At 41.9% G+C, this 125,934-nt stretch overlaps 1 protein-coding gene across 1 annotated transcript; it reads left to right on the top strand.

The window, feature by feature from the left end:
• Positions 1-50,562: 50,562 nt before the first annotated feature.
• On the top strand, positions 50,563-103,634 carry CDH17 (cadherin 17). The gene is made up of 17 exons (XM_058564473.1): positions 50,563-50,604; positions 51,899-51,997; positions 63,773-63,907; positions 64,823-64,961; positions 67,316-67,474; positions 67,580-67,779; positions 70,110-70,241; positions 70,544-70,694; positions 74,732-74,947; positions 78,787-78,863; positions 80,795-80,986; positions 90,285-90,529; positions 93,804-93,934; positions 96,295-96,534; positions 101,202-101,318; positions 101,455-101,568; positions 103,537-103,634. Exons 1-17 carry the CDS (start codon positions 50,563-50,565, stop codon positions 103,632-103,634), a joined length of 2,487 nt encoding a protein of 828 aa, XP_058420456.1.
• Positions 103,635-125,934: the final 22,300 nt, after the last annotated feature.

Raw genomic sequence — 125,934 nt, 5'->3', positions numbered from 1 at the left:
AAGTATTTGGGGTCATCCAAATGCTAAGTTACAGTAAAAGCCAGATTGATCTTTTATTTTGGTCTGGCAAATTCCTGATGAACAGATGGGCCTAGCTTTGCTCCCTGAAGGCTTGTGGTCCTAAGCTTGACTCAAGCATTAGAGGAAATTGTAAAGGATTAGGAAGAGAAAAAAAAAAAAGGAAATTGGTGATTTTCAGCTTGAGATCTGGCCAGGCAAGACTTTAACCAAATTCTCCTCTTTGACATTAATACGGTTTGACATTAATCACGTGGCATCTTTCCATTGGTGGTGTGTAACCCTTTTGCTGGAGTGGAACTTCCTGCTGTTCCCCTTTCACATCTTCTCTGGCCCCTACGTGCACTCCCTTTCATTCTCGCTTGTCTTTTTGAGTTTTTAATCAGACACATACTAATAGTGACAATCATGGGACCCTGCATATTCCTAAAGCAACACAGTTTTACAAGGTGTCTCTGCTCAGTTTTCTTGGCCGTTTCTCCAAAGATTCCCATCTCTCTGCACTTTGCATCTTTGAATTGCTCAAGGAAACAGTACAGAGATGTGATAAGAGTAAAGATTCAGGCCTGGGGTGAATCTTGGCTGTGTCATTTAACATCAGGGTGTCTTGGGGGTAGTTAAAGGTTAAACTTCTCTAACCATCAGTTTCCTCATCTGCAAAATGGGGTTGCTAATAATACCTATCTTGTAAGGTTGTGGGATGAATGTTTTTTAATCTGCCACGCTGTAAAGGCCTCAAAAGATGTCAGTTGTTGTTGTCAGACATCTTCCATTCTGCATAAATTAGAGTTCGTTTTATATGTCTGTCTCCCCCAATTGGAATAGAAACTCCTTAAAATCAGGGACCACTACTCCTTTTCCCTTTTATCCCTCTACTCTCTTCAGTGCAGTGCCTTGCATACATTGGGGTTTTTATAATGTTTCTTACTGAGTTTAATAGATCCTCCCAATGGCCCCGTGAAGTTGACGGGCCGTTTTACAGCAAATTTGGAGGGATAAGTGACCTGTTCAGATGTTAAGTGTCTGGGCTGGGACTGGGGTTCAAACATGACTCTGAGTCATCTGCATATTCTAGGATACAAAACTGTTTCCCATAAACGCAGCCCTTTTCATCCCCATGCACCACCACACACAAATCACACATTACATGGCACACACATCACATAAAATCACACATCACACACTTCACGCACACACACCACATACACATACAGCAAACACACAGCACACATATACCTCACACCATACACACTCCACACCACACACCCCACATGCCACATACACACCTCACGCATAGCACACACGAAAACCCCAGCACATACACATTCTTTATCTACACTATTCTGTGTTCTCACAGATTCAACCTTCCTCCTCACTTCTTTTAGACCTTCCCAGCAAATGGCCAACAGCTCCCAAGCCTCCTACACTTAAGGACGTGTTCAAGATGGTCACATCGGAGCTCCCTCAGCTTGAGCCAGGGCAAGACGGTGCAGGTTGCGTTTCGGTCTGAGAGGCTTTTGGTTATGAGCTACAGCTCCAGAGTCGGACAGAACTGGGTTTCAATCTGGTTTCACCACCTACTAGACGTGTGACCAGGAGTAACTTCCTTATCCTCTCAGCCTCAGTCTTCCCATCTGTGACATGGGGGTGACAATAATGCCTACTTCCCAGGGTTGTGGTGAGGATGAGGTGAGACCTGCAGAAGTGTGAGTTATCATCCCAGGAGAACTCGGGCGCCTTGGACTCTCAAGCAGCCTTCACGCCTTCATTCACTCACGCATTCTTCAGACGCTATTGGGCACCTGCACCGTCGGGTACTGGAAGTCTAGTGGTGACTAAGGCATTGTCTTGGTCCAGAGAGCCCTCGAGAGTAGTAAATTTGTCTGGAAAAGCCAAAGAAGATGGCATTGGAGATAGGAAGAAAATGAAAAAAACTGGGAGAATTATACCTGGAAGGGACTGGATTTGCTGCCATTAGATAAAATTCAAATGAAGGAAAACATTATTATTAAAATGACTGACTTCGATGTGGAAAAGTAAATTGGGCTATTTTTTTAAATTCCATTTTGGGGACGTAGTAGCATTGGAGAAAGGTTGGTTTTTAGTCTCCTGCGTTTTTCCTTACTAATACATGAACTCTTCAACACGGGGAACGAGGCAGGTGATTATGAATTCACTTGGCCAAACCGATGGAGCTCTTGCTTGTGCGAGGTGCTGTGGAGAATCCTCAGTGGGAGAAGGCAGTTTCGCCTTTAAGAAACTAATAGTTAGCTTACGATATAGTGGTGGGAAGCTGCACGAACACCTAGACCACGTTGTAGACGATAAGAAGGGCCGGGAGAGACGTGTGAAGCAAGGCAGTTGGCGCTTGGGTGGGAGAAAGAATTCCTCGCATGACTGGTGCAATCACGGATGTCTTGGAGGAAGGGGCGTTGAGCTGGATCTTGAAGATGACTCGAGATTTCCACAGGTGGGGTTGGGGGAAAGAAAGAAAAAGGGAGAGGTTGGTCTATGTAAAGAAAATAGCATGAGCAAGAGCGGAAAGGCAGGAAAGAGAAAAATCTGTTTAGAAAAATGAGAGAAGTCCAAGTCGGCCAGGAGGTTTTTGGGAGTTGGTTAAGTGAAGTGGATAAACGTATGAGGCTTGGAGTCAGGTAGATGTAGTTTCAACTTCTTGTAGAGTGTAGTGGGTTGAATCGAGTCCTCCTAAAATTCATGTCCACCTTATGTGACCTTACTTGGAAATAGGGTCTTTGTAGATGTAATTAGTTAAGGATCTTGAGATGAAATCATCCTGCATTTAAGGTTAACCCTAAATCCAGTGCGTGGTGCCATTATAAGAGAGAAGGGAGAGAGCGATCTGGACACAGAGGAGACCCAGGGAAGGAGGCCATGTGAAGACGGAAGCAGAGATTGGAGCGATGCAGCTGCCAGCCAAGCAACACTTGGGACCCCCAGAAGCTGGAGAGCAAAGGCAGGATTCTCTCCTAGAGCCTTCTGAGGGAGTACGGCCCTGCCGACGTCTAATTATAGATTTCTAGCCTCCAGAACTGCAAGACAATAAATTTCTGTTATTTTAAGCCACCAAGTTTATGGTAATGTCAGCAGTGCAAGGAAATGAAATACATTGTGTTATTAAGGGCAAGTTACTTAGCCTCTATAAGCCTCAATTTCTTCATCTGAAACACAAGGATAATACCCATCTCAAAGGATTATCGTGAGGATTAAATGTAAAGCACTTAATTTATTGTCTGTCCAAGAGGTGGAGAGTCAGTGAACCGGAAGATCAGTTGGAGAGCAACTGGGGAATATGTCGATTTCCAGGCTAAGTTTGGATTTGCTTCATGAGGCAATGTGGGCGCTTGAATATTCCCAAATGGGGTGTGACAGATCAAGTGGTGCTGCTTCAGGACATCACCCAGGAGAGCTGACCTGGCAGGAACTGGAGGGCACAAGACCCCCTCTCGAGGAGACCAGGGAGGAAGCCACCAGAACACCCAGCCTAGTGTACCGACTGACGTGCTCCAGGCAGAGGGGAGGAAGTCAATCATCGGGGAAAGCCTCCCCTCAGAAAATCCACTGATAGGTTCATTGGACTTATGGAGTGCATGTAACTGGCAGTGTGCAAGGTTTTGCACAAGGAGTCCTCACAAAGCAGTGAGGCCTGATGCCTACAACAACTGGACAGCAGTGCACATGCCAGGGAGAGTGAGAGACAGGCAGCAGAGTGAGGCAGACCCAAGCATTAGCCGAGGCCCGGGTTATAAGATTACACTGGAGTAAGGGTGTGGATTCCAACTTTGCCTAGAAAGCCACAAAACAAGAGACTCTAAATCACCAGTAACTGTCCAGTCTATCTCCTGGGGAAATGAGGAAGTAAATATTATATACCTGCTTTTCTTGTAATGTAGCTAGGGAAAAATCTATGCAAACCATGGACGTGAGGTTTTTAGCAAAGGAATGCTGTTGTCTGCACAGGTGGCTGCTTGTGCACGCATGTGCACGCATATATGTGTGCGTGTGAGTGTGCGTGTATGTGCTCGCACGTGTGTTGGGGAGGGGAGGAGAGGTGAGACAGAGGGCTCATAGTTGAAGGAACAGCAGAGTACTGCAATGACAATAACTTCAAATATCAACTAGACTCTCATCTTGCCCCACTTCTCAGTACGTTCCCAAAATGGGGATGCTGTCAGTGGTCTTATTTATTTCAGCATCTACCAAGGAAACTGAGTATTCAAGAGGTGCATGTCCTTTCTGAAACTCAAGACAAGTTGTAATTTAAGTTGCTCTCATTGTGGTGAAATAAGTCAACACGCATGAGTCTTCTATTTTGCTGAAGTTTTTAACCACTTGATTGAAAGTAGAGAAGCTACCCACTTACTGTCATTAGAAAAATCAAAATGCAAGAGAGTGAGAAGTACTCACACCTCTGGGTATCACTCAGAGGCCCCAAGGCAGTTGTTTGACTTGGAGAAATCTGGCTGCCTTGTGAGTAATTTGAAACAGTTTTGGAGGGCACTTTCTTGAAAAGTATTTGCACTTTTATATACATATACATAGACATACACATATATACACATACCTATATGTACGTATATGTGTGTGTACACACATATACGTACATATACACATTTATGCCGGCTTCGTTTAAAGGCAGGGAATAATTGTAGTGCGGACGGCAGATGTTTCAAAATAAATATCAGATGAAGGAATGATGGCCCTCACGTGAATGTCGGCAGAGCGCACCTTATTGGGAACACCCACAGACACAGAGGAAGAGCAAGTGTGCCAGAAGGTGGACACAGCACAGAGCTGTGAGGAGTCAACTCAAGCAGTTAGTCAGCTTTTATTTGACTAAAGAAACATCATCAGATACACTTGAAAGCAGTAATTTCTTTTTTGGAAACATCAGGCCGGACAAGGCAATGAGGTGGGGGTGGAAATCCTATTAAAAGATCCAAAGGATATTGCCTTGTGATTCGCCAATTAGGTTCTGAGACGGAGCTGGTGCCCCGCCATACCGCGCTTCACCGTTTGGAAACAGCAGTGTGAGGAGCCTGGGCTGTTTGAGGAGGACGGGACAAAAGCAGTTCTGAGCTGAGGTGGGAAACAAATGAGTGAAAGCAGGGCCTCCAGATGCCTTTCAGATGAGAACTGCCCCAGGAATATGTAACACAGGGAAGCCGGCGGCGGCCTGAGCGTAACCCCAGCTGCAGCGTCACTTGGCCCCGGGTGAGGGGGCACATTTTCACTGCCATGTGTGAATTATCTGAGCCACAGCCATAAGGATGGTAGTAGCTAATTGTTATGACTTGGTTAAATTAACGTTTGTTAAGTGGAGCACAGGGTGCCCTGAGGGGCCACACGGGGACATCAAGGCAGAGTGCATACAGAAAGAAAGGCAGGGCTGGGGTTCCAGGGCTGAGGCAGGATTGTGCAATTGAAACTAGACTTGGCTCTTCTCAGTAGGTCTATCAAAACTTACTTGTCCCGGGCTCAGGCTTCTGGCAGGTGAAGGAATTGTGTAAGAGGGGTTGATAAGTGCAAATGTCTTATTGTCATATATAGCAAATATCTTTGCTAGTTACTAGTGAGCTTTAAAATCCTCATATGTAAAAATAAGAAAAGTAATACTAACCTCACAGTGTTTTTAAAATGACAGAATGAGATGAGTAAATACGATTTATAATTTCTAAAGAGTATTCGAATTTCTACAGAGTTATAAAAGTGCTAAGCACAGACGAGATGGTGTTAGGGCTTGTTTGCACATCAATGGCTTCAACAATGTTTGAGGGAGAATTACAGGTGTAAGTCTAACTGGCACGTGGATAAGATCTTTTGGAGTAGGTGGGTCTCCCAGTGCCCACCCCCAGTTACCCCCTTGGATTCCAGCATGTAGATGCTCACCTACTTTGCTAACGTATTGGACTGCATTGATCATTGTCCCTTGGAATGTATAAAGCCAGTTACAAAACATTAACGGTTGGGAAAATGCCAACACTATCTCCTTTGGCAGCAAAAGAAGGGAACTCTTAATTTGATTTCTTTTATTGTGTCTTTGAGAGTCTCCATACAGACTGGGCAATGAGAAATGCTATATTAGGTGCTGAAGATGAGGATGTTTAACTCATAAAAAAGTCAGGTTGATAGTGACCTTGTCCATTCGGCTGCTTTTAAGCAGAATAGCGCTCCACCCCAGAGATAAATGGGACGCTGGGTGTCATAGGTGCTTCCGGTTATAATTGTGAGCAGGGGAAAGAAGACAGAGTGGACACAAAGAATCGACCTCCTTTGTGGCTGAGAAGGAAGATGCAGGCTGTGTAGTCGTGTGAGGGGACGGCTGAAGAGCCGGGGTGAAACGGCCGAGAGGAGGGTGGCTTCTGGAGTCCACTTGCCCAGGTTTGAATCCCAGCTGCACCTGCCCCAGCCGGGTAACTAGGGCAAGTAGCTTAATCTTTCTTAGGCTCAGTTTTTTCATCTGAATGAAAAAATTGAGTAAATAAATTTAAAAAGTTATCTATTTCTTAGGTTTTTACCAGGAATAATGGGAAAATGCATACAACACACAGTCCCTGGCACATGATGGAAGCTCAAAAACATTTAGCTATGTTTTATTATTTTTTTTATTCAAATGAAAACCAAGAGCCTTCAGAGATTAGTCCTAGGAGGAAGTCTGGAAGTAGGGAGGTGTTATCTAATAAGAGACTGCCCTACTCTGTTATTCTAAATTGTCCTCTTCCCCTTGGGCAGTCTTAGTACCATTCTGGGGGTGACCCAGCCTTAACGCCCTGGCCAAAGTGTGGACCAAACTCCCTGCCAAAGGAGTTCCCCTTAGTGGCTGAGAACAGGTTAAAAATTTCAAAAAGCCTTTATTAAGTTCTGAGGTTGCTAAGCAACCTGTCTTCTGCGAGTAAACAGTATAGCCTATAATAGCGGAGGTAATTAGCCCCCAGTCCCTGAGGGTGTGTGTTGGGCGCAGATTGTCTTGGGCCTCTTGCCCGGATTGCTTGTTTCCCAGCTTCCAAATCTGCCTTCAGGAGAGGGTTCCCCTAAGTTCCCCCTCTCAGGGACTACCTAGATATCTTGACATCAAGACCCAGGGAAGCAGATGCCGTCTCTGCTATCTGAAGTTCTAGTGCTTTCCCTCTTAATCCTAGTTTACTGAGTGAAGTATGGGCATCTTCATTCCCTAGATGACTGGCTCAATATGTTTCTCCTCAAGTTAGGTGAGACCCTCGCCCTACTCCACCATGGGATTTTACCCTTGAAGGTCCAGCCACAATGTCACATGCCAACCTTTCCCAAAGTGTGTCCTCTGGGACCTTTGCTCTCAATGGTATTCATGTGAATTCTGGTGAAAAGGGTGAATTCCACGGTCAATTACATTCAGGGAAAATTAGGTTAAAGAAAGTGAAGTAGGTTTCTTTCTTTTTTATTGTGGTAAAAAATACATAAAATAAAATTTACCATTGTGACCATTTTTAAGTATACAGTTCTGTGGCACTAAGCACATTCACATTGTTGTGCAACCATCACCACCATCCATCTCCAGAACTTTTTCGTCTTCTCCAACTGAAACTCTGTACCCATTAAATAATAATACCCCATTCACCTTCCCTGAAGCCCTTGGTAACCACTATTCTACTTTCTCTCTCCATGCATTTGACTACTCCGGGTACATCATATAAGTGGAATCATACAATATTTGTTCTTTTGGGACTAGTTTATTTCGCTTAGCATAATGTCTTTGAGTTTCAGCCACATTGTAGCATGTGTCAGAATTTCATTCATTTATAAGGCTGATACATTTTTCCTTTCGGGAACCAGTCCCTCTCTCCCATCCACTTCAGAGAGGGACTGGTTCCCGAAAGGAAAAATGACATATTCATAAATGTGACCCAAATTTTGTTTTCCCATTCATCCATCAATGGACACTCGGGTTGCTTCCACCTTTAGATTATTGTGAAAAGTGCTGCTATGAACATGGAGGTACAAATATCTAAGTCCCTTCTTTCAATTCTTTTGAAATATACACAGAAGTGGAATTGCTGGATCATATGGTAACTCTATTTTTAATTTTTTGAGGACTCTCCATACCATTTTCCACAGCAGCTGCACCATTTTACATTCCCACCGGCAATGTACAAGGGTTCTGATTTCTCCATATCCTTGCCAACACTTTTTATTTTCTGTTTTTTGTTTTTACATAATAGCCATCCTACTGAGTGTGAAGTGGTATCTCATTGTGGTTGTGATTTGCATTACGCTAATGATAGTGATGTTGAGCATTTCTTCATGTGCTTATTGGCCGTTTGTGTATTCTCTTTGGAGGAATGTCTGTCCAAGTCCTTTGCCCTTTTTTTTTGTTTTTTTTGTGAGGAAGATCAGCCCTGAGCTAACATCTGATGCCAATCCTCCTCTTTTTGCTGAGGAAGACTGGTCTTGGGCTAATATCCGTGCCCACCTTCCTCTACTTTATACGGGACGTCACCACAGCATGGCTTGACAAGCGGTGCCTTGGTGCATGCCCAGGATCCGAACCTGCGAACCCCGGGCCGCCGCAGCAGAGCGCGCGCGCTTAACTGCTACGCCACCAGGTCGGCCCCTCTTTGCCCATTTTTAATTGGGTTATTTGTTTTTGGTTGTTGTTGTTGAGCTGTAGGAGTTCTTTATATATTCTGGATATTAATCACTTATTAGACATATGATTTGCAAATATTTTCTCCCATTCTGTGATTTACCTTTTCACTCTGCTTATAGTGTCCTTTGATGCACAAACATTTTTTTTTTTTGTGAGGAAGATCAGCCCTGAGCTAACATCCATGCTAATCCTCCTCTTTTTGCTGAGGAAGACCGGCTCTGAGCTAACATCTATTGCCATTCCTCCTCCTTTTTTTCCCCCAAAGCCCCAGTAGATAGTTGTATGTCATAGTTGCACATCCTTCTAGTTGCTGTATGTGGGACGCCGCCTCAGCATGGCCGGAGAAGCAGTGCGTCGGTGCGTGCCCGGGATCCAAACCCGGGCCGCCAGTAGTGGAGCGCGTGCACTTAACCGCTAAGCCATGGGGCCGGCCCATGCATAAACATTTTTAATTTTGAAGTCAAGTTTATCTCTTTTTTTCTTTTTTGCCTGTGCTTTTGGTGTCATATTTAAGAAATCACTGCCAAATCTAATGTTATGAAGCTTTCCCCTGTGTTTTCTTCTAAGAGTTTTATAGTCTTAACTCTTATGTTTAGGTCTTTGATCTATTTTGAGTTAATTTTTGTATATGGTGTAAGATAAGGGTCCAATTTCACTTTTTTGCATGTGGAAAATAAGTTTCTTGCATCATCTAGAGTTCATTGTTTGGAAGCAACAGAAATTGAGTAAGGCTAATTATTGAAATAATTCTAGATAGCTCATAGGAATTAAGGGAAAATCTGTATGGTAAAATCTCTGGCCGTATAGAATATGGGAAAGACTCAGGAATCTTAGTAACAGGAATGCATGGACTGTTTCTAATGGTGCTGTGATCTGAGAGACTCACCTTCAATAATCTTGTGTATGTGTACTTCTGTGCAGGATATCACATTTGGCTGGAGGCCTGTAGGTGGGAGTGTGTGTACGTGTGTGTGTGTGTGTGTGTGTGTGTGTGTGTGTGTTGAGGATGAGACAGCATTGTCACTGAATGGTCTCAACAAACAAGACCACATGAAATGCTGGGTTGAGGTGAGTGGGAGGGAGGGAGTGCTTCCCCAAAGGAAAGCCAGAATGCTGTCATGAGAGGAGGGGGAAGGGGCACCAGCAGGTAGATGCCCACTGCTTTTCTTCACTGAAAACTTTTTCAGAGCTGTTGATATTGCTTTGTGAATCTAAGGTAGAAAGGAATAAAGTATGCAGTGGCCAAGAAACTCTTAGGAGCATCTTAGAGGATTAATTTCCACAGAACATGTTCTGGGAAATGCTCTCATGTGCTAGTGAAAGGAGCTGTGTACTTGTGCAGTAGCAAGCCCAGTCCTGGTGGTTCTTTTCTTCAGTGTAAATTAGACCCATTTTACACAAAGGGCAAGGACACAAGTCACATACAGCCAAGCACTGAGCTGAAGTGGGTCTGGACTTCCAAGCTCATGCTGGGAAGCTAGGAGTCAGACTCAAGTAATTCTCTTTCATGAACTCGCAGCCTTAGTGACGACTTCACATAAGCCAAGCAGAAATATAGTTCATGAATGTTTTTGGTGTGTATATTATCTATGTGATGGGTACAAATTTCTCTGTGACACTGAGGTGCAAGAAATGACACATTTCTTTATTTTTTTAAAATAAAATTAAATTTAGCCCCGCCCTTCCTCAGCAGGGCTGGTCTTTTTGGGAGACCTCCACTCCTTTGGATTATTGATGACACCATGGGATTTACTCAAGGCCAAAACAGTTGGTCTCTAGGGAATGATTACTCTCATCACCATTGTTCTTTCTGATGCAGAGTACCCCCGTGGGTATGGTCCCCATCATGTATTGGGCACTGACACTCTGGGGGATTTCCTGAGATACACCCCTACACTGTTCATCTCCCCTGACTTCATGCTCCACATGGGGCTCTCAGTGTGGCTCCCCAAATCTCTTAACATCCCACCTCTGCAGGTGCCCAGAACCCAAACTGAAGTCCTCTTGCCTGTGGAGTGGCACAGTGGGAGCCTGGGATCGCCCTGTGGAAGTCCCATCCCCTCCCCAATGTCAAATGACATTGAGTCATCTCTGTTTCCTACCTCAAAGCACCACCGCCTCTGTCTGATCCTCCTTGGGCACTTAGTGAGACGACATCATCCCTCAGAGTAAATGAAGTGCAGACCAGTAATCAAATTTCAATCCCCTGGGGTTTTGAAGATCCCACCTCCCTGTCCCTAGAGGTTCTTATTCAGTACCAGAGTGGGGCCCAGAACAAGCTCCCTGGGCGAGTCTGAAACAGCAGGTCTTCTGACCACACTTTGATGAGCACTGGTCTAGACCTTGGGATAGGGGCCTGGTAAGGCACTGATATGACATTGGGTAGAAAGAGCTTGATCTTTTGAAATGCTGTAGCTGGTCTCCTAGCTTCCCCAAATGCGCAGCATACTTATTCTAAAGTAGCAACAACGTACAACCAATTTGGTTCAGTTTCCATATCCTGATTAAATTCCCCATGCCTCACCCCCAAAGTTGTGTTTTGGAAGTCCCTGTAAACACAGAGCAGCGAGTCTGGCTTTAAAGGCCCGGATGCCTGGTTTGCTAACTCTTGGTGTCTGAGAGGCTACCGGCTGGAGGCGACTGGAGGCAGAAAGACATGGGGGAGTGGCTGGGGCCTGTGTTCATGGGAATGGCTTGTCTTCCCCAGGGCACAGTTGTGAATCTATCACTGACTTGAGGATCTTTTGTGACTTTCTGTGTGGGTGCCTTTTTATTTTCTGTTGCCAGCACCCCTCTTTCTGCTTCTCCAAATCCCACGCAGGCACTCGTATTTCTATTGTTTCACAAATCCCGGTGTTTGAGAAATGAATGGCTGCCCACCAGGCCTGCAGCAACCCCACCAGCTCCAGGTAAGGTGGGAATGACTGTTTTTAATTCCAAAGCTTAGTGCCGATTGGCAGGGTGTTTTGGGGCCCTCTGAAGACGGGTTTTGAGATGGCGCCATCAGGGCTTTGCTGGGAGCCTCTTAAGGCTCTAACTAGCCTCGCTTCCCAGAGGGTCAGGTTTGGGGATGAATGACGCACAACCTGAGTGCAATAAGCTGGGACCGATGAGAATGGGCAGCGGGAGTGCTCCTGGTACCGAGGGTAGCGTCTTCTGGAACATGAAACAGGAGGCAGGAAACTGGAGACCTGGGACCAGCTTCAGCTCTTCACGAGTGTCTCGTCACCTCTGTGCTTCAGGACGTTTTCTTCTGTAAAGTGAAGAGGGTTGGGCTAAATCTATTAATTCAAAAATCAACATTTACTGAGCTTTGATTACGCACCAAGCTCTGTGCTGGAGAGATGTGGCATTAAATAAAGCATGATGCATGTTCTCGTGGAGATGATTCCCAAGGTCTCTTGCCGCCCTAACACTCTGAGTCTAAACAGTGATGCCTGCCTCATGGCAGCCCTGGCCTCCATGTGCTTTCACATGTGTGAGCACGACTGCTCTGGGACAGGTGTTGTCCTTCCCACTGTGTGGGCATCAGGTGACTTGTCTAAGGACACACAGCCGTTAAGCAGCAGAACTGGATTTGAATCCAGATTTTCTGATTCTCAGTCCTGTGCCCCCTGCTCTGTAGCTTGCTATCTATGACTTGGCTCCCTTCTCCCAGATTTTCCCACCCAGGGACATAATAGTCATCATTTGCTAAGCACTTACTTTGGGCCCTGCTACATGTATTATCTCATGGAAATCTCATAGCAATCTCATTAGTACTGCTGTTCTTGTCATTTTACAAAGGACTAAATTGGGGCTCACAGAGGTTGAGTGCCTTGCACAGAGTCACACAGCTTATCAGCGGTATTTGATCCGAGGTCTGTCTGGGGCTGCTCTGCTGCCGTACCTTCTGGAATCATGGAGAGAGATGACTGGGAGGACAACGGACTCTGTTCTCTCCTTTGGAGCTGAAGGTTGTGCCTTTGGCAGTGTCCTTTCTGGGCTCCTGCTAGAGGAAGGGGAGAGAGGCAGAGGACTCCTGGGAGCTGGCCGTGGAGAAGCCTTGGCTGAGGTCTGCTCCTGGGTTGAAGGCCCCAAGGCTGGGGCCTTCAGGAGGAAATATGACAGATTTCCAAGGCCCCGGAGACATCCCAGGTCCCTTAGACTGAGAGGCCCCAATAAGAGCCAGCTGAAGGGCAGGAGCACCCTGTCATTTTCCAGAAAGGAAGACGTAGACTGGTCTGGAAAGCTGCTTCTGGGGCTTGCGCACCTCCCCTGTCCCTCTGCCCCTGACATCCTGGGCTCCCTCCTTCCACCTTCAGGCCCCCAAAGGCCTTCCCCTTCCTAAAGCCTGCCTGGGGTGCTCCCCACCCAGCACTGGGAGGCTCTGAGGAAAGTTAGCCTCTGGCCGGGCAGTGTCCCCACCCTGGGGCTTCTGCTTAGCCTCCTGCCGTTGTGGAAAGGCTGACAAATAATGGCATGTGCCCCAGTGTGCAGATAGGGAGTGTAAGTTTAAAGCGGATAGAACTAGCTCACCTCACTAACACTGACAGAGCGAGCTGGGCTTGAAGCCCGACCTCAGTCCCCGAGGACAGGGCACAGAGCTGGCCCAGCATCCTGGATAACCACAGCTCACCCTAGTTGTTTCTTCTTAGGCACTTGATCTCGTCTTCTACAACCCTCTGAGGCCGGTAGTAGTGTCTGCATTCTACAAATGAGGACCCTCAAGCTTGGAGAGGGTAAACAGCTTACCCAAGGCCACTTGGCTAGAGGGTCATGGGGCAGGATTCAAAGTGAAGACCTTCTGGACCCAAAGCCAGGGCTCCCTCCACTGGGCCCCACTGTCCCCTCTGCCCCAGCTCCCACCCTGTGATTTTCCAGACTTGTAGAGTTCAAAATAAGGTTGACAGTTCACTGGAAGCGAGTGAAGCCCAGATGGTTCCTTATGGAGGGTGGCTGGTAATTGGGGCCCTAATTGCCCGCTGAGAGCTGACCCTCCAGGCCTGGGTTTTTAATTATCTTGCAAGCAGCCGTGATAAGCTTAGACTCATTTGTTAGCAGCAGGAAGTGTGTGGGATGTGCAGAGGCTCAGAAGGGACCTTTTAAGGTAGCCAGCAGCTTACGGGTGATGTAAGCAGAGCAGCCTGGTGTTGAATCGGCAAGCTGTAGGGCCTTAGGAGAGGTGGCTCTGACAGTTGGTGAAGTCACCGCGGGTGACAGATGCTAATGGATGAAGGTCACAGCCTCCATGGAGATGGGCGTGAGGCAGGCATCTGTGAGTCACTGCAGGAGAGACTCGCAGGCATGCCCTGAAACCAGGGATCTGGACCAAGCTGTCTCCACAGCTGCCCTCCCGTAAAGTACATGATTAATTATCATAAAAGCTTCTTACAGATGTGAGGCTCCACACTGGGTTTGCAATTAGCGTGAGGAGAAGATGCTTCACGTTCAGTTAATTTTTATCTGACCTGCCTGATCTCCTAAGGCAAGGCTCTGCTCTTGCTGCAAGGATTAAATTCTCTGCCAAGGCCAGAGGGAGCTGCAGCTCAGGTCCTTCCAGACTGGAGAGTGTATTTGTGAGATGTGCAAAATATAGATGGCAAAATCCCAGCAGCTGGGGGAATAATGAGCTTAATTGTCCTCTTTCCCACCCCTTGGAGACCTGGGGAGGTAAAATCAAGCCTGTGTATCTGGAATTTGAAAGAGAAATCAGGTGGCACAATTTTTTCCTCAAGAAAACATAATTTTTTAAGGGGGAAATTTCCAGCATACACAGATGATTTGGACTGTGCACTGGCAGAGAGAGAGTGGGGCAGGAACACGAGCCGTGGGTTGGGCCTTTCTCGGTTTCTGATATTCCCCGTGACGCGGCTTTACATGCCATGTCTTGGTTTTCCCCTCCTGTACAAGGTGGGGGGTCAGCCAACACGCGGGAGCGTGAGGCTTGTTGGAGCTTCACAGCCAAGCACAGGCTGTGGGGAGAAGCGCCACATCTTGGGGCGGAATCTGATCACTGGAGTGATCCCAGGTGGTCCCAGCTCCTGATCTGAGGGCCTAGTCCCACCAGGTAGGGAGGGCAGGGTGGTCACCGGAATGCTGAAGCACTGGCTCTTGTTGAAAACAGCATGCACAGGAATGGGGAAGTCAATGAGATTGCTCCCCGGCGTGAAAAGTCCCAGGCCCCAGTTGGGATGGGATTTGGATGAGACAGGAGGATTTGGGTTTGGGGTCAGTTTATTCAGCCTTCACATCAGGCCAGGTTGTGGTGGAACGCTATGTCCTGGGAGGCTGGGAGTTTGGAGCTGCAGGAGTAAGTAAGTGTGCAGAGCTCTCATCACCTAATTAGATTTACTCAGCTCGAGTCAGACAGACCCGGTTCCACCTCTTACCAGTTGAGTCATCTTGGGGAGGTTATTTAACTTTCTAATCCTTGGGTCTCTCATTTATCATATGAGGGTAATAGATCTCTTCCTGTTAGGGCTGACGTGAGGATCAAATGGAATAATACCAGCATCCTCAAGGGTCTGCAGCAGGTGTGTTCCTGAGCCCTCTAGCCTCATAGACTCACTTTTTCCTTTGATATCCCAACAGACTTATCCGAGGTCAATTCCACGCACTGCGGCTTGTCCCATCTCCCCTCCTTCGAAGCTCTCAGAATTCTTGGGGGGATTTTGTTTTCCTCCTGATGATTTCTCACTCTGATTTCCTGCCTCTACAGAATTTTCAAGCCCCTCTGCACCTCTCCTGCTATGACTGCCCTCATGTTACTCACCATCCCCCCATCCTCTCTATTCACTAGGAAATGCCTCATTAACCAAGGTGGTTGCGTTTACTGAAAATCTGGGCCTAGTTGGGGATGCTTCAAGGGGGTTTACAGCACAGACCAGACAGCAACCTAAAACTGAATATAAGGTATTACTCTTATGTCTCTCAGTTATTCCCCTGGCCATCTCACCAGTTATCTGTATCAGTTAGCTATTGCTACATAACAAACCGCCCCAAAAGTTAGTAGTCACCATTCTGTGCGTTAGCAATTGAGGACGAGTCATGCTCTTCTGCTTATAGCTGGACTCTTCTATGGCTCTTCAGTTAGCTATGGGTCAATTTGTTGATCTTGGCTGAACTCTCACAAGTCTGGGGGCTTGGCTGGGACACAGCTCTATTTCATGTGGTCTCTCAACTTGCAGCAGATTAGCCCAGGCTTGTCCACACGGCTAGTGAGTGGAAGCATGAAAGGTCTCTGAGATCTAGACTTAGAACTGGCACTCCATCATTTCTACTGCATTCTGTTGGTCAAAGCAAGTCATGGGATTAGCCCAGATTCAAGAGGAAGGGAAAAGGACTCTTTTTGGATGGGAGGACCTGCAAAGTCATAAGGCAAAGGGTGTGGATCTAGGGAGGAGTGAAGTCTTGTATCCATATTTTGCAACCTACCACATCAGGGTCTCACCTGTTGTCCTATTGTTGGACCTTCAGTCTGTCCTTCTGGACTGTCTAGATCTCTTTCTAAATACTCTCTTCTCCCTATTCAAGGGCTCCCAACTCTTATTCCTATTTTAAGAAGACTCCAAATTCTTTTAACTTGATTGTGCAGAATGTTTGTTTTTCTTTATTGACATTTTTTTCCCTTCTAATTATGTTCATACCAAAAATGAGGTAAGTGTATTGGTTAAGGTAAGCCAGTGGTCTCAGCCTGCCTGGGCCTCAGAGTCACCTGCAAAGCTTTAAAAGATTACTGATGGCTGCGTCCCACCTCCAGGTCTGGGTAGGTTTTGGATATTGGTATTTTTTTTATTGATGTCATAATAGTTGATAACATTGTGATATTCCAGTTGTAAATTATTATTTGTCAGTCACAATATAAATGCGCCCCATCACTCCCTGTGCCCACCCCCAACTCCCTTCCCCCTGGTAACCACCAAACTGTTCTCTCTGTCCGTGTGTTAGTTTATATTCCACATTTGAGAGAGGTCATACAGTGTTTGTCTTTCTCTGTCTGGCTTATTTCACTCAACATAATACCCTCCAGGTCCATCCATGTTGTTGCAAATGGGACGATTTTGTCTTTTTTTATGGCTGAGTAGTAATCCATGGTATATATATTCCACATCTTCTTTATCTAGTCATCAGTCAGTGGGCACTTGGGTTGCTTCCACTTCTTGGCTATAGTGAATTATGCTGCAGTGAACATAGGGGTGCATAGTTTCTTTGGATTGTTGATTTCAAGTTCTTTGGATAGACACCCAGTAGTGGGATAGCTGGATCATAAGGTATTTCTATTTTTAATTCTTTGAGGAATCTCCATACCGTTTTCCACAGAGGCTGCACCAGTTTGCATTCCCACCAGCTGTGTATGAGGGTTCCTGTTTCTCCACATCCTCTCCAACAATTGTTATTTTTTGTCTTGGTGATTATAGCTATTCTAACGGGTGTGAGGTGATATCTTAGTGTAGTTTTGATTTGCATTTCCCTGATGATTAGTGATGTTGAACATCTTTTCATGTGCCTGTTGGCCATCTGTGTATCTTCTTTGTAAAAATGTCTGTTCATTTCCTCTGCCCATTTTTTGATTGGGTTGTTTGTTTTTTTGTTGTTCAGTTGTGTGAGTTCTTTTGGATATTGATATTTTTCAAAAGCTCCCCAGGTGGTTCTAATATGTAGTAAGGTTTGAAAACCACTGGAATAAACAAAAGCACCATGTCCTGAAATAAATCATGCTTCTTCCTTAAAATATGGACATCTTAGAAGCCGTTTTTTTATGAGCAAATTTCCTCTTCATATTACATTTATAAAGTGTTCAGTGCATTGCAGGTACTCACTAAATATAAGCTGTCATCGCTGTTACTATTGCTACCATGGGCAAGACAATGTGGTGGGGAGGAACATGGACTCTGAAGTCAGACCACTTCAGCTCTCTCTGCCTCAGTTTCCTCATTTGTAAAATGAGGATAATTAAAATTCCTACTTCATAAGTATCTACCTACCTCATAGGATTAAATGTCTAAATGGTTATACTTATGCACAAAGTAAACATTCAATAAATGGTGGATAGCATGTAATTATTGTTTTATTCGTTCAGCACCCCATAGTTTACTAAGCTCACCTCAGTCTGCTTTCTCTGTGGTCTAGTTTCCAAATCAAATGTGATCACACTGGATAGAGAGAGGTGGCGTGGTGGTGCAGTTATACTGGAGCATGCTGGTTTTGGAAGAATGCAGAAGAGCGACGTCTCCACTGCTTGGGGGAGCCCTTGGCTCTGACAACTCTACATTATTAAAAGCATTAAGAAAATTCTCTGGCAAACTTGGGTATCTTCTTTCTTTTCCAAACTGAGTTTTCTTCGGCCCAAACATTCGTTTCAATGGAGGCAGCCTCAAACTTGTGCAATTACGTGAGTAGTGCGTAATCGGCACATTTAGCCCAGTTCAGATGTCCTGGAGATAACAGATGTGAGTGAGGATGCAAAAATCTACTGGCAGCAATCTCGGCCAGTCCGAGTGCCAGCCTAGAGGGCAGTCAGCAGCACACTGAGGGGGTATGGCGGGGACAGAGGGCGTCTTGGAATCACAGAGAGTCAGAGTCAGCAGGACCCTTTGATATCTAGACCCACATACAAGGAAACAGAATTCTAGAAGAATGAAGCACGTCCAAAGTCACTGATCTGGTGACTGGTAGAGCTGAGACGAGGGGGAATCATGGGGGTTTTAACTGTTGTTGTATCTTCCTTGTGCCAGGCTTGTGTGAGGTCTTTATCTTAACCACCTTACTTATACCGTGCGACTCCAAGAAGTAGAAATTATTGGCTTCATTTTGTAGTTGAGAGAACTGAGGCTTCAGGAAGTCACGATGTCACAGCAACTAAGTGAAGAGTTAGGCCACAGCACAGCCTGTGACACCATGAGACTGTTTAAGGCATTGGAATGACATTTTATAAAACTCCTATAAAATTTCTCTTCACCTCGAAACAGACTGCTCACCTACCAGAAGATGCCGAACAAGATTATCTCCAATGGTAGAATTTTAGGAAGACCCTGAGTAAAAAAACCATAACAAAAAAATCTTTTCCAAAAAATGAAAGTCAGAAAACCCCAATCTCTCATCTTACTCATTGATGTGTGAAAATAAATTAGAGCTTAATTTAAAGTTTTGATTTCTGATAAAATAGAATCATTCTTGAAAGAAGCTAAAAATGTGACATGACAGAAACAACAGAGTATAGGGGAATGAGCAATGAGTAAGAATCTAGTATGTAATCTTATTTTGAACAACCAATTTGGGTTAAAACTTGGCCAGTTCAGTAAAAGTCACATATTTAGAAAATTATGGAGGAAAGGCAATGGACAAGATCTTATTTGGTAGAAAAAAATCTAAATTATAAAATATTTAGAAAACACAGTTTTATTATGGTCTCTCTTATAAACCAGTGTATGTGATATTATGCAAAATAAGATGGAGGTATAAAAATGATAAATCTTGGGTCAGCTCTGGTGGCCTAGTGGTAAAGGTCGGTGCACTCCGCTTTGGCGGCTGCGTTTGGTTCCCAGGCGCAGACCTACATCACACATCAGTGGCCATGCTGTGGTGCCAGCTCACATACAAAAAGAGGAAGATTGGCAATAGATGTTAGCTCAGGGTAAATCTTCCTCAGCCAAAAAAAAAGATAAATCTTAACAGCCCTAATAATGTCTCATGAGCATAAAAAATTACAGAATTAGATGGCAGTGAGTAGAGTGGTTGAGTTTTTAGACTTGGGAGTCAAACTTCCTGGTTTCAAATCTTGGTGGTACCACTTTACTAGTTGTGTTACTCTGTGCAAGTTTACTTAACTTCTCTGGGCCTGTTTCCTTATCTAGAAGATAGTGATGATAGAATGTTACGTGGCCCATAGTGTCATTTTGAGATCTGAGTGAGTCAATGTACTACTATCTTCTTCCTGGTGCAAGGTTCTCTTTACAGGAATCCTCTCCAGGATATTGGCTTATTGCTAGTCATACGTTTTTTGAATTGAGCAGCAACTTTGCTGGTTTGGGTCATTAGCTTTGCATGGGACTGCCTGGGATCACCTCTCATGGACTATAGCTTACTCCTTGCACGTGGCTGCCTTGCTTTAGACTGACCGCTCCTGCGTCGTTTTCCACATTGGCCGTGGTTTTCTGAGCTTTGACAAGTGTGCGCTGGTTCACTGTTTGCAGCAAGAGGCTCTCGGGAGGGGAATGCAGGTCCTCCTGTGTCACCCTCGCCAGAGGAAAGCCATGGCAAATCCAGTTTCCACTGGACGTGCTCGTTGGGTAACACCCCATGGATTGGTGTGTGATTGTCATGTCCGCATCCAGCACGCCTGTGGCTCTGCCAAGCACTCAGTCTCTTACCCACTCTCCAGGCCCCTGGTCCTCCTAGAGATCAGGCACTGAAGTAAAGCAAGAACAGGGCTCTCTGGGGGCACAGGGAGGAGAAAGAGATAGACTGCTTTCCCAGCCCAAATGCCAACACAAACTTTGAAAGCAGACAGCACAAATGATTCTCTTACAGTCACCTTCTCATGTATCTCCAACTCTGTGTTTCCACCCTCGGAACACCTGGCCATAAACAAGGGTGCTTCTGAGCATGAGCCACAGACACAGTGTCCCAAGGGGAGCCCTGGAGTGTTCGCCAGGGTGAGAAGAGGCCAGCTAGAGATCAAGGAGCAGCCTTGCTGCCGGCTGCCTGCCTCTCAGTGCTCTTTGGAATAGTTTTGCCACAAACTGTGAGCAGCCGTTAGTCTAAGTTTGGGCTTGGCAGAGATAAGAGACCAGACAGATAGCCCGGGTGAGAGCCTTTCCAGGGCCTCAGCAAGAATCTGCGACAAGTGATGGTTGTCAAGAGGGTGAGATAGATTGGGAAATATGGGCATGTCTTGCTACCAAAAGGATCCCTAAATCTCTTTAGAAGAGGAGGTATGGTTTGCAGTCTACAGGTTTGGGTGTATGTCTGCATGAGTATTCTTCCCCGTAATTCCCATAACTAGACGTGAAATCATGGAACAACATGTAATATTACACACTTACCATCACAGGTTTCTTCTGTTACAGGCATTTTTCTGAATGTCTTGATTCCCTTACCTCTGGGGCAGCATGGCGAGAAATCACAGCGATGTGGAATTCGAGAACCTGTGTTCAAATTTAGATTCTTCCATGTGTTAGCTGATGGATGCTGGGGCAAGTCACTTAACCAAAAAGAGTTTCTTCATTTGTGAAATGGGGATATAACAATATTTACCTCAGAGGTTTTAAAAATAGCATCTTAGATAAATAATGCCCATTTTCTGAATCAATAGGTTATTTTTCTCATAAAGATGAAGAAATAAAATTGTGCTTTGGAATTGATGCAAGGATGCTCTCATCAGGCATGTGGCCTCTTTGGAGGATTCCACAACAGCCCTGGAGCCTGGTGTCACCACCTAGGTGATTCCTTCCTCACTTCATTATGAACCTCGCTCAAGTTTGGGTGTGTAAGACAGAGAGATTATGATGATTAATTTTATGTGTCAACTTGGTGGGCCATGGTGCCCAGATATGTGGTCAAACATTATTCTGGATGTTTCCGTGAGGGTGTTTTTGGGTGATATAAACATTTAAATTGGTGGACTTGAGTAAAGCAGATTGCCCTCCCTAATGTAGGTGGGACTCATTCAATCAGTTGAAGGCCTGAATAGAACAAAAGACTGCTCTCCCCAGAGCAAGAGTGAATTCTGCCAGCAGATGGCTTCTGGACTCGAACTGCAACATTGGCTCTTCCGGGCTTTCCAGTCTGTGGCCCATCCTGCAGATTTTGAACTTGCCAGCCTCCATAATTGTGTGAACCAATTCCTTAAAAGAAATCTCTTTCTATATAGACACACATCCTACTGGGTCTGGTTCTCTGGAGAATGCTGACCAATACAGGGACAGAGAGACAGTGAGTACATCAGAGTTCTCTGCTGCCTTCTATCAGCTGAGGGCCTTCACTCAACAACCGTGCTCACAGCACTTTATCCATGAAGATTTTGCGTTTTAGAAATGGTCTTTTTTGTCTCATGCCTGCTTTTCACTTATTTTCTTATTTGGGATAAATTCAAAGCACAAAATCGGGAATAGTATGGCACTTATTAGATTGCACTATGTTTAAGTGAATCTTAACTCAGCCTAAGATCAAAGACACACACCCACTCCTCTTCTGAAGACAAAATCAAAGACAACATAAGCCGGTTTCCACCAAAGCAGTTCTATTATAAGGGCCTGCAAGGCAAGGATGACGAAGTTAATAATTATGATAATAATAACAACAGTAGCTGCCACTTGGGAGCCTTTGCCAATTATTGGGCACATACAGGCCATTTACATATATTATTTCCTTAAATACAACAATAAATCTGGAAGGCCTCCCCAAAGGTACCTGGGAATCACTGTACATTGTAGCACTTAATTTCTCCCTAGAAATGATATATTTTGAAAGAGGTGTCTCCAGATCATTTTCTACCGCATTCTTTCCAGTTCAGTTTTAAGTCTATCTTCTCCAAAATCTTCAGGTATGACGGAAGTCGTGTTTATCTAGATCCAATGGCAGAAAAGCTAGTGTGGCCAGAGAATGTGTTATTCCGGGTAATCAACTGTTCTGGTTCTATGGATTTCGCATAACTATATGCAGCTGAAGAGGTGTCAGATAAATTTAATTCAATAAGATATATTGAACGCTCTGCCTCTCTGGAATACAACTGCATTTTGATGAGTCATAAACCTCTTTAGGATATCTTGCTGCCTTCGGGTCATCTTTACAGCCATCAATTCTTATTGTATTGTATCACTGCTTCCTCATCAATAGGACGCTCAATAAATGAGCTCTTATTGCATTACTTGCCACAGGGGAAAAGGGGCTGCATTTGTTTATAAAAATATGATCTATTTAAGTGATATTTAATGGAAAAAAGGAGCTGTGAAATACACTTCCTCCTTACTCATTGCCACCAACACCTGCCAGGCTTTCTGAATGCTTCTGTCCTGGATTTGCTGCCCACATAAATGACTGAGGCATGAGTTGTCTTCTGAACTCACTTGCTTCTGTAACAAGGTATGCATCCTTTCTTGGCTGGTGCTGTTGCCTTTACTTCAAAGGTTAAGATTTTCACCCAGGAAATGCTCTGTGTATGACCCCTGCATTGACACCAACCACTGGCATCCACAAAGTGCTGCCCCATGGCCTGCCCAACCCAGAGAGGGGAGAAGGAGTTTTGCAGGCAGACAGCCCTAGGTTAGAGGACAAACTCATTTACCAGCTGTGTGACCCTGAGAAGGTTACTCCATCTCTCTGAACTTCCCTTTTCTTATCTGTAAAAGTGTGATGATACTACCTGTGTCATGGGGAGGGGGAGGGTTGTGAAGATTCAATGAAGTAATTAATATAAAATGCTTAATACATGGTCTTGAATGATCATTCACAAATGGCATAGTATAATTGCTTGTAACCCTGTCATCAGCTCAGATTTCCCCGACCATTGGCGATACAAGACCCCAAATCATGCTGTGAAACGCTAAAGACATCCCCACAATGCCTGCAAATTCCTGAGGCTTAGTCTCAAGTGGACAATCTTCCCCCTTCCCTCTACGCTCCTCCTTGCTCCCCGGTCACTGGCCCCTGTGTGCGCATGCTCTGTTTCTGTTTCACTCTGCCCCAACCAGGACATGAATCCTAGCTCAGGTTGAGGCTTTACGTTACTTAGATGCTAACAAAAGAGAACAGTTCTTATGTTTCAATACTAATATTTTAGTACTTTCATCTCCAAATTTACCCTCTAATTCAGGAGTCTTCATTTATATTTTCTGAAAGGCCAGATCCAGAATGTGAAATAACGATTCAGCACATGGTATTATGGTTGACTAGTCTCTTCTCAGGCAGCTTTCCAATTAGAATGTGCTCATTACTGTCTTGAAAGAAGTAAATGTCTTGATTGTTTAAACAACAACAAAAAATTACCACTCACCCATTGTTGACCCAGATCCTTTGCTCAAAAACAAAACAAGAAGGTAGGGAAAGCCAGGATGTGTGTGTGACTTGAATGTTCTCATTTTAACATGTTCTAATAGAAAATTTCAAACATAAGCAAAAGTTGAGAGAATACCGTAATGAACCCCCAGGCACAGTCACCCAGCCCAACCGTATTTCATCTACGTTCCTCCCGTAACCACTACCCACCCCAGCAGCCCAAACGGATTCTTTTCAAGCAAATCCAAGACAGCAGATCGCTTCATCCATAAGTCTTTCCGTATGTATCTTTAATTTTATTTATTTATTTATTTATTTTCCCCCAAAGCCCCAGTAGATAGTTGTATGTCACAGTTGCATATCCTTCTAGTTGCTGTATGTGGGACGCGGCCTCAGCGTGGCTGGAGAAGCCGTGTGTCCGAGTGCGCCTGGGATCGAACCCCTGGTGGCTAGCAGCGGAGAGCGCGCACTTAACTGCTAAGCCATGGGGGCGGCCCCCCTATGTATCTTTAAATGAGAAGGACTCTTTAAAAACAGAACCACACAACCATTATCACTCCTAAAAATGAACAACATTGGAATTTCCCTAATCGCATCATTTTTCCTCTGTTTTTTTTTTTTTCGTTTAAAGAATTGGTTTCAGGGGCTGGCAGGGTGGTGTAGTGGTTAAGTTCACGTGCTCCACTTACCAAAAAAAAAAAAAATTAAAATAAAAATAAATAAATAAAAAACATAAAGAATTGGTTTCAAGCAGGTCCAAATAAGGTCCAAACAGTCTCCCACATATCTTTTAATCTATAGCCTTCTTCTCCCTCTTTCTCTCCTTCTCAATTTATATATGGAACAAACAGAGGCATTTGTCCTAGTTTCTCATATTTTGCATTTTGCAACCCTGAGATGTCATTTCATCTGGAAATTTTTCCTCTGACCAGCATTTCCCGTAAACCAACTGTTAGACCTGCACGCTAGAATTGGAGGTTTGATCTGACTCAAGGACACTCTTTTCGTCAAGAATCAGTCATAAATGGTATTGCATACTTCTCTAAGGAGGCACATGGTGGCCAGTTGTCTATTTGTTGTGGTTCATCATCTTTGCCTAGATCCATTATTTCAGTAGGGGTTCCAAAATAGTAATATTCTCATTTTATCAGTCCTGTGTTTATTAACTGGAAGACTTCTATAAAGAGAAACTCTTCCTTAAAAACTATTGGGTTACCCTGAGATACAGTTTGTAGAGCAAGGGAAGGTTCTTGCCCGGTATTTACGTGTTCTCAGAATAATAAATTGGTTCCCTAGCATCCTCCAAAGATGATCAATGAATTTTTGTTGTCGAGTATAATTTTGACCTCATGGATTTTAACATATTTGATGTGCTTCAGTTCATTGCAGTCATTCTTTTTATCGGTTCTCAAAATTTTCCATCTTTTGCTTGTGAGAGCCTCTTCCTGTTGGCTTCTTAAGCCTTTGGTGCAACCCCAGTAGTTTTTGATAATTTCCTTGCTGTCCAGTTTGACAAATGTTGTAGGCACATTTTGTACATTTCCTGCTCCAGACCTAGAATCAGCAATTTCTCCAGGGAGGCTTAGTTCCTTCTGTGCAAAACGATATTTAAAGATCACAAGCTGGCTTTAGGGCTGCCCGTTGCTTACGGGTTGATCGTTATTTCTAAACCGTTTCAATGGACAGAATGATAAAAAATATTTAGGAGAAAATACATCATGAGTTCCTGCTAATATTTTGAACTTGAATTTAGTATTGCAGGGTTTTTTATTTCACTTCCTTGATTTTGTGTTTGTATTTTTTCTCTCTTCTGCCTAGAATCTTGGTTCCAAACAATATTAACATAACTACTTTTTGCTTTGCTATTTATGTGTCAGAATAATGATATCAATATCATTGCTAACAGTATATTTTCTGAAAACAGTTTAAGATTTTTTAAAGTTATTTTTGTCCTTAGGATCCATCCACTAGAGACACACAGTCAAATTACTGTTTTAAAATTATTTGGAGTAATCTTTCTCAGTGGTTATGCTGCCAATTCAATACACAGTGATGTTCATTTGTTTCATTTACTTTCAATTTTTAGGAATGGCTTTTTTTCATTTTGATTTAATGTCATTTTATAATTATGTAAAGAATTTACATGGTTCCAATGTCAAATCTATACAATAAGTTACATTCAGAGAAGTTCTAGCGTCTGTTCTTATTCTCTCTACTTTGATCTCTCTCTTCCCCTATGGTAACTATTAAACAAATGTAGTTTATCCTTCTATTTTTCTAAAGTGTAAGCAAATGCACACATATCTGTGTTTACATATGTACATAATTTTATATACATACATATATATGTATCTTCCCCTTCTTAGATATTAGATAAATGGTTGCATACTATACATACTTTTTTCTGTCTTGCTGTTTTCACTTAACAGTACATCCTAGAGATTGCTCCATTATGGTATTTAGAAATAACCCTTATTCCTTTTAACAGCTGCAAACTGTTCTTTGAGTGGATGTACCACATTTTATTTAACCAGAATCTGATTGGTGGATATTTTGGTTGCTTCCAATTTTTCGTTTTTTGGGGGGTTTTTTGGTAATAACTAGTGCTGCAATGAATAACCTTGTACATACATCTTTGGATAATTTTTACAGTGTATCTATGGGATATATTCCTAGAAGTGAGATTTCTAAGACAAAGAGTAAACGTAATTTTGCTAATATTGCCAAATTCCCATCCATAGGGTTGTATCATTTTACATTCCCACTGGTAACATATGAGAGTAACTGTTTCCCCATAGCCTCTCCAACAGGACATGTATTTTGGGTTTTTTTTCAATCTCATAGGTAGGAAATAGTTTTTAATTTACATTTTTCTTATTTTTAGTGAAGTATAGCATTGTTTTTCGTATGTTTTAGGGCCATTTGTATTTCTTTCCTATGAACCGTTTTTCATATTGCTTGTCCATTTGTCTACTTCTTTTTTGGTCTTTTTGTTTCTATTTTTAGAAGCTCGTGCACTAAATATATCAACTTTTTCTATTGTTATATGTTGCATTTATTTTTTCCTAGTTTATCATTTCTTTTTACTTTGCTCTTGGTGTTCGTTTCCAGGCAAAATTTAAAAAAATTAATATTGTTAGGTTTATCAGTCTTTTCATCATTGCTTCTGGATTTTGAATTAGGGAAGTGTTTCCATTTCCTGGTTGTAAAGGAATTCACTCATGTTTTCTTCTAGTACTTGTATGTTTCCTTTAAAACACACACACGCATACATTTACATTTCTGATCTACTTGAAATTTGTCCTGGTGTGTGGTGTGAGAAATGGATTTTTCTCATATTCATCAGGTTTTTGACCAGAACTGGGTAGCACCAGCCAGGCAAAGACTCGGCTGTTTGATTAGCGACTAGGAAGATGGTTATTCTGAGTTGTTGATTGAAGGAAGCAGCAGTCTTCTCAACTCATGAACTTTTGTGGTTGAGTCAAAACCCACGAACTTCTAGATTAAGAGTCAAAACTCCCCAACTTCTGTGGCTAAGAGAGCAAAAGTTCCTCAAAATTGTCTACCACAAACAGGTGGTGTTAAAAGTAACTTGCATGGTGCCTCTTCAGAATTGAGCACAAATAGACTTGGAAAAAGCCTCCAAGAACCCAACCTGTTCATAAGTAGACGAGCTTCTGTACTTTGGATACCACTCAGGCAGAGAGCAAAGCTGACATAATTTTGTGAATGGACAAGCCTGGCCTGTATGCCAGGGGAGGGAGGACCATTCTATCTGTAGCAGAATTGACCAGAGGGCTGCTTCTGGACAAGACCACCTTTGTTTTCCAAAGAAGCTCTGGGGTGGGGAGTAGTGTTCAAGGGAACATGGTTCAAGGGAAGCATAGATGAAACAAGATTGGACATGAGCTGATAATTGCTGATGCTGGGTGATGGTACATGGGGGTTCATTACATTATTCTCTCTACTTCTGTTTATGTTTGAAATTTTCTATTGCAAATATTGAAATGAGAAAATTCAGGTCACACATACACACACACAGCCTGGCTGAAGTACTTGGTATCTGACTATAGACTCCTCTGGGCCTTCTACATCTGTTCTTGAATCAAGTTAATTACCAGCAAAAAGGTTATCCTGGAACCTCTTAACTTAAACCCCTGTAGAAAAGTTTTTACTAAATTACCTTTTAATGTTATCTTCTTTGCTTTTATCAATGGTGAATGTAAAAGATGTCCGTATAGAGAATGTTGCTGCATCTTCCATACAATCAATGCAAAGAGATCTTACATCGTTAGATCTATGTTCTAGAATTGGGGGTTTGATCTGATTAGACATAATTTTTCAACAACAATCCTGCATAAATAGTGTTGCATACTTCCTCCAGGAGGCACATAGGGACCAGTTGGTCTGTTTGTGATGTGGCCGCCGTTGATGATCTTGGCCTGGACTCGTCATTTCAGTAGAGGTTTGCAAAATGGTAATATTTGAATACTATCATTTTCACTTCATTTATTTACTGAAAGACCTCTATAAGAGAAACTTTTCCTTGTGATCCTAGAGTTCCTTTTCAGACAGCATGGCACACATGATTTAAGCCTGGAAAATGCTAAGGGAAGCTAACACCAGTTGCCTGTCTCAACCTCAGGGGAACCTTAGTGAGCCCAGGAGGCTTCTGAGATGGGGAGCACTGCATTTGGAGAGAGCAGTCTGGATGAATTTATATAAACGTGTCCTGGAGGGAATATAGGAGCATATGAATAAATAGAGCTGGTTTAACATTGCCCACTTGAACATTAGAGAGTTTGCCCAAAGCGACGATTTTAGTATTTGCATAAATTCTCCAAAGGTTTTTTTTAGACTGTTGTATAACAGAGTTGGTTGTATACTAAGGCCTTTTCTGGTTGGTGGCAGTAAAGCAACTGCAAGGCCAAGTGATGAGAGAAACGGTATGGCCATGGTGTCCAGGGAGGAAGCTGTGACTAGGACAATCCTATAAATCAGGAGCAGTGTACAGAGTGGCAGAGATCTTGAATCAGCATATTTGAATTCACATTGTTGCTCTGTAACGTACGAGCTATGTGACCTTTTTTTTTTGTGTGTGAGGAAAATCAGCCCTGAGCTAACATCCACGCCAATCTTCCTCTTTTTGCTGAGGAAGACCGGCTCTGAGCTAACATCTACTGCCAATCCTCCTCCTTTTTTTCCCTAAAGCCCCAGTAGATAGCTGTATGTCATAGTTGCACATCCTTCTAGTTGCTGTATGTGGGACGCCACCTCAGCATGGCCAGAGAAGCGGTGCATCGGTGCGCTCCCGGGATCCAAACCCGGGCCGCCAGTAGCGGAGCGCACGCACTTAACCACTAAGCCATGGGGCCGGCCCCCCCGAGCTATGTGACGTTGAGCAAGATATTTGACTTTTCTGAGCTTCAGTTTCCACCATTGTAAACGGGGCTTGGAGCGTGTGACTTACCTTTCAGACTTGTGCATATTAGAGATAGCATAAGCCTAGCACTTTGCCCAGTACCTGGCATGGAATAGACATTTGCTAAATAGAGACCATCAAAGTAACTATTTAATTTTCAGAGTAAATGGTTAAGCAAGAATTGGGACCCATCCCTAAATCCAGTAGATAAACATTTCAGGGAGTAAAATAGCTTCTTGAGCAATCAGGCTACATTTGAAATTGTGCACGGTTCCTGCTGGGGAGAGTTGTAGGCACCACAAAATATGACGATATTGCTGCAGGGCTATAAAGTCAGGGCAAATAGCTAGTCAGCTACCAGTAGAAATCAGAGTTCCCACCACACTTCCAGAAGTCATTTGGTGAGAAATGATATGTCCAAATTGTGTTCCCTATGATGTCTAATGGCTCATCTCAAGCTTTCTCGCTGATGTTTGCTGTATTTTAGCTTTTTAAATAGAAACTTATATGAGGATTTGAACTTTCTGTGGTTTCCTTCGTATTTGGTTTGGTGTGTTAATGACAACAGGCTTTAATTTTAGTTTTCTAGAAGTCTTTGTAATACCACGAGATAGGGTGACCAGCTGCCTGGTTGCTTAGGCTTGTGACAGATGAGGCTCATTGCTGTTGGTTTCTGGTCTGAGTGTATTTGGGAGGCAGATGGGAAAATACTCTTAAGGCAGGTAGAGTCGAGTTGAAAAGCTCTTTAGAAAAGTAATTAATGGAAAATGTTGGGAACTCCTCTTTCCACTGTCAATATATACTTAACTATCTTGGTACCATTTTTAGACAGAGTTTAGAACTCCCTAGCAAAGATGCTTTCCACCTGTTTTTTACCCCCGTGATCGGGCCATTGCAGTTATGAGCACAAGGAGTAGGGAGTGTGATATTGAAGATCTAGTCTAAGATTTCCAAATCCATGTTGGTGATAAATATAGAAGTTGAAGAATGGTGTTGGAATTGGGATTCAGGTTCCAATTTGACAATCTCCAAAGTCTGTGATCTTAAACACCCTGCCTTAAAGAACAGTAGACTAATTTGTTAGGGAGTTGAATGAAGATGGGAGAAATGAGTTCCTATTGCTTGTTTCAGGCTCAGGAGACGTGCCACTGACACCAAGACCCCTGGGCCTGACTCCCTAATAATTCTCCCTACGTTCCTTTGCATCATGACCCAAAGAAAAGAACCAAAGAGTTGCATATTCCAAAGATAGAAGAAAATTAATTTTCAAAGTCCACGGTGCATGTAGACTCATGTTCAATTCCAGAACGAAGGCCAGCAAGTCAGCATTGTTGTATTGGGACCCATAAGATATCTCAGTAATGGTGAAAATGTTCGTTGAAGGGAGGGTATATTTTTGAAAGCCCACTGAGTCAGGGATAATTCAGTTACTGCTGGCGGCAAGGCGCGCCTGGCGTTGTGTATAACTCTGAACGATATTGGTCACTAGGCCTGGCTTGTCTGAGCTGAGCTACCGTGAAGCTAACCACTTCCTTATTAGCTCTGGGAGAGGGTGACCTTCCTCCAGACCAGCTGCAAGAGAGCGACTGGATACGACTCAGCCAGGTGATGCTATTGCTCCACTACAAGGGAGGTCAGGAGGAAATCCAAGAAGATAGCAGCCGGAGAGGAGATTTGGGTAGAAAACGCCGCGTGGGGTGATGTGGTTGGGGTTATCAGTTAACGGAAATGGCACCTGAGCATCTTTCTCCGGTGGGCGGGATCCCCAGTGATGGAACTCTCAGAAAGGTGGAGTGGGAGGGACAGCTGGTGGGAACATTATTGGGGTGGAAGTATTGACATTTTGGCTGTGGATTTGTGAGCTGATCAACCTGCTTAGTGGACTTGAGCCACCCCTGTCTGATTGCTGTTCCTTGTCGGTGAGTAGAGTGGTGCAGAAGTGTGTTCAGTGGGCCATTACTGGAGCTCAGCTGAGGGGAGCTAAGTGTTTTGATTTTTTTTTTCATTCAGACCTGGATTCAAACCACAGAGAATCTATTTTTATCTTCTTTGTTCTTCAGTTTCCTTATTTGTAAAGTAATAATAATTACTACCTCATAGGGTTGTTGTGAAGATTAAATGAGATAATATAGAGAGCAATTAGAAAAGTGCCTGGCGAAGGGTCAACATTAGACCAGTGGTTCTCAACCTCAACTGTGCATTGGCACCGAGGAGAACTTTAAAAATGATCGCTGTCAGGTTTCACCAAAGACCACTCAAATCCGAATCCCTATGATTCTATGCAGCCAGAGTTGAGAACCCCAGTACTAAATATTTATTATTTGTATTCATAAAACTCTTTCAGGGGATAGAAAAGAGTGCTGGATTTTTTTTAATAATTTTATTTATTTATTTTTTCCCCCAAAGCCCCAGTAAATAGTTGTATGTCATAGTTGCACATCCTTCTAGTTGCTGTATGTGGGACGCGGCCTCAGCATGGCCAGAGAAGCGGTGCGTCGGTGCGCGCCCGGGATCCGAACCTGAGCCGCCAGCAGCGGAGCGCGTGCACTTAACCGCTAAGCCACGGGGTGGGCCCAGAGTGGTGGATTTTGGTTAACTTTTAGTCAAGTCCTGTGTTGTTAACGGTTATTGATTTTCTTTTATATAAAGTGGTAACTTAGAAAAGGTATAGCCACCTCTGTCTTGTAGATCTGCTTGGATATAATCCTGGTTCTAGGCAATTCCCTTTGTTTCTCATGCTTAGGGAGCGGAATTGGGAAGATCCAGGAGTAAAAAAAAGTCCCTGTGGAGCCCTACCTTTGTGAGACTCAGGTTGGTCTAATCAGGTTCAAACCAGGGCCAGGTGGGGTAGGTGGAACACCAGCAATTTCGTTAAGGATGCTCTGCTGGGCTTCCTCCAAGCCTTGCTGTGAGGGAGATCCGGCGTTGCCGGAGCGCTCCTTGATAAGCCCAGAGAATCTCGCCCTGAGTAGATTCCTTCCTTCCCTCCTCCTTCCTCTGCACTGTGAGCTGCTCCTGTGGACCAGCTTAGGCAGGGGAATTAAGTGGATCACGGATGCGAGACTTCAGTTTCTGTGTTTTCTCATATAGCAACTGGAAAATTCCAGGCTTAAGATAACAGGGCTTTTCCAGAAATTCTCCTGGGTTGTTACTGGGACTAGGGTTAATGTTATCCTGAGTTGGAAGACCTAAGGGAGAAAAATTTGGCCTGTGTCTCTCTAGTTACTAGGCTTAGTCACATAGGAAGAAAATAGTCTTCCCTTTGAGGCGAGCAGTGAGGTCCAAGGGTTTATCTAGTGTTGAACGGCCTGGGCTGAAACACTGGGAGAGAGACTGAAGGGCCTTGGGGTCAAGTTGTCATTTTCTTCTTCCTTCTTTGCTCAGGGCAAAGACAATCTTTACGTACTGAAATGTTCTTTTTCACATTTTAAAAAGTAAAATATAAAAGGGGAGATCAAATGATAAAATAAGTAAAAAACAAAGATATTTAAGTGAAAATAAATAAAATTATTAAAAGCCCCTGAAACATCTGTAATAGAACACACATGATCTATTCTGAAGTGATACACTGAGGTAACTTAAAATGTTTAGCCTGTATGTATATTCGTATCAGGGTGGGATTGGTTGCAGGGAATACTTTTATTTGGTAACAGCTTTTTTTTTTGGTGATAAAATTCACATACCATAAAATTCACCCATTTAAAGTGAATTCAGTAGTTTTTAGTATATTCAGAGATGTTGTGCAACCATCACCACAATCAATTTTAGAACATTTTCATCACCCCCAAAAAGAAAACCCATATCCTTTAGCCATCATCCTCTAACCACACTTCCTGATCTCAGGCAGTCATTAATCTACTTTCTATCTCTATGAGCTTGCCTATTCTGGACATTTCATATGAAAAGCGTACAGTATTTGGCCTTTTTTGTCTGGCTTCTTTTACTTAGCACAATGTTTTCAATATTCATCTGTGTTGTAGCATATGTCAGTACCTCATTCCTTTTCATGGCTGAATAGCATGCTATCATATGGACATACTACAATTTATTCATCAGTTGATGGACATTTGGGTTGTTTTCATTTTTAGCTATTATGAATAACGCTGCCATGAACACTCACGTACAAGTTTTTGTGTGGACATATGTTTTCATGTCTCTCGGATATATACTTAGGAGTGAAATTGCCAGGTCAAATGGTAACTCTATGTTAAATTTTTGAGGAAACTTCCAGACTGTTTTCGAAAGTGGCTGCATCATTTTACATTCCCACCAGAAGTGTATGAGGATTCTGATTTCTCCACATCCTGTCCAATATTTGTCATCATCTGTCTTTTTTTAATAAGTAGTATCTTATTATGGTTTTGATTAGCATTTTCTTATGCCTAATGACACTGAGCAACTTTTCATGTGCTTGTTGGCTACTTGTATGCCTTCTTGAAAAAAATGTCCATTCAAATCCTTTTTCCATTTTTGGTTGGATTTTTGTCTATTTGCTATTTGAATTGTAAGAGTTCTTTATATATTTTGGATACAATTCCCTTCTCAGATATGTGGTTTGCAATATTTTCTCCCATTCTGTGGGTTGTCTTTTCACCTTCTTAGTAGTGTTCTTTAAGGACAGAAGTTCTTAATTTTGATGAAGTCCAATTTGTTTTTTGTCTATTGTTGTTTGTGCTTTTGATGTCATATCTAAGAAACCATTGCCAAATCCAACGTCATGAAAAATTTCTCTTTATTCTAAGAGTTTTATAGTTTTAGCTCTTAAATTTAGATCTTTGATCCATTTTGAGTTAATTTTTCTGGATGGGGTAGGAGTCCAACTTCATTCTTTTGCACATGGCTATCCAGTTGTTTCATCATTATTTGTTGAAAAGACTATTTTTTCCCAGGAAATACCGCTTAAGGACAAAAATTTCAGGGCAATCCCAATGTTTTGATGTCTAGTGACAGACCCACAAGCAGAGAAGGGAAACTGATGTTTATTGAGCCCCTGGTGTTCAAGTCACAGTTGTAGGCAAGGTGGGAGAATCCCAGGCATATGCATTGCTAGTCTCCTATTTGTACCCATGATGGGAATAACTAATCAATCACAGTAAACTCTCTGGCTAAGCCTTGATGACTGCCAGGGCTAACATGCAGGAGTGCTGTCCCAGGAGGATCAGTTTGGGAGGAGCTAAAATAGTAAGGTTGATTTTGGATATGTTGAGTGTGTTGTGCATTTGGGGCATGTAGGTGGAGCTGTGGCAATAGGTGGTTGGATATAAAAGACTGGAGGCCAAACCAAGGGAGAGACCTGGGCTGGAGAGAGAGACTTGAGACTTGGTATGTACATGGGAGCAGATCCAACCTCCTAGAGTGAGTAACAAGGCAAGATAACCTGGGATTGACCCAAGGAGTCTGATGAGCCCACAAATGGGACTGCAAGGGACTGGCTTGAGAGGTAGAAGAAAAACCAGGAAGAGTATTGGCGAGGAAACCGAGGGTGAAGGGAGATTCAGGGAGAGCTATTGACAGCATCAAATATCGTGAGAGGTCTGGTGAAGTGCAGACCGGAGAAAGTCTCAGACTATCACGAGGATGTTGTTGGTCACCTTGTGAAGGCAGTTTTAGTGGAGTGTGGAGGTGGAAGCCAGACGCAGGGTCTAGGCAGTGAACTGGATGCAAGCAAAGACTTGTGTTAGTGAAATCTGATAAGAGAGACAGAAATAGGTCTCAGAAAGCCAACAAGATTATTGTAATTTCTTGGAATTTAAAGAAAATCTGAGGTCAAATAAAAAGGTCAGTAGACTGTGAGAAAAATGTCTGAGGGAAGATGAGCTTCTTTGTGTCTGCCGGTTCCAGCCCGCATGTACAGCTGCACTGTTGTCTGAGACATTCCTGCAGAAATGGATCCCAAATGGTGGGGGAAAATTAATCTCAAGTATAGGCCTTGCTAAAGAATATTTATTGGCAGATAAAGCACAGAATCCCTCAGCTAGTATTTCTCATAGAAGGATCCATGTGATCACCTGGTTCAGAAACCCACAGTGCTTTAAGAATATCAATCCCAGGGATGCATCCCAGATCTACTGAACCAGGATCTCATGGTGTAAGGCCCAGGTTTAATAAGCTCTCCAGGTTTAGAAAGCTCTGGAAAGCATTTGTCCAATGTCTGGCTGATGATATAGATATTTACTAACAGTTCCGTTCATTGCATTCTCCAGCAGTCTCGTGACGTGATTACTGAGAGCCAGATTAAGGCCCTTGCCTGCTGGGCAGTTGCCTGGAACAACATCAATAGATGGAGTTAAAATATTTCTGGAATAAACAACTGCAAACTGGGTCCACTTCTGTCAGAGTGGATAGTAGGAAAAGAAAACACATTTATTAGCCTCAAACTGTCTGTTTTAAATATTTTTATGAAGAGCACAAAGTGGCCATCAGCTAAGGTTTTGCAACAGTCTTCTGTATGGTTCTGTGTTTCTTACTTGGAACTCGTGATTAATTTTGTTCTACGTCTTAAATTATTTATTGATTCCTTAAAGTGTTCTGGTTTGGAAAATTTCCCCCCTCAAAACTCCAAAACAACAACAGCGAAAAAATCCAAACTCAAGTAAATCCAGAGACAAATATAAGAGCTACATAAAAGTGGAAGCTGTTTTGCTTAAATTTATCAGAAAATGAACACTGTCCTGGCAGTGAAAGAAATTAGGGAAAATTCTGCTTCAGCCTAAAACATTCATTAGCAGAAGATTAGTTTCATCTCATTCCACTAAATAAATGTGGAACAAAAGATGTAAAATATTGGTTTGAGAGGGTGCAAAATCATTCACTTGTCTGGATTCCCATCAGCCTTGCTTGGGCCTGCATGTGATCCTGACTATTGGAATTATTGAATTAAATAACTGAAAGGAGTTCAGTTCTAAAACGTATTTACTGAGTGCCAATGGAAGACAAAATTTCTCCCATCATTCACTTAACAAGAGCAAGACAGATATTAAAGTAAGTAATTCAAAAATATTGTTATATACTTCTGTTAGGTGAGGCTTGTATGTTGATAGATTCATGATAAAATGTCCTCAAAATACACGCTATGTAACAAAGTACCTATTAAAGTGCAGGTGCCTAAAAAATGGAAAAGCATAGCATTCATAGACTTCATTTACTTTGAGTTTTAAAGAATAAAAATATTAAGAGATGTAACATATTTTGAATTTTAAGAATAATTCCAAATTTTCATAAAGTTTTTGTCTGGGAGGCTATCCAAACTTTATTCCTTGCTAACTAGCATTATCCATAAATTAAACATTACTTATATATTTTCTAGAGCTAGTGTAGGAGGAATGATTAAAACATTATTATAGACAAAACTGCTAAAATGTGTTTAACACCATGAAACTGTTAGTCAGAAGTATTTGCCCAAATGCTTCCAACTGTTCACTTGTTTCCGTCATATAAATCACTTATATCCCCTTTGCTCTGATAAAGGGAATCAGTAATCTTTATCAATTAAATTTTCCTTATTATTCGTATTATTACTGAGTCAGTATTAAACTATTGAACTACCAATGTCTCATTTTTGCAGTGAAAATGGATTTCTAAAATGCAGTGGTGTTCACCCTGAAACACAGGGCAGAAAATACATGCTCTCAATCTTTGGATTTAAATCTGGAAGAATGAATAAATGATGAAATATACAGCTCCCAGAACCGTGTTAACCTGCTATCCTGGGGAGCACAGGAAAAGCCTTTATAATTCAGAGATGCAATCACCTGTTAATTTCTCTGATGAGTGGTTTTGGCCTTTTTAGAGCTGAATTAATCTGATTCTCTGACTTGGAAGCTAGAGGCTGGAAGTAGCATAAAATATACAGGGAAGCCCAGTTTAGAACTTGGCCATCTCCCATCAGGAATGGGCTCACACAGGGGGATTTCTTGCTATGGATTTTTTATTACTCACACAGAGCCGAAAGCAAAGTAATGCAGCAGATTCTATAGTTATGGTGAATAGGCTGGACTTCGAATCAGACAACCAGCGTTGGAGTTCTGATTATGTAATCACTGGTTGTGTGACTCGGGCAAGAGGTAAACCTCTCTGTGCCTCCATTTTCTGTCTATAACATGGAATCTACATCATGAATATGTTGTAAAGATTAAATGAGAAGTCCTATTTTTTAACTGATACACCATTATGCCATGAACATAATGTATAATATTACTGAAAAACAATAACAACTAAAAGTGATACATATACACATTTTCTTTTAAAAAAATTTATAGATTTAAAAGTGCTTTTTATCTACATTATTAAAAAGTTTGCAAAGAAGAAGTCAACTTCTTACAGAGCAATGCCGTGAGATGCTTGTCATTGATCCCAGGAAGTGAAACACACAAGTAGAAGCTATTTGATTTTGTAGGTCAAGGTCATTTTGTTCAGCTAATGGGAGAGTGAGGTGTTAAGAATTCGAGAGTTGCTTAGCCTTACTGACTTCATTTCCCTAAACACAGTTATGCTGGCTGTGAGATGAAGGAAGGGGACCCTTCCTGGACCTCCTGGTCCAACGAGTATGCTAACCACTGGCGTGTGACTAGACGGTTTCACTTTCAGTGTCCCCAAGATAAATGCAGCTTAGAGCAATCATGAAGTCTTCTCAAGGGACCTGGGAAAGAGGAAGCCCATCTAGACAGTGGGGTGTGATCTTGTGTTTTCATTGTGCTAGATGACACGTAGAGACAAATGGAAAACACAACACAGCTCAGGAGAAGCTCAGAAAGGAGTATCAGAAGGTCAGCAGAAACAGGGTAAAGTGTGACGTATTTGACAGAAAAGTGACATTGATTCTCATTTTCTTTTTTTTTTTTTTTATAATTTTATTTATTTATTTATTTTTTCCCCAAAGCCCCAGTAGATAGTTGTATGTCATAGCTGCACATCCTTCTAGTTGCTGTATGCGGGACGCGGCCTCAGCATGGCCGGAGAAGCGGTGCATCTGTGCGCACCTGGGATCCGAACCCGGGCCGCCAGCAGTGGAGTGAGCACGCTTAACCGCTACGCCACGGGGCCGGCCCTGATTCTCATTTTCAATGTGGATCCCCAGAGTGACTGAGGTGTGGGAACCAGGAATCGATTCAAAAGAGACCTTGACTTAAGAAATCTGGCTACTGGCTTTTATTGTTTAATTGGAAATCTCATTTTGAGTGGAAAAAATAACTTAGGTAAAACCATTCTCCGAATTGTGAGGAAAAAAAAGGACTTGATTTGTGTTTGGAGGGAAGGCTACTGCGGGTTGTTTCGTGCAGACTTTGAAGGGGACCCTTGAGTGTGAAGCAGGTGCAACCAGATTGTGTCTTTGGTTGCACATTCTGAGTCATTTCCTGTCTCTTGTGGCTGGTTATCAATGAACTGTGTCATTGCTCAGACATGGCGCCTGCGTTCTGTCTTTTGTGTTTGAGATGAAATTTACACAAATATTTGTCAATTGAGTCCTCTGTGCAGACACTACGCTAAGTGTTGGTGGTGCAGAATATGGAAGAAACTGTATTTGATGTCATGGAGCTCCCACTCTAGAGAGAGTTGAATACATGGAAAGTTTTTCCACTTTGACTTCTCCTTGTCGTCTAATTTACTTATCTACATTCAAAAATTCAGAAACCTGTTTTGAGATGTATTAGATGTGAATTAACTTCTTTTGGGACAAACCCATTTCTTTCTTGGAGTGAATATAATATTACCTTTTATGACATCTGATGGTTCCTGAAAATCAATAAAACCCGTCAATGGTTAACGTTTGACTGAAAGGGAAGGGAGAGTCTGGGGAAGCAGAGCAGTGCAGAGGGAGTGTCCTCTGGGGAGACACACAAGTCTCAGCAAGAGTCTCAACAGCTGAATGGAAGAAAATAACTTTTAACAACCATTTTGTTATTTACTTATGAAAAGGTAAGGGTTGACATGTCTTAACTATGCTGCTAATGTATTTCTTCAAGAATGACAAAATAGGTGGTGGAGGGGGGTACTTAAGAAGTTGCTGGACAAATTTATTCCTTGAGGGGTGCTATGTAACATTGCTGGGAAGGGAAGTTTATTCTTTGTGTGACAAGTTTTGCTTACGGAGCATAATTTCTTAAGTGGTTTCTTTTCATTAGTCTATCTTTTATAAATTCATTTGATGAAATGGCTTTGGTTGAATCAAACTTAGTAGTGGAATTAAGGAAAGATTGAGGTTTTGGGTGTTTAAATGAGTATTATACATATTCTTTGTGAGTAAAATATAAAAGTGCCTAGCCTTAAGATGCTCTGGGGCTCTTGTGTTCTAGAAATCGGGGTTGGAATCTCATTCTCACAAAATGTCATCTCTCGGATGTGGTCTTCAAAAACTGAGCGTTCTATCTACTTCTCAGAGAACAAGATTTAATTTAGGATTCTTAAGACTGTCTGGGACACAGTGAGGGAGAGGAAATGCATAGGAGAAAAGAAGCTCTTTCTTAAAAGTGCTAGAATAAGGATTAAAAACAGAGGGACAGACCTACCTTCGCAATTGGGAAAGCAAAGCCTGATGTGCATGTTGGTTAGCTTCTGGTGCTTCTTTCGAATGGATGTACCATCTGCTAATGAGTAATTATTTTGAGGTGTCAAGTCATGTATAGCTTATTGGCGTCTTCAAAGATCCGGCCTCTGTCTCGGTTATTTCTTTATTACATGTGACTTTCTGGGGATAGATGCCCTCTGTGATGGGGGATGCCAAGTGGGAGATTGGGAGGGCAGTGCATTCTCCGATATTTTCTTGTCTTTATTTTCTTCAAAAACATAGATAGCAAGTAAGGAATAGTTTGAAAGAAAAAGAAAGCACATGTTTAGATGACAAGGAAAATGGATGATGTTCAGCTCTCACCAGGAAAAAAATGAGTCTTTTACTGAGTGAGGGTTTATCATGGATTACAGGGTATATAGTTCACGAGTCTTCGGGGTTGGGCAGATGGGTTAGACCTTTTTCATCATTTACCAGCCGGCAGGCACTGAACAGATTGCTTAAACTCTCTGAACCTTAATTTTCGCATCTATAAAATGAAAATACTTGCCTAACCAAGTAGTTGTGAGAGTAAATTAGAGAGGCACGTAAGGAACTCAGTATATTGCTTGGCACATGGTAGACTTTCAATGAATAGTTAGCTCTCCTTTCCATGAGAAAGTTCAGGTAGGTGACTCAGGTCAAATTGAGAAGTTGCCGTTTCATTCTCTAGGGGAAAAAACAACAGTAACGCTGCAATAACTACATCTTCCATTGTACAAGAGAGCCACAAACTCTATGCTAAGAAAGTGGGATCCAACAATGTAAGAGAATGATAAAACAATTGGATTTTGCTTTATTTTTTTTAGTAAGAGGCATTTAAAAGCCCCTCTGACGTTTCATATGTAAGTCTTCCGGTGAGGTGTGGGTGTGGCCTCCTTTGAAAATTGCTGACATGACCCCTGGGAAAAGTTATTGTTGTTCAAGGTGGAGGTTGCATTTCCGGTACCTCCTCCCTTCTTTTATAAAAAGCAAAATGTATCCTGGCAGCAACTCAACTTCCTGTTCCGTTGTCAAAGGAACTCTCTGGAAAGGAGAGTATGCCCCTACTTTTCTACCATGTCAAGAGAGACTCTGAGAAGGAAAGCTGAGCATTGTGATGCATTTTTCACCAAAGGCCCACAAATAAATGCTTTTATGGGTGTTAGTTTACATGAGTAGAAACATGTAGATTTATTCATTGGCATAATGTTGCATTCATTCAGAAACCCCTGGTGTCGAATTTACAGTGGGGCCGGTCTTTCTATGGCGTACTCATTGCTGAAACAAGGAAAGAGGTACTGAAGTTTGTTAAGGGAATATCTATCTACCTATTTGTTACCTGTGAAAACAAACAGGAATGTTTACTTTGGTACAAGAAATATTAACTTAATAAAAGCAGATATTCACCCAGAGGTTGAGGTTGTGGGAGATCAAGATTTGGCCACCCTGAAATATATCTCTTTACCTTGACTGTTTTCTCTCTCAGACATTTGACCTCCCTCACTAACTGCCTAAAGAATTTGACATAGTAACTCCTTCCTGGAACAGATCTTCTATCTGATGGCTGTAATATAACGTAAAATAGATGTTACAATAGAAAAGGCACCAACAAGCCCCTCTTATCAGAAGTTCTGTCTCTCTGGCCACATTCTCTAGGTGGCCTGCAAGGAGTTGCCAGACAAACATTTTCATTTATAAGGGAAATCTCCATTTGTAAAAGTATCTCCCTCGCTGTATTGGGAAGAGGGAGGATGACCTCATTTCTAGAAACTTACCAATGTGGAAGGTGAGGCCTTAAATCTGCATAATAACCTTACTCTTGTTTACTGTGCTTTAGTGGTAATCTCCTGCAACTGACTCTGCCACCCCCAACATCCTTCTTTGTCTTTAGCTGAAGATGGTATTTAAGACGAGATTTCTGCTATTGTGTTGAGAAACGCAGTATCCCTGGTTTCTCCCATGTATACATGTTATTAAACTTGGTATTATTTTCTCCTGCTAACCTGTCTTGTTAATTATTTGGCCAGCCATAAGAACCTTAAGGGAAAGGGCAGAGGGGGATTCTCCCTCTTCCCCCACAAGGTATTAATTACGCTAAAGATGACTTTTCACTTAAGCATAGGTAACAGACCAAGCTACACTTGGTTATTGTGTATGTGGCACAAAGATAATTAATTTCTCTTAAAATATTCTGTAAGACTGACATATTGAATTCTCTCATCCATGATATACTGAATTGATAATTTCTTACCATATTTTAATTATTTTAAAACATTGGGACTTGCATTCTTGAGTAAGAGACAAAGAGAAATCAAAACGGTAGATTTATGCTTTTAAAGAATGTTTAAACTAAAGATGAACCCTTCCTCACATGGAGGGTTCTGCGCTGGGTCCCTGCAGTCAGATCCACTCGCCTTCCTCAGCCTCTCTGAGCCTAGTTTCCTGCCTTGTAGGATGACAACAGGACCCACCTTACAGGATTGTGGTGAGATTTAAGTGAAATAAGTTGTCCAAAGTGCTTAACTTAGTAAATGCCCATAGAATGCTAGCTCTTTTTTTTTTAAGTTTCAATTATGAAAAACTAACTCACGCGTAAGATTTCATAGTGTTGTTATCCTTTATTAGGCTAGAATTAAATTCATTTTTCCCTTACTTTCTTGCCCATCCCATTTGTCAGTTATGATTTAATAACAGAAATCAGAAAATTAACCTGCCATACTTGAGCATGACTGCACATTTTTGTCATTAAAATCCTTGCCTCAGGGTCGCCTTATAAATGAACCAGTATCAGAGAAAGTATTTTTTTTTTTTTTTTTTTAAATCTCAGTGTCTAAATCCTATGTAATGGGATCTAATTTAGACTTACCTTGTACTGAATTTCTAAGAGCAGAATGTGTGATTTTCTTATCTTGACAAAAATGCTTATCTGCACACTTTGTAATACACAAAGAAATGTTGTATAATACACGAAGAAACATTTTGTCAAAAATAGTTAAGCCATCTTTTATGAGAAATAGTGATTCCTATCCTCTTTAGGCCAGGGAAGACCCTTGTGATGTTCTGCTAGATATGGAGGGAAGAAAGTCCTCCCTCGCCTCCCTCCCCGAGTTTCTGAGGCGTAAACCTGCACCTCAGGGTCGTCAACCCTGACAGCCTTACTGCCAGCCTGCTGCAGACGCCAGGGAAGTACCATGGCCGCACAGCCACCTGTCCCCACGTCGCACCTCCCTTCCCTTTGACCTAGTCTAGATGAACCTTCCGTTCAGGCTGGGGTGTGCTGTGGGACTTGGAGGATGGGGCCTCTCACCCCAGCTGCCCCTTCCCTTGCTCACTGTAGGGGAGTGCCAGGTGGAAGGAAAGCCAGCCAGGAATGAGCATGAGCACACTTTTCAAAACATTACTTAGAAGTCATTATTCTTTCCTTTAATAAGAATAATTATGCTGGTAATTTGTATTTAAATCAATCGTATACCTTTAAAACATTTTAAGTCCTCTAAGGGAGCCATCTCTCCTCCCATGACTCCACTTGCCTGACCACGAACCTATTGCTAAAACAAATAATCACTCCCAATTTTGCATATGTGTAAATCCAGATTTTCGCATAGTGAAAGATTGGCGTATCTATATTGCAAGGTTTAGTGAGAGAAAGAAGCGCTTACATTTACGTGTCTGTGTGTGCGTGTGTGTGTGTAGGGGTGGGCATCCATCCTTCATCTTTTTTCTTCCTTCCTCCTAATCAGTCTGAAGTGCAAGGCAGCAGCCCTGATTCTATGCCTGCCTGTTTATTTCTGGCTTACTAATGGCTACTTTAACCGGGTCCCTAATTTGTCAAGAGTGCAAATTGGTCAGATCCTCCTGTGATTTTTCTAAACCTTAAGTGATGTAATTGTGCCAGAGATTGGTGAGTGAGACCAAAAAGATGGGCACGACTGATCTGAACATTACTTGATGAACAACGGTGTGAGTGAGCTTTTAATCTGATCTTCACTCGTATCTGGCCTTCTTTATAATTTATGCCGCTCTCAGCAATATACAATGCAGAGGTGAAATAAACGGCACACAGAATATCTGGCGCTGTTTGGTCCTGGTGGTGTTATGAATTCCAGTCACATCCTCTCCTGCTCATATTACCTACGATATTTGAAACAAATTTTGTAGTCCTCTCCTTCTGCACCATCTTTGTTCTTTGGAAATGTACAGTTCAACCTTAGAGCAGGGTGAATTATTTTAATTCCAAGCCCTTAATTCTTTTTTTTTTTTTTAAACAAAAAGGATGGGAGATGACGTACTCTATTTAAGGTTTGCCTATCGTTTAGCTTTTTGTAGGGGAAAAAAAGAATCAATGCTTGTGTATTGAGTTACTTGCAGGTTTTGAGACCTGGGACCTAGAAATTCCCTGTCCTTACTCAGATAAATGGGGAAATGACAGGAGTGTCTAAAAATGCCTCTTGGAGGCATTGGAGCCCAGCAGGAGAATCAATCAAGCTTTGAGTGGACCCCCTGGGATGCCATGGGCACTGCGTATGTAATAACTTAATAAAGCCCTGTCTGAGGCCACCTCTACCCTGAAATGGCAGTGCCTTTCTCAGTCAAAAACAGAGTCCCTTGGTGTATTAGTTTGCTGGGGCTGCCGTAATAAAGTACCACAGACGGGTGGCTTAAACAATATAAATGTATTGTTTCACAGTTTTGGAGGCTGGAAGTCCAAAATCAAGGTGTCAGCAGGGTTGGTTCCTTCTGAGGGTGGTAAGGATCCATTTCAGGCCTCTCTCCTTGGCTGGTAGATGGCTGTCTTCCCCCTCTGTCTCTTCACATAGTCTTCCCTCTATGCATGTCTCTGTGTCCAAATTTCCCCTTTTTGTGAGGACACCAGTCATATTGGATAAGGGCCCACCCTACTGACCTCATTTTTAACTTCATTACCTCTGTAAAGAGCCCCTCTCCAATTAAAATCACATTCTGAGGTACTGGGGAGTTAGGATTCCAACATATGAATTTTGAGGGGGACATTATTCAACCCGTGACACTTGGCTTGATTAAAAAGTGGGAGAATACTGAGGTGAAGGTCAGAGGAGAAATGAGAAGGAGAGATAGTACAACACAGAAATAGATGTGTGGTAGGAACTCAGCTTCCTAGGCTGATGTTTCTCAGAGTGGGGTGGGGGTGGATGGGGAGTCATGTCAGTATCTGAAAAAGCAGAGCAGCCATGGAATGAAAAAAACACTTTTTGGAATTTTTGGAAAAATATGTAATGGATGAAGTGATACTAGATGTTATTATGAGGCCGTTTGACCTTTCAGAGGGAGAATAATATATGAATAAGAGAATAGGTGTGGAATTAGCCAGGCAGTGTGATCTTGAGCAAATCTCTTGACTTCTTTGACCCTCACCTTTTGATTTTTGATCTTTAAGAGGCAAATTTTAACAGACCCTGCTTCATAGGGTTCTTATGAGAAATCAAGAAGATAATTGATATAGAAGTCTTAGCACGAGTGTGGCCAATTGTTCCCAGCAAGTGCTCGCTGCCTTTGTGTTGTTGTCCTGGCTGGACACAGCTTCAGGACGTGGCACGGTTTCAGTGTCGTGGGCTGTGGTGAGTTAAATGGAGGTATCAGCCCTCCAGCAGCAAGTGGTCCATGGTTAAAGCAAGTGGCAGTGGCGTTTCAAAATTCCCTTTTTTCCTTCCCCTAAAACCTTGACCTGTGTTGCTAAGGATATGCTTGGCCTCTCAGATAGTTGCCATAGAAACTGTCTGAATTTGGTCTTTGTACCTGAGGGAAATCCTGACAAATAGCAAAATTTCCAAGCAGATTGTTGGATCAACTATTTTAGGTAGTTCAGATAACATGTCACTGAATTGTCTAGAAATCTACTCCAATCCTTTTCCAAGTAGTGTTTGTGAGGAAATCTGTCAAGTGTGTATGGCTTGGTGGTTTTAGGCAATTTCAGTTGTAAACTATGGTTTTCCTCCAGCAATATTCTGATCCAGGATGTGACATTCATTAGTGGAATTATGTTCATGCAAAGAGGAAATATAGGCAAGACTTGTTTGAGAGGCTAAAGTCCTCTTCTGGCATAATCCTAGCATTGATGTAGTTAGCCTTGAATCTGTGTCTCAGGGTGAAAGTTATAATTTCTGTGAAATGTGAAGCCACAAGGAAGAAAGGAAAAATGATATTGAACAGAAGGGAATGAGGCAGAGTTTGGATTCTTATTTGGTTGCTTTTGGAGTAATAAGCAGTACATTTTTTCCTTAGGTGTATTGCATAGTTAACAGCTGTGTTTAAAGACTAAAGAGGCGGCTGGTGAGCTCTTTGAATGAAGGATTGTGAACATTCTTGGGTTCTTTCTGCGTAAGGAATCTCATATACTTGCAGCTTTGAATTAGAACCACTAAAATTTTAGTATCTAGTTATCCTGGCGTTTGCTAAAACACATCTTCCCCATCCATATAATGAGTGAAAATTATACTTATTGCCTATCATTTAAGACCCTTAAATGAAGAAGATTATAATAAAGTGAAGCAGTAAAAAAATGGAATTACCATAAGTTTGTTTCAGGATATTGACTTGTGCGTTGCTATGGATGAGGTATCATGAAGTTTCTGGAAACTGAGCTGTTCCATAGAGAGGAGATGGTGGCCTTTAGGGATCCCTTTCTACTAGTTTTATAACTGGATATCATCCAGTGATCATTTCTGGTTGGAAAGACATGATTTTAACAGACTGGTAACTAATCACTTTTATCTCCGGTTTATTCACAGGAGTTTGAATAAAGAAAACCACTATGATGCAAGCCCGGCTGCGCTGCTTGTGTCTCCTCACACTTTATTTGGTAAGAGAAGAGGATGTTCTTTATTTATTTACTAGAATATTTTCTGCCATCCTTCTACTCCATACCAGAGAAACAATGGTTAGCATCACTTGAAAAAGAGTCTATCAAATTAAATCATTGTTTATAAAGGACATATATTTTGCCCCAAAGTGATATTTTTGATGAAATGGCTAAAAATCATATGTCTGTCTTTCAACCAGGGAGATACTTTCTCTTCAGCTTTTAAAAGCCAGTACCACTTAATGGGCAAGGTTTAAAACGAATCTATCTACTCTGGTTTAGACATCATGTATGGCTCAGGGAATCTGGAAAGAAAAGTATACTGACGCATGTATTAGTCTACGTCCCTTAATCTTTTTGTTTTTTTTTTTTTTTTTACTTTGACCATGAAAAATTACCACTGAAACATGAAGAAAAGCATTTTCTCGGGGCCGGCCCGGTGGCATAGTGGTTATGTTCGCGTGCTCTGCTTCTGTGGCCCGGGGTTCGCAGGTTCGGATCCTGGGCGCGGACCTACCCACCACTTGTCAAGCAATGCTGTGGCAGGAGTCCCATATAAAGTAGAGGAAGATGGGCATGGATGTTAGCCCAGGGCCAATCTTCCTCAGCAAAGAGAGGAGGATTGGCAACAGATGTTAGCTCAGGTCTGATCTTCCTCACACACACACACACACACACACACAAAAAGCATTTTCTCTATTTTCAACTCTTCTCTGCTCTATACTTTTCTCCCCATATATGGTTTGGAGTATTCTGGTCAAATTTGTCTTTAGCCATTTGTCGAGCTAACTCTATCAACTACAGGCTTCTAGAGGTTGGAGCTGGATGGAACCTGGAGAGACCTGGCCCCTGATCTCTGGTAGATAGTGGGGTGCCATCTTCGTTTTACTCATGAGGCTCATAAAGGTCATGCACTTGCCAAACAATTTGTTGTATTTGAAGCAAGATTATGGAGAAGCATTTGCTTTCTCTTTGGAGGGAAGCTGCTAGATCTTCATACTTCAAATCGTGGTTCGTTTCTTCTGGAACCCCAAAATAACATATTGAATTTCAAGTTCCAGAGAGCCCCCTCGACCCCACACAGTTCAAAACATTTACAGAGTAAATAGATCCAAACTTGTAAATGTACCAGAACCTTCTTCCTGGGGGAAAAGCTTCAGTTCAAACTTTATGAGCAATGTGCATCCTCACACACTGGAGGCTCAGAGCTTGTCAGTAGGACTGCCTAAGGACTGGGTCAAACAGCCCACTTGACTTCTCTCCTCTTCCTACCCTGTCAAATGTCCTTTACTGTCTATATTATCATAGGGTGGTGGTGAAGTCAGACCTAGGTTCAACTTGGCACTGCCACTTACCAGTGATAGGAGTTTGGGTGAGTTAACCTCCAAATCTCAGTTTTCTGCCTTGTGAAATGGGACTAATAAGAGTACGTGCCTTATAGGATGTTGTGGCAATTAAATGAGATAATGCATTTATAAAGCCCTTGGATCAGTGACTGGCACAATCTAAGCTCTTGACAAATATTAGCTATTATTATTACTACAGCATTCTAAATACTCAGTGTCTACACTCATATGCACTCTGACCCCCATGAGGAGGACTGTGTTTTAGCCATCTTTGCGGCCCCAGCACATACCACAGTGCCAGGAACAGGATGGAAATTAAATACACAATTATGGAATTATATTGGGAAACAACAATGAGCTCTAAGGAGAGAGAAGATTCTATCATAATTTGATATTAGTGGGCCCTTCTGCTTCTTGTCTGAGAAGGGGACATGCATTTTTCTTCCTAGATAAAAGGTGAAAATAAGTTTTCCTTCTCTCTACTCTCACACCAGTGGGATTTCTACGTAAAGTAAGAAATGCTGTCCGAACCACTCCTGGCAGCCAGAGCCTTGCCCAGGAGGGAGCCACATGCACAGCCGTCTGTGGGGGGAAGGAAGGAGGTGCTATCCGTGCAGCGGGATTTCAGGGCCAATGGGATGGAGCTACTTCTCTCTCCTGCCCCCACCCACCCCAGCTTCCAAACCCTCTCCTCTGAAGACTGGAAGTTGAGTTGCAGCTTCTTTCCTTCAGCATAAGGCTCTATTCAGCAGACGTAGCAATTTAAAATGATTGCCAGTCGTTTATTCCATAGCACAAGTGGCTCTCCTATGTTTGTCTGAGAACTGGTTTTCATAAGGGGGTTAGAAGCACTGCATGAATATATTGCAACGGCACTGAAGAGAGAGGAAGTAAGCAACCCAGGGTTTGGAAAGAGTGCTGAATAAAGAGGGAGGGAAATCAAAGAGAAGTCACCTATTTTAGAGTTTCGCCTGGGACTATGCTTCTTCCAGAAGGAAGAAGAGTTTGGCACAGATTCTGTATAATCAATGCAGGGAACTCTTGGTGGAAGGCACAGTGAGTCCGGCTACTGGGCAGGTGGGTCTGGTAATTGCGTGTGTCTTTTGCTGGCCTGGAAGGCAGCGTAGCGACGTGGTTCCGAGTTGGGGCTTGGTGGTTCAACAGCTCCATCCCACTGTAGCACCAATTATGTGTGTCTCTGCTGTGGGACTTCTCTGGAGATACTTTCCTGATATTGTTGAGAATCAGAAGTAATGGTGTGTGTGGAGGGTCTAATCCCATAGCTACCAAACAGGAAACACTCAAAAATGTCTCCTCCATTCTCTTCCTTTCCTTTCACCTCTTTGTGCAAGATGGTGGGTGTTATTCCCTTCAACTCTTGCATAAGCCCTCTTGTCCTGTCACAAGTCTCTCACACCATCCTTCCCAGTTCTGGCAGTATGGCTTGATGACTCATAATGTGCGCATGCATTTTGAAATCTTTATAGCCCAAACAGCCGTGTTAATGGGCAGGAAGAAAGATTAGTTGCTCTGATACGAGAACCCAACTTTGAACCTTGCAACTGAGACGTATCCTCCTTTCCTGATAGGTGAGCCAGCTTCTCCATGTAGCAAAAATGCAGGCTTGTTTGTGAGGTTTGCCTGACTAATGTCGTTTTCCTCTGGATGCCGTCCCTGGTGTGATCAACTGAAAGACGTCATTGCCAATGTGAGCAGAAAGTTGATGAAGGCAGCTTGCTGTTGAGCAGTAGCCCCACAGAAAGCCTGGCCCTTGTCTTGTACCAACCATGGTGGCGCCTGGACCTCTGCACCCAGCTCTTGTGCCCCGCCTTCCAGAGGAGCTAATGGAGCTGCAGAAGTTGTAGGAAAGGAGGAAGAGCCTTGGCGGAAGATAAACCTTGAAAGGAATTGATGAGCTAGTCTGTAAGATTGTTGTGTTGGTTAAGAATTCTCTTAGCTACAAACAAGAGGAAGTTCAACTTTAGAGTGTCTCCACTAAATAGGTGTTTGTTTTCCTTGGGTAACGAGAAGCTTGAAGTGAGCAGTCTAGGGCAGGTTCAGCAGTTGTGTGATGTTATCAGAGACTTGGGCTTCTTTCTCTTTGCTGCACCATTATTTAAGCTGGTTTGTCCCTCCTGGTTTCACGATGGCTGCCACAGCTACAGCCACGAGGTCCACTGTCTGAGCAAGAACAACAGGGAAGGGGGGAGAGCAATGCCAGCCATATCTGTCCTTTTTCATCAGGAAAACAAAAGCTTCTCCAGAACCACCCCCAGCAGACTTCACCTTTTGTTTCATGAACCAGAACTGGGTCACTTGGCCACCCTCCTATCTGCAAGGGAGTCTGGGAATGAGATCATTTGGCTTTCTGAGAGCGAGAGGTTGGCAATGGCTGAGGGCAGCTAATCTAAGGGCCTGCCACAACTCTGAGGGAGAGGAGACCAAATTCCAAAGCCCCCTGTGTTCTTGTTTGTTTGCTAGTCAACCAGTATCAACTTAATCAAGATTCAATGAACCAAGGGATATAGTGTAAGACCTTTATTCCCATCACTTTCATCGTAATTGTTTTTGGGTTATTCCTAGCATTTCCACAGCAAGAGTGTACTTGCTTTCCCTAAAGAAATAGAAAACAAATTCTCTTCCCCCTAGTTCTTACATTTTTGGTTTTACCTGTTCGGCTCCAAACATCATTAACTTCCCATAGCATTCTTCTGATTCTAACCTATCCCACCCCTGATTTTTGCCACAAGGAGGAGGCCTGAAGAACCACTCAGGAAGGAGGGGAGACCAGCATCGGGTATGGGTGCTAAATCCCTCCTTCCAGAGGGCACCCCTCCGAGGGTGGGTTTATGGTGGCTGCCCCTTCCTGAGTGCCACCTGCTCCACTCTGCCTTGTGTTTCCCCTCAGAGGTGCAGTCGTGGTGGGAGGAGAAGACATGGCAGGGGCTGCTGCTGAGTGCTCCCCATCCTCCCGGGCTGGGAATGGTGGGAGCGCACCCCCTGCACCTCCCAGACGCTGCCTGCTTTCCCGCCAGGTTGTCTTGGCCGCTTTTGCTCCCTCTGGTGGGTGGTGGGGTGTGGTGGCTAAGAGGGCCAGTTCCAGAGTTGCAGGTTTGAATCCTGCTTCCTGCCACTACCTGGGCAAATTACTTAACCTCTTGGTGTCTCAGTCTTATCACCTGTAAAATGGAGCTAACAATAATAATTTACCCACTAGGGTTGTTGTCAAGATTAACTGTGCTTAAGACAGAACTTGGCACATATTCACTTAGCAAGTGCGCGTTCTTCTTACTGTCCCAGCCGCCACCTACTGCTGTTCCAGCCTGGATTGGTGCATCCACAGAGGCTGCTTGCCTGTCAAGTTCAGGGTCTTTGGATTTTAGAAACGTTGCAGGGCTACTGCTTGAAGTAGACATTTTGTGCTTTTATTTTTTTCTACATGAGTATAGATTGCTAATCAAATGTTAAAATAGTAAGCTTTTCTTAAAGTTATAGTTCAAATTCAGATTCAAATTTGACTAAAATTTGCCAGGTAATTATGTACCAAGCAAGCATTGTACTAAACACATCTACATATTGGTTTCCCTTTAGAAATTTAATTGTCGTTGAGGTGACTGTGAATTCTAGAGTGCTGGGAATCTGCCATGAATTTCCTTATAAATTAAAGGAGTGGAGGGAGGTGTTTTAAGAAGCTGGTGTGAAACCAGGTAGAGTTTAGAAGGTGGAGTGGCACTGGAGGACAGTCATGAGGGGCTTTCATTCAGCTAGATCCCAGTGCGTGTGCTGTGTCGACCACTTGCAGGTTTTACTCTGGGAAAGTAGCTTCACTTCCACGAGCCTCATTTGTAACGGGGGAGTGTTAGTGTTCTCACCACAGGGCAATTGCTTGAGTGGTTAAATGAGAAAAGTAATGCGAGGCCCACAGTAAGCCATCTTGACATAGAAGAGCCTCAACAGATATTAGACCCCTTTCTGCCTGTTTTGACTAGATTTCACACTGTTTTGAGCCAGGTTAGAATCTTATGTTTCATATATCACTCTTGGAAACCATAATAAAATCAGCAAGTGACACATATCCATTCATAATAGATGGTGATGCTAATTTTCTCTTTTTCATTCTTTTTTTTTTTAACAGACAACTGGATATGGCCAAGAGGGGAAGTTTAGTGGATCCCTGAAACCCATGACTTTTTCTATTTTTGAAGGCCAAGAAATGAGTCAAATCGTATTCCAGGTAATGGCTACTCTTGATCGCTGTTATCTTGATTTCACAGGGTCTGTCAGCAGACTTTTAACAACTCCTTTAACAACTGCACAGCAGGAAATAAAATAGAGGCATGGCAGGTCTCATTATCAAAGCCAAGTTAAACAGAGAGATGGGTGGCCTCAGTAATGTGGGGCGTTGTACCTGACATCTTAATTCAGACTTCCTCAACTATGTCTGGGCAAGTGCTCCCATCCCTGGGGTGGGGAACTTGGTGCCTATAGACTCCACCTCTCCCCCAGGGTGGGAAGGGAACCAGTTTCTGGAGTGGGACGGCTGTCTGCCTGTCTGTCTGTTCAATGAGCTTGCCTCTTGAAGCATTTGAAGATGCAGGTTCTCAGCAACAGTGCTGGAATGGCCTGCTTTTCCTCACTGCCTCCTCTGAGCCCATCTCTGGGCCCTTGCCTACAGGTCGGCCAAGGCAAGCTGGGAGGCTGTCATCTCATTTAGTTAGATACCTGAGAGAAGCATCAGATTGAGGGGTGGCCTGCAGGTGGTGGGGAGAGACTTCAGCTATAAAGGGCACTGAAATAACCCTGGAAAGGTAACGGAGAGGGAGAAAAACATACTGCTGTATTGACCAGAAATTCCCTGGGGAAGCCCGCTTGGCCCTGGAGAGGTTGAGGATGCTTTGATGAGCCCCTGGAGGTGCCCGTGACCCACCATCCCCGCACCGGGGGAGCCGAGGAAGGTTGCTAAACTGCCACCTAAGGCAGATGCCCTCTGTTAACTGCTGAGCATTTGTTTTATTGGACGGTTCCCATTTCCAGAGGAGAGGCTGAAAGCTGCCTCATGCCCGCTTCTCTCATTTGGTACCAGATTAGTGCAAAGGAGCCCCAGAGGATGAGCTGGTGGGGGTGCACATGTGTCTCTGTCCCCCTTGCCTTGTAGGGTGTTATAGAGGCCTTGACCTCTCCTTGACCTCTTCCGTCGGGGAAGTCAGGCACTGAGGGAGTAGCAAATGCTTTGGAGCTGGAGGCTGATAGGAATTCACTTGGTGAGGAAGGGAGAGAAGAGAGTTCCAGCAAAGGCGCAGTGTGGACACCTGCCCTGTGCCGGGAGAGGGTGGGGTGTGTACCGAGGAATGGCAGAAGGCCAGTGTGGCTGGGGAGCAGAGCCTGGAGTAGAAGGTGGGAGAGGAGGCAGCAGAGACAGGAAGGGTCCTGACTCCTAGGACTCTTAGATTTTCTCCCCAAAGCAAGGGGCATGAATCAGGTTTGCATTCAGGAAAGATTACTCTGGTGACAAACTAGTGAGGGAAAGAGAGGAGGCAGGGGAAAGTGTTAGGAGTCCACGGCAGGGGCTCACGCAAGAGATGATCCCCTTGTTTACTTACTTTTTCTGCCTTGCCAGGGAGCACTCAGTTGTAGATTCTCTCTTACACTTTTTTATTACTTTCATTTGTGTATTTTTATGCTTTACAAGCTGGTAGGAACTTTGTGGGCCAGGCACACATTTATTTTCTTTTATTAACCATGTATGATGTGCCTACTGTGTACAAGGTGCTATGCTGGGTACTGGGGTTACAAGATGACCCCAACACCACCCCTGCCCCCAGTGAACTTGCAGGGCAGTAGAAAGAAATTAACAAGCAAGCAAACATGTGCAATGGAGGGTTCTGATTGGAGTCTGGTGGGATGCAGGGGGGCAAAGGGCAGGTGATTTTAAATGAGGATTGTAGTGCGTGAACAGAAGAGGTTTCATTGACCCCTAAGCTGAATATTCCAAGATGAGCCACACTTACCAATAGAAAGCAGGCCCTGAGTATAGCACGGGAAAAAGCAGGAGGGTGTGCATTTAGTAAGAGCATGGAAGATGACAGGTGGTCCAGAGTTTAGGGTGGGAGACTGTGTGTAGTCAAAAGTGAGGCTGCCGAGGCCACAGGGGCTGGACGGGCGCTTTAACCTGTGGTAGGCCGCATGGCGCTCTGGCGGGGTTAAGCAAGGAACGCAGGAATTGGATTTGTGCTTGTACAGACCCACTCTGTGATGGCTGTGAGCATGGTTGAGGGGGTGAGCCTAGAGGTGGGAGGGCTTTTGGGAACTTTGCCATAGTCCAGTGGGAAGTGATGGAGGCCTGGTTTAAATAAGTACAAAGGGGCAGTGGAGCGAGGGAGGTGAAGAGCATTGTGAGGAAGCCACACCTCCTGGAATTGGTTACTGAGTGAGTGCGGGGGGTGAGAGGACAGAGGTGTTTAGGTTAACTTTAGGATCTCAGGCTTCCTTGACTGGGTAGTTAGTGATGTCATTCAGAGAGAGAGAGAGAGAGAAAAGATTGACGGAAAAATTAGTGATTAAGTTTTAGGCTTACTGAGTTTAAGGTTATCTGTGGGGCAGCCGGGTGATGTCCAGGAGGCAGTGGTCATATGGGACTGAGAGATATAGACTGGGAAGTCTTCCTCATACAGCTGCTAATTCAGTGCTTGGGTGTGACATGAATGCCCATCTGTAGCGAGTTATCTTGATGGCCCACAAGGGCCGGGCAAGTGATGAATGAAGCCTGCTGAGAAAAACAACAGCAAAAAACAGATAAAAGAAAAAAACCCAATTGTGCAAATGTGAAATTAAAAGGCTTTTGATACTTGGCTTCAGCATATGGGACACTAGGGAGTACTGGGGACTGTGGTAAACTAAGAGTGCATCAAAAGGGGATAGGCTCAATTCAGCTCCAGACAAATTTCACAAGTCAAAATTTGGGTTTGTTATTACTAGATTTTATAATTTTCAAGAAAAGTCAGAAAATTTTATATTCCTGTAAAATTTCCTGGCTTAAGAATGTTGGCACAGTTTTTTAAAAAATTGTCATATAAGCTAAAAAAACCATATTCGTGGGCCAGAGAGTCTGTGGTTACTTCTGCAACCTCTGTATGAGGAGGCTCAAGGGCTGAAGGTGTTCTGTGAGTGCAGGTCCACATTCCATTGAGTGGAATCAGGACTGTACACAGAGGCAATCCCCAACTTACAAACTTCACAGATCACAAAACTGTCCTCAAACTGTTTAACGGGATCATTCTGCAGTCTCTGAGGATCCCAGCCAGTAAAATCACTCCTTGGGCTTGCCACTTCTTTTTGTGTTCCTTTCCCATTAGCCACACTACAAAGTTTATCTCTTCTTGGCAGGAAACGATAGCCCAGTTGTCATGGCTGAGTGTTTCATGTTTATGGGTGTGTGTGTGGGGGGCTGGAGGAGTAGGAGACAAAGGAGACTTCCTTCCTAGGATCACAGAATCTTTGTGCTAGAAAAAACCTTAGAGACTTCTGATACCAACTGCTTGTTTTACAAATAGGGAAGCTAAGGCTTAAGTTAATGGCAGAGCTGACACCAGAACACAGGTCTCGTGACTCGTGGTCGAGCATACCATGCTCTTTCTGTGGTTGTATGTGGAGATGATGCAGCAAACCTAGCCTCGACAAGATGTGCTTTGAGCTCTTGATTACAGTGGTGGGGAGGAGTTGTACCAATCCCCTCACCCATACCACTTGAAATATTCTTACCTGGAGTTAGGGAGGCACAAAGCAAACTCATTGCCCCATGAGGTTGATCCTTGGGTTATTAACATTTCCTCCAAAAAACAAAACAAAACAAAACAAAACAAAACAAAACAAAACAAAACAAAACAAAACCAAACCAAACCAAACCTAAACTGCCACAGACTTCTTTCATTGAGGATTTTCAATTAGCCCCAGCTCGGTACTCTCAGGGGCTTCTGGATCGTAAGATAGTATGATATAAATCTGAGACAGGTCATTTTCTTTTCGTTTTTCTTTGTAATAAGCTATAGCTCACACACTATAAAATCTGCTCTTTAAAAATGTGCAATTCAGTGATTTTTAATGTATCACAAAGATGTGCAACCATCACCACTATCTAATTCCAGAACATTTTCATGAGCCTCAAAAGAAATCCTGTACCCATTAGCAGTCACTCCCTTTTCTCCTCTCCTCCTTGCCCTTGGCAAACACTAATCTACTTTAAGTCTCTATAGATTTGCCTATCTAGACATTTCATATAAATGGAATCATACAACATGTGGCATTTTTTGTATGGTTTCTTTTACTTAGTATAATATTTTCAAGGTTCATCCATGTTGTAGCATGTATTAGTATTTCATTCCTTTTTTATGGCTGAATAATATTCCATTGCATGGATATACCATATTTTGAATATCCATTTATCAATTGACGGACATTATAAATAGTGCTATTATGGACATTCATGTACAACTTTTTGTGAGGACATATGTTTTCAATTTTCTTGGATACATACCTAGGAGTGGAATTACTGGGTCATGGTTAATTTAATATTTAAATTTTGAGGAACTGCAAAACTGTTCTCCAAAGCAACTGAACCATTTTATATTCCCACCAGCACTGTATAAATGTTCCCGTTTCTCCATATCCTTGCCAATGTTTGTTATTATCTGTGTTTTTTATTATAGTTATCCTAGTGGGTGTGAAGTGGTATTTCTTTGTGGTTTGCGTTTGCTTTTCCCTAATGACTAATGATGTTGAGTATCTTTTCATGTGCTTATTGGATATTGGTGTATCTTCTTTGGAGAAATGTCTATTCAAATCCTTTGCCTATTTTTTAATGGAGTTGTTTGTCTTTTTATTGTAAGAGCTCTTTATATATTCTGCATACAAATTCCTTCTCAGATATATAATTTGCAAATATTTTCTCACATTCTATAGGTTATCTTTTCGCTTTCTTGATAGTGTCATTTGAAGCACAAAAGCTTTTAATGTTGATGAAGTATAAATTATTATTTTTTGTTGTTTATGCTTTTGATGTCATATCTAAGAAACTATTGCCTCATCTAGAGTCACAAAGATTTATGCCTGTGTTTTTTTCTTAGAGGTTTATAACTTTACCTCTTACACTTAGACCTTTGATCTATTTTTAGTTAGTTTTTGTGTATGGTGTCAGGTAGGGGTCCAACTTCATTTTTTTGAATGGGGATATCCATTTGTTCAGCACCATTTGTTGAAAACATTATTCTTTCCCCATTGAATTATCTTAGCATTCATCAGAAATTAATTGACCATAAATGTAAAAGCTTATTTCTGGACTCTTGATTAGACTCGATTGATCTGTATGTCTATACTTATGCCAGTACCACACTCTCTTGAATACTGTAGCTTTGTAGTAAATTTTGAGATTGGGCAATGTTAAGTCCTCCAATTTTGTTCTTCTTTTTCAAGACTGTTTTGGCTGCTCTGGGTCTCCTGCATTTCCATATGAATTTTAAGATCAGCCTGTCAATTCTACAAACAAGACAACTGTAATTTTGATAGAGATTGTGTTAAATCAGTATTTCAGCTTGAGAAGTATTATCATCTTAACAATATTAAGTTTTTCAATCCTTAAACATGGGATGTTTTTCCATTTATTTAGATCTTCTTTAATTTCTTTCAATGGTGTTTTGTAGTTTTCAGTTTAAAAATCTTTCATTTCTTTGGTTAAGTTTACTCTGAAGTGTATTATTCTTTTTGATCCTATTGTAAATGGCATTGTTTTCTTAATGTCATTTTCAGACTGTTATTTGCTGGTGTATAGAAATATAATTGATTTTGTATATTTATCTTTTATCCTGCAACCTTACCAGACTTGTGTATTAGCTGTAATAAATTTCCTTTTTAAGATTCCTTAGGATTTTCCATATATAAGATCATGTTGTTTGCAAATAGACATAGTTTTACTTCTTTATTTCCAATCTGGATGACTTTTATTTCTTTTTCTTGCCTCATTTTCCCTACTCCAATGCAATGTTACATGGAAGTGGCAAGAATGGGCTTCCTTTTCTTGTTCCTGATCTTATGAGGAAAGCTTTCAGTCTTTCACCACTAAGTATAATGTTAGCTGTCGGTTTTTCTTATACGCCCTTTGTCAGATTGAAGAAGTTACCTTCTATTCCTAGTTTGTTGAGCAATTTTTAATTATGAAAGGATGTAGGATTTTGTCAAATGATTTTCTGCCTCTATTGAGATACTCATCTCTTTTTGTCCTTTATTCTATTAATATGGGGTATTAAATTAATTGATTTTTATATATTGAACTAGCCTTGTTTTCTGGGATAAATTCCACTTGGTCATGGTATATAATCATTTTTATATGTTGCTGGATTCAGTTTGCTAGTATTTTGTTCAAGACTTTTGTGTCTATAGTCCTAAGAGATATTGGGCTGTAGTTTTATTTTGTTGTCTTTTCTGGTTTGCATTTCAGGATGATACTGGCCTTATAAAAAGTGTTCCTTACTCTTCTAGTTTTTGCAAGCATTTGTGAAGGTTTGGTGTTACTTCTCTACATATTATGTAGAATTTACCAGTGAAATCATCTGGTCCTGGGCTTTCCTTTGCAGGAAATTTTGATAATTAAATCTCTTTACTTGTTATAGTTCTATTCATATTTTCTATTTATCCTTTAGTCAGGTTTCATAGTTTTTGTCTGTGTAAGAATTCATCCATTTTATCTAGGTTGTCTAATTTGTGGGAAAACAATTGCTTATAGTATTCTCTTTAATCCTTTTTACCTCTGTAAGTTTGGTAGTGATGTCCCCTTGTACATTCCTGATTTTAGTTATCTGAGTCTTGTCTGTTTTTTTTCTTGGTAAGTCCAGCTAAAGATTTATCAGTTTTGTTGACCTTTTCAAAAAACCAACTTTTGTTTTTTTTTTATTTTCTCCTTTGCTTTTGTATTCTCTATTTCCTTAATTTCCATTCTAATCTTTATTTCTTTCTGCTTGCTTTCAGGTTAGTTTCTTCATCTTTTTCTAGTTTCTTAAGGTGGAAAATCATTGATTTGAGAACTTTCTTCTTTTATAAGCATGTAGAGCTATAGATTTCCCTCTAAGTAATGCTTAATCTGCATCCCATATGGTTCGGTATGCTGTGTTTTCATTTTCACTCATCAAAAATTATTCTCTAATTTCCCTTTTAATTTCCTCTTTGACCTGTTGGTTATTAGTGTGTGTTGTTATTTCCACATAATTGTGATTTTCCAAAATTTCCTGCTGTTGTTGGTTTCTAATTTCATTCCATTGTGGTTAGAGAACATATTTTGTATTATTTCAGTTCTTTAAAATTTATCAAGACTTGTTTTATGGCCTAATATAATCTATCCTGGGAAACATTCCAGGTACATTTGAGAAGAATGTGTATTAGGCTTTAGTTAGATGGAGTGTTCTACAGATGTCTGTTAGCTTCTAGTTGGTTTATAGTGTTGTTCAAATCTTCTGTTTCCTTGTTGATTTTCTATTTGTTGTATTCATTATTGAAATGAAATTTTGAAGTCACCAACTATTATTTTTGAATTGTATATTTTTCCTTCAATTTTGTCAGTTTTTTCTTCATGTATCTTGGGATCTGTTGTTAGGTGCATATATGTTTATAATTGTTATAGTTTCTTGATGGATTGACCCTTGTATCATTTTAGAATGTCCTTTTTGGTCTCTAGTAACAATTTGTCTTAAAGTCTGTTTTTTAAAATAGTAGTATAATTTAATTTCACTCTCATTTTGAAGGATAGTTTTCTTGGTTATACAACTCTTAGTTGGCAGTCTTTTTTTTTTTTTTTATCACATTGAACACATCATTCCACTGCCTTCTGGCCTCCGTGAGAAATCAGCTGTTCATTTTATTAAGGATCCCTTGTATGTGATGAGTCTCTGCACTTTCAAGATTGTCTCTTTGTCTTTTGAATGTTTGATTATGATGTGTCTAAGTTTGGGTCTCTTTGAGTTTATTGTATTTGGAATTTATTGAAATTTTGGGTGAGGATTAATGTTTTTCTCAAATTTGGAAAGTTTTTGGTCATTCTTTCTTCAAATAATCTTTCTGCCCCTTTCTGCTCTTTCCTTTCCCTCTATGACTCCCATTATGCGTGTGTTTGCTTGAGGGTGTTCCATTGGTCTCTAGGGTTCTGTTAATATTTCTTCATTCTTTTTTCTTTCTGTTCTTCAGGGTGGGTAATCTCAATTGATCTATCATCAAGTTCATTGATTCTTTCTTCTTCTAGCTCATATGTACTGTTGAGCTCATATGTACTAATGAATTTTTCATTTCAGTTATTATACTTGTCAACTCAAGAATTTTTATTTGTTTTTTTTAAAAATAATTTCTATGTCTTTATTGATATTCTCTGTTTGGTGAGACATTGTTTTCATACTTTCCATTATTTCTTTAGAGATGGTTTTCTTTAGTTTTTGAACCTATTTAAAATAGATAATTTAAAGTCCCTATCTAAGGGGCCGGCCCCGTGGCTTAGTGGTTAAGTGCGCACGCTCCGCTACTGGCGGCCCGGGTTTGGTCCCGGGCACACACCAATGCACTGCTTCTCCAGCCATGCTGAGGCCGCATCCCACATACAGCAACTAGAAGGATGTGCAACTATGACATAAAAATAGCTACTGGGGCTTTGGGGAAGAAAAAAAGGAGGAGGACTGGCAGTAGATGTTAGCTCAGAGCCGGTCTTCCTCAGCAAAAAGAGGAGGATTGGCATGGATGTTAGCTCAGGGCTGATCTCCCTCACAAAAAAAATAAATAAATAAAAAATAAAGTCCCTATCTAGTAATTCTGACATCTGGGCTTCCTCAAGGACAGTTTCTATTGACTGCTTTTTTTTTTTTTGTGAGGAAGATTCACCCTGAGCTAACATCCATTTCCAATCTTCCTCTTTTATTTTGCTTGAGGAAGATTAGCCCTGAGCTAACATCTGTCCCAATCTTACTCCATTTTGTATGTGGGATGCCTCCATAGCATGAGAAGGGATCATGCTAATGAGTAGACTTGGTCCACACCTGGGATCCAAACCTGCGAACCTGGGCTGCCGTAGTGGAGTGCGCGCAACTTTTACCACTTGGCACGGGGCCAGCCCACTTGACTGCCTTTTTTTCTGTATATGAGCCTTACTTTCTTTTTATTTGCATGTGTCATAATCATTTATTGAAAACTGGACATTTTAAATAACATGATGTGGCAACTTTAGAAATCATATCCCTTCCTCTTCCCAGGGTTTATTGTTGTTGCTGTTTGTTTGTTTAACAATTTTCCTGAACTAATTGTGCAAAGTCTGTATTCTTTGTCATGTGTGGCCATTGAGGTCTCTGCCCAGTTGGCTAATGATTGAACTGAGATTTCCTTGAAAGCTTTGAACCAATAAGTCTTCCAGCCTTTGCCAAGGGGCTCTGTGTGTATGTTGGGGCACACCTTCAAGGATATGCCAGGCAGTTTACAACTCTGCCTTAGCCTTCACCTCCTGCCTATGCAGAGCCTCAAGGTCAATCAGAGGTGAGAGATTAGGGCTCTTTCAGATCTTTCCTGGGCGTGTGCACAACCCTACTCATCAATGCGGCCTTCTCTACTCCCAGGAACATACTGGAGATTTTCAAACCCTCCTAGGAGCATCTCATTCCCCAGCTTTACCTTTTAAGTTTTTTGATCAGCTTTTTTTTTGCATCAACTGTTATCACTACCTTAGGCAGCTGCAATCTTAAACAATCACTGATGATTTTTTCAACAAATTCTCCAGGAGAATAATTGTTTGCAGTCAGTGAGCTCTGAGTTAGGTCAAATAAAGACAAGCCCTGTGAGTAGGTATTTCCAGGAAACTTCCAGATAGGTCAGATAATAACAGTTCTCTTGGGATGGGGCTTTGGGAAACTCCAAACCACTTCTACCTCCTCTATAGTATTGTGATTGTGAGGTTGTTGGTTTTTAAATTTTTTTTTTGAGGAAGATTGGCCCTGCGCTAACATCTGTTGCCAATCTTCCTCGTTTTTTTTTCCTTTTTTCTCCCCAAAGCCCCAGTACATAGTTGTGTATCATAGTTGTAGAGTTATAGCTCTTGTATATGGCACAGTGCCTCAGCATGGCTTGATGAGTGGCAAGTAGGTTCGTGCCCAGGATCTGAACTGGCGAACCCCTGGCTGCTGAAGCAGAATGCGCGAACTTAACTGCTATGCCACCGGGCCAACCCCTTTGGTCTTTAAAGCTACTGCATTTCTTGAAAAAGGACAATGGAATTAGGGCAAGTCAAAGTAACCACAAAGCTTGGTTCTTACTAATAGTAAGTAATAGTTTTCTCAGATAAACACTCCTTGGATTTTGCAAGCATTTGGTTAATTTCCAAGGTTCTGAAAAAGTGGATGTTTACAATTTTTTCCAGTTTCTCATTGCTTTCACGGAGGGAAAGTTTTTTGCAGATCTTTACTCCACTTTTCCTACTGATGTCCAGGCTGTTACTTAAAACACAAAATAATAACACTTTCGTTTATTGTATAAACAACACAATATCAACAAGCAAACACTCACAAAAAACTCTTCACCTACAGTCCTACCTACTTAACACATCAACTTTTTAAAAAAATTCTATTTCTTGCCCACTGATATGAATACTTTTGGTACTGTTATAATCAAAGTCTAGATTTACTCTTATATTCTCCTTTTGTTACTTTACATCATATCATTATTTTTTATGCTACTTCATATTTTATAGAATGAACATTTTAATGATTAAAATTCTATCAAGTTTATGTGTTATAATAGTTTCATCATCTTTCTTTTTTGACCATTTAGGGGTTTTCAACTTTACCAGTTTTATATAAGGCTACTTATACTACAAGCATGTAGTTTACTGTTTAAAAAATATTTCCTTGGGATAAATTCTGTGTAGCAATGTTTGTAACAATCAAAGGCTACAAACATTTTATGCCTCAAGTTATTCCCAAAAGGATGTACTAATTTGCATTTCCATCAATAATATTTGTGTTTCTTTACATCCTTTACAACATTGGTTGTTACTGATTTGTAATTTGTTAATAAAAATATATTAAAAATTATTAATGAGTTTAAACAACTTTTATGTCTGCTTAATTTTATGTGCATTTTCTATTCTTGTGGTCTTTTTTTTTTTTTTTTTTGGTGAGGAAGATCAGCCCTGAGCTAACAACCATGCTAATCCTTCTCTTTTTTTTGCTGAGGAAGACCGGCTCTGAGATAACATCTATTGCCAATCCTCCTCACTTTTTTTTTCCCCCAAAGCCCCAGTAGATAGTTGTATGTCATAGTTGCACATCCTTCTAGTTGCTGTATGTGGGGCGCGGCCTCAGCATGGCTGGAGAAGCGGCGCGTCGGTGTGCGCCTGGGATCCGAACCTGGGTCGCCCGTAGCAGAGAGCGCGCACCCAACCTCCAAGCCACGGGGCCGGCCCCTATTCTTGTGGTCTTAAAAGTGCTATAGCTATCCCATGAACAATTGTTAATATTTTCTTCACTTCTGAAAAAATAATTAAGAGATTGTCATATAGAATTTTATCAAGTGAAAGCCACTTTTAAATTGTTTTGCTTAATATTAAAATGTCTCATTTTTTGTCACAATTTTTAGAAGTACTAAATGACATCTTTTTTATCCTAGCAATAAAGCTACCCTTTTTAATGTTTCTTACAAACTAGTAATGTTATGGCTTTCAGATATTCCCAGAAAAATCTCATCTAACTCCAGTTACAATTTAAAGAATCAGTTGACTTTTGTCAATGTATTCAATTATATCATACGTTGTTTCTTGAGGGAAATATATTTTGAATGTTAAATAGTTAATGTGCAAGCAAACTTTTAGAATGTATCACTGTAAAAGCTGAGAATTTATTTAGTGGTTGTACAAAGGAAAATGTTGCCTGAAATTGATGACTTTATACAAATTCCACAATGCTCCTTTTCTCTACAACTTAATCTGATTTTTGCTTTTTTCCAGTTTAAGGCCAATCCTCCTGCTGTGACTTTCAAACTAACTGGGGAGACAGATGGTATATTTCATATACAACCGGATGGACTTCTATATTACAACGGAACCCTGGACAGGGAAACAAGAGCTGTTCATAAGCTCGAGGTGAATTGAGACCACACAAAGGGCCCTAACTCCAACCTCTCTGAGCACCCTTGTCCTGGAATTGTGACTGGCATCTTCATCCCTTGCATAGAATCCTGTTACAGCTCTCCTGACCTTAACAGCATGCATTGCAAACTTCATTTGTCCATTTTTTACCCACTACAGAGGGGGACGGCAAGGGGACCTTCTTCCTTAGGCTTTTTGACTGCAGTAACCCAATTTACACTGCCAAGGCCCTCAGATGGCATTACTTGTCCAAGTATGGCCATACTCAGGCACCTGAATCAATACCGAGTCAGCACCCCTCTGATATTTTACTGGTATCTCCCTACGGCTACTGTGTGGGCTCTGGACTGACAAAGAAGGCAGAATAAGTGCTGGGATGGAGTTCCTGTGGGCCTTGCGAGAAACGGAAGTAACCAATGGTCAGAGGCTGATGAAAGAGACCAATTTGCCTCTCTTTCCTTCTTAGTTTTTATGGTTGGTATCTGAATATTCAAGAATCGTAAAGAGCTAATTGTGGGGGAGAAAAGGGCAAATCAAAAGCTTTCTGCCTAGTACCTTCTGCTATTGGCTCTTCAAGATGACCACTAAACTGGCTCTGAAGGGGACATGGCACTTCCATAGCCTTAAGGGTCAAAGTGTTTTTATTTCACTGACTTCAACTGTTTAGAAAAGAAGCATGCCCAGTGTCCAGCATACCCCACTGCTAGAAAACACAGTCATGATTAGCCAGCTTTAACTGAGAGGACTTCTATTTCAGCAGCTCTAAATCTGGGCATTTATGGGTGTCTTCCTCCCTCACAGTCGCCAGGTTATTGGTTCTTTGAGCTCTAATTTCCTTCAAGTGACTTCTGGGTGTGTGCTATGAAGTCCAGGCTCACCAAGATGATTTCCTTTTCCTTTTGACATCAGGTCTCAGCCTTGGATGAGCATGGAGCCACAGTGGAGGGCCCGGTCACCATCACCATAGAAGTGAAGGACATCAATGACAATCGACCCATGTTTCTCCAGTCAAAATATGAAGGCTCAGTAAGGCAGAATTCTCGCCCAGGTAATAGGCAGGAACCTGGATATACTTATGGAAAGATGGAAGGGGATCAGGCAGAAGGGGCGGATTTGTGTAGCTAACTGCTGCAGCTATCACTCATTAAGCATTTACTGTCTTATTTAAATTTCACAGCAATCTCTGGGAGTTTCTTTATTATCTCCATTGCTCTAGGGCATGGTTTCTCAACCTTGGCACTACTGACATCTTGGGCCGGATAGTTCTTTTCTCGTCAGGGGCTGTTCTGTGCACTGTAAGATGTCTAGCAACGTCCCTGACATCTACTCGCCAGATGCCAGTAGCAACACTTCCTCCCAAGTTGTGACAACAAGGATGTCTTGAGACATTGCCAAATATGACCTGGGGGACAAAATCACCCCCAGTTGGGGCCAGCCCGGTGGCATAGTGGTTAAGTTTGTGCGCTCTGATTTAGCAGCCTGGGGTTTGTGGGTTTGGATCCCAGGTGTGGACCTACACACCGCTTGTCAAGCCATGCTGTGGTGATATCCCACACACAAAACAGAGGAAGATTGGCACAGATGTTAGCTCAGGGACAATCTTCCTCAAGCAAAAAGGAAGATTGGCAACAGATGTTAGCTCAGGGCCAAACTTCCTTATCACAAAAAAATAAAGAAATTACCCCCAGTTGAGAGCCACTATTCCAGGGTGAGATTTGGAATATCTTAGAGCTCTCTAGAACACTCTAGAACACTCTGGAAAGGTGATCTCACTCTCCCAGAAATCTACATTCTCATGGTCACTGCTGGCTCCCAGTTCTTTTTCTTCTCTTACTTCCATCTCCTAGCTATGGCTCATCCCTTCAGATTCTTCTACCCTTCATTTCCACAAAAGCCTCTCATCAAGGCATAGGTGTATGCTGCAAGCTGTACTGAAGATTTGGGGAGATGAAGGAGCATCACGTCATAATGGTGCACAAAATGAACATGACTATTAGACTTCCAAGTTCTCAGAAAGACTCTTGGCCTTTTCCATCAACTCACTGATAAGTTTCCTCTGTGTTACTTAATCTTTTCTCTCTCTCATTCTTGAATGCCCATTTCCAATAACTCAGGAAAAATATTTCTTCTACTTTATTATGTGGAGCAATTTCACTGTCTTTGTCCCTGAGATTGCATACCAAAGACTCACTGATAAGCTCTGCTAAATAAGAATCTTCCAGTTCTTACTCTTTCTCTCTTCACCAGCAGGATCTTCTAGATCAGTGATTCTTAAACTTTTTGGTCTCAGGGCTCCTGTATTCTCTTAAAAATTATTGCAGAGTCCGAAGAATTTTTGGATATGTGGGTTATATCCAGTGGTGTGCTGGTGAATGTTTAATAGCTGTCTCTTTGGGGGAAAAAGCCCTGATTTGTAGCATTTGCCAATTTCTGTGGTATAAATACTCCTACCATGGCCTATTTTAAGCTATCAATGGTGTTAGTAACTGGCTTACAAAATTTCTGGAAATTCAACAATTGTCTCTCACGAGCTGGCTCTAGTACATCACTGGTTATTTCTATCAATATTTATCATATTAGAAATTAAAACTGAAAAATTAAAAAAAATTTATTAATTCATTTTAAATAAGAATAAATATATTTTAATGGAAAATAACTATATTTTCAAAGACAAAAAGAATTATTAAAAAGAATGGCATTGTTTTAACTTTGCAAATCTCTTTCATGTCTGGATTAATTGAAAACAATTGGATTCTCATGTCTTATTTCTGCATTCATTCTGTTGTCATATGCTCTTTCGGTTGAAGTATACAAAAAAAAACCTCACCTCACACAGATATGTAGTTGGTAAAGGGAGGAGTATTGTAATAGCATTTTCAGATAACTGTGGATGTTCTTTGATACTATACCAAAACTCAACAAGTGGTGGTTTCTTTTTTTTTTTATTATGTTATTGAAGTTGTACTGGTTTATGACATTGTATAATTTCAGGTGTGCACTATTATGTATCAGTTTCTGTATAGACTGCATTGTGCTCAACAAGTGGTGGTTTCTTAAAGGCTGGTTGCAATGTGAATCTGAAACCATATCAATGCTTTTTTTGATACTCCTTTATGCTAAAATCCATCAAATTATCTTGTGCTTTGAGTGAATCTTTTACACATGTATGAATTTTGACTCCATTGACCCTAAAAACAGTCTCAAAGACCTTTAGAGGTCCCTGGAGCATAATTTGAGAAATCCCATCCTAGGCGAAGAGAGCAGAATAAAGGTTTATTTCTCCACTGATATAAATTATAGCACCTTCCCCAATTCTATCTCTGCCTCTTAGAAGGCAAAAGTGGCTATGGCTTCAGTTAATATCCTTTTTTTTTTTTTTTCTGGGTACGTTTCATTAAACAGGAAAGCCCTTCATGTATGTCAATGCTACAGACCTGGATGATCCAGCCTCTCCCAACGGCCAGCTTATTTATCAAATTGTCATTCAGCTTCCCAAGATCAACGACGTCATGTACTTTCAGATCAACAACAAAACAGGAGGAATTTCACTTACCCTAGAAGGTAAGTTGAGTGATGCCCTCATACGACTGTCTGAGTCAGAAAAAGGGACCTAGATCTGTGTCGCCTTCAGAGACATTTCCTTTTCTCTTTTCTCCTACTTCATAGGATCTCGGGAACTGGATCCTGTTAAGAATCCTTCCTACAGTCTGGTGGTCTCAGTGAAGGACATGGGAGGCCAGAATGAGAATTCCTTCAGTGACAGTGCTTCTGTGGATGTTATGGTGAAGGAGAATATTTGGAAAGCGCCAGAAACTGTGGAGATTGTGGAAAACTCAACTGATCCTCACCCCATCAAAATCACTCAGGTAGTGCCCAAGGAATGCCTAGAGACTACTAGTAAAGATCTATGGCCTCACTTTGTAGAGGCCCACCCTCATGGTCTTCACTGATACATTTATTAGGTACGTTTTTGCATAGCATAATTATAAAGCAAACTAATTAGACAAAGTCTCTGGCCCCATCTCTGGAGTTTACCATTATAGGTAAGCTCTGGACTTTAACAACTTAGATTCATATATATATATTTGAGCTTTAAAACAGAACTTCACTTACTTTCACCATCCAAATAGATAGCACTGATGTTTGTTGTTCCCTGTCAGTAGTGTGAGATATGGCTGTACTAGAGTGGGTTGTATATGGGGCATGCATCATACACATGTACGTGATTTGAATTTGGGGTTGCAAATATTTTTGAAAGGCTGCTTCTTATTTTCATGGGAAAAATCTTTATCCAGTAGATTCATCCCATCATAGACTAAGGGACAGAGGCAGGACTGGCCAAGAGTAAGGGTTGAGTAGGCAACCTTTGCCGTTAAAGACCACCTTCCCCCAATTCCATCTCCTGTGTGTACCTCTCCTCTCCACTCAAATACTCCCCCTTCCTACCTCAATGGCTGATGTTCTCACCCTGGGTCCCTTCCTTCCTTAACACTTGGAAATCCACTCTGGGCTCCACTCAGATCTGATCTTTTCTGGAACATCAGGAGGTTCCTTGACATGAAAGCTGTGGGTTAGTGAGAGAGCACTGGATTTGGAAGCAGAGAACCAAAACCACAATCCTTGCTCTATTACTTTAATGATTGATCATGAATAAGTCATTTAACTGTTCTGAGCCCCAACCTCTCATCAATAAAATGGGGATGATAACGCCTCTCTGAGTTGTTGTTGAGGTTAACTGAGAGGTAGAGTCTGAAAGCAGATAAAAGGTAATAATATTATGAGAGAGGCCACATCTGTAGTTCCCCTAAGATTTTTTTCAAATGACACTGTTGTTGTTAAGAGGCCCTGGAGCGGCCCATCCCATCATATCTATTGTCTGACACGAAACGATTTTTATTTATTGAATGTTGAATTAATGAATTCGCCTTCAGGAAAGAAAATAAAAGCAAGAAGTATTCTGCTTTACCAGCTAAGAAAGTATGCTAGGACTCACTACTGTGAGAATTTCAGATTTTCAGCCTTTACTAAAGTCTTCCTAGTTGTTATTTAGGTTATCCCCATAGAGACTTGTAAATGCTAAAAAGAATGCATATGCTTGTTTCCTCTGGGGGCTGGCAAATAAAAGAAATTTAGGGGTGCCACACCCAATACCCAGGCCTGGGAAGGTGCTTTGGTGTCTTGAAATCCAGGAGGAAGAGTGGACGGGGACAGCTCAAGAGAGGAGAACTCTGACTGAATTTTTAGGGCACAAGGGAACTAAGAGCATGGTCTTTGGCCTGGACAGAGGGTGGTGCTTAAATAACTAGCAAGGGACAATGGTGTCCTTGACACCCTTCCCAAGCTGGTCCGAGAGAGTAGGTTAGTGTGGACATTTCAAATAGCCATAGGACCTTGTGCAAGTCATTTAAACTTTTTGTATCTTAGTTTCCTCATTTATAAAATGGGGATAACTATCTCACAGGGCTGTTTGAGGATATAAGGAGATGACACATAAAAGTGTTTAGAATTGTGTCTGGCATGTGGTAAACCTTCAGTAAGTGTTATTATTAGTATTGGAATATCAGAGAGGTCAGGCTTTGTCTGTAGCAAGTAGACTGGTCTTACTATTGAGTTTATTTATTTTTTTGCCAAGTTGTTTACAAAATAATGTTAGGAGTTGACGATTATTCTTATCCCTGAAGTCTTTAAGACTAAATATTTAGGGGAGGAATGTGCTTTATTCATGTATCATTTGTCTTCATAAGGGCATGGGGGAGAGTTTCAAGTGTCTCCTATTGCTCTTCTCATCTTCATTGGTGAGTTTTAGAAGCCTGTCAGACATCATGGCTTAGTCCTCAGATAACGGAAAGTACTACAAAGTACATTTTGTTTCTTAAATTAATATTTCACGGATCTGATGCCATCACAGTCAGACTTCCGAAAGAACAACCCACAAACTCTTAAGAGGGTTCACAAAGAATTGCTTTAGAGAAGAAAAATACCCCAAGTGTTTTTGAGCAATATAACTTGGTAAAAAAGAAAAAAAACTTATTTTAGGTTGAAAATGAAATATGTAATTCAGTAATTATAAGAAACCACAGATGTGCAAACAAGGTTGTCAGAAATTTCAAATCAAGAACCAGAAAATTGTTTATTTCCTTTCCAGTTCTCTCAGTCCAGGTTTATCTTTCCTCACAATTCACTTTGGCCCCTGTAGGTGCGATGGAATGAGCCAGATGCACAATATTCCTTAGTTTACAAGGAGATGCTGCCAAGATTCCCATTTTTAATTGACCAGGAAGGAGATATTTATGTGACTCAGCCCTTGGATCGAGAAGAAAAGGATTCAGTGAGTAAAACTGGGAGGAGTTTCACAGACGACAAGACAAAGTTCCAATGCCCATGGACAGCTGGGAGCAGAACTGATTTTCCTTAAAAAATCAAAGAACCCTGGGACTGTGTTCTGAACCCTAGCACATTCTTGCTCTCAAAGACATGATAATTTCCCCACAAATTATCCCACTTCATTTTTTCTTATTTCTCAGTTCTAAGTAAACTGAAAATAAGAGGGTAAATGAAACAGCTGCTTTCTCTGCCTTTTGAAGGGGCTGATGAGGGAGTCACATCTTAACTCTGATTTTCCTGTTGTAGTATGTTTTTTATGCGATTGCAAAGGACGAGAATGGAAAACCACTTTCATACCCACTGCAAATTAATGTGAAAGTTAAAGACATTAATGATAATCCACCTACGTGTCCATCTACAGTCACTGTATTTGAGGTCCAGGAGAATGAAAAAATAGGTAAGAAATGAGAGCTGCTCAAAGCTGTGTAACTGTCTTCCCTATGTGAACTCTGTAATCCCTTTCTCCTCTCAGTCTGATAAAAGGTGGGCAGGTAGACCTGATTGGGGATCAATTATTCATGTCTGGTACAGCATAGAGGTTGAATGCGCCTTGACACTCACACAGGTACAGTATTTCAGCTCAAACAGTATCTGGTGCTGTTCTTAAATTGGAGCGTATACAACTACCACTACTATTTCTGTTACCACTCTTACTACTACTACAACCACCCTTACCACTACCACTAACACCATAACCACCTACATCAGCATCCTGTATACATATATAGGGTTATCTCATTTGCAAGATTTTCCCATAGATTCTTATTTGCCCTCTAATAGACTCAGTAACAGATAAAATCTCATCAAATTTGCTAAATAATTTAAATAAACATTTACACACAGTGTCAGATACCCTGCAATAAGCAAGCACTACAATTGAAAGTTGGCTTTTGATCCTTGATCCTCTCTCTCTAGGAAGCTGATAACAGTTCAGGAGTCTGGTAGATGAAGTCCAAGTCCTACGTATTTTTGTCCTTTTGTTCTTGACTTGCTTTGTTTCCTTTTACTGTGTCTCATAATAGCTTTAGTTTTGTATAGGGACAGCTACTATGAGAACATTATGATTTTGGGAGTTTTATGACTTCCCTGGATTTGGGACACCTCTTGTCTATTACCCCTTGGTGTTGAGCACATTGGCTGAGCAGGCTGGCAGTTCTTGAAATGCTTTTGTCTGTCATTTTATGTAAGTTTCAGAGGCTTACAAGGTGAGCAGCTTCTTATGACTGCCATTCCTAGGGCTTTGCTGCTCACAAGGGCAGATTCTCACATGACTTGTGGACACTCTCATCATTTTCTTTTGATCTCTCTGCTCTTCTTGCCACACGCTTTTGACACAGTGGGTGCTGTCCTGGAGGCTTGGTGAGCACCGCTCACCTGGCTTGCTTGCTCAATGCTCTTTTCTTTCCTTCTTGCTGTCGGGAGCCATATGCAGGCTGCCTATTGTCAGTGTGTTCTGCTTAGGTCCTCTTCTTTTCATTTATTCTAATTATTGCTGCAAAAGGAAGTATTAAATGACAACTTGAAGGATTTTAGTTAATTATGAGGAAGAATCTTTTAACAGTGACAGTTGCGTAACAATGGAACGTGTGACAATAGCCAGGAAACACTTGTGGCATTATCGTTTTTGGAAATTTGCATTGGTCTGTGATGCTGAGTGAAGGCAAAAGACCTTTGAAGACGTTTCTAGATGATACCTCAAGTCTCTTTGCATAGGGCCTAACATTTAATGGTTAGTTATCAAGTGCTGCATAACAAATGGCCTCTAAACTTAGCAGCTTAAAGCAACAAACATTGCTGGGTGCAGCTCAGCTGGGCACCTTTGATTCAGAGAGAGAGAGAGATTGGAAAATGGCAAGCAAGATGGAAGTCAGTCTTTCTACAACCTAATCTTGGAAGTGACATACCGACACTTTTGCCATATTCTCCTAGAAGCAAGTCGCTAGGCTCAGCCCACACTGAAAAGGAGGGGGTCACACCAGGGCATCCATGTCAGGAGGTGGGGGTCGTGGGAGCCATTTTGAAGGCTGCCTTCCTCATTTGGGAAGAGGACGGTACTAGTGTTCTGAGGCTGGTTAGGAAGTCATTATTGGTGGAATAAATTGTTCAGGGGCTCAGCATGCTATTTGCCTCTCTGAAAGCAGGAATTTATTTTGTAACTATATTTTGCAAAGTATTGAATAGTGGACTTAATAGACCAGGAATTCTTAGAAATTGACACAGATTAATTGAGTCTATTCTATATATGTAGCCGAAAAGAAGTACAAAACAATGCCTCTACCCTTTGTGGGCTTACTGTCTAGCTCAATAAAATACTGAATTATATCTTAGTATGTTTATATTCTCCTATTTGGTGTCTTATATCTGCCAGAATCTTGTGGGACGCATGTCCCCAAGTCTTAGCAATGTCAGCATTAATTCTGAAATCCCACTTGCTACCAAGTCCTACGTGTCCATACAGGAAATTTAGCCTCTCATAGAAGCCCTACTGCCCTAAAGTATTTCTGAGTGCCCCAAGAGCTGCTGTATATACCCCTGCATCGATTTGGGCTGCCACTTGTGCTGGGCCTCCATCACTCAGAGACATGGCACTCCTTTCACTTGTGGCTCATCCACAAAGTCCTCTGCTCCCACTGAGTGGCATCTCTTACTGGAATTTCCCTGGTCGCTGATGTCAACAGTCCTTGTGGTGCCTCTGATAGCTAAGGTTTCCTGTGGAATGAGAGAAGAAGCGTCCTCTGTGTTATGCTCACTTGCTAAGGGGAAAGGTCCAAAGCAGGGCTGCTCAGACACCAAAGGATCACGGAATTTAGTAACACACTCTTTCATTCAAACACACAAGTACTTTTTTTACAAGGGCACATCCATGCCACAAAGGTGACTTGGGTGTGATGGATTCAGAAATAACAGCGGTTCCTACACTGGATACCTATTCTCCTCTGCCCTGTTGCTCCTGATGCCCCCCTCTCCAGCCCATGAGACATGTCCAGCTCCGTTATAGACATAACATAGGTACTTCCCTCCAACCCCCCTGAAAAAAACCTTCCAAATTTCCATATGTCAGTGGATGCAAATTGATATGGGGGAGGGGGTGAAATCTAACTCCACAAATAGGGTGTATTCAAGTTGTAGCCCCAAGATGGGATTCTTGCTGCATGTAGAGAAACCCACAATTCCCATTTCACAGAGCAAGGTGATCCAGAACTTATCAGAACTCACCCAGAGCTGGGTGGAGCACTGAGTCATAGCCTCTGACTTCTGGAACTCCCTGGACTGAAACATTCACAGGAAGAAAATACTTAGGGTCATAAACCACGGCAAGGCAGAGAGGATACATGCCTGTTCTTTGCCCTATGTTATCTTTGGGGTGAGTCAGTCTCTGCAATTGTTCCATAAAGTGGCTTAAATGTAACCTATGGTTGGCTTATCCTTGTTTAGTTATACCATTTGCCTTGTGTATTAGTGTCTGAGAGTGGCCATAACAAATTACCACAAACTTAGCAGCTTAAAACAACAGAAACTTATTCTCTCACAGTTCTGGAAGCTAGAAGTCTAAAATCAAGATGCCAGCTAGAGGAGAATGCTTCCTTGTGTCTTCTGACTTCTGGTGGCTCCTGGCATTCCTTGGCTGCTTGTGGCAGCATTACTCCAGTCTCTGCCTCCTACTTCACATTGCCTCCTCCTCTGTGTGTGCCTCTGCATCTTCTCTTTTTCTTATAAGTTCACCAATCACTGAATTTAGGGCCCACTCTAAATCCAGGATGATTTCATCTCAAGATCCTTAACTAATTACATCAGCAAAGACACTACTTCCAAATAAGGTCACATTCGAGGTTCCTGATGGACTTGAATTTTTGTGGGACACTTTGTTACGGGCTAAATTGTGTCCTCCTCAAATTCATACGATTAAGTCCTAACCCCTAGTACCTCAAAGGGTGACTATTATTTAGAAATAGGGTCTTTAAAGAAGTAAATAAATTAAAATGTTGTCATTAGTGTGGGTCTTAATCCAATATGACTGGTGTCCTAAGAACAGGAAATCTAGACACAGACATGTACAGAGGAAGGACCATGTGAAGACATATGGATAAGACAGCTATCTACAACTCAAGAAGGAAGGTCTCAGAAGAAACCAACTCTGCCGACGCCTTGATTGCAGAACTTGAGCCTCAAGAAACTGTGAGAAAATAAATTTCTGTTGTTAAAGCCACCCAGTCTGTGGTCCTTTGTTATGGTGGCCCTAACAAACTGATACACTATTTAACACACTACACTATGAAAAGGGTTAGAAGAACCAAAATACATCTAAGAACTTTAGGCTGCTACTCAAAAGTTATTTACAGTGCTTTCTAAGAAGCTGCTTATCCAGTGAAACCATTTTTTAGTAGATTAAATTGAAGCTGTAATAGATGGGTTTTTTTCTTTCCTTTTCCACAGGGAGCAGTATTGGAACTCTTGTTGCCCGTGACATGGATGAAGAAAACACCATCAACAGTGTTTTAGGATACAGAATTGTGGATCAGTCCCCCAAGTCTCCCAGAGAAGGGCTCTTTCTGGTCGAACTCTACACAGGAATGTTCCAGTTGGCCAAGCAGTCCTTGAGGAAGCAAGACAGTCCTCAGTACCACTTGACAGTAGAGGTGTCCGACAAAGGTCAGTATCACATTCACTGTCAAGAGTGAAAATACTTGTTTTCCTTCTAGTTGCAATTTGTTAGGCTGCTCTGATGCCTGGGTATGTTATGGAAGGTTGCCATTAAGAGTTCTCGCTTCCTATGTAAAACACACACGCAGCATGGAGGCAGCTGGTCCAACATCCTAAAGGCCAGAGTTACAGCTCAGGCAATATTACGTGTTGGGTCCAGTCTTCTGAGATGCAAGTGTCAAGAGGGGATGAAACACACAAGGATTTTATTAGAGGAAATGCCTGTGGAAAAAAGATGGGGAGGGGTACAGAGAAGGCTGGCAGAGCCATTAGACTGCAATAAAGCCTGACCCTGAGTGAGGGAGAGGGGCAAGGAAGGCTGGAGAGACCACTGAGCAGGCAAAGGAAAGTTCGGCAAGGTCATTGGAGAGTCCAAGTTGGCTGTCGAAGGAGTCCATGATCTCCAAGAACGAGCCTGCCTTAGCCTGCCTGCCTTGCTCAGTTACTGATTGGGCGCCACGGGAAGCAAGGCCTCGGTGCAAACGTGGTGATGGATTTTAGAGCCCTGCAAGCACATCATCAGTTGAGATCCCTGTTGTTGGAGGTTGGCAAGGCACATTCTTGTGGACACCATGATCACAAACAAGAAAATTAATTGTATTTCCCAATTCTCCCTTTCAGACTCAAAGGATTCTACTGTATGAAAGTAGAAGAAAAATGCACCTTTTGGGAAGTTTTGTCATCTCCTATCAACTTCTAGTTGTCCATTTGCCAGTATCAGGAGACAGTCTTCCCTACTCCTTATACAGTTTCAAAGCAAGTGGTTCTTAATCTTAGTTGGATCACAAAACTCTTTGAGAATCTGATGAAAACTGTGAATTCCTAAATAAATGCCCACATTCTCAGACAAGTGTGCATAGGCACACAAACGTACATGTATTCAGAGACAGACTTACTTTAGGGGCATGCACACTCCTAGGTTAAGAATCTTTCTTTGAGTTAACTGGCACTGAATCTTAGATTACCAAATAGTTCAGTAATTCTTACGCTAGAAGGCACAGATTATAGTCATGTGCCACATAATGACATTTCAGTCAATGATGGACCACATATATGACAGTGGTCCCATAAGGTTAGTACCATATAGCCTAGGTGTGTAGTAGGCTCTACCTACTACCTTACACAAATGTAGGTTTGTGTAAGCACACTCTATGATGTTCACACTACGACAAAATCGCCTGAGGACGCATTTCTCAGAATGTATTTTTGTCATTAAGTGACGCATGACTGTAAACAGGTGTGGAGAAGAAAGGAGCATCATTTCACACTGCTTCATAATTTTTTCCTTTACACAGATGTTGACATACTGAAGAGAAGTGGGGTTTGCAGACCCCCAAGGCAGAATGTTTGAAACCTAGTAATTTGCCAAATATTGAGGGCCTAATGTTTAGCATTATGTTAAGAGGTGCAACAGAAATGAGTTTAATAAATCATCCCTGTCCATGATGAATTAACAATTTCACACCATCAGCCATCCATTCTATCAGGAGATATTGAGTATTTATCTTGTGTGAGGCACCATTCAAAGTATTAGGGATACACAAATGAGTAAGACCCAGTGTCTGTCCTTAAGGAGTGTTCATGGTAGAGGAGATGGACATGTAAATAAATAAATTGCAAGAAACATGTACAAGGTAGCCCATGAAGGCAATGAGTGAGTCAATAGAGAGAGAGAAGCTAAGGTTTTCTGGAAGAGGTGTCATTGATCTGAGTTTTGAAGGATGAAAAAGACAAATTACAAAATAGTGTAGGGTTTATGGAGGAGAAGAAATCCCATGTGCAAATGCGTGGGGACCTGAAGCAGTCTGAATCTGTAAGAGCATAAAGTGAAAATCGGATTACAAATTGTCTATGTGCATGAGTACCTCTATAGAAAATATGGGCCAGATTATAAAATATATTTATATACAAATATATATATATATATGTGTTGATGGAATTAAACGTTCAATTGTACACTACATAAAATTAGAGACTAGGCTATAACTAACGTAGTTTTACGTAAAATCAGGGAAAGCCTGTTAACCAGGAGGCCCGCTGCTGTCCCAGATGAGGTTTGTGCAGAATAGGGAGCCAGTGACTTCAGGCCCTAGGACCCCCCAATCTTCAGCCATTCTTGTTGTCTACAGATGTTCTGGGGACTGGCCCCAGCTTTAATTAACATCCACTTATTTATAATTCGGTTATTATTGGATGATGTGCCTGGCCTTGTGTCCAGTGCATTGAGCATGAGATCTGGAATTAGACTGCCTGAGTGTATTTGTCAGGATCCCAGCAGGAAATGGACGGCCCCCTCTAAAGGAATAACCAAAAAGAGTTAAAGAAGGGATTATTTGTAAAGGTTGAGGGCAGGGTTAAGGGAAACCAACAGGCGGTGTGAAGCACAGTGGGCAGCCTTTCCTACCCTAAGATGTGAAGGGGTGAGGGAAGGGAGCAGGACCTGTGCCTGTGGCTATTGAAGAGGCTGCTGGCAGTGGGGAACGACACCCCGACCTCTGTCCTGCCTTTCCTCCGGTGTCCTACCAGTGCTCCCACTGGCAGAACCCAGCTGTTACCCAGAGGGCCAGGATGCCCACTGATACAGTTCATGAAGTAAGCCTCCCGAGGTACAGAGCAGGGTGAAGGGTGGAGACTGGACGGAGAGGGCAAAGGAGCACGTGGATTTGAATTCTGGCTCGACCATTAGTTGGTCGTGTGACTTTGGTTGGGTTATCTAACTTCTCTAGCCCTTGGCTTCTTCATTTGTGAACAAAATGAGAATGATAATAGTCCGTGCCTCAAGAAGTTAGAATGAAGATGAAATGAGTAATGCAGTTAAAGCACTTAATACGGTGCCTGGTACACAGAGAGCACTAACAACTTGTATCATAATGAGAATCTGCATCTGTTGTTATCTACGTTTTATAGATAAACTGACTGAAGCACAGAGACCTTGAGTGGCACACCAAGCTCTCACACATCTGATAAGTGGCAGAGCCATAACTGGAACTGTGGGATGCCAGAACCCAGAATCTTAACCATTATACAATACAATATGTCATGGTTAGAACAAGGGCAACCCCAACAAAGAACCTGTCATTTTGTTTCTCCGTCAGGGTATCTCTCCAACCCCCCATCCCCACCCGCACTGCATGGTCATCTTGGACCTGGGTCGAACCTGCTGCCTCTGACTAGGTCTCTGAACAGTCAAACCCACCCATCAAAGCCTTTGTCATTTTCCCAGGGTTCCACGAGCTACCTCTGCCCTTGTAGGTTGGGCAGCCAGGCCCTTTGAAGGAGGCTAATTGCACCACTTCCTCCCTCACTTGGAAGGGAAGGGGCTGGTGCTCCCGCACCTTCCCACTGCAGAGGGCAGAGGACATGTAGGACGGTAAGTGCCGGAAGTGGTCAGAGAAGGAAAGACAGCTGGTTGGGATGCTCAAGGAAGGCTTTCTGGAAGGATAGTTTTGCCCTGGGCTTTGAAGACTCCATAACTTTCACTAGTCAGAAAAGAGAGGCTGCTTCACAGAAGAGGAACTGTCTTGCTCAAGAACAAGCCTTACCTCGGAAAGGGCAGGTGGAGGGCAGCGGGAAGCCCAGGGGAGCTTCTCTCAGGGCCTTGTTCAGCCTCCCCTTGGTGACCTGCTTGTGGGTGCAGGTGGGAGCAGAGAGTCCCCTCGCCACATAAATTGCGTGTCAATAGGGAAATTGCGGCTGTGGCTGTTACTTGTCAATTTTTTTCTTGCTGATTTCTGATTTTACTGCATAATTTTCAGTGAAAATTTTTGTGATATGACTTTGATTTTCAGATTTCAAGACCCTATGTCATGTGCAAATCCACGTTATTGATATCAATGACCAGATCCCCATCTTTGAAAAATCAGACGTGAGTGGTTGTCACTGTTTTTTCTTTACTTTGTTCATATTACTTGACTCCTACTTCTGGGATAAAGACACAAACAGAGTTAGGAAGAATGCCAGACTTAATACCTCAGTCAGTGCACTGATAACAAACGCAGACAGCATCTTCAGTGGAAATCTTCAGGGAACAATAACATCCACTGTTATAGTATTTGGGAACATCTGTTTATAAACTTCTGCCAATGGCTCATTTATTCCCAGGGCTGCTTAAAAGCTACAACCACAATCTTCGTCAAATTGAAAGGAATTGAATGGTTACTTGCAATTTGTCATTATGTATTTTGTGTGTAGTAGGCCAATAAATAGATTACTGCTGTGTCTCAAACAAACATTTTTAGTCAAAATTTAATGTTTGGAACATTGGTAATTTAAACTCATTTTGCAATAATTGGGAAAGAGAAAAGGAGAGGAAAAAACTAATCTTTGGCTTACACCAAAGAAAAATGTGCTCAAGACATTTGCAAGAATTAGGAGAATCAGACAGAAAGATCAGGAGAAAAAAGATCAGTTGAGAATATCAAGAAAAATGTTTACTTATTGTTGATGTGGGGGCTTTAAACTTGGGGGTGTTTCACCACTGCTTCCCTTCAAGGATGTCTCTAGTTATTTATCTGGAGCAGAGAGAAACCCATTTGACTAGAATGGTATGTCACGTTTGAAGTCAGTTATGAGGCAGCCCAGAGCCCTGTGATGATGTTAAATCAAAACAGGGACAAGGCTGTCACAAAGAAAGGGAATTGATTTATGAGGGTTTGGGGGCAGTAAGAGGTGTGACTAAATGTAACTTGTGTAACGGGCACTGAGGCTAAGCAGGTATGAAATAAAGAGCCCGTTTCTTCTTAGCCTCGCGATCCTTTCCTTGTGTAGTGATTTCCTTGCATTACATCTAGACAGTGGTTTTAGATTGAGGATGAGAATCCTGCTTTGGGAGTCTCAGACTTGGAACTGCAAATCTAGGCTCAAGAGAGAGTGAGTTTGCTTCTTTCTTTGGCGTGGTCCTCTTCTGGACCCTGTTTGTTGTCATCTTTAAGATCATGATGTCAAGAGACATGATCTGGGGGATTTTCAGTGGAAGAGTGGGATATGGTCTAGGCCAGTGATGAAGAGCACAGGCTTTGGAGTTGGACAAATGTGAGTTTGAATCCCAATTCTGTGACTCGCTAGCTGGGTGGTCTTGGGTGACTTTTACCTCTCCAATCCTTTGTCCTCTGTCAAGTGGAGATGATAATATAGCTACTCAGTAGGGTGTCTTGTTGCTTATCTTGATTGAGCACTTACTATCTCCAGGTGTTCAGGGGCTTTATATACATTCTCTCTCTTAATTCCCACAGGAAACGTGAGGTAGGTTCTATTATTATTATCTCCACTAGACAGATGATGAAAAAGTGAGAGTTACAGAAGTCAGGTAATTAACTTCAAGTCGCACAGCCAATAAGTGGCAAGCCTAGGATTCATATGCACGCTGTTTGAATCCAAAGTTCAGACTCCTAACCACTATTCCTTGATTGATATAAGAATTAATTAAAATAAGATATATAAAGTAACTGCCACATTGCAGGTACTCAATACATAGCAACTATTTATATCATTACTACTATAATAATAATTACAGTTATTAAACATATTCGATATGGGAGGGGTAATCTATTTTAGAATCCTACCAGTAGTTCTCTGAGAGGTTGTGTTTCTTGGTACAATGAATATCAGCTTATGAGAATGACTGATGTCAGAATCAATTGCAGCATATTCATCAATAGGAAAAACATGCTTATTGAGTATTGATGCAAACTATGACTTGTGTCCGTTCTGAAACCAAAGAGACAAGTTTTCCCTTTGACAGCTATGCTTGATGACAATGGACATGCTTATCATTTCCTTCTCCTGTTTCCTTCTTAGTATGGAAACCTAACTCTTGCCGAAGACACAGCTGTTGGGTCCACCATCTTAACCATCCAGGCCACGGATGCTGATGAGCCATTTACTGGGAGTTCTAAAATCCTGTATCGTATTACACAGGGAGACAGTGAGGGGCGACTGGGGATTGACACAGATCCCCAAACTAACGCTGGATATGTCAAGGTTAAAAAGGTAAATAGTCCCTTTACGGAATTTGTCTTTTTCATAGATTGATTTACTTATGACCATGCAAGGACCTATGAGCAGAGGTGATGTATCTGTGGTGACCTCTCAGGCGTGCTGATGGACTCCTGGGCACTTTCAGTCATTTCTGTCCTTCTGAAAGATGAAGGGCCAGGATTCTAGTTCTGGGTCTGTAACTAACTGACCAAGAAACCTTTGAGGAGGGAGGGAGTGTTGCCATATAAAATATATAAAATACAGGATAAACAATGTTTTAGTGTAAGTATGTTCCATGCTTAAACTAAAAAATTGTTTGTTGTTTATCCAAAATTCAAATTTAACTAGGTGTTCGATATTTTTATTTGATAAATATGGGGTGGTAGTGCTCAGGGCTTACTTCTCCCTCTGCAAATGTGGGGTGTTAGACCGGACGAGTCATGTGAGCCCTTTAGGCTGTAGACTCTTTATTCTAATGTGCCAGCCATAGTCTTCTCTTTAAAAATGACTGGAAATTAGATCTCCTTTCAAGGTTTAATAGACAAGTTTATCCTTTCATCCTCCCTGCCCACTTCTTACTTTCGTCTTTTACGTTATTGCTAAGCCCACTGGCTCTTGCTTTGTCTCTCCCTCCATAAGGACTGGGTAATCTGGAGCCAAAGTCTTGATTACCATAGTACCTGTTACTTTGTGCAGGATCTTCCTATCCTCCGTAAATCTACTCTCATCCCCCACTGTGTCCACCTAAATCTTGACCCTTTTCTCCACGGCTGTCTCAGCTATGCTTTAGAGCATGTAAATGGTTTACCAGATGACTTAATAGGAAGCAGCACTCAATGTCATCAACATATTTAGAATTAAAAGAGGTCAGAGTTACAGCAATAGAGACTCTGCAAGCATGGCTGAATGCTGAAGGTTTGCAGTGCAGTGTGCTGGAGGCTGCAAAAGAAGGCTCTGGAGGAAAGTTTTGAACCTGAATAAAGGAAAGCTGAAGTAGAGGCTAAAAATGAAGACAAAATAGAGTAATTTCACAGAAAATGGATAGAAGGACAGGAAGAAAAGTGCTAGTGCTGAAGCAAGCCCTGGGGCAGAGTGTTGGAATTCTAATCCCGTTATTGCCATATATTCTACCTCTGACAAAGGGCCTCGCTGGGTTTTAGCAGCAAGGTTTGTGTGTGGGCCAACTCAAACCATTAGCATCCTTTGGAATCTGACATTTGGAAAAAGTGCCATTACAACTTCCCTGTTCGTGACCATCTGCACGAAGAGAAAGAACCCCGGAAGGAGAGGATAAAGGAAAGGGCAGTTTTCAGCGTTCCCAGTGGGTGGTCCAGGCAGTATCTTTGATTCTTTTGCAGGAGGTGGGGGCCGATATCTCCCATCCTCCCCAGGACCAGAGCTCTCTAGGGTTCTAAGGGAAGACAGAGGCCTGTCCATCTCAGTACAAATGATTCCCATGTCAACATTTTTTGTGGTGGCTTATTGTGAACCAACTTAAGTTAATTTGACGATTTGTGGCTAAGGGGCACCTTTAGGGAGATGCTGGTAACCCTGATGACAGAGGTAGGTGAGAGCTGTAAGGATCCTCCGCACAACCTTGACATAAGGACGTAGGTTACAGCAGAGCAGGCCTCTGACCAAAAGCTTTGTCACGTCCTTATTTCGTTTGTGGTTGCATTCCAAGTGTCTAAAATATTGCCTGGCACATAGCAGAGGGTCAATAAATGTTAGTTCACTGAATAAATAATTGAATTCTGTCCCATATACAATTATTAACGAGCAGGCACAAAACTTGATCATCTAACTTGTGCTTTAGGCCTGTGAAGTCCCAGCTCTCTGTCCCTCAGGCACTGTGATAAGAGTGCTCCAGTGAAAGGATTCGCCTGACGGTCCATAGGAAGGCGATCCTACACAGAGCAGACCTGCAGGTCTGGAACTCTGAAGCGTATGAGCTGCTGGACTAGCCAGATGTGCCCATGCTTGTTCATGTGACGACCGAGAGATCTATTTTTAACCAAACTACATGTCTTGAATACCGCTAATATCACAAAATCTCTTTGTAAGATCACTTGCTAATTAACAAACCTTCTGGTGCCGCTTGACGTAGTGCCAGCTCACGGGCTGTAGCAGCTGCCACAGGAGTGTGGATCTCTGACTAGGATCTTTCAAATGCTAAGCAACAACCAACCCTGAGGTGTGGATTCTTGGTTAGGATACACCAAATGTTAGCCAACTACCCCTAGAATGTATTTATTTGCTATGACAGATGTATGTGTTTATACTGTTATTAGTATTTTAAATAAATTAGACTCGATAATGTGGGTTCTTGTGTATGGCTTAGTCTTATTCTAATTCCCTACTCATTAAGCCATCAGGGGACTATCATTGCTTCAGAACTATCGCGTTAATCATTTTAAGTCTTTGAGCTAAATTTTTTAAAAAGTTGTGGTAAAAAACACATAACGTGAAATTTAAGAGGGTAGTTAAATTTTGTAGCGTACGGTGCAGTGTTGTTAACTATATGCACATTGTTGTACAGCAGATCTCTAGAATGTTGCATGAGTGAAACTCTATACCCTTTGAACAACAGCTCCCCATTTCCCCCTCCCTCCAGATCTTGGCAACCACCATTCTTCTTTCTGTTTCTATATGTTTTACTACGCTAGGTACCTCATATAAGTGGAATCATACAACATTTGTCCTTCAGTGACTGGCATATTTCACTTAGCATAATATCCTCGAGGTTCTTCCACATTGTAGCATATGACAGGATTTCCTTCCTTTTTTTAAAGGCTGCTTAATTTTCCATTGTATGCATACACCACATTTTCTTTATCCATTTGTCTCTCAATGGACATTTTGGTTGTGTCCACCTCTTGGCTATTGTGAATAATGCTGCAATGAACATGGGAATGCAATATTCTGTTTTCAGTTCTTTTGGATAAATGCCCAGAAGGGAGATTGCTGGATCATATGGTAGTTCTAGTTTTAATTTTTTGAAGAACCTCTATGCTGTTTTCCACAGCAGTTGCACAATTTTACACTCCCACCAACAGTGCACAAGGGTTCCAATTTCTCCACATCTCACCAACACTTGTTCTTTTTTTTTTTTTTAATTTTATAATGGCCATCCTAACAAGTGTGGTTTTGATTTGCATTTCCTTGGTGATAAGTGATGTTGAGCATCTTTTAATGTACCTGTTGGCTAGTTGTATGTCTTCTTTGGAGAAATGTCTATTCAAGTCCTTGGCCCATTTTAAAATCAGATTTTTTTTTTTTTCTATTGAATTGTAGGAATTTTTTAATATATTTAACCCCTTATTAGAAGTATGGTTTGCAAATATTTTCTCCCATTCTGTAGGTTACCTATTCACACTGCTGATTATTTCCTTTGCTGTGCAGAAGCTTTTTAGTTTGATGTAGTCTCACTGGTGTATTTTTGCTTTTGTTGCCTGTGCTTTTGGTATCACATCCAGAAACTAAGTTTCTTAATCACAGTTCTATGAGCAACTGTTTATCTGAATCACAAATGTGCTAATCACAGGTAAAATTCACTGAGGAACACATCTTCCACAACTAACTGTAGCCCGTTTCACGTTCTGAAGCATTTCTGCACACACTCTCCTTTGCTTCTCACCCTGACTCTGAGGGAGGCAGAGATCAGCCCCACCGCACAGATGAGATTCAGGCCCACAGCAAGATATACTGAGGTCCCCCAGTGATGGCAGAGCTGGGAACTTGACCCTAGGCCTCTGGCTACTCTCAGGAAATGATTTCTGTGGTTGTAACTTACTAGCTCTGTGACCTTGACCAAATGATATAACCTCTCAGGACTCAGTTTCCTGATCTGTAAAAATGGGTAAAATGGTAGCACATTCTTTATAACGATGTTGGAGGATTAAATGTGGAATATATATATAGCTCTTAACATAGCACCCAGCAGATAGTAAACTTAATAAATGTCTGGAATTCTCTTAATTCTGATTAATTAGAGCTAGGGCAGAAGCCAGGATTCTGCCTGTGGGCAGATGTGCTTTCTCCTCTTGCCAAGACGGTCACACTTGCCTAATCCAGGAGTCAAATGGTGCACACGGGGGACTGCTGACTCAGTCTCTGCAGAGAAATCAGTCATTTTAACTGCCCTGCAAGGGGGAAAAAACACTGCTGTTTTTCTCCTTCACTCTCACACTACTACCACACTTGACTTCTGACACCAGACGTGCGGGTTGTCCACACATCAAGCAATGCTCCAACACCAGCCTGATGTCCTACAAGTTAACTCAGTTCTGACACTATCTGCCTGGAGACAGTGCAGACCTCACAGGTCAAAGGCTCAGTGCCACAAGACTGCCCCTACTTCAGAAGCCAGTTGCAAGCCCCAGGTTGTCACCTGTACTTCTGACCGACTGGCTATAAATTGGAGGTTCCCATGACTCTTTCCTCAGATCATTTGCTAGAAGAGCTCACAGAACTCAGAGAAGCCCTTACATTTGCTAGTTTATTATAATAAGGATATGATAAAGGATACAGGTGAACAGCCAGATGAAGAGATCCACAGGGCGAGGTCTGGAAGAGTCCTGAGTGCAGGAGCTTTTGTCCCCATGGAGTTGGGGTGCCCTACTCTCCTAGCACATGGATATGTTCACCAACCCGGAAACTCCCAACTCCATCCTCGTGGGATTTTTATGGAGGCTTCATCACATAGACAGGATTGATCATTAACTCAATCTCCAGCTTTTCTCCCCTTCCCAGGGCGGGGTGTGGGCAGGGGCCTGAAAGTTCCAAGCTTCTCGTCATGCCTTGGGCTTTCTGGTGACCAGCCCCCGTCCTGAAGCAATCCAGTAGCCCACCTACAGTTCCCTCATTAGAACAAAAGGCACTCCATACCAATAATAGAATCGAACAACTGTAAGAATGTACTACAATAAAAGTTACTGTAGTGCTTGAAAAAAAAAAAACAAAAAACCAAAAGACATTCCTATCACCCAGGAAATTACAAGGGTTTCAGGAGCGCTGTGTCAGGAACCAGGGGCAGAGACCAATATATATATTTTCTATTATTTCACATGCCCCAAGTGATGCTTCAGATTAAACAAGTTTTAGGATTAAACAGTACAAATACTGACCTATTCAATATTTACTGCCACCGAAAGCTCAGGCCTGTTGTGTTGTAGATCATGATACTCTTGGGGCTAAGCAGGTGTCAGGAGCAGGAAGGTTATTTCTTTGAGTCCTGCCTGGCTCATCCCCTCTCCTGGGATCCCCTTTCTTGAAATTCAGAGTTTTGTTTCAGCTTTAGTTTTCTGAAAATGCAAATTTTGTCACTTCTCCATCATGGCTGGTCCTTTCGAGTCCTCAGTACATGACCTATTTTTTATTTTTTTTATTTCTTATTGATGTCATCATAGTTGATAACATTGTGAGATTCCAGTTGTACATTGTTATTTGTCAGTCACTGTATAAATGCGCCCCTTCACCCCTTGTGCCCACCCCTGAACCCCCTTCCCCCTGGTAACCACCAAACTGTTCTCTCTGTCCGTGTGTTAGTTTATGTTCCGCATATGAGTGAAGTCATACAGTGTTTGTCTGGCTATTTCATTTAACATAATACCCTCCAGGTTCATCCATGTTGTTGCAAATGGGATGATTTTCTCTTTTTTTATGGCTGAGTAGTATTCCATTGTGTGTGTGTGTGTGTGTGTGTGTGTGTGTGTATACATATATATATGTATATATATATACCACATCTTTATCCAATCATCTGTTGATGGACACTTGGGTTGCTTCCATTTCTTGGCTATAGTGAATAATGCTGCAGTGAACATAGGCATGCATTTGCCTCTTTGGATTGTTGATTTCAAGTTCCTTGGATAAATACCCAGAAGTGGGATAGCTTGATCATAAGGTATTTCTATTTTTAATTTTTTGAGGACTCTCCATAGTGTTTTCCATAAAGGCGGCACCAGTTTACATTCCTACCAGCAGCGAATAAGGGTTCCCTTTTCTCCACATCCTCTCCAACATTTGTTATTTTTTGTCTTGGTGATTATAGCCATTCTCACGGGTGTAAGGTGATATCAGTACATGACCTATTTTTTTTTTTTTTTTGCGAGGAAGATCAACCCGGAACTAACACCCCTGCCAATCCTCCTCTTTTTTTGCTGAGGAAGACTGGCCCTGGGCTAACATCCGTGCCCATCTTCCTCCACTTTATATGGGACCCCGCCACAGCATGACCTGACAAGCGGTGCATCGTGCGCGCCAGGGATCCGAACCTGGGCCACCAGCAGCGGAGCGCGCATTTAACCGCTATGTGACTGGCTGGCCCTACATGACCTATTTTTAACCAGCCCAACTGTCATCTGGAAAACTAATGTGCGTGCTTTTTTCTCATCACCGATCATTAGTGAAAATGTTAAATATCAACTCCTCTCCCTCAGCACTTGTATCTCTGCCTCTTGGTTGAATCTAAATCGCTGGGTTTGACCTGTTAGGCAGTTACGTGCAGAAGGGGAACTGTGGCATGAGCATATTTTCTCGGCTCACTTGATGAATGAGTCTCCCCAGCCTGCACCTGAGGCCATCCCAAGAGGCCGAGAGGGGTCTCCTGACTTGGCTTTGCAGGCACATCTCCGTGTTATGAGAGGCGATACATGTGGTTTGACAAGGCTTGTCCTTGATTAGGTTCTGCTGGTTATCATTTGCTAATTTAGTGTCTTTTATTTCTAATTTTTTCCCTAGAAGATTTGGTTCAGTGTTTTTCCTGATGTGAAAGTTAGGTGGACTGGTCAATAGCAGCCTGCTCCTTTTCTCGTTTGTTCTTCCATTCAATAAGTGTTTAAGGAGCCCTGACATCCTCTCCTAACTGGTCTCCCTGCCTGGATCTGGATCACCTCAAATCCATCCCTCACACGGCTGCTCCCAGAGTTATCTTTCTAAAACACAAATCCAACCTTGTCAGTCTTGGGCTTAACACCTCTCTCTGCTCCTCAAGGATCAAGTTCCAACTCCTTAGCTTGACGTATGCCATCTTCTCTGCCATCTCTACCCTCAGCTTCATGGGTTCTGTTCTGATAACACAGGCTGCTTCTCATTTGCAGAAATACCATCTCGTTTCTTTACCCATCACCTCTGGGGGCCACATGAAGAGATGGGAAAGCCAGGGAGGGGACTTAGGACCTGTTTGGTGGCAAGGATGGGATGTGCCTCCTCTTCCTGAGCACACAGACAGCTCTGCTACGTGCCTGAGCCTGGGCTTGGCTGAACCAGCAAGGAACAGAGAGTCCATCCTTTGTCCACCTCACCAGCTTGCTCTGGGGGCTGCTGCCTTTCTGCCCCATCTACCAGCCTCTCTCAATTGACGCCCCTGCCTTCATCTCCTGAGATAGGGAGTGGGTCCCTGGGAGTCAGGAACTCCAGCTTGCACCCCCCCCCTCAGGTGAGGAGCCCTATCAGACCACGTGATAGTGATCAAGAGGTCATCGTGGGGTCATGTCTTGCTGACAGTGGGTGCTTATCTCTGTGGACAACCTCTCTTTTTACCTCTTAGCTGGCTTATAAAATTTTATATCCTGTATATTATATCCTGTCAGTTGCTTCTTATTTTCTATCTCAAATGGTCTTGAGTCTTCATATATAATTCCTTCTCTTCCATATAAACAATCTTTCTAGTGTACTTTCTATAGAACTAAAAATCGGGTTGTGATGTTGTGTGTGTTTGTCTGTGCATGGAGGAGAGGGGTTTCTGGAGAATGGGGATTTTCTCTGGAGTCTCTTTTCCACTGGAGCCCTCAAGGGCTCAAGAAGGACCATCTTTATATTTCTTATCTTTCTCATCTTTATATTTCCACACTGATACACTATGAGTACTACATGTCAAGGAAGAGATAAGAAGCAAAGATGAATGTAACACAGTTTTTCCTCTCAGAGACGTTATGGTCAGTAATGATCTAAAGTAGATAACCAAATAATTAGCATCCTGGGGCAGGTACTGTGAGATTACAGAGGAGGTGCAGCTCATCCATTTGTGGATAGAGGGTGGTGATCAGGGAAGCCAGTATGGAGAGGACAGCATTGAGCCAACGCCTGACAAAGGGGAGAGTTTTTTCAGTTGTTAGAGAAGGGCAGGTTGAGCTAGTGCAACCGTGTGTCAGACGCTCCAGGAGCTTTTCTCTTCACAAGCAGATATTAGCTTTTCTGTTTAACCAATGAGAAACTGATATAAACTAAAGTGAAAGGACTGACAGCTCACCAAGAGGTCCTGTGTCCTCCAGGCCTGGAAAAGTGAATAAAATAGTGTAGTTTCCATAATCCATAAGGTACCTTTTGGACTTTGCTTTGGTTCCTTCATCTTTTTGAGGTCCTGGTACCATTGAGACTCTGACAAAAGCTACATATCCTCTTCCTAGAAAAAAATTCACATGTGCGCATATATATATATGATATTTAGATTTTGGTTTCTAGGCGTTCACAGATCCCTGGAACTGTGAAGCCCTGGAAGCCCTTTAATTCCAGTTAAGAAGCCCAACTTTAGGGCTGTTCCACTCTTCAGCAGGTCTCTAGGATTTCAATTTTTTTCCATGTAGAATCATGGACTCTATGGCTTGAGAGAGAACTTAAAAGTCACATAGGACCAATTGCTGAAATGACATTTAAGTCCCTTCTATGCTAACTTGTCACATGTTGTTAAAGCCTATACTTGAAAGCTTCCAGAGTTGGGAACTTGCTATATTTTGAAACAACTCTTTCTCTCTTGGGTAGGCCTAACTGTTAAATTCTTCCTCATACTAAACCAGAATTGGCTTCCTTATTCTCCGTTCCTGGTCCCATCCGGCCTGGCCTGGAATAAGAGGAGACCCTCTGTCTTTCATTCGCCTCTGCTAACCTCTCCGTGGGTTTACAGTCCTTGGTTTTGAGGTTTGGATCCTGAGGTCCCTAGGAAGTCATTCTTCATACAATGCAGAAATCTCTATATAACATTTTCCAAGATGTCTTCTGAGAACTCTCTTGAGAATCAATAAGTTTCTGCTAAATGAATGAAGTATCCCAGGGTTAAATAAAGTTGAGGAGTGCTGCACTGATTTCCTCTTCTAGGAGAGTCATAATGCATATTAGCATATTAGAAGCTCTGATAAGTCCTGCAGGAAAGACTTTTTCATGGCTCTATTATCATTCTGAGAAGTAGATTTTTGCTGACAATGAATTGAAAACTGTGCTCTATAAGAGAGTTTTTAAAGGAGTATAGAGAATGAATCTTTTAAGAGATCTCATGATCCCAAAATTAATTTTCCTTCTTTTTTTCCCTACACAGCCTCTTGATTTTGAAACAGCAGCTGTTCACAACATTGTGTTCCACGCGGAAAATCCTGAGCCTCTGGTGTCTGGTGTAGAGTACAATGCCAGCTCTTTTGCTGCATTCAAGCTTATTGTGACAGACGTAGATGAAGTACCCCAGTTTTCCCAACAAGTTTTCCAAGCAAAAGTCAGTGAAGATGTGGCTATAGGCACTAAAGTGGGCAACGTGACTGCCAAGGATCCGGAAGGTCTGGGCGTAAGGTAGAGGCAAGCCGACCTGTGCTGAGACCAAGGCCAGGGGAAGGAGGAAAGGCTGGGAGGGGCAGAGAAGCTTGCCTGACTCCAGCTGCTTCTCTAAGGGAGTAGCCAGTGATCTGAAGCCATATCCTAGTGCCTTTGGTCAACTTGACCTCAGTTCCAGCAGGCGTAAGTTCGCTGGGGGACATCAATGAGAATCTAGGCTCAGGCAAGTGGGAAGCACGTCAGATTCCATCCCAGCCCACTTGCCACAGGTCCCAGCTGACAGCCGGTGAGTTCAGGAGATGGGATCCGGAGACTGGGCTGCCCAAAGCCAGGCCCTGTGTCTGAATCAGTCACCGGGGCCGGGATTTGGGGAAGAGTTCCAGCCCAGCCCAGCCCAGCCCAGCCCCTAAGGTGTACTGGGTTCTAGACAGAGAGAATGAAGCAAAAGCCCAACTGGACAGACTCAGCCACCTGACAGGGTTAAGGGAATCTTCTGGGTGGAGAGCGCATAGGTTCCCCGGCTCTGCAGAGAAGAGGCCCTGGGCAACAAGACTCATTCCACGGTTCATCCTCGAGAGGCTAGTGCTCAGGGTGAAGTGGTTAAACAAAAGGCGTAAATCTTTCCATCTTAGCAATTCTCAATTATTATTATTATTATTTTTTTGTGTGAGGAAGATCGGCCCTGAGCTAACATCCGTTGCCAATTCTCCTCTTTTTGCTGAGGAAGACTGGCCCTGGGCTAACATCCGTGCCCATCTTCCTCTACTTTATATGGGACGCCGCCACAGCATAGCTTGACAAGCGGTGCGTTGGTGCGTGACCAGATCCGAACCGGTGAACCCCGGGCCGCCAAAGCGGAGGGCACGCACTTAACTGCTTGCACCACCAGGCCGGCCCCCTCAGTTATTTTTTTTCAGTGTGCATTTTTAAGGCACACAGATTTGCCTTGAAAATGTGCATTGACAATTAATTTGCCCAAGATATAGATGTATGTGTATATATCCATATCTGTATCAATATCTATAAGCCCTTTAAGATTATATAGTTAATAAGCATATAGATAGGACTTGAACCCAGATCTTTTGCTTCTATTGTATAACATTACTCCTGCTGTCTATGGCATGATAGATATTTCAGCATGACTTAAATCAATGCACGTGGTTCTGAATGACAATTCCTTAAGTTTCTCTAAACATTTGAGGGGAGTCTCCTCTCATTTAGCTGTCATTTAGGCACTTGGAATCACTTCTAAGACCTTTTCCTGATTGTCTGTCAAGGAGTAAAGTTCCATCCACTGTTTTACTCTCCACCCCCTCCTCTAGTTTCATAAAGACAAACATGAGAGGAGAGAACAGTGCGGGTCATACTGTATGGCTTAGTGTAGATACTACTCTATACTTCAGAGCCACAAATGATGATGGGGCACAAAAGGTTTATCTTTTTACAACCATTTATTGTTTAACAAATGCATCTGCCTCCTTCATGAGAATCCTTTAAGAATCATTAAAGACAAGTGAATAAAAATTTGAGTTTATGAGTGGAGATCACAAAGGCATTTAAGAAAATGTCTCAATGGATCAAGGAAAAGATATAGCATATATACTGTTAAGTTGAGATCAGGAAGATGAGGAAGAAGACTGAGAAGGGGAGTGTCCTGTAAGAGACAGTGCTGGAAGACAAACGAAAAAGAGCTTTCAAGAATGAGGAATAATCACTAGTTCAGATCCTAGTAATAAGTCAGGTAAGAATTAAGGTGGACTCCAAAGTCTTTGGCCTGAGCAAGTTAATTCTTCTCTTTCTCTCAGCTCCACAAACTTAGAATCCATCAGCACCCAATGAATCCTAATCCAATCCACCCACAAATATTAGAGATTCTTTTCAATGAAACACATCCAGAATCCAGTTGCTTCCCACCACTTCCACCACTGTCCAGGCCACCATCTTCTCTTTTCTGGTTCTGTCCTTGCCCCTGCCACTCCTCCATCCCACCCTGACTCTATTCACTACAACCAGAGTGGTTCTTTAAAAAAGTAAATCAGATCATGTCACTCTTCTTAAAATCCTCCAAAGGGTTCCCATCTCACTCAGGATGAAATCCCGAGGACATAGGATTTCTTGTTCATCACCTTTACGCACAGCCTAACACAGTGCTTGGATATAGAATATACTAACATTGGGAAAAAAATTAATTTGATGAACTAACACATAACTTTTTAATCATTCTCTTATTCCTGGACATGTAGGTTGTTTCCAGTATTTTTTTTATTATAGAAATTTTTTTGAATATATATATATGCATATAATTCTTTTTTAACTTCTATTACATTGTTTTTTATTTGGGGAAAATTTCCAGAGGTGGGATTCTTTGGTCTAAAGATTTGGACAACCTTGTGGCTGTGATGTGTTGCTTCCCAAAGGGCTGTACCAGTTGGTTTTCCTGTGGTTCTAGTCTCTTCTCTCTCAAATTTGTCTTTCACACACCTACCAATGAGTTCCATTGAAAACGTAAATATGACTAGGTCACCTTCCTGCTTAACACCATTCCATGGCAGCCCATTGCTTCCCATGATCTGGCTCTTTCCAGTCTCCCTGGCTTCATCTTTTGCCATCCACTGCTTCCCATTTTTATCCCAACACTGGTGGAATGTCTGATTCCCACACCTACCAAGCTATTCCTTGGCTTCTCCGTGTTAGCTCATGCAATCCCTTCTGCTTGAAGCGTCCTCCTTTTTCTTGCCTTAGTTAACATCTCCTCCTTCAGAAAGACTTCTCTGATTCCCATGAACTCCTCTGGGTTTCCATAGGACCGCTTCCATTGTATTTACCACATTTTATTAGAATTATTTACTTCTGTGTCTGTCTCCTCCACTGGCCTAAAAGCCCCTTTTTGTAATTTCCTCTCTTGGTCCGCTGCCTGGTATTTGCTAAGCACTCAATGGATGTTTGTTGACTGAGGGAGTTCACTGTGCCACCAGCAGCTGAGTATCCACCCCTTTCGTTGGAATTCTTTGAATGCCAGAAAAGTTTCACTTTTTCCCCCCAGAGTTTGTGACTATATCTTTTCTAATAAAACAAGTACAACTACCACTTTGTAAGGACGAATAAATCCTCCTTTTGAAGATAGATGGTATACAAATAAAGCACTAATAATATTAGATAATGATTCTTTAAATATATCGTAAATAATATGCAAGGGATAGTGCTGTTATAGTAGCATTGTGATGCATAAAATATCTTCACAGTTTCACACATGGTGATGTGGGCTTTCTTCTGCTCTTTTCACCTTATGAAGGTATTCACTAAGAGGTGACACGAGAGGTTGGCTGAAAATTAACCCCACCACTGGTGAGATCTTTAGTGCGGCTCCGCTGGACAGGGAAACTGAAAGTCTGTATCGGGTACAAGTATTGGCAACTGAAGTAGGTGAGCAAAAAAAAAAAAAAAGGTAACAAATTATTAGGGGATATATCAATGGAAATTGGAGGGAAGGTGAAGTGAGTGGGAAACTACATTGAGTCAAATTGTCATAATTTCTTATAGCGGAAGGAAGAGAGGGGTACAAAAGTGCATGAAAATGCTCATGCCTTCCTGGTTTTGTTCAAGATGAGAACCACCTGTGCCCCTGAGCAGGGCTCTTTCAGGCAGGGTTGTACCTGGAGGCTGGCTCCACTTCAGGGATGCTACTCACTCTGTGGTTTGCTGTAGGGGCTGCAGCTTCTAGGAAGGTTCCTGTATCCCCGCTGAAGCACCCCCCTTCCTCTAAAGTGGTTGTGGTGTTCTCCTGGGAGTGAGGTCAAACCGCTGCCCTGTTGACCCAGACCATTATGTGCTCCTTCAGCCTTAAACTGCAGTCACTCAGGTCTCATCCTTTTTGAGACAGAAAATGTTTTATGCAGTGCTCTCAACTTCGGTACGTGCCAGAATCACGTGGGAGCTTGTTCAGTACAGATACTAAGAGTTCACTCCTGGAGATTCTGAATCAGCAGGTTTGGGTGGCCCTGGGTGTCTGTGAGATAGGGTGAACTTTTGAGAGGAAAGACTTTTACATAGATAATCCAAGGATGTTTGAATCATCCTTGTATAATCTTTGCATGCCATTTAATTCAGTTGTGGTGATATATATCACCCACTGGTTCTGAATGTACGGCTCCAGGGAATTTAAAAAATAAAATAAAAATTAACTCACAAGAATAGTGTGCTTACCAGTGATAAGGCTGGTGATTAAAACATTGTTTCTTTGCATAAATGGAATTTTCCAATTTAGAGTAGAAATTCTGAAGGTCTTATGCTGATCAGAGCCTCTAATTAGATAGTAAGTATATCTGCCTGGTTTACCAAAAAAGAGAATTGAACAAATTACAGCTAAATAACTCTCATTTTAGACCAAAAAATAAACTTTCAAAATGTGAGGCCCAGGGTTGGAAGCTCTAATGGGGAACATTCCAGTAGATAGGAATCATAAAAATGGTCCCTGCATGTGAAAAGATGAAGAAAAAAAAAGTAGGGCAGTCAAGTTAAACCAGTGGGGGTAGAAATGCAGCAGTGTGTGCCGCGTGTGGGATGGCTGCCTGGGAGTGGACGGGCCTTGCTGACGCAGTCGGGTCAGCTCTGTCTCCCTTGCTGGCTTCTAGTTAGGCGCATTCCACTCTCACATTGTATACATTTAACTCTTAATTTAAAAGCTCCTATTAACCAGCAGGAAGTTTCCGGCGGAGCCTTGAGCTGTGCACTCTCCTACGACATACTGTGGGGATCAACACTTCACTTTGGAAGTGTCCTCAAGGGCTCTCACATTTCAGAAACGTCATGAATCAAAACCAGCGTCCAAAACTCGGCTCCATTGGCAGTGCTTGGCGCTGAAATGATGTAGACAGAGGAAATGACTGCAAGAGCACGGTGGCTTTTCCTTCTTGGGTTAAGTGTAGTCAGGGGCATGGAAGAAAGTGAGAAGAAAAGCAAGAAAATGGGTTTACTGGCGTCCAAGCAGGTCAGAGCGAGAAACTGTAGCAACAGCGGCTGTGGCTGACGCCAGGGAGAACGAGAGCAGTCAGCGTGGACATGCGCTGACAGCCCTGTTTTAAGCACTCAGTGTAACAACTTACTCCTCATACAACACTATGGGCAGGTACTATTAGTGACCATATTTTATGGATGAGGAAACCAAGGCACTGAGAAATTAGGTATCTCGCGTGTGATCACACAGCTACCAACTGGTCAGGCTGCGGAGTCCAAATTTTTCACCCCTGCACTACAGTAAATAATGTTTGTGCATCTCTGTACTATTTTCTAAGAACACTACTGTGGGATCCTCACAAAGGCACATGTTTTACAGCTCAAGAAATGAGGCTTAGAAAACTTAACGAACATGCCCAAGTCAGTGTTGATGAGCAGTTGAGGGTGTGAGCTCTAGAGTCAGACCTCCTGGGTTGGAAGCCTCTCTCCTGCTGTGTGACCTTGGGCAAGTCACACAGCTTCTCTGAGCTTCAGTCTTCTCATCTGTAAATGTACCTCAGAGTTGTTTTGAAGTAATGGGTATAAAATATTAGTACATAAATATTAGTTATTATTATTATCATTAAAACTATTTAATTAGTAATGAAATCAGGTCTGATTCTAAAAGCTTGTTTTCTTTCCGCCACCTCTACTACCTTTCTACTACCTTCCTTTCTACTACCAACTGCTTAAATTGTAGTAGTTTTTTTTTTTAAAGAAAAGGAAATATCCTTCCTTGTTAAGAGGAAAATGAGAAAGCTGATTCCATGTTTCCATCACTCATTCTGTAGGTGGATCCTCCTTGAGCTCCACAGCGAATTTCCACCTGACCCTTACGGATGTGAACGACAACCCCCCACGGCTAGTCAAGGAGTACACAGGCTTGTTCTTCTGCTATCCCCTCAAAGCACCTGGCAGTCTCATTTTTGAGGCTACTGATGATGATCAGAAGTCATTTCGTGGTCCACAGTTTACATTTTCCCTTGGCAGTAAAAGCTTACAAAGTGACTGGGAAGTTTCCAAAGTCAATGGTGAGTTGTCAAAAGTACATCGAGAAAAACACTGATGGATGATGAGATGAGCTTTTATCTGCCTTGGTGTGCTTGCAGCACTCAACACAGAGCTTTCTTCCAGCCTTCAGGAAGGAGGTTCATGCTTTGGAAACTTGCGGGGAGAAGCTCTCCAGAGGGGAGACAGCCCTGGGCTTTGGAGGGAGGAAAGGTTGTAAACACACAGCAGCCCCCTTAGTGCAGATGGATAGTTGAACAATCTGAGCAGCATTTGCAACATTTCCAATGGCAGCTGAGAAACAGATTTCACAATGATTTTTTTGTGTGTGTGAGGAAGATCAGCCCTGAGATAACATCCATGCCAATCCTCCTCTTTTTTGCTGAGGAAGACCGGCCCTGGGCTAACATCCGTGCCCATCTTCCTCCACTTTATGTGGGACGCTGCCACAGCATGGCCTGACAAGTGGTGCGTTGGTGCGCGCCCGGGATCCGAATACGGGCCACCAGCAGCAGAGCACGCGCAGTTAACCACTACACCACAGGGCCAGCCCCTCACAATAATGGTTAAAAACAGTTTTATTGAAATATAATTGACATACAACAAACAGCACATATTTAAAGTGTACAATTTTATAAAAATTGATATGTGTATACACCATTGAAGCCACCTGCACAATCAAGATAAGAGCATTTCCACGTCTCCCCGCCAGAGATTTTCATGCACTGTTGCATTCCCTATCTTCCATCCCGCCCTGTCCAACCCCATCCCCAAGTGACCACTGATCTACTTTCTGTCACTATGGATTAGTTTACACTTTCACGAATTTTATCTAAATAAAATAATACAGTATGCACTCTAAGTGAAATTAGCCAGACAATTTCGGGAATTATCCATGTTGTTGTGTGTATCAATACTTGGCTTCCATATCCACAGGTTTCCATCCAGGGGATTCAACCAACTACAGATGGAAATGTACTAAACATGTACAGACTTTTTTTATGTCATTATTCCCTAAACAGTACAGTATGACACTATTTACATAGCATTTACGTTGAATTAGGTAATATAAGTAATCCAGATGATTTAAAGTATATGGGAACCAATTTATATAAGAGACTTGAGCATTTGCAGATTTTGGTATCCACAGGGGTTCTGGAACCAACTCCCTGGGGATACTGAGGGGTGACTGTACTTCATTCCTTTTTATTGTAGAGTGGTAGTCACAATTTGTCATCCATTCACTTATTGATTGTCATTTAGGTTGCTTCCAAGTTTCAGTATTACAAATAAACCTGCTATGAACATTTGTGAACAAGTATTTTGTAGGAGCATATGCTTTCATTTTTCTTGGTTAAATACCTAGAAGTGGAATGGCTAAGTCATATGGTAGGTGTATGGTTAAATTTTTAAGAAAATGTCAAATTGCTTTCCCGATAGTTTGTAACGTTTTACATTCCCACCAGTGTGTGAGAATTCTAGACACTCAACATTCTCGCCGATACCTGCTATGCTCAGTCTTTTTAACTTTAGCTCTTCTAGTGGGAGTGTGGTAGTATTTCCTTACGGTTTTAATTTATATATTTCCCTCATGACTAATGGTGTTTGGCATCTTTTCATGTGCTTCTTTGCCATCCATATATCTTCACAGGTGAAGTGTCCGGTCAAATATTGTGCCCATTTAAAAAATTTGGCTGTTTGGCTTTTATTGTTGAGTCATGGGCATTCTTTATATAGTCTAGAAACAAGTTCTTTGTCAGATATTTTCTCCCAGGCTGTGGCTTGCATTTTCATTTTGTAACAGTGTCTTTTGAAGAGCAAATTTAAAATTTTTGATGATGTCTGATTTATTGATTTTTTTCTTATATAATTTGTGTGATATTTTTTTGAGTGAATTTTTGCCAAACCCAAGGTCACTAAAATTTTCTAATTTTTTTTTTCTCCCAAAGGTTTTATAGTTTTAGCTTTTACATTTAGCTCTACGATCCATTTCAAGTTAATTTTTGTATATGGTACGTGGTAAAGGTCAAGGTTCGTTGCTTTTAATAGGGCTGTCTAATTCTTCTAACACTATTTATTGACAATATCCTTTTCACATTGAATTGTCTTGGCAGCTTTGTCAAAAATCAAGTGACCACATAGATATGGATCTATTTCTGTGCTTTCTTTTCTGTTTCATTGATCTCTTTCTGTATCTTTAATACTACACCGTTTTGATTACTGTAGTTCCCTAATAAGACTTGAAATCAGGTAGTATAATTTTTCCAACTTTGTTATTTTTCAAGATTATTTCATCTATTCTAAGTCTTTTGCATTTCAATATACATTTCAGAATTTAGCTTGTCCATTTCTACCAAAAAAGCCTATGGAGATTGTGATCGGGATTGTGTGAATCTATAGCTGAAACTGCAGGAGAATCAATATCTTAATAAAATTACATCTTCTAATCTGTTAACATGATATATGTCTTCATTTATTTAGGTATTAATTTTTAATTAAAATTAATTTTTCTGAGCAATGTGTTGAACTTTTAGTTATAGTTCTTGCAAAATTTCTAAGCATTTCATATTTTTGATGCTATTTAAAAATTTTTAATTTTTAAGTAATTCCAGGATATAGAAATATAATCGATTGTTATGTGTTGCTCTTGTATCCTATAACACTGCTGACCTCACTTATCAGTTCTCTCTCTCCCTTTGTTTAAGATTCCATAGATTTTTCTACATAGATAATCGTATTGTCTGTGAATAATAACAGTTTTATTTCCTTTCTAATCTGGCTGTTGAATGAAGGTAGTGAAAGCAGAAATACCTCCCCCTGATCTTAGGGAGAAAGCATTCAGTCTTTCACCATTAAATATGATGTAGCTGTAGTTTTTATGTAGATGCCTTTATCAAATTGAGGACTTGATCTTCTAGTCCTAACTTGCTGAGTTGTTTTTTTTTTTTTTTTTTTTTTTTATTGGAGTGGATGCTAAAATTTTCAAGTGCTTTTTCTGCATCTACCGAGATGCCTGTCTGGTTGATTTGTTTTTTTGGTCTGTTAATTAGTTATTGATCAACTTTTGGACTTTAAGCCTGTCTTCTATTCTTGGGATAAAGCCTACTTGGTAGTGAAATATTAGCATTTTTATATATTGTTGGATATGATTTGCTAAAATTTTAAGGATTTTTCCATCTATATTCATGAGGGATATTGGTCTGTATTTTTCTTTTCTTGTAGTGTCTTTGTCTGGTTTTGGTATTAGAGTAATGCTGGCCTCATAGAATGAGTTAGGAAATGTTCTACCTTTTCAATTATCTGGAAAAGTTTGTGTAAAATTATTTTTTATTTCTTCCTTAAAGTTTGGCAGAATTCACCAGTGAAGCCATCTGGGTCCAGAGTTTTCTTTGTAGGAAGTTTTAACTACAAATTCAATTTCTTTAATAGGTGCAGGGCTAGTCAAATTACAGATTTCTTCTTGGTTGAGCTTGTTAGCTTGTATCTTTCAAATAATCTGTTGATTTCATTTGATTTGTCTAATTTATTAGCACAAAGTTATTCATAATATTATATCGTTCTCTTAATATGTGTAGACTATGTAGTGATATCACCTTATTCTGATGTTGGAAAATTATGTCTCTTTTTTTCCTGATCAGTCTGGTTAGAGGTTATTAATTTTATTCATATTCTCGAAAAAACCAGCTTTTGGCTTCATTGATTTTTCTCTTTTTTGTTTTGTATTTAATTGCTCCAACCTTTATTATTTCTTTTATTCTTCTTATGTTGTATTTAATTTGTTCTTCTTGTTCTATTTTTATTATGGTAGAAGCTGAAGCAATTCTTGAAAACTTTTTTCTTTGTTAACATAAGTGTTTGGCGTTATAAATTTATCTCTTTGTGTCGCTGTAGCTGCAGTCCACAAAGTTTGATGTATTGTGTTTTCATTTTCATTTAGTTCAAAACACTTTCCAATTTCCCTTTATATTTCTTCTGTGACCCATGGGTTATTTAGAAATGTGTTATTTAGTTTCCAAATATTTGGGTATTTGCTACATCTTTCTGGTTACTGATTTCTAACTTAATTCTGTAGTCACCAGAGAACATTTGACTGGAATACTTTTAAATTTATTGAGTCTTTTCTTTCAGTATTTTAAAGATATTTCTCCCCTGTGTTCTGGATTGCATTGTTTCTTCCTTGTTCCCTTGAATGTAATGTATCTTTCTTCTCTGGATGCTTTTAAGATTTTCTCTTGATCACTAGCTTTAAGTAATTTGATTGTTATATGCCTTGATGTAGTTTTGTTTCTTTTTCTTTTTCCTGAGATTTGCTGACCTTCTTGGATCTGAGGATTTAGAGTTTTCATCAAATTTGGAAAAAAATTAGTAATTATTTCTTCAAGTATTTTTTCTCTTTCTAATTCAGTGTTTGCTGCAACTTTATAGAACATAACTACAGGGAATAATGATAACTGACTGTTTTGGCATTTCTACAGAGAAATCATGGATTAAGAACTTAAAGGATGCTTTAGCCTTTTTGACATTATGACAGGCACATGTGGAGTGGTGATATTTTGGGTAGTTTAACCCTTACATCGAACCATTTCCCAGTCAACCGTAGTATATGATGCGAAGATGAGCTTTATTCCTGCTGACCCAGGGGTCTGAAGTTGTGTTTTCATGTCATTCATTTTTTCCCCTATTCTGAAAGGATCTCATGCCAGACTCTCCACCAAGCACACGGGCTTTGAGGAGCGAGTTTACAACATCCCAATCCGCATCAATGATGGTGGTCGGCCACCCTTGGAAGGGACTGTCTCTTTACCAGGTGTGTATTTTGCTGCAGGCAACTTGGGGTAATGTTGGTCACCATGGGTAGTTTGAGAGAATTCTTATCTTTGATTTGGGATTCTGCAACTCTTCACTTGAACATTTATCCTACCACATACTGTTCTGCTTTTTAGTTACTTTCTGCACGTGTATGGAAGGAACGTGTTTCCGGCCAGCAGGTCACCTGGCTGGGATACCCACCGTGGGCATGGCGGTTGGTATACTCGTGACCACCTTTCTGGTCCTTGGTGAGTATGATTTCTCAGACCCAAAGGTTTCTGTCCTGGGCCTCAGAAACATGAGCTCACCTCAAGGTCTGTCTTAATGGGCTGGTCTGGTGGCTGCACAAATGGCAACCTAGGCACTAGCCAAGAATGTAGATCACCAGTCAATCAAATCAGACTTTCCCAGTTGGGAGACACTGCGTTAGCACCACCATCTACCTGTCATTGCTTTGTTGTCTATTTTGGGAAATATAACACGAGAGGCTTTAAAGCATAAACTATGTTTTATGCTAGTCACCAAGCTTTTGTAATGAAAGAGAAAGAAATGCAAGAGCTGCGCCCCTGCTGTGTGTCAGGCACTCTGCTTGATGTGCGGGATACAATGATGGGCAAGACATACAAAGATCCTGCACTCCCAGAGCCTTATGATCTAGTCTCCTATCACTGGAATAGGTAGAAGTTAGCCTTCCGATGGAACGCCGACATACCTGAAATGTTGCAGAACTTCCCTCTGTATATCTGCATGACTGTGGACCCTGATTCTTTATTACCCCAGAATAATTCCATTCTGGCTTGGCCCCTGGCCTGGCTGGACAGCAGAGTCCCCTATTCTAGCTGTCTTCATTTTTGTGAACAGCTCAGTGCCTGCTATATGATAATGCTCTTTCAGTTGTCTTGGCCACAAGGTAAGAATTAGAAATAGATACTTCATCAACTCATGTGCACTGAGTGAAGGGGTTTGCACAGTTTCACATCCTTTCTCTTTTAAAAGAGGGACTGGGATTACTCTAAGTATTCTTAATTGTTCTCTCAACATCTGGTCTTTCCTTCCATGACCCAATCTGTCGCATTGGACTGATTCACAACTCTAAGAGGAATCTCATTTGCTTATACCCTTCCATCTAAATTGCTCATTATTATGACATGGAAGGGACTTTATGATGTGGCCATTACCCATCCTAACGTGTGCATGGTGACCATCATTTCTCCCTGAGGACCACAGCCTGGTGCACACCCTTCATATTAATTAAGTTGGCTTTTTGAGGTCCACTCACCAAGCTCCCCATACCTCCATGCCTTTTCTTATTCTATTTGTCCTCCCATCTTGAAAAGATTTTTGAGTTTATGCACCAAATATCAATTTTCTAACATGGCCATTTAATCCCATAATTTTACCACAAATTAGAGTGTGGATGAGTTTGGGGATATCTAGAGATAGAAGTAATAGGATCTTACAGTTTCATATTCTTTTTTCAAAATAGGATTGGGATTATTGCAAGATTCTTAATGGGTCTCTGAGCATCCAGTCTCTCTGCCATGATTCCTCCTGTAAATTTACTGCGAGGTTAATTTCCTTAAAACAACTCCCTTTTTCATATTGGTCTCTGATTAATAGTATGTGTTTAGTGATAAAAATGCACAACGTAATTTTGTAGGAGTTCAGAGATGGGAGAAACCAGAGAGGTTAGGTAGTCTACTCAAGCTGGAGCCATGAGGAAGGTGCCAAAGAAAATGTGATATTTCGTGTCACGGTGAAAGTAGGCTTTCAGTAGGTGAACAGGTCAGAGAACAGCTTTTTGGTTGTTCTGATTGGACTTTTTCCTCTAAGGAAGGGGAAGAAGGACTAGAATCAACATTTATCGAGTATGTGCAAAGTTCAGGAACTCTATCAGATGCTTATACACTTAGTCTTCAGAGTGGTGCAGGCGCTAGGTCCTATATTCCTTGATAGAGACCCAGCAATGGCCACCAGCTTAGATATGATTTGGGACTTGATACATACTTACTGACAACAAGATAAGTGATAAGCTTACTCATCCAAGAAACTAATGCCTAGAATCTCTTATTCACCAGGACAACGAAATGTTGTTGAACCACAAACAAAAATGAAGTCACATGAGTCATTTTTTCCTACCAGGGTCCTGCGTTATAAACGAATGTGACAGTACATTTTAAGATTCCAGCCATTTGACCCTGAGTTTTCTCTTTTAGGTATAATTTTAGCAATTGTGTTTATACGAATGAAGAATAAAGGCAAAGACAGTGTCAAAAGTGCTCAGGCATCTGAAGTCAAACCTCTGAGAAACTGAATTTGAAAAGGAATGTTTGAGTTTATGTACCAAGTGCTATTTCAGTAACACAACTGTTTAATCCCATAATTTTACATTTCATCCAACATGTGCACTATAATTTTTCACAGATACCCTTTTGCCCTTTAATGTTTTATTACTCTTAGATATTTCGTGTGCTATAAACATTAGAGATATTTCCCATGACACTTTTTCCCTCTGCAAAAGCCTTAGCTATTTATCCAAAAACAAAATGTGTGTGTCTTTCCCCTCTAGGGAAAGATGGGCTGATGAGATATTCTGTTCATTTTTTCTTCATTGAGGAGGTTTGTCAGTTGTCCACCACAAAATTTCCAGGATTCCATTTCTGCTTTATCTGATTCCATTCTCCTTCCTCATGTCTCCTTTGGCATTTTGCTAATTTTAAAACTTTTGTTGGAGAAAAGAACAAAGTGGAATCTAAAGGAAAAAAAAAAAGGGGCAGACTAGTCCCTCAGTTTGAATAGAAACTCTTCGGTGTTATCAGCCTTCTTTAGTCCCGTGTGGCTTATGTTGCTCTTCGTTTAAGGTTTTACCACTTGGGAATGGCACAAGGCCACCATATAGCCCTTGGTGTGAAACAAACACTGACTGGTTTACTCACCACCTACCATGCTTACATGCTGCGCATGTTTTCTTGATGTGTATGTTAATAAAGTTCTGGTTATTGTATATTTAATGTGTGGAGGAAAATAAAGAAGCACGAAAGAAGTAGTGACAAAAATCAAGAATAAAAGTTGGCTGTGCTTGTTTTTGTTTTCCGAATCTCTTTGGCTCTGCTTCCTCGTTCTTTGCATTTGCTGAGGGAAGGACTGGATACCAATGGTAACCTATTATTTATCAGAATTGTCTCTCATGTAGAACTAGCTCAAAAGGAGGGGTCTACCATGAAATAAAAATTCACCACTCTCATGACTGTAGATTGAGGGGTACGAGACAGATATGCTAGGAATTTTAAAAATTTAAATAAGAGAACTTTAGAGATTTGAAAGCATTTCTGGGCCCATGGCTGTCGTCTGGCTCCTGATTTGAGCTTTGGAAGCATTCAACATTATATAACCTCTTTGAATTTTCAAGAATTTTCTGCAAAAGAACTGGAGTCTAAAAAGGTGCTGTTACAATGATGGCTGAAGCAGGCCACAGAGTTGTATTTTTCATAAATAATCCTCTTTGTGAGCATCTGTTATGCTGTTTTTGTGTGTATGTGAGGAAGACTGGCCCTGAGCTAACGTGTGTTGCCAATCGCCCTCTTTTTGGTTGAGGAAGATGGTCTGTGAGCTAACATCTGTGCCCACCTTCCTCTACTTTTTGTATATGGGACACCGCCACAGCATGGCTTGATGAGTGGTGTGTAGGTCTGCGCCCAAGATCCGAACCCACGAATCCCTGTCCACCAAAGCGGAGCACGCGAACGCCACCGGGCCAGCCCCTCTATTATACTTTTTAAAGTCAGAAAAAGTAAAACAAAAGAAAATATCCAATCTGTTTCTAAGACCTCAGTATTGCTTTCTTATATATCATCCTGTGTTTCAAACTCTTTTACCTGTTTTTTTACACATTGGAAGTCTCATAATGTGTAAGGTTCTCTCCTGTCTCACCACACATTAAAAGACAAAACAAAAGAAAACAAAAAACCAAGAGCACCAAAAGCAAATTTACTTCACAGATTATATCCCCATCTAAGGAATAGTCCAACTTGCTCAGCAGTTTCTATAGGTATTTTGCTTGTGTATTTTTGACCAAGAGTGGCTGTGATGTGATATTTAGGTCACTCAAAATCGCGTTATTGCTTTGCCCTGCTTATTTTCAAGAAATCATATTATCATTACTAAAGACTGAGGCAGTCCTGAGGCAGGTCTGCTGAGGTGGGCAGGGGTCTCTCCTGCCTCAATTCAGTGTTGTCTTCTTTGGACCGAGTTGTATCATCTAATAATAGGCTGATCACACAGAATATCTTCTCATATAAAATCATTGATTAGTATTCATACTTTTTGTGCTGTTTTTCCCCAGGGGGGCCCTCCCTCTCAACTTTCTCTTCCTTCCATGACCAGGTCTTACCCATTTTTAAGGGCTTAAAGATCAGTTTACATATTCTTCCCTCTGGGAAGTCTCCTCTGATTTCCTACAGGAGACCAGGCCACTGCCTCATCTAAACTTCTACACTGTGATGAGGAAAATTGTCTGGCCGGGAACCATTGCCTCTTCTGGTAAGAGCAGTTCCATTTCCCACCAGGAAACATCCCCCTCACCCCCTACTCAGTCTATACAGTTTGGGTAGACTCAACCCTCTGTTTTTCTCCATCCCCCCAGCTGGGGGCACTTTATCTCAGTGAGACTCACTTCTAGAATTTTACTGAAACTTTAGGAAAAGAGCTCTCTTTATATGGAATTTGCTAAACTAGTAGGAAGTAGTCTTAGAGCATTCCAGTTACCACAAGAGGTGAGCCTGCCCCAGAATGAGGACCACAGACAGTCAAGAGATGAGAGGAGAAAATTGGAGAAATAGTGAGTACCTGGATCCAGCTGTGTCTGAAGGCAAGCTTGCCCTGGACTTTTCCATCCTGTGAGCCAGTACATTCCTTTTTCACTTAAAGCTCAATTTATTTCTGCCCCCTGCAACCAAAAGAGTGGATATTTGTACCTTGCTTATGGCCCTTCTCATGTTCTACAATTAGTGCCCATTTGATCACCCCAACTAGTCTGGGACTTCTCAGAATCCTCTCAATGCCACTATGACAAGTCTTGGCTCATAGCGACTCCTCCATAATTTCTTGAAGAATGAATAAATGCAATAGCTAATTTGTTTTGGCTACTTATGCTGTTGTCATTTAAGTGTCACCCATTTGACAAAATTAGTACTGACTCCTTCTTTGTGTTCACTTACTGTATCCTCAAAGACTCCTTCAACTCCCACTTCAGCGCCTTCCTTTTCCCGACATTCAGACATCCTCAAGCTGGCTGTAGTGGCAACTGAGGCCTGTGAGTGACAAAGCCCCCCAAGAATTTCTGGATGGTTAAGAAATAACTGTGAGACTGAGAGGGTCTCAGAGGTGGGCATGGAACGTATAGGTGGCAACTCTTGTGAGCAGCTATGAAGAAAGTCTCAGGTGTTTCTGGGAGCAGTAAATCGAGTGGAGATCTCAGGGTGCTGGTCCATGATCTAGGTAACCCTCAGGCAGGAAGCTGAGACTACCTTTGAAGTATCTAATGCAGGGGGAAACGATTTGCCTCCAGGATCCTGTACAATGCTATGTGAGTCATGGGAGCTTGTTAAACTTGGAACTTTAAAAGTACATGAAAAGAGGGCCAGCCCCATGGCCTAGCAGTTAAGTGCGCACGCTCTGCTGCTGGCGGCCCGGGTTCGGATCCCGGGCGCGCACTGACGCACCGCTTCTCAGGCCATGCTGAGGCCACGTCCCCCACACAGCAACTAGAAGGATGTGCAGCTATGACATACAACTATCTACTGGGGCATTGGGGGGAAAATAAATAAATAAATAAAATCTTAAAAAAAAAAAAAAGTACATGAAAAGATAGGATAGCTTACAATTCAACTTAAAAAAAATCATTTAAACTATTTTGAAGTATGTAGTTCAGTGGCATTAAATACATTCACATTGCTTTGCAATCGCCAACACTATCCATTTCCAGGACTTTTTCATCTTCCTAAACGAAACTTGACCCATTAAACAGTAAGTCCCCATCCCATTCCTTTCCCCAGCCCCTGGCAACCACTATTCTAACTTTTCTGTCTCTATAAATTTGACTGTTCTAGGTACCTCATGTGAATGGAATCATACAATATTTGTCCATAACTTCAATGTTTTTAAACAGGTTTTAAAATAGTAACTGAGAGAGAAAAAGAGAAAGTAGCAAAAGAGAAAGTAGAAACCTACAAGTTACCTCATGAGGAGACTATCTCAAGGCTAATGCTATTTTTTATTTTGTCTGCATTCATATATGTCACACACATCGTATACACTTAAATGTATGTTTTACACACCTGTGAAGATAACCACACAATGTAGACAGGATGCATGTGAGCTTCCTGTGGTGAGGAAACAAACGTGCTTGCGTTGCTCCCACCTTTCCCTCACAAAAGCCTGTCTCATTCTGGCTGAGTCCCAAGAAGTGTGGCAGCTGTTGGATGACCAGTTCTCTACTGCAGGGGTTCTCAAGCACCTGGGGGAGTGTTTCAAAAATACTCATTCCAGGGAGCCATCCCCAACTGAAGTAGCATCTCTGGGCAGGCGGCCCTCATTTTAGTATTTTAAAAAAGCTCCCTGAGTGATTCTGATGTGCAGCCACAGCTGAGAGCCCTCATTCCAGACAATCGTCGGAGGGCCAAGTTGGTACCAGGCTGGTGTGGAATATGACCCCTTTTAGGGTCTGAATCAGCGTCCTTCTTCAGAACATCGGCTCCCTACTCCTCTCAAATTTCTGGGCACCCTTTGCCCTAACCAGCCCTTGCCCAGATGCAAACACGGACGAGTGACCAGAGCTCAGGGAAGGTAGCAGTCGGCTGCCGTCAGGAGACCACACAGAGATCCTTCAACTAAGAGCGGCCTGGTGGGTCCAGACCCAGGTCTCTCTGCCACCACCTCGGAACCTGCGAGCTCCAACCATGAAGGCAACAAGAAGGAAGCTGGTTTCGCCTGCAGGAGAGCAGCCTCTTTGTATGCCAGAGCTGAGCAATGAGCGGCAATGCTTCATGTGTCACCATAGATGCATCTCTCAAAAATTACTCTAAAACACACCTTGTGTAAAATGACCCTCTTGTGCTTGTGGTTGGAGAGTTGGCTGTTTAAAGGAATATTATGGACAATGTAAAAAACAAAGAATGTTTTTTATAACACAATTACTTCCCATTATATTGGTTTTCCATTTTTACATACTAGCATGATACTCCATTCGACATTTCAAAACGATTTCCTGAGTATGTGCTATGTGTTAGTCATTTGTAAGCCATCTGGGCCCTTAAGACAAGGAGGACGGCCTCCTGAGACCGTAAATAATTCTAAAGGGTAAGGGGCTGCCTGAAATCCAGGTCTAATAATGTTGATGGCTAAAGCAAGTCATACTTGAGGACTCCACGAGTTATTTGTCTCCAATAATCATTGGTTTCTTTGGACAGAAACCAAAGCCCCCTTTTTTTCACGTGATTCTCGTCCTGGGAGAGCCAGCTGAGTGGGGAGTGAGACAGGAACGGCGTGTGAAGAGAGGCAGGGTATAGAAACCAGCGGTCATCTGACTGAGAGAAAGCATTTTCATTTTTTCCATTGCAACAGTTGGGCTGATGTGTAAGGCCCAATTTGAAAGGCTGCATTTGGAAGAGGAGGAGAGTGTGCACATGGGAGGTGGAAGTAAAAATAGCATGTGTGTTTACCCAGCATTTTTAGTTACTTTCTTGAATTAAGCACAGGACTGGGAGGAAATAGAATGTCTTTTTGGCGACAGAATATAAAACTGGGCCTCTTTGGCTCCTGGCCAAGAAAAGTTCTCAAAGGTAGAATTTCCTGTGGTTCTGCTCAGGCACAACCAAAGTCAGACATGGCCTTGGTTGTGGCGGACACAAAGAACCAGGGAAAGTTTCTTGAAGTGGGCAGGTCGGCTGTGGGGAAGGAAGGGAGAGGCCCTGGCTGAGGTTTCCTGCTCAGTTTTGCCTTTTGCAGTGGGATCTCTGCAGCCTTTCTGGGGCCTACAAGGGGGAGGGATTTCTCTGTGTAAGCAAAGGTGGCCTGGTGCATACTCCCCGAAGTCCTGCCATAGTTTGTGCCAAATGTTGGCACTGGGGTAAGACTTCCACGGGGTTTGGGTTCTCCCAGGGCTCTTCTCCATCCTCTCAGCTCAGCTTTTCCTCTGGCAGCACCATGCTTGTCCAGGCAGGGAACTCGCTTGGGTCCAGGTATGCTCCAGTGTGTTCTCTAGGCGGGCCCTCCAAGAAGCAGAGGCCAAGACAGAATTAGACAAGGAAAAGATTTATGGGAGGAAAGCCTGTGAGCGGTAAAGGAGAGGAGCAAGAGATGGCAAAGGGAGCCCCGGACCACGATGGAAATGTGATGGCTGTCAAAGAAGAGCAGGAAGGAGGGAGGATTGATAGGAAGAGTCTCAGGCCATCGCACAGCTCTGAGAAACTCTGGGCTGGGCAGATGCCCAGCCCCAAAGTAGAGATTGTCTATTGGAGGAGCCCATGGCTTAGAACCGGTACCGTGCTGGGTCGCTGACTGGTAGATCACTGGTCATGATCCCGAGGGTCGAGGTGGCGATGGGCTAGCTTCTGCAGCAGAAGGAAGATCTGAGCCTGCACTCCCATGGCTGTCAGTTTGCTTCTTTGCTCTTTTACTTATTTGTCAAATATTTATTGAGTCCCACTACGGCCAGATACTGAGTTGGTCACTGGGAAGAGATCACGGTAGCTAATTCTGCGAGGTTTACAATGTGTCAGGCATTATTCTAAATGCCTTATAATATATTGTCATTGACTCCTTGCAAAAACTGTATGAGGGAGATACAATTATTATGTCTATTGTACAGATCAGAAACTACTATAGAGAAAGGATAAGTATGTAACTTGCTCAAGGTCTCGTATGGAATAAGTGACCCCAGCGGTCCTCACTCAAAGGACCAGGCGGAAAGCTACTGTATTTCATCTAATCTAAGGTGCCATCAATTGTAAGACGCATTGTTATTTTATGTGACACTAACAAAGAACAGAGAACTGTCAATCAACTTCGCCATCATTATTAGTAAGATGCATCCTTGCTTTCAGAGATGTTAAAGTGTGAAAAAATGTGAGTTCTAGAATCGACAGTTATTACACAAAGGCGCTGTCTCTGTTCTCGAGGACTTCACAATTTCATCGGGGAGACAGACCTAAACAATTGTCATGGAACGTGGGGAGTATCAAACACCAGCAGGTGGAACACGGGAATTGCTGCAGTGGCAGAGACAGGAGCAAACATTGCTTCTGCCCGAGGTCCTCTGCGAACCCCTCGCAGAGGAAGCGGCACCCAGCTGCACCTTATGGTTTCTCCAAATAGGAAAGTGAAGGGTGGAATTGGGAAATTTGGGGTATTTCAGGGCCATGGCTGATAATGCTAATGCTAATAATAATATAACAATAGTTCATCATTTATTAAATGCTCACCATGTGCCAGGTGCTGTTAAAGGCTTTTCATGCATCATTGCATTTAATCCTCACAGAAACCCTATGAGAAAGCACTTTTATTAGGCACATTTTACAGGAAAGGAGCCTGAGGCTCAGGAGGTGAACTGATTTGCTCTGCAGTGCACAGCTAGTGGACAGAGCCAGGATCAGAATCTCTGGCAGCCCAGCTCCCAAGTTTCAGTTTTAAGCATACTGCTGGACCACCTCTCAGAAGTGAATTAATTTGATAACACTGTATTGTATAATTGAAATTTGCTGAGAGAGTAAAACTTAAATGTTCTCACCAAAAAAAAAAAAAAGTAAATATGTGAGGTGTTGGAGGTGATGGATGGGTTAATTAACTCCATAGGGAGAATCCTTTTACAACGTCTATGTATATCAAATCATCACACTGTACACTTTAAATATCTTACCCTTTTACTTGTCAATTACACCTCAGTAAAGCTGAAAAAAAAAGAAGCAAATTGGTGAGGAGATGACTAAAGCTGTGCTTATTCACTGAGCTCTCCATTTCCCGGGAGAAGCATGAACGAGGGCTGGACTTGTCAAACACGAGGATTGAGGAGAGACCTTTGGGAGTCTAGACTCTGAAGTCGGGCAGAGGAAGACTGATGGGCGGGAGATTCTGGAAGTGTTGGTGCAAGACTGGGACCTCTCAGCTATTTCAACTGTTGAGTATTTGCTGAAAGTTTACTCTGAGCAAAGGTCTGTGCTGGGCACCAAGGGGACTGTTGAAGGCAGGCCTGGGCTGAGCAGCAAACGCTGAATGAATGAAATATCATGTCGGGTCCCTGGGCAGGCCTGTCTGATCTGGCGCCTGCCCTCCTCTGGCCCCGTCTCCTGCTTCCTGCCCCTCGCTCACCACGCTTTAGTCACACTGACCGCCTGCCCCTTCCTTGAGGAGGCTGAACTCCTTCCACTCCTCTTCCTTTACACGTGCCTCTGCCTGGAACCTTCTTCCACGCCCAGTCCCTGTCGTGTGGCTGGCCTTTTCTCTTGCTGTAGGTCCTAATATAAAAGTTGCCTCCTCTGAGATGTCCTGCCTGTTATTTTCCATCACAGCACCTGTTAATTTCCTTCCTAGCACTTTTCATAGTGTGTATTTATCTCCTTTAGTAGTTTGTATCTTTAGGACAGAGACCTTGTTCACTCTTGTGTCCCAGCACTGAGCACGGTGCCCAGCATATGGCAGACCATCCACATTTGAATGGACAAATGGCTTAGCTTAGAATCTAACTATGGAGGCAAGATGTACATCTATGACACAGAAAATACTTAAGCTGCTGAAGTACTTAAAGAACAGAGAGATTGATGTGTGCAGAAACTGTCAAGGAGACGTAAGCATTGAACAGGGTGGGCAGAATTCGGACACTTAGGGATGGCCAGGGACGAAAAACCAGCTGGGGAGAAAATCCAGTCTGTGGGAGGACAAAAATTGCTTTCTCTTCCCTGCAGGTTTGAAGCGCCTGCATTTTGAGTACCTGGAATCACCCTAGCTTTCCTTACCTCCTGAGCTCTCCTTCTACTTACGGGAACATGGGCCAAGGCCATGATGGCCAGTTGTCCAGCCTTCTCTCCCTAGAGTGATTTGGTGGGCTACTTCGGGGGATCAAACACAATAATGAGACTGAACTCTCATATGGCTCCTCAACCAGGGAATGAGGATGTTTTGGGGAAACCATTATGGATGCTGTCCTTATTTTCACGTGTGCATTATGGACAAAGCAACTCCCAGTGTCCAGAAAGGACCTCAGATGGCCGTGTTTTAGAATCCCCTCAATGATTTAGAAGTAGAGGTAGATCTCACCAATTATAGTGTCTTCACTCAGCTGTTCCTTTTTTTGTTAACCACACAGAGATATAATAGAATGCATCATTTGATTCGCTCACTGCATTACGTACTTGCACAACTTTGAATTTCATGGATTTCCATACTATACGTTTTGAAGGTCAAGACTTGTTACAATTTTATATGTGTTCTGTCTCATGTTCAATAGGCATTTATTTATCTTACTTGTCTAGAAGGACATCTCTCTATGGAGTATCAAGTCTTGTTTTCATTATTTATTCATGTGTTTTCCTCACCCCAGCCTATCCACATCAAGCACTCCCAGTCCGATCTCCTTGAGAGCAGGAAACCCTGTCTTATTGTCATTGTAACTGCTGCCAGCAAAGAATCTTTAATAAAAAAGCTTCTTGGTAAATGTTGAATTAAATTGAAGCGTTCCAAGACTTTCTCAAGGTCAGTTCTCTGCTCTTTTTAGCAGAGCAAGTTGCATCAATTCACCTGAGCCCAAGGTTGTTGACTATTAACCATATAAACCAAAATCCACGTCCTCCTTGTCAAAGACTATGAAAGAGCAGAAATCTCATTTTAGCCTTAACTGATCGGTGGCTTAATTTTGGAAGCCTCTCTTTACCCAAGATTAGACATTATTGAACATGAATATGGAAGAATGAACTAAAAATAACCTTCTGCTATAATGGAACAACAATTTTAAAATCTAAGCAACAGTCTTCGCCACAAACCTCAACCCTTTAAGAAGCTTCTGGCTATTTCAGAATTTGAAGGGAATATTAATCGCCACGTTTCGGCCAAGCACAACACTATGCAATGCAGTTAGGAATGATGTCATTTGGGTCTGTGTCTGCTGGAACCCCGCCCTGAACAGTTTTCTTCTTGACATATGTCCAGCTCTTTAATACAGCTTAACATTAGTAATGCTCATAGCCTGTTTATTAAATCATGTTTAGAATATAAAGAAAGCATGGAAAAGTGCTGAGAGTGAGGGAAAGGAGAGAGAAGGAGGGAAGAAAGCCTTTGCTGAGGGTGAGCGAGCCTTCACCCTGGTAGTGCACGGTGCAGCCTGCTATGTCAGTGAGAGCTTTATCCAAAGAGTCATCTCAATGGTTAACTTGATATTTGCTCCCTCAATTAGGACACTGAATTTAGCTAAGGACCATTTTCTTCGGATTCGTGCATTATTCACTTAATCCGCAAATTACTATTTATTACTTTTTTATTCCTAAGAAGCAGGAAGAAGGTAATGGTAACAACCACTTTGTTCATGAAGATTCCTTTCCTTTGTTCATGCAGATTAATTTTCTCACTCAACAGAACTCTGTCAGGTCTTCAGAAGGAATTTTGGATGTTCCCAGACTCCAGATTCAAGGAGTCTTCCACCAAATGATTATTAAGTAAATGTTTACAGTAATATTTACCCACCTTGGATCATTCTTGTCTCTGGTATTTCACCATGATTAGAGCCTGATCCTAAGATTAACTGGAAAACATTTTAAGGAAATGAAAGGTATGAAAACCTTGTTGTGAGACCAGAACTGTGGAGTCACAGAGAGACTTCGTAAAGGCTCCCCAACAGCTGGCAACAGTCAGACAGAGAGCGATGCAGGATTCATAAACTAGGTTAAAAGTTTTGATGCCCTGGAAAAACCTCTAAAATGTTCCAATCATTAAATTACTCAACTGAAATCATTTTCAGATGAGCAAATTCAGGACAAACATTACTAACTTTTTAAACTACATCGTATGTTCCCAAAGCAAAATGGAAAACAATAAAGCCGAATGGTCTGTTCTTATCCGGCCTGCTTATGCAGGTGATTTCAGATTTAATGCAAGGAAAGTGGAGTTAAAAGAAATCCCCAGTATGTCTGCCCTCAGAGCCAATCATGTGACTATAGAAACTTTGGACCACTGATTCAAAGGAGTTTAATATGTAAATGATTCTGCCAATTAGAGTGGTTAATGTTAGGACACCTAATACATGGCAGATGCTCACTAAATGTTCATTTCATTGATACATAAATACATGGATAAATGACATCTGATGAAGAGAATAAGGTGAAAACTCTTCAAGTTTGGCAGAAAAAGATGGCCCTATAAAAGAGAATAAAAAGGGTGGCCGAAAAAAGTAAGACAAAAACTTGCAGACTAAAGTGTTGACAAAAATTAGAAAAGAAAATTGTAAAAGAGAGTAAGTGGCTGACAAGGTCGAATGAAGTAAGATGTGTGGAAAACAGGACTGATAAGTGTCAAGTGGATTTAACAACAAAGAGGTAATCTGGATGATCATAGTTGCAATTTGCATACAGAACTAATTCAGTAGGCAGCCTTTAAAATTGCCCTCAGACTCCTGGCATTCACACCCTTGTGTAATCCCCTACCGTGAGTGTAGGCTGCCTTGAGTGACACAATCCTAGTGAATAGTATCTGGCATAAGCGATGGATGTCACTTCTGATATTAGGTAACAAAAAGACTGGGCTTCTCTCTTGGGCTGCCCTCTCACACTGGCTCTCTCATTTTGTTTTTTTTTTTTGGTGAGGAAGATTAGCCTGAGCTAACATCTGTTGCCAATCCTCCTCTTTTTGCTGAGGAAGATTGGCCCTGGGCTAACATCCTTGCCCACCCTCTTCTACTTTATATGTGGGATGCCGCCACAGCATGGCTTGATAAGTGGTGCTTAGGTCTGCGTCTGGGATCCAAACCTATGAACCCCAGGCCACGAAAGCGGAGTGTGCAAAACTTAACCACTATGCCACTGGGCAGGACCCTCTCATTTACTTTTTCTGGAAGAAGCCAGCTGCCACATTGTGAGCTACCCTAAGGAGAGAGTCATGTGATGAAAAAAACTGATGTTTCTGGCCAATAGCCAGCATGGACCTGAGGCATGCCAGCAGTCACGTGTATCCAAGGACATTCCTGCGATCATTTACTATGTTAGGAATATGTATTAATAGATGTAGATTTCTTTCATTTACCTCAGGAAATACTGCTATGTTATTGCTGAAGATCACGTTGTAGCCATTCTCACACCTAGCAGCAAAGAGTGGTGGCCCTGGGGACTCACAGATGGACACAGAAGACATCCTTCCTAAACGACTGAGCTGAGAAGACGCATGTCTTCTCACATTCAGTTTACTCTTTGGTCTCCTAATTCATGGCTTTGCCTATCGCTTCAAGGTCTGTTTAGAAAATTTCAATCTGATTTGACTAAAGATGCAAAATAGATGACTAAGAGCCAAAAAACACTCCAGAAATTGTGATCTTTTAGAATGAGATTTGTTTTAAAGTCACTTTCTCTTTTAAAAAAAGATACCTGAAGAAAAGCATTTTAACGGGATTGACTAACACAGCCATTTGGATGTGGTTTTTGATTTAGGAAATACTTTGATGTAGCTGTTTTGACCCCAGTGTTCTGATGCTTCATCAAAATGAAAAATCACTGTTTCTTTTTTTAAATTACCAAGTGATATACCCAACAGATTAGCGGATCTCTCTTTTCCAATCCTCTCCCACCGTAGACACATTTGATCTTAATTTCCAGGTGGGAGTTGATGATGTGATGAAATTTCAGGATGGGGTAAGAATGACAACTTCACAGTATTGCAGAGTGATTTTTAAAAATTTTAGTGGGATAATTTTGGGAGGGGCATTAAAATAATCTGATTATCAATATGGCCATTTCAAAATGTCAAGTACTTGGAGGCATACTATTTTTCCTAATATCTCTTTGCTTTTGTGATCTTTACTAAATGAGCTGTCTCCACTAACGTAACTCCACGGCAATGTGGTTTTACAGCTTTAAATGTAGATGGACAGCAGTTATGAAATCTATGTGCCATCCAGTGGGCTCCCTGGAATGCATTATAATATAGTGGTTAAGAGTACAAGATCTGGGGCCGGCCCCATGGCGTAGTGGTTAAGTGCGTGCGCTCTGCTGCTGGCGGCCCGGGTTCGGATCCCAGGTGTGCAGTGATGCACTGCTTGTCAAGCCATGCTGTGGTGGCGTCCCATATAAAGTACAGGAAGATGGGCATGGATCTTAGCCCAGGGCCAGTCTTTCTCAGCAAAAAAGATGAGGGTTGGCATGGATGTTAGCTCAGGGCTGATCTTCCTCACCAAAAAAAAAAAAAAAAAAAAAGAGTACAAGATCTGGTGTTAGAACACAGTAGTTCCCCCCTTGTCCATGGGGGATATGTTCCAAGACCCCAACTGTCTTGCCTGAAACTGAGCATAGTATTGAATTCTATATATACTATGTTTTTTCCTATACATACTTGGCTATGATAAAGTTTATTTTATAAATTAGGCACAGTAAGAGATTAACAACAATAACTAATAATAAAATAGAACAATTATAACAATATACAGTAATAAAAGTTACTGTAGATCATAGCAACCTCAGCTTCTGATGTTTTTTCTTTCCTTAAGTCAAGAACTTTCACCTTTTCACTTAAGGGAAGCACTTTACAGCTTCTCTTCAGCATATCCAAATTGCGAGCATCACTACTCTTGTGCTTTAGGGCCATTATCAAGTACAATAAGGGTTACTTGAACACAAGCACTGTGATACCACAATACTAGATCTGTTAGGCTAATAAGTGACTAAGGGGCAGGTAGCTGGTAGTGTATGCCGTGTGGATACACTGGATAAAGGGAAGATTCATGTCCTGGGCAGGATGGAGTAGGACAGCACAAGATTTCATCATGCTATTCAGAAGGGAGCACAATTTAAAACTTATGAATTGTTTATTTCTGTAATTTTCCATTTAATATTTCGGGACTGGTGTTGACCGCAGGTAACTGAAACTGGTGTTGACTGCAGGTAACTGTGGAAAGTGAAACCGTGGATAAGGGGAGACTACTGTACCAACTACTAGGAATATGATACAGGGAGAACAATTTAATATCTTTGAATGTTAGGTTTTTCTTTTGGAGAATGGGTTTAATAATAGTATTTGTTTAGATTAAATGAATTGATGTAAATGAAACCCTTAGCAGACTGCCTGGTACAATATATTATATATTATTAGTAATGTAATCAGAATTAGATATTTAAATTGGACCTAGTGATTCAATTAATAACATCATAATGTTGATAAAATATAGATAGGAATTATGCCAAAATTATTTATATCAGTGGTTCCCAAACATGGCTGCATATTAAAAATCATCTGGAGAAACTTCACCTTCCTGTGAAGATGGACTAAGAAGTCTGGACTTAACTTCAGACTATAAACAACTGGAAAGTTGGACGACATAGATGAGACAATTGTTTTCATTCATTGGACAATAGGCAGCACATGATGTGATTCTTGAGAGAAGGGAAAGAGACAAAGTGAGCCCTGTGAATCCTGTGAATGTCCCACCCTCTGCCCAAAGGCAATTTATGGACCACTGACACAGGAAGAGGGAATCCAAAGAGAGTGTGGCAGACTTGCTGAATTGAAGAGTGAAGATAAGAGTTTGGAGAGGCTGAAGTGGCTGAACTTGTGGTACAGAGTTCCATAAATGAGAGAGTAACACAGAAAAAGAACTACAAAAATTTGTGTAGGGCTTCCGTTGAGTCTTTGCTGAGTACTATGCTGTGTGTGCAAACAGTATGAAATTCCACAAGACTAGGCACAGAACGACCAGGGAGTTATAAACTGAAAAATTCCCAAAGCTCACACAGGGAAGGGAGAGATTTGAGCTGTGACCAATCAGAATGATGAATCTTCTTTGATCACCCATGACATTCAGTAGAGAATGCAGAGGAGTCACATTATAGTAATAGGGCTCTACCATTTTTGAAGTGAAGAATATTCTAGGCCCACCCTAGCAAGGCTTAAAAACTGGCTTCAAATAGATTAAATAGATTAGCAAATAACTTAACTGGTTGCAGTATAAAGCCCAGCACTCTTTAAAGAAATACAATAAAATCGAGTCACTCAACAAAGTAACATTCACAAATATCCAACATCCAATAAAAATTTGCTAGACATGATAAGAAGGAGAAAAACATGATGCATGAGTAGAAGTCAATTGAAACAGATCTGGAAATGACATTGATAAAGAAACTAGCATTCAAGGATGTTAAAACAGCTCTCATAACTATATTCAGGTATTTAAAGGAAAATATATAGCGAGGAGATCAATAGAAGATATAAACGAGAACCCAAACAGAAATTCTAGAGATGAAAAACACAATATCTGAAACTTTTAGAACTTCACTTGGTATTAATAGCCAATTAGCCACTACAGAAGAAAAGATTAGTGAACTTGAAGACATATAACAGAATTTATCCAAACTGAAGCACAGAGAAAAAAGGCCTCAAAAAATGAGCAGTTCAAGAAAACGAAAAGACAAGTCACCAACTGGGAAAAAATATTTGCAAAAGACATATCTGATAAGGGATTGTTATCCAAAATACATAAAGAACTCATAAAACTCAACAATAAGAAAATGAACAACCTGATTAGACAATAGGAAAAGATCTGCACAGATACCCCACCGAAGAAGATATACAGAAGACAAGCATAGGAAAAGATGCTTAACACCATATGTCATTAGCAAATTGCAAATTAAAACAGCAGTGAGACACCACTACAAAAAAAAAAGAAAATGTTTTGAATTAAATGAAAATGAAGACACAACATATTAAAATGTGTGGGATGCAGATAAAGCAGTTCTTAGAGGAAATTTTATAATTCTACATGCTTATGTTAGGAAAGAGAAGAAGAGCCTAAAATCAATGATCTAAACTTCCACCTTAAAAAAAAAAGAGTAAATTAAACACAAAGTAAGTGGAAGGAAGGAAATGATAAAGATAAGAGCAGAAAGCAATGAATTAGAAAATGGAAAAACAATAGTGAAAATGAATTCATGTAAAAGCTGGTTCTTGAAAAAAATAAATGAAATTGATGAACTTTTAGCTAGATTGATCAAAAAAGACAGAGAAGACACAAATTTCCAATATCGGAAATGAAAGAAGGGACATCACTACAGAGCTTACAGACATTAAAATGATAACAAGGTAGTATTATGGACAACTGTATACTAACACCTTGAAAAATTTAGGTGAGGGCCGGCCCTGTGGCTTAGCAGTTAAGTGTGTGCGCTCCGCTACTGGCGGCCTGGGTTCGGATCCCGGGCGTGCACCGACGCACTGCTTCTCCGGCCATGCTGAGGCCGCGTCCCACATACAGCAACTAGAAGGATGTGCAACTATGACATACAACTATCTACTGGGGCTTTGGGGGAAAAAAAAAAGGAGGAGGATTGGCAATAGATGTTAGCTCAGAGCCAGTCTTCCTCAGCAAAAAGAGGAGGATTAGCATGGATGTTAGCTCAGGGCTGATCTTCCTCACACACACAAAAAAAATTTAGATGAAATGGAAGCTTCTTTGAAAGGCTCAAATTACCAAAACTGACTCAGGTATAAATAGGTGACTCTTATGCAATCTAGCACTGAGACACTGAATGCTATTGAAAACCATTGGTTTGGATCCGATTTTATCTACAAGTATCAGTGGGCCAAAACTACAGAAGATTTTAGCAGGATTAGACTATCCAAATAAAGCCGAACAACCCAGTGAACAATAAAATATACAATTGAAGTTGATGGCTACATCACCAAACAAATCTCCAAATATTTTTTCATTGACTTGACTAAACGACTTAAGTCAGTTACTTAGGAGTTTTATAAACGTAGCCTTCAAGATGCAAATGTGAAGGCTTACCCAACACCCGACACCCGTTCCTGCTGCTCTTCTCTCTTATTTTCTAAGCCTCCTTTGCAGCTAAGCAAGGGTGGCCATATGCCACCATTCTGGCAAATGAGGTATAAGCAGATGTCTGCTAAGGGTGGGGGAAACGCCCTGATAAAAGGGGACAAACATTCAGCAGCCGTTCTGCAAATGAGAAAATTGCAGGGACAGTGGTTTTAACATTATTGAACTATTGAATAATGGCCTCCTTCTTGATTTTTGTTGTTGTTGTTATGTGAGAAAAATTCCTATTTATTTAAACATTTGAGGTTGAGTTTTTATTTACTTGCGACCAAACACGATCTTAATAGAAGAAGACTAGGACACATTTATATACCCCCATAACCAAGGAAGCAACCAAGACAAAAAGGGACACATTGATTCAGCTCTTCCCTTGACTGGCTATAAGATCCTAGAACCATTCCTTAGCATCAATGAACCTGAGTTTTGACATCAATAGATTAATAATAATAATAACAACAATAATAGCTATCTAGTGAAAACAGTGCTGAGAGAGGGAACAAATAAAAGGCTTCAGAATCCCTTTTGGCCACTGGAAAGAAACACAGTATGCCAATACAGGAATTCTTACACAGCAGAATGGTTAAATCCAGGCTGTGATTCTCCATGTGGCATAATAAAACTTCATTAAGCATCAGTTTTAGCATGAATATAAAGAGTCTTGAAATTTTTTAGAGGTGCATACACTGAGAAGGGGTCGACTCCTAAGAGGATCAGGAAAAGTAAATTAAGCACATTCAATGTTTCTCCAACAGAAGCCTGTGACAATATTTCATATGAAGGAATCTTTGCTTCCGCGATTCACTTCGCAAACCCCATGGACCGTGTTTCTTTTTACATAACAAACCCCTGGAGTTCCCCAGAAGAACTCCCTGTTTAGAGGATATTTGTGGTCAAGGTTCAGAGAAATTTTTGCTCATAAATGGCTTGTGCTCTAGCCAGATGGAAGAAAGGGAGCTCACAGAATTTCACAAGACAGCTAATGCCCAGCAAAACCATGCACAGCAGCTGCGCATGTCAGCAGATGGAGCAAGACACAGTCACATGCCGCTTCCAGCTGAAAAAGAGGGGCAATGAGATTAGAAGCCACACAACCATGACACCTTTCCTTTCTTTCTAGAAGCACGGAGCTCTGTTAGCTCACTATTCTAACCGGTTTCTTGCATAAAGAGAAGGGCTCGGGCATCACCCAGCTCCACCACTTACCAGCTGGCTGTGTTGACAGTGGGGAAATAAACAAGTGTGCCTCAATTTCCTCCTATGTAAAAGAAAGATAATGGCTCCTCCTTAATAATAATAACAACAACAACAATAATAAACATTTATTGAGAGCTTACTGCATACAGGACACTATTTCAAGCACATTAAATATGTTAAACTCATTTAATCTTCACTTTATAATATAGATTCTATTATTATTATTGCATTTTAAGATGTAGAAATTGAAGAAAGACTAAGAACCTTTCTTGAGGTTACACAGCTGACAAGTGACAGAGATTAGATAGACGGTTACTGTCAGGACTGAATGCAATAATGTATGTATGTAAAACCCTGCCTGGCACGTAGTGGGTATGTGCCATCATAAACACTGGCTGTTATTTCTAGGTCACCTTCTGCCCACGATGTCCCCTTAGAAACAATTACAGAAATCTATTGGAGGTCATGATTAGGGAAAGTAGCACAAATAAAAGCACTGAATCCTTCTATTGAAAATGAAGTTAGGGGGATAGTAACACGCCAGGGTAAGGCAGTTACAGGCATTTTTTAGGAAGCCATTGAGGAGCAGCAGCCAGCACAAGTCAGATAGGAGCTAGTGTCAATGGAGAACCCAAGTCAAGCTCAGGAGAGGAACAAATGTCGAGGTCTCACAATGGCAGAGCGAGTTATAAGAGAACGTAAAGGGTAACCCTGCAACAGACACTTTCCCACTCCTTTCTAAAATAACCCACAGCAGTCTAATCCTTTTGTTTGTCTGTTTCATAACAAGAGAGTCATCGGCTATCTTTCTGCTCCACAGATAACCCCACGCTATTAATATGGACTCTTAGAACATTTTTTCCATTCCCCAAGATACACTTAATGCTAATCCCACTCTTGATTTCATCTTTAGCCAAGCCGAATTTTATGCATCTTTACTTGTATTGCCTTCAACCCTGTTTAAATCTTTTTGCTAAGTTCCTACTTTCTCAAAGATGTTTCCTGCAATCAAAAAGATTTATTCTTTAATTGAACTTCCATGGATATAATTTTAAGTTGTTTTTTTTTCCTTTTAAACAGCTCTCGAGCACAGCTTTCTCCTCTGATGTTCCTGAGAAATGGGCCCTCTGGGGACTGCCTTGTGATTTGTGATGTCCTCAGAGGGAGGACTCCTTCCCTTCACAGAGGCTTTCCTCACCAGACCAAAGTTAACCCCCGCCCATACCCTGGGCTCCATCCTTTCCTTCTTCCCCCTGGAGTCTTCTTTTCCTCTTCTTCTGCGCCGTCATCCATCTCTCGCTCTCTTACGTCCCCCTTTCCCACAGTCTCAGTGACTCCCTGTCTCTTCTGGTCTGGCTAGCCCCTCCAGCTGTCTTCCTCTTTCCTCCCTGCAGTGGTCAATGCTCTCCGACAAGTCCTGTCCCTCGTAGGTTTGGCTTCGCCGCTGCCTCAGTCCCCGTACCCTCTGAAAATACCCTCTCCTTGGCCACCTATGACCTCCTGTTTGTCAAAGTCAATCACCTTTCCCTGGTTTTGTCCTCCTTACTCTCTGGGTAGCATTCGGTACTGTTGACCCATCTCACCCTTCCTGAAATTCCTCTCCTTCTTCTGGCACCTCTTCCTGGAAGACGTGCTTCCTCCAGGCAGCTATCCCTGATTTCCCCAAATAAGATGTGACCTCCTTCTCCCTGCAATTGCGTGTGTCTATGTCATATCTGTGCTCATAGATTCTCAATTCCTTGAGGGCAATGACTTTGTTTTTATACTTCTCCCCACACACATATATATGTACAAGCTGGAGCTAATACAGTGCCCTGCTCAAAGCAAGTATTTAGGAAACATTGAGTACAGATATAAACATAGTCTCACAATGTCAGCATGCAGGCTAAATGTGGCCCAAAGATGAATTTAATTTGGCCTGCTGAGTGATTTAAAAAGATTTGCGTTAATGATCAACATTTAAAAATTGCAATATTTCACATAAAAAATTCAGATGTCTTAAGGGGCCGGCCAGGTGGCATAGTGGTTAAATTTGTGTGCTCCACGTCAGTGCCCCAGGGTTCACAGGCTTGGATCCCAGGTGTGGACATACATACCACTCATCAAGCCATGCTGTGGCAGCATCCCACGTACAAAATAGAGGAAGATTTGGCACAAATGTTAGCTCAATGACAATCTTCCTCAAGCAAAAAGAGGAAGATTGGCAACAGATGTTAGCTCAGAGCCAATCTTCCTCACCAAAAAAAAAAAAAAATTTCACATCTTGGTCATTTTCTTTGACGAACCTGATTTAATCTTCTCTGGGTCCTTATTCCTACATGACAACAGTTAGCAGGATTTGAACATCCACTGTCCCCTTGGGTGGGACATGTGTCCCCAGTTTTCTACTTCACTCATTGACATTTCCTTTATGGTCCCACTAGGTACTTTTGTTTTATGAACCCTTGATAAATGAACCAAAACAATTGGATTAAGGATGGATGGACTGTTCAGTTTGTCCATCAGCTTTCCTGTCAGTTCTGTCATCTGGCTACCTGTTAGCCTCTCTGAGCTCTCTATAACTGGCCTGGATCTGGATATAATGCTTCCTCCATGAAGCCTTCCATGGTTTCTCCTGCTAATACAGGACCCCCAACCCCAACACACAGTAATCAGCTTTGGCTATATATATAAATGGGTTAACTTTGGCTGTCTATTCTCTGTGTTCCCCCTATACACACCTTCCATGCAGGGTCTATTCCTCCTTATCCGTGTGCGTGTGAGCTTTCAGTTGGTGAGCAGTGAAGGAGGAGGAGACTTGGTGGGGGCAAGGAGAAGAGGAGGAGGAGCAGGTTGGAAGGGATGATTCAGCATCTGTTCCTTGAGGAGTGGCCATATGGACTGGGTGCGCCCCGTGGTGAAGAGGGAGAGCCTGAAGCTGACACCCGTGTAGAGCTGCCCACATGCCCCAGGAAACACAGAGTGACCAGAGTTGCAAAAGAGTCACTTCCGGTCTTTGCGAAGAACTTCTGCCCCTCCCTTCACCCGGAAGCCTAGAGGGTTTGGAAGTGGAGGAGCTAGTACTCTTGGCCTGGGTGGTGGCCTTCTCATGATGGGCTGTGACTGTGGCAAGGCCTGTCACACTGAAGGCAACGTGGATGGCAGGGAGCAGAAAAGGAAGAACAGAGCAAGTATGCACTTACATTAGCAAACTGTAAAGCACTTGTTCCCTTGTGAAGGTCCTGCTGGGGGCTCCTAGGAGTAAATGGGGGACATATTGCTTGGGTCCTAGCATTACGCAGATGGGAGCTACCAAGTTATTAGACATTGATTTACAGGTATTTATGTTCACATTTCTATTCTTTGGGATGTAAAGTTGGCCCCTTTAACAAAGAGACCTAAATAACAGTGATTTAAATGAAAAGTTGATTTCTCTCTCAGTAAAAGTCCCAGCAGATGGTCCAGGGCTGGTATGTCAGCTCCATAATCATCAGGGCCCCTGCTCCTCCTATGTTGCTAATCTGCCATACTCAGTATGTGGCTTCCACCTCATGGTTCTAGATGGTGCCTCCCGCTTCTGCCATCATGTCTGCATTCCAAGCAGCGGGAAAGAAAAGAAGGAGAAAGGGTAAGGACATTGCTTCTTTTAAAAAGCACAACAGAGAAGTTGCACAGATCACTTCTTCTTATATCCCATTGGCCGGAACTTTGTTATAGGGCCACCCCTAGCCACAAGGGAGGCTGGGAAATACAGCGTTTGGCTTGGTAATCATGCACACACTTAAAAATTCTCACTTTAGAAGAAGAGGAGAATGGATATTGGATTTCAACTAGAATTCTCTTCTACAACAGCTGTGTCCACTAGACTGGAAGCTCACTGAAGACCAGGTTTTTGGCAACCCTGATTCCACCAAATACTAGCATAATATGTTAGCATAGAACTGCCATGAAATCTGCTCTTGCCACCCTGCTCGCTATGGGCTAGTCGTGATGTTAGTGCACACACCTGCAACAGAAGCAGACCCTCACAGAATACATGTCTTTTCTACCACTTTCTAGCTGTGTGTCTTTGAGCAAGCCAGCCTGGACCTGAGTCTCTTCATCTATTCAGTGGGGATAATAACATCTGGGGTCACAGGGTTGTGAGGATTAAAGGTACGTTTAGTGTCTTGTACTCAGTGAGTGCTCAATAAATGTTTTAAGAAACTAGAATCACAAGTAGATCATCCCACATCAGTGTCAGGGAGGAGCCCCACACAGAATCCCCCAGTGCACACAGCTGCTGGTGAGAACAACAGAACATTCTGAGTGGGTGTGTGCTTGCTTGAGGAAACCCAATTTATAATCATCTTTATAAACAACCAAAGAG

This window comes from Diceros bicornis, chromosome 21, assembly GCF_020826845.1.
Source record: "Diceros bicornis minor isolate mBicDic1 chromosome 21, mDicBic1.mat.cur, whole genome shotgun sequence".
In the NCBI taxonomy this organism is placed as follows: Eukaryota; Metazoa; Chordata; class Mammalia; order Perissodactyla; family Rhinocerotidae; genus Diceros; species Diceros bicornis.
This window is presented reverse-complemented; position numbering and strand designations above follow the sequence as displayed.

Excerpts from the sequence above, each read along its gene's own strand:
- CDH17 (XM_058564473.1), top strand. The coding sequence starts at position 50,563 with ATGGGTGCTAAATCCCTCCTTCCAGAGGGCACCCCTCCGAGG. Across the intron at positions 51,998-63,772 it reads TGAGTCAAATCGTATTCCAG|TTTAAGGCCAATCCTCCTGC; the intron begins GTAATGGCTACT and ends GCTTTTTTCCAG. Across the intron at positions 63,908-64,822 it reads GAGCTGTTCATAAGCTCGAG|GTCTCAGCCTTGGATGAGCA; the intron begins GTGAATTGAGAC and ends TTTTGACATCAG.